General features: G+C 36.5%; 8 protein-coding genes across 14 annotated transcripts in view; 3 read left to right on the top strand and 5 right to left on the bottom strand.

Annotated features, from left to right (window-relative positions):
* Positions 1–4,410: 4,410 nt before the first annotated feature.
* On the bottom strand, positions 4,411–8,778 carry LOC131949278 (uncharacterized). Its single transcript, XM_059311098.1, has 6 exons — positions 8,675–8,778; positions 7,176–7,324; positions 5,979–6,109; positions 5,487–5,631; positions 5,143–5,258; positions 4,411–4,589 (listed from the first exon to the last, which is right to left on the bottom strand). Exons 1-6 carry the CDS (start codon positions 8,733–8,735, stop codon positions 4,529–4,531), a joined length of 663 nt encoding a protein of 220 aa, XP_059167081.1. The 5' UTR covers positions 8,736–8,778; the 3' UTR covers positions 4,411–4,528.
* A 4,378-nt stretch (positions 8,779–13,156) lies between these two features.
* Positions 13,157–20,253, bottom strand: LOC131949269 (uncharacterized). Its single transcript, XM_059311086.1, has 6 exons — positions 20,100–20,253; positions 19,315–19,463; positions 15,445–15,575; positions 14,739–14,883; positions 14,390–14,505; positions 13,157–13,850 (listed from the first exon to the last, which is right to left on the bottom strand). The coding sequence occupies exons 1-6, from the start codon at positions 20,158–20,160 to the stop codon at positions 13,790–13,792; spliced, it is 663 nt and encodes a 220-aa protein (XP_059167069.1). The 5' UTR covers positions 20,161–20,253; the 3' UTR covers positions 13,157–13,789.
* Positions 20,254–20,645: 392 nt separating this feature from the next.
* On the bottom strand, positions 20,646–27,271 carry LOC131949260 (cytochrome P450 3A16-like). The gene is made up of 4 exons (XM_059311076.1): positions 26,984–27,271; positions 23,217–23,429; positions 22,359–23,030; positions 20,646–22,013 (listed from the first exon to the last, which is right to left on the bottom strand). Exons 2-4 carry the CDS (start codon positions 23,424–23,426, stop codon positions 21,414–21,416), a joined length of 1,482 nt encoding a protein of 493 aa, XP_059167059.1. The 5' UTR covers positions 23,427–23,429; positions 26,984–27,271; the 3' UTR covers positions 20,646–21,413.
* A 1,131-nt stretch (positions 27,272–28,402) lies between these two features.
* Positions 28,403–42,697, top strand: LOC131949218 (cytochrome P450 3A16). Of its 7 annotated transcripts, none has more exons than XM_059311057.1 (4): positions 28,403–28,552; positions 31,754–31,970; positions 32,222–32,890; positions 33,074–34,318. In XM_059311057.1, exons 2-4 carry the CDS (start codon positions 31,770–31,772, stop codon positions 33,680–33,682), a joined length of 1,479 nt encoding a protein of 492 aa, XP_059167040.1. In that variant the 5' UTR covers positions 28,403–28,552; positions 31,754–31,769; the 3' UTR covers positions 33,683–34,318. The 7 variants fall into 7 exon arrangements, with proteins under 7 accessions (XP_059167040.1, XP_059167010.1, XP_059167025.1 ...); XM_059311027.1 differs by having other exon boundaries at positions 28,403–28,556; XM_059311042.1 differs by lacking the exons at positions 31,754–31,970; positions 32,222–32,890; positions 33,074–34,318 and adding exons at positions 39,874–40,090; positions 40,539–41,207; positions 41,434–42,697 and having other exon boundaries at positions 28,413–28,552.
* A 371-nt stretch (positions 42,698–43,068) lies between these two features.
* LOC131949126 (receptor-type tyrosine-protein phosphatase T-like) lies at positions 43,069–66,363 on the bottom strand. Its single transcript, XM_059310894.1, has 31 exons — positions 66,152–66,363; positions 65,595–65,663; positions 63,325–63,459; positions 62,169–62,333; positions 61,732–61,905; positions 61,288–61,512; positions 57,476–57,682; positions 55,222–55,362; positions 54,039–54,179; positions 53,770–53,910; positions 53,494–53,634; positions 53,071–53,211; positions 51,098–51,238; positions 50,359–50,479; positions 49,750–49,874; positions 49,010–49,182; positions 48,737–48,824; positions 48,564–48,640; positions 48,101–48,137; positions 47,273–47,370; positions 46,986–47,105; positions 46,748–46,893; positions 46,506–46,641; positions 46,046–46,192; positions 45,738–45,858; positions 45,458–45,531; positions 45,183–45,317; positions 44,444–44,596; positions 44,177–44,304; positions 43,912–44,047; positions 43,069–43,813 (listed from the first exon to the last, which is right to left on the bottom strand). The coding sequence occupies exons 1-31, from the start codon at positions 66,324–66,326 to the stop codon at positions 43,676–43,678; spliced, it is 4,149 nt and encodes a 1,382-aa protein (XP_059166877.1). The 5' UTR covers positions 66,327–66,363; the 3' UTR covers positions 43,069–43,675.
* A 3,262-nt stretch (positions 66,364–69,625) lies between these two features.
* Positions 69,626–79,546, top strand: LOC131949191 (uncharacterized). Its single transcript, XM_059310983.1, has 10 exons — positions 69,626–69,786; positions 69,955–70,086; positions 70,202–70,366; positions 70,506–70,700; positions 71,219–71,452; positions 71,618–71,815; positions 77,842–77,982; positions 78,367–78,504; positions 78,685–78,873; positions 79,348–79,546. Exons 1-10 carry the CDS (start codon positions 69,723–69,725, stop codon positions 79,506–79,508), a joined length of 1,617 nt encoding a protein of 538 aa, XP_059166966.1. The 5' UTR covers positions 69,626–69,722; the 3' UTR covers positions 79,509–79,546.
* A 9,845-nt stretch (positions 79,547–89,391) lies between these two features.
* On the top strand, positions 89,392–102,003 carry LOC131949141 (uncharacterized). Its single transcript, XM_059310919.1, has 11 exons — positions 89,392–89,707; positions 90,226–90,274; positions 90,992–91,133; positions 91,331–91,398; positions 91,757–92,989; positions 93,086–93,197; positions 93,363–93,465; positions 93,818–93,891; positions 94,620–94,716; positions 100,861–100,904; positions 101,008–102,003. Exons 1-11 carry the CDS (start codon positions 89,553–89,555, stop codon positions 101,073–101,075), a joined length of 2,145 nt encoding a protein of 714 aa, XP_059166902.1. The 5' UTR covers positions 89,392–89,552; the 3' UTR covers positions 101,076–102,003.
* Positions 102,004–106,387: 4,384 nt separating this feature from the next.
* LOC131949133 (receptor-type tyrosine-protein phosphatase epsilon) overlaps positions 106,388–114,070 on the bottom strand; it is a 50,584-nt gene continuing 42,901 nt past the window's right edge. The window contains exons 11-29 of the mRNA XM_059310905.1: positions 113,574–113,708; positions 113,006–113,282; positions 112,583–112,677; positions 112,108–112,238; positions 111,916–112,003; positions 111,572–111,648; positions 111,432–111,468; positions 111,197–111,294; positions 110,985–111,104; positions 110,469–110,614; positions 110,131–110,266; positions 109,884–110,030; positions 109,334–109,475; positions 108,935–109,008; positions 108,445–108,576; positions 108,104–108,247; positions 107,848–107,978; positions 107,433–107,568; positions 106,388–107,300 (exon numbers count right to left, since the gene is read on the bottom strand). Of these exons, the coding sequence (XP_059166888.1) occupies positions 107,133–107,300; positions 107,433–107,568; positions 107,848–107,978; positions 108,104–108,247; positions 108,445–108,576; positions 108,935–109,008; positions 109,334–109,475; positions 109,884–110,030; positions 110,131–110,266; positions 110,469–110,614; positions 110,985–111,104; positions 111,197–111,294; positions 111,432–111,468; positions 111,572–111,648; positions 111,916–112,003; positions 112,108–112,238; positions 112,583–112,677; positions 113,006–113,282; positions 113,574–113,708 (2,414 nt within the window). The 3' untranslated portion in view covers positions 106,388–107,132. The remainder of the gene's footprint in view (positions 107,301–107,432; positions 107,569–107,847; positions 107,979–108,103; positions 108,248–108,444; positions 108,577–108,934; positions 109,009–109,333; positions 109,476–109,883; positions 110,031–110,130; positions 110,267–110,468; positions 110,615–110,984; positions 111,105–111,196; positions 111,295–111,431; positions 111,469–111,571; positions 111,649–111,915; positions 112,004–112,107; positions 112,239–112,582; positions 112,678–113,005; positions 113,283–113,573; positions 113,709–114,070) is intronic.

Below are 114,070 nucleotides of genomic sequence, written 5' to 3'. Positions count from 1 at the left end.
CCAGCCCACCATGTGAGGACATGACCAGCCCACCATATGAGGACATGACCAGCCCACATGACCAGCCCACCATGTGAGGACATGACCAGCCCACCATGTGAGAACATGACCAGAGGACATGACCAGCCCACCATATTAGGACATGACCAGCCCACCATGTGAGGACATGACCAGCCCACCATGTGAGGACATGACCAGCCCACCATGTGAGGACATGACCAGCCCACCATGTGAGGACATGACCAGCCCACCATGTGAGGACATGACCAGCCCACCATGTGAGGACATGACCAGCCCACCATGTGAGAACATGACCAGAGGACATGACCAGCCCACCATGTGAGGACATGACCAGCCCACCATGTGAGGACATGACCAGCCCACCATATGAGGACATGACCAGCCCACCATGTGAGGACATGACCAGAGGACATGACCAGCCCACCATATTAGGACATGACCAGCCCACCATGTGAGGACATGACCAGCCCACCATGTGAGGACATGACCAGAGGACATGACCAGCCCACCATATGAGGACATGACCAGCCCACCATGTGAGGACATGACCAGCCCACCATGTGAGGACATGACCAGCCCACCATGTGAGGACATGACCAGAGGACATGACCAGCCCACCATATGAGGACATGACCAGCCCACCATGTGAGGACATGACCAGCCCACCATGTGAGGACATGACCAGCCCACCATGTGAGGACATGACCAGCCCACCATGTGAGGACATGACCAGAGGACATGACCAGCCCACCATGTGAGGACATGACCAGCCCACCATGTGAGGACATGACCAGCCCACCATGTGAGGACATGACCAGCCCACCATGTGAGGACATGACCAGAGGACATGACCAGCCCACCATATTAGGACATGACCAGCCCACCATGTGAGGACATGACCAGCCCACCATGTGAGGACATGACCAGCCCACCATGTGAGGACATGACTAGCCCACCATGTGAGGACATGACCAGCCCACCATGTGAGGACATGACCAGCCCACATGACCAGCCCACCATGTGAGGACATGACTAGCCCACCATGTGAGGACATGACCAGCCCACATGACCAGCCCACCATGTGAGGACATGACTAGCCCACCATGTGAGGACATGACCAGCCCACCATGTGAGGACATGACCAGCCCACATGACCAGCCCACCATGTGAGGACATGACCAGTCCACCATGTGAGGACATGACCAGCCCACCATGTGAGGACATGACCAGCCCACATGACCAGCCCAACATGTGAGGACATGACCAGCCCACCATGTGAGGACATGACCAGCCCACCATGTGAGGACATGACCAGCCCACCATGTGAGGACATGACCAGCCCACCATGTGAGGACATGACCAGCCCACATGACCAGCCCAACATGTGAGGACATGACCAGCCCACCATGTGAGGACATGACCAGCCCACCATGTGAGGACATGACCAGCCCACCATGTGAGGACATGACCAGCCCACCATGTTAGGACATGACAAGCCCACATGACCAGCCTACCATGTGAGGACATGACCAGCCCACCATGTGAGGACCCACAGTATAAAAAAATGTCTACCCTATGAGGATTTGATCCTCCTTTGAATGCGAAAAACCAAAGTGTATGAAATAGCTTAAATGTTGTTTTTTTTAAATTTAAACTCAAGAAAAATAAAGTTCACACTAAAAATAATCTACGTTTTAGAAATAAAAAAGAAATGTGTTGGAATAAAAGTGTGTTTAAAAAAAATGGGAGCAACTGACATTTTCAAATTCGCTCTCATGTCTTGTTTATTTAATTATTTTATTGCGTTGTTGTATTGCATAGCTGGTGTATCGTATTGTTGTATGAGAGAAAGGGGATGGGTAGGGATGTGGTGATGGTAGTAGCTGTAGTGTGGGGAGACGGGGAATGAGGGTAATACATGTTGGGTGGAGATGGTGGGGGGATGGTGGGGGGAGTGTGGGGAAGGATGAGGGGGGGGGATGGAGTGTGGGGAAGGGATGAGGGGGGGATGGAGAGGGGGAAGGGATGAGGGGGGATGGAGTGGGGGAAGGGATGAGGGGGGGATGGAGTGGGGGAAGGGATGAGGGGGGGGGGGGGGGATGGAGTGTGGGGAAGGGATGAGGGGGGATGGAGTGGGGGAAGGGATGAGGGGGGATGGAGTGGGGGAAGGGATGAGGGGGGGATGGAGTGGGGGAAGGGATGAGGGGGGGGGATGGAGTGTGGGGAAGGGATGAGGGGGGGGGATGGAGTGGGGGAAGGGATGAGGGGGGGGATGGAGTGGGGGAAGGGATGAGGGGGGGATGGGATGAGGGGGGGGATGGAGTGGGGGAAGGGATGAGGGGGGGATGGAGTGGGGGAAGGGATGAGGGGGGGATGGAGTGGGGGAAGGGATGAGGGGGGGATGGAGTGGGGGAAGGGATGAGGGGGGGATGGAGTGGGGGAAGGGATGAAGGGGGGATAGAGTGGGGGAAGGGATGAAGGGGGGATAGAGTGGGGGAAGGGATGAGGGGGGGGGGATGGAGTGGGGGAAGGGATGAGGGGGGGGATGGAGTGGGGGAAGGGATGAGGGGGGGATGGTGTGGGGGAAGGGATGAGGGGGGGGATGGAGTGGGGGAAGGGATGAGGGGGGGATGGAGTGGGGGAAGGGATGAGGGGGGGGGGGGGATGGAGTGGGGGAAGGGATGAGGGGGGGATGGAGTGGGGGAAGGGATGAGGGGGGGATGGAGTGGGGGAAGGGATGAGGGGGGGGATGGAGTGGGGGAAGGGATGAAGGGGGGATAGAGTGGGGGAAGGGATGAGGGGGGGATGGAGTGGGGGAAGGGATGAGGGGGGGGATGGAGTGGGGGAAGGGATGAGGGGGGGATGGTGTGGGGGAAGGGATGAGGGGGGGGATGGAGTGGGGGAAGGGATGAGGGGGGGGATGGAGTGGGGGAAGGGATGAGGGGGGGATGGAGTGGGGGAAGGGATGAGGGGGGGGGGATGGAGTGGGGGAATGGATAAGGGGGGGGATGGAGTGGGGGAATGGATGAGGGGGGATGGAGTGGGGGAAGGGATGAGGGGGGGATGGAGTGGGGGAAGGGATGAGGGGGGGGGATGGAGTGGGGGAAGGGATGAGGGGGGATGGAGTGGGGGAAGGGATGAGGGGGGGATGGAGTGGGGGAAGGGATGAGGGGGGGATGGAGTGGGGGAAGGGATGAGGGGGGGGAGATGGAGTGGGGGAAGGGATGAGGGGGGGAGATGGAGTGTGGGGAAGGGATGAGGGGGCGGGGATGGAGTGTGGGGAAGGGATGAGGGGGGGGGATGGAGTGTGGGGAAGGGATGAGGGGGGGGGGGATGGAGTGTGGGGAAGGGATGAGGGGGGGGGGGATGGAGTGTGGGGAAGGGATGAGGGGGGAATGGAGTGGGGGAAGGGATGAGGGGGGAATGGAGTGGGGGAAGGGATGAGGGGGGATGGAGTGGGGGAAGGGATGAGGGGGGGGGTGGAGTGGGGGAAGGGATGAGGGGGGATGGAGTGGGGGAAGGGATGAGGGGGGGGGATGGAGTGGGGGAAGGGATGAGGGGGGGGATGGAGTGGGGGAAGGGATGAGGAGGGGATGGTGTGGGGGAAGGGATGAGGGGGGATGGTGTGGGGGAAGGGATGAGGGGGGATGGTGTGGGGGAAGGGATGAGGGGGGATGGTGTGGGGGAAGGGATGAGGGGGGGATGGTGTGGGGGAAGGGATGAGGGGGGGATGGTGTGCGGGAAGGGATGAGGGGGGATGGTGTGGGGGAAGAGATGAGGCGGGATGGTGTGGGGGAAGGGATGAGGGGGGGATGGTGTGCGGGAAGGGATGAGGGGGGATGGTGTGGGGAAAGGGATGAGGGGGCGGTGGTGTGGGGGAAGGGATGAGGGGGCGGTGGTGTGGGGGAAGGGATGAGGGGGATGGATGGAGGAAGGCAAGAGGTGGGAAAGATATGGGGGAGAGGGATGAGGGGTAGTGGGAGGTTGGGGAAAAATGGACGCGGGTGAGAGGGAGGGGGGGGGGGAAAGGGATGGGGGATGGAGAGGGGAAGGGATGGGGGAAAAGGGATTGGGGATGGAGGGGTAGGGATGGGGGAGAGGGAGGGTGGGGTAAAAGGGATGGGGGAAGGGATGGGGTAGAAGGAAGGTGGGGGAAAAGGAATGGGTGAAGAGGGAGGGTGGGGGAAAAGGGATGGGGGAGAGGGGGAGGGTGTCAAGTCGTATTGCATTAGCAGCACTCAAAAATCTAATAGTCAGCCCTAATTTCATAACGTCGATTGGCTCGAAGGTGTAATCTGACCTTTGACACTCCGGATCATTTGACAGAAACCGAACACTATCACTTGTATGTAGTTTAAAACACGTCTGTCCTATTTAATCAATAATAAAATTGAATACAAAATTTTGTGCAAACGCCATGTTTTTAATTTCACACTAGATAACAATAACATGTAGCAAATATTCCGTGTCATGTAGCCTCAAATATTTGTGTTAACTTGTCTAGATCTCAACAGCTGCACAGCTTATTATAGTCGTCCTCTGAGGTGTTGTTGTTCATTGAAGGACAGCTAAAAGAGACCACTAAAACGTTATTTAGTGCATCTAAATAGTCCAACAATTGTTTCATCAAACGACAACTAAAATAGACAAAAACTGTTTACATCAAGTGACAGCTAAAATCAAAGCAAAAACAGACAAAAAACAGAATTGCCTAAAAGATCAACTTTACAACTATCTACGTGAATGAAAAGTAATAAAAAAACAACTGAATATTTCGTGATGATTATAGAGACGCTGAAAACTCAGTGAAAGTGTTAGATACATCAAGATAGCAGTACCCCTTTATTTTGTAAATATATATAATAATAATTGCACACGTTTCAAGTGCAATTGGTTATACGTTTCCTTTACTACATGATAAAACTTTTTTTTTTTTTTTCGTGCTGTTTTTTTATAAGGTAAACAAAAATTGTTCGTTTTCCAATGATTTTTAAGGAATATAAATATGATTATTTAAAGTGAAACAAAATGCCAATGCTCTAGTTTTCACTAACCAAGTGTCGATGTGTAGATGCACGGGTAGATTAAAATACCTCACAACTAAGACTATTTTATACGGACCTGTCAATTTTCCACACAATGTAGGGAGCGTTGTTAGATTTTTCTGGGAACAGGTCCAGATACGTCACGGATGATAAGGCGTTACAGCTAAGGTGGACTCCATAGGAAGCGATTGGCTGAAAATATGTTATCATAGTAAGTGGTAAACAAGGAACATTGTATCACTTATATTTCTTGTTCAATACAAATATGCCTACACATCAGCAAGGATGGCGGAAGAAAGAGTGGAATGATGGAATGCTATCAGTATGACACTTGTGGCACCCGTCAAGACTACAGGACAGGAGAAGAAATGCACGCAGACGCTGAAGGCATTAATGGTCACATGTCGCCTCCATATTTACCCCTCCGTAATAATTGGTGCAGTCTGGCATGAAGCCGAAGAATAAGTTGAACTCCACCGTCCTCCATGTAATGGTACAAGCCATGTTGGTATCTAACACAGTGTAGTCGAGGTCAGACACCGCATTGTAGTCGATCTCGCCATCCCTGGGGAGGGAGACACATGGAGACATTATTTTCTAAGGGGAACCAGTACGGTGATCTCATTATTATTTTCTAAGGGGAACCAGTACGGTGGCCTTCTCATTATTTTCTAAGGGAACTATGAGAGAACTGAAATTATGGTAAACACTGCATGATGCTAAAGTTGAATTATGGGAAAGAGACTAGTAGAAACGGTACTCTGTAAACAGTTTTTTGATGTTGAAAGTGAACAAGAAGAACAGCCATGAGGAAAATGTACGCTCTAGAATCTAGATAGTGGATGGTGTGAAACAAGATAAAATAAATTTGATCAAGCCAGTTGCAAACCTCACACCATGTTTTGTACTCACTGATCCAACACTGGCACTGTGATGTTGTATGGCTGACACACCACATAGCTGAATGTGTTGAGACTACAGACCCAGATGTGTTGCCTGATGATGACGCCATTACGTCTGAATGTGTGGTACAGTGAAGAGGCCTGTCATAGAGGATTTCTTTAAGTTGTTATTCATATGTAGAGAATAAGGTTTTCTAAAATCGTAAATCTTAACAAAAAACGCTGCAATGGTGAAATTATATTTAAGGTGTGGAAGCAGAGGCGTAGCGAGGGGGAGGGGGGGGCGGGGGGGGGGGGACATATGTCCCCGGGCGCCGACCTTAGGGGGGCGCCAAATTGAAAGTTTGAGGGGGGGGGTGCAAATGAAAAGTTCGAGGGGGGGGTGCAAATCAAAAGTTTGAGGGGGGGGGGGGGTGCAAATGAAAAGTTCGAGGGGGGGTGCAAATCGAAAATTTGCTCCCGAGGGGGGCGCCAAATTGAAAGTATGTCCCCGGGCGCCGGGAAGGGTCGCTACGCCTCTGTGTGGAAGTGTAGGAGAGACGGTCCACAACTTTTCAATTTTTAAAGCAATTTTACAACAGAAGGAAAGTTTTGGATAAAACAAACACTCGTTTTTTTAAATACATCAGAAAAAGTCGAAATTAGATTGTTATACATTGAGTGTCAATGTAAAGTAAATCGTATATTAGAAAATTAATTTTAACTTACATTTTATCTCTTACGTACTAATGAAAATATTTTAAACTCGCATGCAGGTTAAATAAGACGCAAATTATACTTTTTCTGTAAAACAAAAATACGTGTAGTCTTACAAGTCAAGTCGGACACAGTTGTCACTAATGCTGACACGTGTGCTCCTTGGCCTATATTTGTTGTCAATGTCAGTGACAATTAGCAGACACTCTACATTCAGCGAGTACAGCTTGACTTACAGTCTGTGTTTACACAAGTATTTGTTGTCTTCTTTTATTTAAAGTGTCACGTAAAACTAAATATTCCCATTTACTTATTCCAAAATTCAGACTAGCACAATACTGACAAAACTGGGACAAATTCTATTTTCATATTGGGTACAATGCTAGATGTTAATGGACCTAAATTCCATTGTCTTACTGGGTACAAGGCTAGAATGTTAACTAGCAAAAATTATATTGTCTTTCTGGGTACAATGCTAGAATGTTAACTAGCAAAAATTATATTGTCTTACTGGGTACAATGCTGGAATGTTAACTGGCACAAATTCTATCTGAATATGGTCATGTGATCTGTTTCTAACATCCTTCTTGATGTCCCCTAAATTACTGTAGTTGCCACAGAGAATGGAAACAAATTTGTCCAGGGTGTTGGGGCCACAGCCTGGAAAATCAAATCAAAATAATTTTTTATTTGCATGAGTTTAAAGCTTTACAAGCAGAATGCAACTGAAATATTAAAAAGATTATTGTTTTTGGTTTTTTAAAATTTGTATTATACCATCCAAGTAAATAATACTCAGATGACAATTATCTGTTTTTGGAAATATACCTCCATCTACCAACAGCTTACAACACAAGCCCGCTATTGATTTGTGTGTTGTCTGTTGAATACACCAGTTGATTGGTGCCAGGAAACAAGATTATTGCAACATTATGAGCCCAGGTGATATCGCAGGAATGGCGCTAAACTGGACGCCTTAAGGAAAAATAAAACAGAAGGCCAGTGGAGAGGTGTAGGCGCACGGCGGGGAAGCAGAAGAAACGTAGCTAGGAGAGGGTGGATAGGGCGGCCGCCCCGGGCGCCCACCTTAAGGTGGCGCCTAAAGGGATGGACAAAATAATCCTTTTGAGCTACACTTATATACTTAGTTAATGAAATAGACCTACTCGGCTTAGCAGGCTTATTTAACTGTTTTCTACATCAAGTGTGACACACCAACATAAAAACCATTGGGGACTGCAAGGTAAACTGACGAAGACCGACAAAAGAGGAGGGAACTTTTAGTGGCGGCCCCATGTATTGGGCTCAAAACAGGATGAACTTTGCTCATCGGTGTGTGTATTTTTTAGTTTTGCGCGCGACTTTCATATTATTGTCTTGTGTTAACAACATTTTCATATGTTTTTAAAGTTCGCGCTAACGCCGTGTGCCAGATATTTAAGGCCTACAAAAGTATACTGAAACACCTCGATTTCTTTGTACAAACAATAGCGTATGGTAAAATATCTCACACGTCATTATGTCACTTTATTTAGAAATATGAAAGTTTGCCACATTATTTGCATTATCTACATACATATATGAATATGCTACAATAAATGACAATATATAAATGACATTGTACAGATATATGTGTACACATATATAAGTTTTGCTACAACATCTAACTTTTTATGTAGAAATATGAAAGTTGAAAATATCTCACTATCTATATATATATATAAATGAAAGTATGTAAAGTTATCTATAGTATGTTACAATATATCTTTATCTTAGTACAAACATAAACGTTTGGTACAATATATCATTATTTATGTACAAATATAAAAATTACATCACAATATCTCACTATATATGTACAAATATAAAACTACATTACAATATCTCAATATCTATGTACAAATATAAAAATTACATCACAATATCTCACTATATATGTACAAATATAAAACTACATTACAATATCTCACTATCTATGTACAAATATAAAATTACATCACAATATCTCACTTGTAGCTGAAGCAGATACATAGCCCACGACTACAAGTAACAACAACCCCAGCTTGTACATGGTCGGTCACCACAGAGTTATCTAACCTGAGGAGCTCAGACTGACGCTCATTCTAAAGGGAGGTGTGAAGAAAGTGATTTAGTTTTCAGCTTAGTTTATGGGGACATGACATTTATGAAGCAGTGTACACATTGTTAACGAGCCATCAATGTTTACATCAGCAGTCAGATCAAACGGATGATTAGCAAGCACATGGGCAGGCAGTTTAAGTGAGCATTAATTTTTTTTTTAAATTGCAGCTCCCCTTCTATAAAGCAGTGGCTTAACAAATATGTACATACAGGCAAGTCTAGTGTTGTTTCTTTCAGATATTTTTTTGGGAGGGGCTGGGGCATTAAAAATTCTGAGGAGTGATGGGGGTGAGTAGGGAGTCGAGTGAGAGCTGAATGGAGGTTGAAGTCAAACCTAAGCTTGGCGTCACGCTAGTTCTACCACTAGTAATGTCATTGTGGAGGGCTACAGGGTGCTCTATGAGCAGAACATCTGTAGACAAGATAACACACTCCAAGTGGTTTTAACGAGAGTAAATAGAGATCAGCGTCTGCCGGAGCTGACTTGTTCTACAGTGACCAATGTTCGTTTAAGTTTTTCTGATCAAACTAGAGGCACCTCAATGTTCGTTTTTCTGGTCAAACTAGAGGCACCTGAATGTTCGTTTTTCTGGTCAAACTAGAGAGGTATTTAAATTTAGTAATCTCATGATTAATGCAAATATCTCCCCTGCAGTTTTAAAACTGATCCGAGCTACCGTTTGGGTCGGTTGTAGGGTAATTTTATTTCCAGACTGGTGGGTCTTCTACGTGCTTGGGACTTTTAAATATTGTTGCCTATATATATATATATATATATATATATATATATATATATATATATATATATATATATATATATATATATATATATATATATATATATATATAATTATATACACATATTCTTATTACTTTAAAAAGCTGTTGTTTTGACTTAGACGCTCTACAGAAAATGTAGATTACTATTAATACTATTATGTATTCAAAATAAAATTTTCAGAGATGTCTTTGATCGCAACAGAAACACCAAATGTAGGGTTGTATCTCAATTTTTAATAAAGTTATGAATTTTAAAAATCTTATGTTAGCTTTTCAACCATCAAGTGTCTATTTGAGATACAGGCTTATTTTTTAAAAGTAAGATGAAACGTTCAAATTCATTTAACATGCAGACAGCTACACAAGAAACAAGCCCAAGTTTTTCAAGACAGATGAATTTTTTAAATTTATTCATATAAAAGCCTAAAAGCCATTACCTATTTAATGAAAATTATTTTAGAAGGTCATATTAAAAAAAAAAACTAGAAATTTCATATAATTTTTTTAAAATCCTACAAAATTAATCAATATATTTCAATACAATTTACATCATTGTATAGAAGACCTTAATATTTTCAATGTAAAATGTACAAATGAAATAATAAACATTAAAATTTTGCAAAATAAAATTCGAGTTCATGTTTATTTTTGTTGTAAAATAAACCGGGAGTGATCTCCCCTAAACTTTCTCGAATATTCTTACATAAAACAACAGGGGATGGTAACTGGGGATATAGTTATGATTTTTAATCCATTTTAAATACTTAAACTTTTAAAAATAGAATAGAATCTCATAAAAAAAAACATTGCGCACCAAGCAAACGCCGAATAAAAACGCGTATAATAGTGCGCAATATTATTAGTACTTTAAAAATTTACATTAGTTTTTTGAGAAATCGGAAGTAGCGTAAATTACTACTTCCAGTCAACGGAAATTACTCAAAATTTAACAGAAGGTAGAGAATTAGATCTTTTACTTACATGTGAAATTTCATTTATCTATCTGAAATAGTACTCAAGTTATAGGCTTTTGAAAAATTCAAAGTAGGAAAAGTACCACTTCCGGTTATCGGAAATCGCTCAAAAGTTGATACGGATCTACGATTTTGATAAAATACTTATATATGAAATTTCATCAACCTAGCTGTAACGGTACTCAAGTTATCGTGTTTACACACGGACAGACAGACAGACAGACAGACACACACACACACAGACATACGGACAAGATTGCAAAATTATGTTTTTCCGTATCAGTGAGGTGTAAAACGTCGAGATTTGTAAAAATCTCGATTTTTTTTTTTTGCACGATTACAATACTTTCTCTATACTACGTATATACGAGAAAGTAAAAATACAAAATAACCCGTAAATATAAGATGCACTCATTTAGTAAATAAAATAAATTCACAACAAAATGATAAAATCTTAATCTCCAAATTGTAAATGTGTTCTAACTTAAACAGTTTTCCTGATGTCATATTTAATTTTTAATTATTTCCCTAACAATAGTTCTACTTCTGCTGTAGTAATCTGTATAAATTTGACAAAAATCCTGTGATGTTTGTTACCTTCTCTCTGAGGAAGGACTTTATAGATCTTCAGTTCGTGATATTTTTTTATCCTGGTTGAGTAAGAAATTTCGCCTAATGTCAAGTCTATCCTGCTGTTTCACTTCCTAAAACTTCCCAACTATCAATCTTTGAAGTTTTAGATAATTTTCTGGCCTTACTTAAGAAACGACTTTTTTTTACTACTTTCCCCATTCAGGTTTGACAGTCTTATTTCCTTTAATACAGACGCAGCTACATAGCAAACAAATGTCATCAGAACATTATCTTTTAAATCCAGCATGACACTTTGTAACTTCAAATTTGATGTGCTTAAAATTCCAGAAGTGAAAACAATTATTTGTTTATCTGCCCTGCATTCTACGAGGCCGTGCCACAAGGGCAAGTTTTGCCATGACCAACTTCTAATTTTTTAAACATGTTGTTTCAGTCTGTTGTGGCCTGCTTTGAGTCTGAAGATAATGTGTTATCTTTGCATGTTAATTTATAGAATCCGTTGTCTTTTGTGTAATTTTCTATCTGGAGGTGGCCAGGATCCACAGCAGCACAGTCATGCTGCAGGCATTGTTTAGTCTTTCAAAGGCTGTCCTGAGTGATTTTTTAGAGACTGCATGAACAATTTAGCATCTGTAAAAGAATATGTTTATTTGGGGGGATTCAGGATGATCTTACAGAAGATTTGCTGCATGTTTTAAAGCTGCTTTCTCTGCTCTGATATTATCCTATGGTTATTTACTTTACCAAGCAACATGACTTAAAAATCCCGTCTCGGTCTCTCCATAAGCTACGCCTCTGACTTACTCTAATCTGCAGATTTAATTGCCACACCACAAGAGTGTGAAAATCCTAATAAAAAACTAGTTTTACAAAATAAAATGTATACCAGTAGACTCACCAAGCTACGTTTTAAGTCTTCACATTTTTATCAAAAGACTTCCTAGTCGCATCCTAGTTCTTTTTAACAACAGTTGTTTATAAGTTTCATAAGATGTACTCTGATTACAATATATAATAATGTAAAAACAATTTATGACATTACACATTAGTGTTGTCTTAATACCATAACAACATAATGGCCTCTCAAGCTGTCATTATAGTGATCTTAATAGTGGTCACACAACACACATCATTATTATTGACTGTTACGTCATTGGCTCTTAGTTAAAAATGATGAAATCAATACATATTTAATCTAAGGTTGATTTTACACGAAAATCAAACCTAACATCAATCGTAAATTATTCCTTGATGATAAAAATAAATCTCGTGAACAAAAGATATTTCTGACTGTAAATATTAGCAACACAATGTCATCATGTTTAAAATACTGCATGTACAAATTATTACTTTCTCGTATATACGAAGTATAGAGAAAGGCTCGTAATCGTTTAAAAAAAAAATCGAGATTTTTGCAAATCTCGACGTTTTACAGCTCCCTGAGTCGGAAAAAATACAGTTTAACAAACTTGTCCGTATGTCTGTGTGTGTGTGTGTGTGTGTCTGTGTGTGTATCTGTGCGTGTGTCTGTAAACACCATAACTTGAGAACCGTTACAGCTAGATTGATGAAATTCGATATATAAGTATTATATTAAAGTCGTAGATCCGTAGCAAATTTTGAGCGATTTCCGATAACCGGAAGTGGAACTTTTTCTACTTTGAATTTTTCAAAAGCCTATAACTTGAGTACTATTTTAGATAGAAAAATTAAATTTCACATGTAAGTAAAAGATCTAATTCCCTGCCTCCTTATAAATTTTGAACGGAAGTAGTAATTTTCGCTATTTCCGATTTCTCAAAAAAAACGCATGTGAATTTATAAAGTACTAATAATATTCCGCATTATTATGCATATTTTATATGGCGTTCACTTGGTGTGCAATTATTTTTTCTACGAGATTTTATTCTATTTTAAAAAGTTTAGGTAATTAAAATGGATTAAAAATCATGTCTATATCCCAAGTTGCTATCCCCTGTTGTTTCATATAAGAATATTCGAGAAAGTTTAGGGGAGATCACTCCCGTTTTATTTTTATTAAATTTTTTTATAATAGGTTGTGTCATGTGCTGTTTCTGAAGTCGACGGCTTCCTGTTTAAATTGAGGGCATACACAAACAACATACACATTTATGACTAGAAGATCTAATTCGTTACGAAAACATCAGTACTTGTGGATGTTTATTATCTCTTTTCCCTCTTGTGGCATTGGTCACGAATATAGTTGTCACACATAAATATTCGAAAACACCACTAGATATGTTAACTGTTACCTACTAATTCTAATCAAAACTACTCCATATTGGTCAGAAATGTTAGCAGGCTAAACGGTTGTTAGCCTGGGGTGAATGCATGACGGCAGAAGTCGTTTACGAATCATCCAAATATTTTGTTGTTGTTGTAAAAGCAAATAAGTTAAAAACAAATATGTGCAACTTTTCAGTTAAGACTGGGGCTTTATAAAGAACATATTGGAAGATTTCAAATAAGCAGAGAACAGTTACAATTAATTAAGAAAGCATACATCTGACACTAAAGAAAAAAATGATCAAGACAACCAAAAGAGCAAAAAGACATGTGTTTGACGCTGCATTGGATAAAGATAAAATTAATGTCTGAGCTTGATGAAGAGATTTCAGCAACTGCACAGCTTGTTATAGTCATCTTCAGTTGTGTGGTTGTTCATTGAAGGGCAGCTAAAATAGAACACACAATGTTATTTAGGGCAGCTAAAATAGACCACGCAATATTATTTTGGGCAGCTAAAATAGAACACACAATGTTATTTAGGGCAGCTAAAATTGACCACGCGATATTATTTTGGGCAGCTAAAATAGAACACACAATGTTATTTAGGGCAGCTAAAGTATACCACGCAATATTATTTTGGGCAGCTAAAATAGAACACACAATGTTATTTAGGGCATCTAAAATAGACCACGCAATATTATTTTGGGCAGCTAAATTAGAACACACAATGTTATTTAGGTCAGCCAAAATAGACCACACAATGTTATTAGGCCAGGTAAAATAGAAAACAAAATATCTTAACGAGGGCAGCTTAAATAGTGAAACAATTATCTCATCGAGGACAACTAACATAAAGAAAACAATTGTCTAAAAATCTCAAAAAATAATACTTAATGGTATTGGATGAAGCATTTCCAATAATACATTTAAAGAATGACGACGAAGAATAAGTCAGAATATTTCGTGTCTACTAAGCACGCAGTACCTGTCAACTTTCCACACAATGTAGGGAGCGTTGTTAGATTTTTCTGGGAACAGGTCCAGATACGTCACGGATGATATGGCGTTACAGCTAAGGTGGACTCCATAGGAAGCGATTGGCTGAAAATATGTTATCATCGTAAGCGGTAAACAAGAAACGTTGTATCACTTCTATTTCTTGTTAGATACAAAAACACCTCAGCGAGGATGGCGGAATAAAGAGTGGAGTGGAGAACGATCAGAAGGAAAGTAGTGGCGATCGTACTAACAGTACATCTAGATCACGGGATAGGCAGGAAGAAGAAGTATAAGAAGAAATGCCCAGCAGACAGAGTTGTCGCCTCCATAGTTACCCCTCCGTAATAATTGGTGCAGTCTGGCCAGAAGCCGAAGAATAAGTTGAACTCCACCGTCCTCCATGTAATGGTACAAGCCATGTTGGTATCTAGCACAGTGTAGTCGAGGTCAGACACCGCATTGTAGTCGATCTCACCATCCCTGGGGAGGGAGACACATGGAGACATTATTTGCTAAGGGGAACCAGCACGGTGATCTCATTATTATTTTCTAAGGGGAACCAGTGCGGTGATCTTATTATTTTCTAAGGGAACTATGAGAGAACGGACATTATGGTAAACACTGCATGATGCTGAAGTTAAATTATGGGAAAGAGACTAGTAAAAACGGTACTCTGTAAACAGTTTTTTGATGTTGAAAGTGAACAAAAAGAACAGCAATGACGAAAAGGTATGCTCTAGATCAGGGGTCTCCAAACTACGGCCCGTGGGCCGGATGCGGCCCGCGAGGTCCTCTCATCCGGCCCGCGGAGATCTTTTTGTCCACGGAAAAAACATTTGTTGGTGATGGCTGAGGAACTTTGCTCAGAAAAATCACGACATACCTGGAAGAATCTGGCCCCCGAACTGAAATTTGATAGTTAATGCGGCCCTCGGACTGAAAAGTTTGGAGACCCCTGCTCTAGATAGTGGATGGTGTGGAACAAGATGAAATAAATTTGATCAAGCCAGTTGCAAACCTCACACCATGTTTTGTACTCACTGATTGAGCACGGGCACTGTGATGTTGTATGGCTGACACACCACATAGCTGAATGTGTTGAGACTACAGACCCAGATGTGTTGTCTGATGATGACGCTGTTACGTCTGAATGAGTGGTACAGTGTAGAGGCCTGTCATTTATTTCACTTGTTATTCACATCATTGGTATGTAATGTAGATAATAAGGTGTTATAATTACTTTGATAAAAAACGCTTCAACCTTAAAATGATATATATTTTTATGCAGATCATAGTTTCTTTCAGATATTTTGTTTCTCTCGATAAAGGGGGGTGGGGGGTAGAGGCGGACACTGGTTAGAGTATTATATTTTGTTTATAAATGATTTTGTTTTTATTTCGCCCGTTAGGTGGTTGGGACGGCAGCGGACATAGTCCCGGTATTTTGAGGCCTATGTTTGTTGTCAATGCCTGTGACAATTATCAGACACCCTACATTCTGCAAGTACAGTATGTGCTTTAAGTTTTCTTATACACTAGCCATCGGTGAATTTTAGCTCTCTTTTCTTTACAAATAGGCTACCCGGTTTTTCTTTTAGATATTTATCTCGGGGAGCGGCATTTAAAACTGTCCGGGGGAGGGTGTGGGGAATGTGTGTGAGTGTGTGTGTGGGGAGGGGGTTGGGGTAGTGGATACTTTTTCAATTTCGTTCGGAGGTGAAAGGAGAAGAAACGGTAGAGATGCCCGAAGAAAATGTATTTATCTACGGAAAGTGAGTAATGAAATGAATTGTAATTCGGCTTTTAAAAAAAGTCATTATCAGAAACTTAGGAAAAGAAACATTTAATTGATCAGGAGCATTGAAATAAAACATTGTTAAGATTATGTAAAAGTTTTGTTTTGTGTAATCTCTATGTTTATACTTGTTTAAAAAAATAGAGACTACCAATACCAATTAGAAAAGTTGAAACCAAATTATATGCAGTATTAGTCAACACAATACCATATTAAATGCAGACGCTGACTAAGAGACTTAAAATTAAGACATTTAAATGATTACGTTAAAAACACGGCTGTTGAATTGTAGTTATGTTGCTTTTGTCTTTAAAAAATACTATTTCGGCTTAACGAGGGTCTGACCACACTCTCCCTTCAAATGGTGAGGAGACAGACACAGTTGAACTCTAGTTCACCTGCCTCATGTCCTGCCAAGTCCCCATAGGCAACTTTATCATTCACATCTTTAAAAAAATTGAAAAAATAAATAAAATTTAAGATTGACTTGGTGTGTATCGAACCCGTACTTTTCGCATGGTATCAATTACACTATCATCTCAGCTATTTAGGCACTATAGATGTTATGCAGAATATGTGGGGTACGTCAAAACTCAACTTAAGCGAATAGACCCTATTATTTCAAATTAAATTTTATCCCAGATTCGCCAATTCCACAGCTAAACAAACACAGATTTATATAAAATTACGGCCAAAAATTGTTTAATATAGAAACTCATATTGGAATAGATTTTAGATCTAGATAGATTCTAGATCTAGAATCTAAGTCTAGTTTTTAGGTAGCTCTACATCTAGAATCCAAATAGATAAAGTAAATTTATTTCATAAGTTTAGGCCGAGAAAATTGTATTGTATACATTTCATAGCGGTGCGTCTAATTGGAAATTAGATCTAAATCAAATTTGAATGAAATAGTTCATTTCTTTATATTAAATAAACCAGGAGTGATCTCCCCTAAACTTTCTCGAATATTCTTACATAAAACAACAGGGGATGGTAACTTGGGAAATAGACAAGATGTTTTAATCCATTTTTAATTAATTAAACTTTTTAAAATAGAATAGAATCTCACAGAAACAAGAATTGCGCACCAAGTAAACGCCAAGCAAAATGTGTATAATAGTGCGGAATATTATTAGTACTTTATAAATTCACATGCGATTTTTTTTTTGAGAAATATGATATAGCGAAAATTACTTCTTCCTGTCAACGGAAATTACTCAACATTTAAAAGAAGGCAGATAATTAGATCTTTTTCTTATATTTGAAATTTCATTTATCTATCTGAAATAGTTTTCAAGTTATAGGCTTTTAAGGATCGGCGTGGTCGGGTCGGTAAAGCTCATGGTTGCCATTTAGTGGCCCACAGCCGGCCATAATAAATTTTTTTTAGTAAAAAAAATTAATTTTCTTGCATTTCCGACTTGATGGTTGTTTTGTAAAAAACAGATTACCGTAGCTGCGGTTGGATTATCTTTATTCTATAGACACCAACTCACGCTCTTGTATATTCTTTTTCCCTTTGTTTTTAAACCACTGTGAAAGCCGAGTCCTATTTCTCCTACAATCAAACTTAGCAAAGATAAGCAAACGTTCCGTGACTTATTTCCCTTTTTTTAATAGTCAAATAGGGGTGCCCATAAGCTCCTTTTAACAGATTTGTACTAAACAAATGAAAACAATTGCTTCTCTTAACTGTTATTTTTTTTTTATAAAGTACTTTCTAAAGAATAACATTGTATAAAAAGGAAATATATTTAAAATTAATAAGATAAATAGAAAAAAAAAACAACATAAAAATAAACATTACTTATACAAAGCTTCCATGTTTTATATTCTTTTTACCGACTAGAGGTTAAGAGGTCTTATAACAGATTTTCACTTATACACAGGACATGATGTTGTAATTTGTTTAAATAAAAAAAAAAACAACATTTTTTCAAAACCCGAAAAGGCCAGAAAGGAGTATCCTATGTTCGTATTATAAGTTTATATATATATATATATATATATATATATATATATATATATATATATATATATATATATATATATATATATATATATATATATATATACATTTTTTTTCGGGGTGGCCCTTTTTTTCTAGTTCCGCCACTACGCATAACCAGTTGACTCGTATCCTTAATTGTGTTGGAGGGGATCTCTTCTAATACTAAAATTAAGAACGAAGAAGAAGAAGATAGGCTTTTGAAAATTTCGAAGTAGAAAAAGTTCCACTTCCGGTTATCGGAAATCGCTCAAATGTTTATTGGATCTACGATTTTGATATAATACTTATTTATGAAATTTCATTAACCTAGCTGTAAGGGTACTCAAGTTATCGTGTTTACAGACACACACATACACACACACACAGACATACGGATAAGATTTTTCCAACTTAGGTAGGTGTAAAATGTCGAGATTTGAAAAAAATCTCGATTTTTTTTGTGTGCACGATTTGAAGACTTTCTCTATAGGGCCTACTTCGAATCTACGAGAAAGTAAAAATTGGAAGATGACGCCATTAGTTTTTTGTTCTTTCCTTAGTCTTAGTTAAACTTGTCTCATGTGACGTCATTGTTTATTGCGTTCTTGTCACGACAACAAATGTTTTAGTTAGAAGTCTGTTTCTACATTCGAATATGCCTTTATTTCTATTTTCCTTCTTTAAATAAAATTTAGTTTATACATTTATACCGTCCACAATATTATGTTCAACAAAAGTTCGTTAAGTTCTACATATATCGCTTAACATGCTGACGACTAGCCAAAAATATTGCGGACAGAGAGAAGCGCGCACATGGGCTTTTATATATTAGGATACTAGCCACATCAGCAGCTTACAGATTAGAAGTATTTCTAATCTTCATTTAGTTAAAGAAGATGTAAAACTAAATATTTACGCCTTTCTATGCCTAAATTGTCAGAGCACAAATACAATGCTGGAATGTAAATTTGTCCGAATTCCATTGTTTTTTACTGGGTACAATTAAATGGTACTAATTGAATTATCGCATTGGCTTGAATGCTAGATGTTAATTAACCCGAATTCTATTTTCTTACTGGGTACAATGCTAGAATGTAAACTAGCACAAATTATATTGTCTTACTGGGTACAATGCTGGAATGTTAACTGGCACAAATTCTATCTGAATATGGTCATGTGATCTGTTCCTAACATCCTCCTTGATGTCCCCTAAATTACTGTAGTTGCCACAGAGAATGGAAACAAATTTGTCCAGGGTGTTGGGGCCACAGTCTGAAAATCAAGTTAAGTTCTGGGAAATACGTCCTCTTTTGCATGGTAATATAGATCTATACACAACAGTATGCATCAGAAATACTAAAATGAATATTGTACTTGATCATCATTTTTTTTTAAATAATAATTTTTTAATATTAATATTATACATCATAGTATATCATCCGACAAGTAAGTTGTTGCTTGAGATTTATTTTGATCTACAAATAGACTACAACACAACTACTATTAATAAGTTATCTAGCCTACTTATATGAGAGTAATCTCAAATATCTCATTGTCTATGTAAATATATAAGAGTATACTTGACTATCTCACTATTTATGTACATGTATATGTGATTGTTTTCTAACTACGTACATGTATAAAAGTATATTATAATATCTATATATCGTGGTTCAAATATAAAGTGAAACTGCAATATCTCACTATCTTGGTACACAAATAAAAGTAGGCCTATGCTACAATATCTCACTATCTATGTGCACATGAAATTATGCTACAATATCTCACTATCTTGGTACACATATGAAATTATGTTACAATATCTCACTATATATGTACGAATATAAAATTACATGACAATATCTCCTTATCTATGTACAAATATAAAATTACATCACAATATCTCACTTGTAGCTGAAACAGAAACACCGCCCACGACTACAAGTAACAACAACCCCAGCTTGTACATGGTCGGTCACAACAGAGTTATCTAACCTGAGGAGCTCAGACTGATGCTCATTTTTAAAGTGAGGCGCTGAGAAAATCGTTTTGCTTACAGCTTGTGGGATTAGGACGACATTTATGTATCAATTTACACATTTCCCAGCATCCGTCAATGTGTACGTCACCAGCCAGATCAAAGGGACGAGTTGTTTATGGTTCACAAGCAGAACAGCAGGTCGGTGCTCATCAATAAAACTGTAGCGGCCATGATGCAAGGCTTTACTAAATATGTGTATAGACAAGTCTGACGTTGTTTTGTATAGGTATAAGCTGTGTGTGCATCTTCCAAGTTCGGACTGTTTTGTGCTTCTAGTGACATTTACAATGACGTTATTTTATGTCAGCAAGAGAAAACACATCACTCAAGTACTAACACACACAACAACACTCTGTTCACAAAAGTAGGCTTTTTAATTATATACTGCTATATATATATATATATATATATATATATATATATATATATATATATATATAATATTAATCCGTTCATTATTAATTCATGTTAACATTCTTTTTTAAAGCTATAAAAACATAATATAAAACGTTGTGGTTTGTCAATACATGTAAATTCAAACAGCCTTTGGTACAGTACATTAGACATTTAATGTGACGTTATGTAAACTCGCGAAGCGTTTGAAAAATCAATGACTTGTTTACAAGGAGTTTTTCAACACACATACACTAAATCAATAGAAACACATAAGAGTGCACTGTCAATCAAGGTAATTTAACAGGGTATGCAAAAATCCGAGGGATGATGAATTACTATCAAACACTGCATGAACAAAATATCAAAAATAATTATTTAGACTCCAGGTAAGATTTTCGTTATGAACATTTTGTTTTACTGACACCATTATTAGGTAAATGTTTATTTCCTTTTGTGGTTTATCATTTTCAAAATTGTAAAGAATTGTCTGAGCTTTCAGTAACTGTTTTTCCCCCATGTTATTAGAGTCAAATTAAATGTTAAATCTCTGTAAAGCTAGTAAAAAAAGTACCATTCAATCCTTACGATCTATGAAGCAGGTAAGTACAGTTCACCTTTTTCAGTTACCTCGGCATTAGAAGCTACAGTTTGGTCACCTCCATGTCCAGCCGCTCTAGATTTAGGCGCTATAAAGCGAGGCAGGAATCAACAAGAATAAAATTTTATAAAACAACGAACAAGCGACTATACTGATCTCTAAGTTTGTTTCTTATCAAATAACTGGTTTATTTCCTGGTGTTAAACTTGAGCCACAGGCCGTCATTTGCTCTTGGCTGAATTTTATTCAGCTGGATCGGGTAGACAGATTTACTGCATCGTGTTGGTGTAAACTTCTGAAAGATTGTAGCTAAGGCTATTTTTATCTCCAGGAGAGCCAGCCTCATGCCAATACAATTTCTTGGTCCTTGGCCGAAAGGAAGATGCGCATATGGATGGCGAGATTCTTTGTTTTCTGGCGTAAATCTCTCTGGGTCAAATTTGTCCGGTTCCGGCCAGATTTCCGGGTCGGTGTGGAAAGCGTAGATTGGCACGACAACGACCATGTCCTTGGGGAACTTCACGCCGTGGACTTCCGTCTCCTGCACACACACGCGGTTGATAAAGATTCCTGGAGGCACAATTCTCATCGATTCATTGATGCACATGTCGAGGTAAGTTAAAGACTGGACGTTATCGTAATTAGGTAAGGTTTGACCACATTTTTCGTCTATCTCTTCCTGCACACGTTTGCAGCAGTCTGGGTGCATGGCGATGAAGAACAAGGTGAAGGACAGAACTGTCGCCACAGTGTCGTACCCGGCAAAGATGAGTACAATAGCTTGAGCCTGAAAATAAAGAAAAAAAAATCAAAGTTTGTTCAATATTTTGTTTCGTTAAAGGAACCACGTAGGCCAGTGATGGTAAATTAACAATCAGAATGTTCTTTAACCACTGACATAATAAACATCACCATCAGCATCTACAGGACGTCAAGTCCATCTCAAACATCTTATCTATGTCTTACAGTGAGTGTAGTGATGACCACAACAGTGCTAGCTTTAAATACCAATGCTAAATTTGTAACTAGGCAATGGTTTAACTACATTTGATCTGAAATAGGCTATTAACTATAGTGTCCTTAATGTTTTATTAAATAAAAAATTATATGCACCTCTAAAATTAACACTTACATAAATTTCTGATCTTGTCAATTCTTTGTTGGGTTCTCCCGTTTCTTTCTCGGCGTTCATCAGCAGATCTAGAAAATCGTTGACTTTCCCTTCTAACCCTTCTCTCTTTCTTTGCTCTATTGCCGCCTCCACAACTTTGACGAAATATTCAAAGGATTTTTGTGGTAGTATGGAGAGGCCAAGTCGTGAAAATAATTTGGTTAGAGATGGAATCAGTAAAATCATAACAAACAAAGCTGGATTGGGATTCAGTACTTTTTTGGCCTCAGTTGCGAAAGGATTGTTTGGGTTTTTGAGTGTGTTAATCTCTAACCCAAAACCGGTGCTGGCTATGACGTCAAGAGTGAAGGCAGATAAAAAATCTCTAGCCTCAACTTCTGTGCCAGATTCTTGTAGAGCCTGAAGATTTTCTAACATTATCTTCGTATTTCTTTCAATATGATGCGCCATTTTCTTGAGTCTGCTTGAACTGAATGTTGGTGTCACGATGTTTCTGACATGTTTCCAGTGCTCACCCTTTAGGTTGAGGAGATTATCGCTAAAAGGTGGATCAATATCAAACAGAGTGTGGCGATCAACGAAACAATTAAAATTTTTCACAAATATATCTTTGACCATATCAAGATCTTTGACGATCATAGTTGGCCTTCTAGAGTCGTACCATCCGTATACCTGATGATAAATTAGAGCATATTTCCATGTTAAGATTAGGGTATTTTAAGGCAAACATGACTTAAGCCTATATAAAAGAGTTTTCGTTTACACAATAAGAACAAATATAATAATTATTTACTGGAATAGATTTTGTAAAAAGATTTTAAAAAACCCATCTGTAAAAATAGTAGTTTTAACACAAACCTTTTTATCGCGGTACTGTTGATAGAAAACCTTTTGGACTTCAAACACTCCGTACTTGAAAGCTTGACCAAAGTTCCCTATGATGGGGTTGGGCGGGGGGTTGTCTATTCCCATCTTTTTAAACGTGTTGTGTGTGGCTGACATGTAACGTACAAACAAATAAGCCAGGAGGGCCAATATGGCGGCAATTATTGCTAGAGTTGTCAGCATTTTCTGTAAAAAAGAAAGAACATTTTTAAAAAACCCTAATTATCAATTTAAAACAAACGTTATAAACACTCATATATATATACATATATATATATATATATATATATATATATATATATAAATATATACATATATTTATATATATATATATATATATATATATATATATATATATATATATATATATATATATATATATATATATATATACATATATATCTGTGTGCAATTACGTAATTATGTAATTATATATGTACAAACAGCGTAAATAAAATAAAATACTATTTTAATTATTTATAGTTGTTGAAAGAGAATGGGTATAAGGGGGAGGGGGAGCCGGGAAACACTCCAGATAAAGATAAACTCCCGTCCATCTGGTGGGTATCTGCAAATGTTTGTTTTAAGAAGTCGTTTGGCCAAGTCCAGGCAGCAGGAAGTAGGTCTTAGAACGTCACGTGACAGTGGTAAAAGTAACTTGAGCAGGTTGTTTGCTGTTCTAGATAAAGTCACCGGGTGCCCACCATCACCATGTAGTTGTTCTAGATAAAGTCACCGGGTGCCCACCATCTAGTTGTTCTAGATAAAGTCACCGGGTGCCCACCATCTAGTTGTTCTAGATAAAGTCACCGGGTGCCCACCATCTAGTTGTTCTAGATAAAGTCACCGGGTGCCCACCATCACCATGTAGTTGTTCTAGATAAAGTCACCGGGTGCCCACCATCTAGTTGTTCTAGATAAAGTCACCGGGTGCCCACCATCTAGTTGTTCTAGATAAAGTCACCGGGTGCCCACCATCAGCTGTAGTTGTTCTAGATAAAGTCACCGGGTGCCCACCATCTAGTTGTTCTAGATAAAGTCACCGGGTGCCCACCATCTAGTTGTTCTAGATAAAGTCACCGGGTGCCCACCATCTAGTTGTTCTAGATAAAGTCACCGGGTGCCCACCATCTAGTTGTTCTAGATAAAGTCACCGGGTGCCCACCATCAGCTGTAGTTGTTCTAGATAAAGTCACCGGGTGCCCACCATCTAGTTGTTCTAGATAAAGTCACCGGGTGCCCACCATCACCATGTAGTTGTTCTAGATAAAGTCACCGGGTGCCCACCATCACCATGTAGTTGTTCTAGATAAAGTCACCGGGTGCCCACCATCTAGTTGTTCTAGATAAAGTCACCGGGTGCCCACCATCAGCTGTAGTTGTTCTAGATAAAGTCACCGGGTGCCCACCATCTAGTTGTTCTAGATAAAGTCAGCGGGTGCCTACCATCTAGCTGTTCTAGATAAAGTCACCGGGTGCCCACCATCACCATGTAGTTGTTCTAGATAAAGTCACCGGGTGCCCACCATCTAGTTGTTCTAGATAAAGTCACCGGGTGCCCACCATCTAGTTGTTCTAGATAAAGTCACCGGGTGCCCACCATCAGCTGTAGCTGTTCTAGATAAAGTCACCGGGTGCCCACCATCTAGTTGTTCTAGATAAAGTCACCGGGTGCCCACCATCTAGTTGTTCTAGATAAAGTCACCGGGTGCCCACCATCTAGTTGTTCTAGATAAAGTCACCGGGTGCCCACCATCAGCTGTAGCTGTTCTAGATAAAGTCACCGGGTGCCCACCATGTAGCTGTTCTAGATAAAGTCACCGGGTGCCCACCATCTAGTTGTTCTAGATAAAGTCACCGGGTGCCCACAATCAGCTGTAGTTGTTCTAGATAAAGTCACCGGGTGCCCACCATCAGCTGTAGTTGTTCTAGATAAAGTCACCGGGTGCCCACCATCTAGTTGTTCTAGATAAAGTCACCGGGTGCCCACCATCACCATGTAGTTGTTCTAGATAAAGTCAGCGGGTGCCCACCATCTAGTTGTTCTAGATAAAGTCACCGGGTGCCCACCATCACCATGTAGTTGTTCTAGATAAAGTCACCGGGTGCCCACCATCTAGTTGTTCTAGATAAAGTCACCGGGTGCCCACCATCACCATGTAGTTGTTCTAGATAAAGTCACCGGGTGCCCACCATCAGCTGTAGTTGTTCTAGATAAAGTCACCGGGTGCCCACCATCAGCTGTAGTTATTCTAAAGTCACCGGGTGCCCACCATCAGCTGTAGTTATTCTAAAGTCACCGGGTGCCCACCATCTAGTTGTTCTAGATAAAGTCACCGGGTGCCCACCATCTAGTTGTTCTAGATAAAGTCACCGGGTGCCCACCATCAGCTGTAGTTATTCTAAAGTCACCGGGTGCCCACCATCAGCTGTAGTTATTCTAAAGTCACCGGGTGCCCACCATTAGCTGTAGTTATTCTAAAGTCACCGGGTGCCCACCATTAGCTGTAGTTATTCTAAAGTCACCGGGTGCCCACCATCAGCTGTAGTTATTCTAAAGTCACCGGGTGCCCACCATTAGCTGTAGTTATTCTAAAGTCACCGGGTGCCCACCATTAGCTGTAGTTATTCTAAAGTCACCGGGTGCCCACCATCAGTGCAACATGCACAACACACCACATAGTTTATGGAGGGTTAAAATAGGCTTTACATTGGAAGGTAAACATGCGCTTATTTACGTTAGCCTCCAATCACACTACATTTTGCTATGTTTTTTCATAAACCTAAGCCAATAAGTTAACGACTATTGGCGGGGTTAAGATCTACCTAGATGTTACATAGACATTTTTACCAATGTAAGATATAATGTCCGATGTTCATGTTCTGTGTTTAACTATTACATTTTTTAAAAATTATTTAGAATCCACAACTTAATGATGGAAATGTCATCGATACAAAAATGAAGATTATCTCAAATATTGGATTGATGTAATTAAATTTGTTGCGTTAATGGAAGCAGTAGGTTTGACGAGTTGGGTTCGATCATTATTGTTGATATTGATAAAAAGATGCGTTTTTTTTTAAAATTATGCCAAAAAAAGCATCCGTAAAAAAAACTAAACCCTGAAAATAATTTAGAAATTAAATTTTTTAGAATCAATGTTATAAAAGCAGCACATCCAGAGAACTTGATACATTTTTAGGTTTAATGCCACATTTCTATTTATTTTCATCATGTCTAAGTTATAAGTTGAAGTTTCACTTTCGTAAGTGATCGTTATTCTGAAAATCCCATTAAAAAAAAAAAAAACTCATAGTAAAGTGTACTCAAAATACAATTTTGAAATAAAGTTTTTTTTTTTTTTTAAACCACGAGACCTAGTTCAGCCTTGATAGTTGTCATTTTGTGTGATAAAATGTAAACAACAAAATTGTTTTGCCTTTTTCAAAATTGTGTTAATTGCCGAAAATACTAAAACTATCAAATGCATCAAATCTTAAGTAAAGTTCAACAAAATCGAACATTTAGGCTTTCATACACCATTTCCAGGCTATATATGGTCGCGTCAATTCAAGCAACATCAAATATTAAATGTCATGGATTACATAGTCTATATATCTGTATTCATTTTGTGTCCGACTTATTTTACTTTCTTTTGGGTAATATGCAACGACATTAACAAAAATATCGTCCAAGACATATTTAATGTTCCCCATCCTCCACACATTCTAATACATACCGAGTGTGAGTAGAATCAGGTTGAGCTGATGCTGACTGTGCTAATGGGACACGTTCACCTGACTAGAATCTGATCACACGCCTCAGTGAGCAGGACTGTAAACACGGTGTGCTGATGTTACAGTTGGCTGGTCTATAAACACGGTGTGCTGATGTTACAGTTGGCTGTAGATTGAAACACACGGGCCAGGCCTGTATTTATATGTGAACTGTTGCAGTATGTTGTGTCACCAGGCTGATGTAGGCCACGGATCACGACACACCTGCCTGCGAGTCACTTATCTGCACACAGAAGTGCATCGATCCAACTATGACCTGATTCCACGTGTTTGCCCTATATGGCAGACGGGAATTTTATTAGACCCGAGGTTTTTAAGAATAGTGTGTGCAATATGATTTTATAAAGCTGCCTTATAAGGATAAGACACATTCTATTTTATTTAGCTAAAAGCAATATGGGTAATCGATGAATCAACGCGGTGGGTTGTTAGAAGGTTCATATTACAAAACACTTTTTAAAATTAGTAATCCTAATCTAATAAAACATTTACTTAGAAGATTTGACTGTCATATCACACAGTTTAGATTTAAAAGAATATTCGTTTGTTTACTAAAATAATTGACAATTTTTTTAAATGGGGAAAAAAGACGACTGGTAAAATATGTCGACTGTATCGGCTGACTCATGCATTAAAATGTTAAAATAATTGCACACATACGATAGTGCCATAATAAAGAGCATACATAAAATATGCGCTTGGTCATAGTAATATACACCCAGGCCTAATGCATTTGTGAGAGACTTTATGCTTCAATTTTGTTTACTGTCCACTCAGTTTATTAGTCCGAACTTATTTTTAGCTTGAAGAATCCTGTATTGGCCGACAAATATGACCGTGTATATGACTTTACCGCCGATGTCAATAACTATATGACATCACCCGTGTTAATAGCCCATCATAGCCCTTATCAAACCATAAGTCTGTTAACAAGTTATTACTTTGTTCAATGTGATCCAACAGTTGTTCAAATGTCACATGTTTTGATAGATCATACATTGAGATCTAGAGTCTCTTAATATAGGATAAAGGCCCCTCTTAAATATAGGTACATAAAGGTCATTTATACGATACGCTAGTTAAAGTCATTTATTACCACTGGGATAGGTTATCGTTATCTGATTTATTTGTCCAAGCTTTCCAATTGTAGTTGTTCTTTGTTTTAAAATTTAAAATCGTAACTAGAAGATATCTTATTTATTTGAGGGTTTAATTCCTTTGAAATAAATTCGTATTCCGATATTCCACCCAACCATGTCCTAGTTTATATGCAGGACATCAAATGTAAACATTGGCCGACCGGAAGTCTACAATCGTAACTAGGACAGCTATGCGCCAAGTGTGTTGCGCGTGTCGTCCTGTCGTTGTGCACCGTGACCTCACCGTACCGCATGCTAGCAGAATATAAACGTGTGCGTTTGTATGGTTGGTATGTGCAGTGTTGGCTGATTTCAACTTTACAACTGTTTGCTCAGTCACTGAGATTCTTCGTTGTATTTAGATCTACTTCAGTAGGTAGTAGACTAGATCTTGCATGTTTAGACTGTTTAATTATTTTTTTTACAAATTAATGCACTCGGCTTAAAACTAACCCTTCTGTCTGTCTGTCCACCCGCCTGTCTGCCGGTGTATCTGTCTGTTTGTCCGTCCGCCCCACCCCCCCTCCTTTGTGTGTGTAATAAAAAAAAAATAACATGAAAAAATAAAAATAAAAAAATAAAAATCAAACGAGTTGTTTAATAACTTTAGATTCGTCTATATGTAGGATTTATTCCGTTTATGGAGTTACAACAATTTTGACCTTGCACACAAAATATTTTTTAATAATCCACCCCCTCCCCAACCCGCACCACTAAAGCTGAATGATTCTACCACCCCACCACGTGTTGTCATCATCAATATTTGATCTTAAATGTGAGCGGGTGAATGGATTTTTTTGTATTATTTTATTTGTTGCGAATCTGGGAGTGCATGGTGGTCCAATGGGGAACGGCACGGAGTCCCCTTCCGTCCGAAGCGGTCAGTATAAATTGACCGCTCGGAGTGATTTTCTCCCTTTTTTTGACCCGCGGCGAGATGTAGGTCGGGTCAGGTTTCTGCGTGGCGCACCGCACGCGTGGAGTGAGGTTGCTTGGGCAACTTGGCTGGGTGTTTGGTTATATATGAATTGTTTTGTTTGATGTAAAAAGTTTGTTTCGTTTGGTTCTGTTTTGTGTCAGTTTTTATCTATTCTTTTTTTATAACTTTTGGTTCCATGCAATAAATTTTATTAAATTGTTAAAAGTTTTTGTTTTATTTTAGTAGCTTATTATTTAGACTAAGGTTAGGGTTTAACCACTGTGGGTTCTACCACGGTTGCACTGACCGGACAGATTAGTTAGTCAAGCCTAGAAGGGTAGATTTTAGGTATCCCCCCCCCCCCTAGCAGGGCTTACAAATTGGTAGCACGAGTGGGGTCAGTGCTTTAGTCTAGTTAAATTTTTGTTTTTTACTAGGGCTAGTGTAGCTTAGTTAATTTTTTTGTTTTTGATAGGCCCTTTATGGAACCATATGTGTTTAGTTTTTGTTTAGTGTAGGAGTTGTTTGTTGTTTAAACACCCAGTCAGGTTGGCGGAGAGACGTGCCTCGACGAGCCTTCAGTGTGCGTGGCTGGACAAGGCACGGTGTGTGGCACTGGACCTGGCGTGTGATGAAGATGGCGGCCTCGTGTGGTCTAGACTGGACAACACACACGGGCGTGGCGCGGATCTGGTGTGTACGGCAGACCGGTGAACAACGAGAGGCCTATGACGTCAATTCCTTGACCCACAAAGAGGGCTACTGGACACCCGCCCCACGGGTGTGTTGAAGCGGAGGCACGATCATTGGGGGCGGGTAACAGTCGGAGAGCCAGTGGGGCAAGGCGGTTGCGTCAACACCTGGCCCAACCAAGCGGACGCTCCCCACCAACGAGAGGCCAGTGACGTCAATTCCTTGACCCACAAAGAGGGCTACTGGACACCCGCCCCACAGGTGTGTCGAAGCGGAGGCACGATCGTTGGGGGCGGGTAACAGTCGGAGAGCCAGTGGGTCAAGGCGGTTGCATCATCTCCGGACCAAACAAGCGGACGTTTTACCGGTGGTCTTACGCTGAGGCCAGAACCAGAACACGGTGTGTTGTGTAGTGGACCCAGGTGGACGGGATGGACAGGCAACGTGTGCCATCAGTAGCGGGCGGGTCTAGCCTGACCCTCCCCCCTTGCCCTTCCGGATGACAGGCCGACAGGACTAGTAGCGCGGATCAGCCCTCAGTAAAGGGAACACTATCTTGGTGCCTTGAGTTTTTTTAGGGAGCACAGAGACGCAAGATTAATGTTATTGTAAATTGTTTTTTTGCATTCAAGCTTATAGGCTTGGAGTAAGAGATGGGTGCATGTTTTATTTTAAGATTGTTATATGTATTTTTTTGTCTTACAGGGACTGTAAGATTTTTAAAAGGGGTGAATGTGAGCGGGTGAATGGATTTTTTTGTATTATTTTATTTGTTGCGAATCTGGGAGTGCATGGTGGTCCAATGGGGAACGGCACGGAGTCCCCTTCCGTCCGAAGCGGTCAGTATAAATTGACCGCTCGGAGTGATTTTCTCCCTTTTTTTGACCCGCGGCGAGATGTAGGTCGGGTCAGGTTTCTGCGTGGCGCACCGCACGCGTGGAGTGAGGTTGCTTGGGCAACTTGGCTGGGTGTTTGGTTATATATGAATTGTTTTGTTTGATGTAAAAAGTTTGTTTCGTTTGGTTCTGTTTTGTGTCAGTTTTTATCTATTCTTTTTTTATAACTTTTGGTTCCATGCAATAAATTTTATTAAATTGTTAAAAGTTTTTGTTTTATTTTAGTAGCTTATTATTTAGACTAAGGTTAGGGTTTAACCACTGTGGGTTCTACCACGGTTGCACTGACCGGACAGATTAGTTAGTCAAGCCTAGAAGGGTAGATTTTAGGTATCCCCCCCCCCCTAGCAGGGCTTACATAAATAAACAATCTGTAGGCTGCTGGTAATGCTCGCACTTGATGTATGAATATGTTGGTTGTGTAAAATAAATCAGCACGGAGAAAACAGTCACTAGCAAGTTTACGTTTATCAACGGGTTTCGTTCAAATGACGTGTTTGTTACGTGTTTTGGTTGGAGAAGATCAAACGTAAATCAGGACCGGTTCGTGAATTAAAGATCACCAAACGAGCGTTTCTGAATGATGTAATTGAAGGCATCTTATCAATTGTCCCGCAGCGCGTTGCAGCTTTTCTTTAAACTCATAGTTATGTTAACTATAAGAAATTTTCAAAAACTGTACAAGAATTAATATCAAGTTCATCAAACTGAAAGATATCGAGGTATTTCACCATCAGTATGCAACTTACAAAGCCATAGTACGACCTACTACTTGATATCCTTGTTGAAACCCAGATCAGTAACGACCATAAAGCTATAAATAACTGCATAGCCTTATCAGTGAGGTTGAGCGCCAGTTGACAATACTACAGCTAGTACTGTATTATGTGCCACTCATTTGATGTGGGTTTTCTTTTACAAATTTTGTTTACAAAACAAAGTTAGTTTTACATAATGAATATATGTGACATGTTCTGGTGTTTGGATACTAACACCAATGTTCTACTTGAGTAGCTAAAATTCATTACCAGAATCAGTTAATTTATATATTTTTTTCTATTACAGGAGTTACTAGACAGGAATGTTGTACATCACACTCGCCCTTGTGGCCATTGTAGTTTTCCTCTTGTTTCGATTCTTCTCCATCGACCTGAGCATCTTTGAGAAGATGGGGATAGAGACTCCCCCAACCAATCGGTTTTTGGGCAACTTCGGCCTGGCCATCAAACTTGGGATCTTTGACGTGCAGACCGTGTTCTACAGCAAGTTCAAACATAAAAAGGTGGGGATGGTTACGGAGTAACAATAGAGCTAGTAATATAGGAATTAAAAAATATATAGTATTATTTTTATTTCACTGGGAGTACAAACTATAGATTTTATGAAATAAAGTAATTTTAGAAATTGCTAGATAAGAATGATTAAGTTATATATCAATACCATTAGAATGTAGATACAAGTAATTTTATTAAAAAATTAAATCGTCTGTAATATTAGTTTCAAAATAATTATATCGGGTTAAATTCTTAACAGGTGTATGGATGGTACGACTTCAGAAGGCCGACAATGATCGTCAAAGATTTAGACGTGGTGAAAGAAATTCTGGTCAAGCATTTTTCCAATTTTGTAGACCGCCCATTTATTTTTAAGGCCAATCCCCCTTTCAGCGAAACTTTGGTATTCCTGCAAGGTGAGCGTTGGAAGCACGTGAGGAGCGTGGTCAGCCCGACCTTTAGCTCCAGTAGACTGAAGAAGATGTCCGGTCACGTGGTGAGGAATGCCAAGGTCATGCTGGAGAACGTGCGTCAGATGCAGGAGTCTGGCCAGGAGGTAGAGCTGAGAGAGTTCGCTTCCTGCTTTACTCTTGACGTCATCGCCAGCACGGGGTTCGGCCTGGAGATGGACACGCTCAAGAACCCAAAGAACAGGTTTGCCACGGAAGCCAAGAACGTCTTTAACCCTAACCCGTTTCTGTACGTCTTTCTCTTGCTGGTCCCAGAGCTGTCCAAGTGGTGCTCTAAGCTGGGACTTCCACTGCTGCCACAGAAGTCGATGGAGTATTTCGCTCAGGTCGTGGACGCTGCCATAGAGGGCAGGAAGAAGGAGGGCACGGAGGGGAAGGTCAACGACTTCCTTGACCTCATGATGAACGCTGAGGAAAGGACCGAGTCTCACAAAGAGTTGACAAGGACTGATGTTCACGTAAGTGTACACTAAACTACATTTAATTTTACTACATATGTACGTTAATACGAAAACGTGAATTGTCTTTTAGAGATACGTATATTTTTGTAATGAAATTGTTATTATCTTGCCCTTATGTTGTCTTTGGTCTATGTTATCCCACTGATCTAATGTATACAGTAAAACATCTCTTTCTTTCAGGCACAAGCTATTACTTTTATCTTTGCATCTTATGACACAACTGCCACCGTCATGTCCTTCACCTTGTTCATGCTAGCCATGCACCCAGAGCTGTGCCAGCGTGTACAAGCTGAGGTCGATGACCGCTGCGGCCAGAACACACCGGACTACGAGAACGTGCAGAGTCTGAGCTACCTGGACATGTTCATCAACGAGACGGTCAGGCTCTACCCCCCGGGAGGTCTATTACACAGGAAGTGTGTTAAGGAGATAGAAATACAAGGCATCCGGTTCCCGAAGGACATGATGGTTGTGGTGCCGATGTACGCGTTCCACACGGACCCGGACATCTGGCCGGAGCCGGACAAGTTTGACCCCGAGAGGTTCACCCAGGAGAACAAAGACGCCAGACACCCGTACGCCCACATGCCGTTTGGACAGGGTCCCAGGAACTGTGTCGGCCAGCGCCTGGCGCTGCTGGTGCTGAAGGTTGCCATAGCAACCGTGGTACAGAGGTACACGCCAACAGCGTGCAGCAAGTCTGTGTATCCGGTACATCTGAGTAAACTGCAAGCCAAGGCCACAGATGGATTATGGGTCAAGTTTGAAACCAGAAGAAAACCTACATAACATATTCTCATAAACGTGTATTGTATAATCATGTTGTAATCAGTTAACATATTTAAAATTAACTGTATCCTGCTGTAGTAGATATGCAAAGTGTTGTATACTTATACCACTCTCACTCTTGTTAACTGCCTACTTTTGTGTTTCTTTTGAATATACTAAAACGTTTTAAAGATAGTTGTAGATTTATATATCTATACTACTGTAATTATTTTAGTGTAAAAAAATGTAAAACCTTGCTTACCATTCCATTGGTGTTTTATAGAAAATAAACTTAAGTATCAATGAAACAACATTCACGTGAAATTAACAAGTTTTTAAAACAACTCATTTAAAAGAAACAATATTTTCCGAATACATATTAAAATGAAATCAATATAGAAGCTATAATGATTTTTTAATGCCATTACATTTAGAAGATGTTTTGGTATATAAAATTCGATATCATAATTGGTGCAATACAAAGTAATTAATGCCACCTAAGACTAGAGCTAGGCGCCAAATTTTATATGTAGGCTGTAGGCAGTAACCACAGATCATAAGGCAGATTTTCAGTTTTCATGTTAATGGGAGGTAATTGTGTTTTTTATTTTGATACATTGCTCAACAGAGTTATTGTTACTCAAGTTACTGAAATAAATTTAATCAAGTGAAAAGTATTATAATAATATTTTGGATTGTAAAAAATAGCTATAGCAACTTCAATTTTGCATATAAAAAATTGGGAAACGACAGAAGACGAACTTTTGAAGCGCTATATATATTTCAACAACACATTTCCAATTGGAAAAATCTGAAATCCACAATGTTTTGAACACAGTAGAGTGGTTAATCACACCAAATGTAAATAAACCAAAGAAAAAATCATGTCAACACTTGACGACACACACTCATGTCAACACTTGACCACACTCACGTCAACACTTGACCACACACACTCATGTCAACACTTGACCACACACACTCATGTCAACACTTGACCACACACACTCATGTCAACACTTGACCACACACACTCATGTCAACACTTGACCACACACTCATGTTAACACTTGACCACACACACTCAAGACAACACTTGACCCCACACACTCACGTCAACAATTGACCACACAATCATGTCAACACTTTACCACACACACTCATGTCAACACTTTACCACACACACTCATGTCAACACTTGACCACACACACTCATGTCAACACTTTACCACACACACTCATGTCAACACTTGACCACACACATTCATGTCAACACTTGACCACACACTCATGTCAACACTTGACCACACACACTCATGTCAACACTTGACCACACACACTCATGTCAACATTTGACTACACACACTTATGTCAACTATTGACCACACACACTCATGTCAACACTTGACCACACACACTCAAGTCAACACTTGACCACTACGTCAACACTTGACCACACACACTTATGTCAACCATTGACCACACACACTCATGTCAACACTTGACCACACACACTCACGTCAACAATTGACCACACAATCATGTCAACACTTTACCACACACACTCATGTCAACACTTTACCACACACACTCATGTCAACACTTGACCACACACACTCATGTCAACACTTGACCACACACACTCACGTCAACAATTGACCACACACACTCATGTCAACACTTGACCACACACACTCATTTCAACACTTGACCACACACACTCATGTCAACACTTGACCACACACACTCATGTCAACACTTGACCACACACACTCACGTCAACAATTGACCACACACACTCATGTCAACACTTGACCACACACACTCATGTCAACACTTGACCACACACACTCATGTCAACACTTTACCACACACACTCATGTCAACACTTGACCACACACACTCATGTCAACACTTGACCACACACATTCATGTCAACACTTGACCACACACTCATGTCAACACTTGACCACACACACTCATGTCAACACTTGACCACACACACTCATGTCAACACTTGACCACACACACTCATGTCAACACTTGACCACACACACTCATGTCAACACTTGACCACACACACTCATGTCAACACTTGACCACTCAACTCAACACTTGACCACTACGTCAACACTTGACCACACACACTCATGTCAACACTTGACCACTCAAGTCAACACTTGACCACTACGTCAACACTTGACCACACACACTCATGTCAACACTTGACCACACACACTCATGTCAACACTTGACCACACACACTCATGTCAACACTTGACCATAAACTCATGTCAACACTTGACCACACACGTCAACACTTGACCACACACGTCAACACTTGACAACACACACGTCACACAAGTCAAGACGTGAACTTAGTACACACACACAGCTTAGTGGGAGACGGTGATATTTTTATATAATGTAATTCAGTGGATTGACAAATTGCTTTTTAAATGCGCTACGTGCCTGTTCCATTCGGCTGTGGCATGTGTCTTTTATTAGTCAGGGTGACGTGTCTCTTGTATGGGCATATTCTATGTGCAAGTGCTATGTGAATACAGAATGTGCAAGTACTGTGCGTCAGCTCTATATGTGTATGCTGTATGTGCATGTGATATTTACTGTTTAATATTTATCGACGACTTAGCAATATTGAAATTAGAATCGACATTCAAAAGACATTCGTCAATTTATAGCTTAAACAATTTTATCACTATATTATAGTTACAGATTTGATAGGGCCTAGACTGCCCTAGACCAGGGGTCGGCAACCTGCGGCTCTTTTGACGTCTAGATGCGGCTCTCCAGCTCCTTGCACAAATATTAATAGTTATATAATTTCAATTTTAATGGACGGTGGGTTACGAGTTTACCCTGCGTTCAGTGGGATGGAAGGTAAGCCTGGTGAGAACCAAAGGATAGAAGCGAACGATGCAAGTTATTCAAACCGATATCCAAGCCAGCAGAGGCGTAGCTAGGGGAGGGCGGGGAGGGCGGCCGCCCCGGGCGCCGACCCTAGGAAGGCGCCAAAAGTGGTTCAAATTTTTTTTAAAAGCTCATTTTAAGCTGCAGTTTTGAATTATAAACAGTCAAAGTAAATAAATATAACGGCTGAAAGCCTTTGCATTATGATTTAACTATTTTCTACCTTGATTGTTTAACTGTAAAACGTATATTCTTAAGAAACAGTGACCGGAAAGACCGCTTTCCAGCTTTCCTGGATGGGGGGGGGGGGGGGGGGCGCTTTTTTGAAGACTAAATCGGAAAAATTCACACCAGATTAAGGAATAAATAACCGATATCACTCAGAAAAGAAACCCATTGTACTAAAGCTTATTTTACGATTGTGTAACATAAAAAAAGAGTTAGTGACGTTTAAAATTCGCTCTACCATTTTTGTCCAAGATGGTGGTAGGGGGGGGGGCTCACCAACAAAAAGCGTGGATCGGTGACTAGATTACTCTTTTAACACTTAGAAAAGAAACCAATTGTGAGTCTGGACCTCCACGAAAGCCCTGAGACTGACTTACGGAACCTCTTAGGTTCGATGGAACCCACTGTTCTAAACTCTTTTGATTTTCTTCTTTTTATTCGTTTCGGCTTCATAAGGGGCATAGGCGTAGGCAACACTTCGTCAACTCACTTGATTTTTATGAAGATCGAACCCTAATAATCCAGCCTCCCCTTCTCTATTTTAAACGATTTCCTTCAGGACTTATTTAGTATTTTTCTCTTCACCTTTCCCCGTGGACTTCACTCAAGCACCTGCATAGTGATGTTATTTTTTGTCTGTCTCATATTGTGTCCTAACCATAATCTTTTCATTCTCCACTGTCTTTGACCTAGCTCCGAGCCGTACAGTAAAAGATATTTCATATTTAGCTATAGAGCATGACTGAATTTTTTTTGACACATCGACTTAGAATGTTAATACTAATACACATTTTATCGCTGCTGATTCTAATCTGAACGTCACGGGCGTCAGCTACTATCATTAAACCGGTTACTACAGCTTCTTAAACCTGTACAATTAGTTCTGAATTTGTTGTTGGCTGTGTGCGAGAAGGCAGCGCACATCTGATAAATTTAAGACTTCGAGCTGTTGTGTCCGTTGGATTCCAGTATGTTTTCTCTAGCTTCTTTCATTATACAGTCAACCAGTCAACGAAATACCCAAATCGTATTCTAATGAGTACACAATTTGCTATTGTAAGTCAATAGTATGACCTTAATCTAATAAACTTATAATCCAACTATGTACTATATCATCTCATAACAGAGATTGCTCCAAAGATAAAACATAAAAAGACTGTCCTAAACGAATTAGCAACTTGTACAAATATTTTTTTTCTGACATTACAAATTTTTTTTCAAGGATATTGCATCTTAGTGGGAATTTAATTGGCGTCGAGTAAAGTTTTAGGGAACGACAATCATACAGCGTAATTATTAATCTTTTTTCCGGACTGTCCCACACACATACACACATTTATATACATACATACATACATATATATATATATATATATATATATATATATATATATATATATATATATATATATATATATATATATATATATATATATATATTTATATGGGGGGGGGGCGCCAAACGGAAAGTTCGCCCCGGGCGCCGGGAGGGGTCGCTACGCCTCTGCAAGCCAGTTAGTCGGCGTTTGCCGTGTTGAGGCCTGACTGGCTAATGGAAGACACCTCCTGAGCCGGTGATATCCGTAAAGAAAAAATAAAATAAAAATTAACAGCTTCTAAAGTGGATTGAGATAGTCCTAGTCCTTTGATTACTAATTTTACTATTCTGGCGAAACATGCCTATGTTATTATATGAATAAATATTATTTCATATTTAAAACTATTTATTTTAAATAACAAATCAACTTTATTTACCTAATCCTAATCAAATACCGAATATTGAACTAAAAATGTTGTGGCTCTTTAAAAACTGGGAAAGTTTGTAAATTGTAACTATTGGCTCTTGCATATCAAAAGGTTGCCGACCCTTGCCCTAGACTAATACATTCCAAAGTGTATAATTAAATTGTTTAGCCTAGTTATTCTGTTCATTGATGAGCTCATGTTTGTCATTGTCCCCTTTGTTCTAAAACTTAAACTACTATCATTGATTCCCGTACTGTGCTAATTAGGTCAAAGTTAAATGTAAACATTGGCCGACCGGATGTTTACAAGCGTCACCAGGACAGCTGTGTGCTAAGTGTGTTGCGCGTGTCGGCCTGTACTTTACACTCTGACCTCACCGTGCCGTCTGCTAGCAGAATGTAACACCTGTGTGTAGAGTCGGACTGTGCCGTGTTTGCTGCTTTAAACTTGTAACTGTTTGGTCGATTATTGGAATTCTTTCTGTATTTGTTTCAGCCCTGAGGTAGTAAGTTAGCTTTTGCATGGTAGTTGTAATTTTTTTTTTACTAAGCTGGTCCGGTTATTTACTTTGTAGATCTAGATGCGTTACAGTATTAATACGATAAGCTTTATTTTGCAAGTAGTTTCAATAATAACTAATAACAAAGTTATAAATACTTTGTGTCATCTATTCTTGACGTCATCGGAAAGTTGAATTATTCACCTTCTGTCGTCCAGAGTTTCTTTCAGGCATCTCTTCGGGATGGGGTAGTGGTGGGATGGGGAGAGAAGGGTAGACTCCCCCACCCCTCAAGGAAATAGAATTTATATTAAAAATAGAATCTATATACTTTTGCCAGTATTTCTCCCACACTTTTTTTTTCTCGGGGGGGAAGGGGGGGGGAGGGGGGGTGGCACTTGATTTTAGAGGCGGAAACTGGTAAAAGTAAATGTTTTCTATATACATTCCATTTCGTCCCCCCCCCCCCCCCCCCCCCCCCGTGTAATAAGTCTGAAAGAAACACTGGTCCACACACGTTCATTCCGGACAACTTATCTCCCCTCTAATATGGTTTTAACATTTCATTTGGCTCAGACTTACTACACCATACTCGATTTTACTGTAGAAAATAATATCATTAATATCATGAAAACCCAGTGATAATTTGGAAACTTAGACCCTAACCATGTTATATGTTACAGAGAATTGATGACATAAATAGTTTTATATAATAGTTTTATTTTGTGGTGATTTCATACTATCATTTATCTTCTCGGCTAACAAAACATCCAAACCATCTGATTTATGCTTCTATTTTCTAATACAGGAGTTCCTAGACAAGAATGTTGTACATCACACTCGCCCTTGTGGCCATTGTAGTTTTCCTCTTGTTTCGATTCTTCTCCATCGACCTGAGCATCTTTGAGAAGATGGGGATAGAGACTCCCCCAACCAATCGGTTTTTGGGCAACTTCGGCCTGGCCATCAAACTTGGGATCTTTGACGTGCAGACCGTGTTCTACAGCAAGTTTAAACATAAAAAGGTGGGGAAGTTTTTTTCTTCGTACATAGTAGTAATAGAGCTCATAGTACATAGAACAAGAATAAAGTGTTTTTTAAAATTTCATTATTAGTGCTTATCGATAAATTTATAGTATTTATTAAAATTATATGTTGTGCAAACAATATAAAAATTAGTCACACTATATTTTGAAAAGCTTGCCTAATTATATTGGCAAAAAGAAAATAGTGCTTCCTATCATTGTTGAAAACATTTACGTTTATCATTAATTTGTAGGCCTAATCTGATACTACTTTTGACAGCAAACTCCAGCGAAGTAAAAAATTAAGAACACACATTTTCGTTTAAATTATTTACAGCGTAATATCTTTTAAAAATAAATGTTTACATGTCTTAGTAGTTGCAATAATCCGGATATATTCTGTAGCTTTTTTGTTAAAGAAAACAATTACATTTTTTAATTTGAACAGGTGTATGGATGGTACGACTTCAGAAGGCCGACAATGATTGTCAAAGATTTAGACCTGGCGAAAGAAATTCTGGTCAAGCAATTCAACCATTTTATTGACCGACCATCCATTTTTGAGGTTAATCCTCCGTTTAGCGAAACTCTACTTTTCCTGCAAGGTGAGCGTTGGAAGCACGTGAGGAGTGTGGTCAGCCCGACCTTTAGCTCCAGTAGACTGAAGAAGTTGTCCGGTCACGTGGTGAGGAATGCCAAGGTCATGCTGGAGAATGTGCGTCAGATGCAGGAGTCTGGCCAGGAGGTAGAGCTGAGAGAGTTCGCTTCCTGCTTTACTCTTGACGTCATCGCCAGCACGGGGTTCGGCCTGGAGATGGACACGCTCAAGAACCCAAAGAACAGGTTTGCCACGGAAGCCAAGAACGTCTTTAACCCTAACCCGTTTCTGTACGTCTTTCTCTTGCTGGTCCCAGAGCTGTCCAAGTGGTGCTCTAAGCTGGGACTTCCACTGCTGCCACAGAAGTCGATGGAGTATTTCGCTCAGGTCGTGGACGCTGCCATAGAGGGCAGGAAGAAGGAGGGCACGGAGGGGAAGGTCAACGACTTCCTTGACCTCATGATGAACGCCGAGGAAAGGACCGAGTCACACAAGGAGTTGACTAGAACTGAGATTCACGTGAGTGTGTACTTAACTACATTTGGTAAACGTATACATGCTCTTGTAACGTTATTGAGCTAATGTTTTTGAATTTTTAGTTGAAAATGTGATGAGACGAGCCATATCATTTGTCAAGTATAAGTATTTTGAAAATAGGCTCATACCTTTCCACATATAGTTTTCATTGACGTCTGTTCTTGATGTTGTAATAGAAAACACCAACCATCTCTTGAAATTGTTTCAGGCCCAGGCCATTTCCTTTATATTCGCCTCGTACGACACACTGGCCACTGTCATGTCCTTCACCTTGTTCATGCTAGCCATGCACCCAGAGCTGTGCCAGCGTGTACAAGCTGAGGTCGATGACCGCTGCGGCCAGAACACACCGGACTACGAGAACGTGCAGGGTCTGAGCTACCTGGACATGTTCATCAACGAGACGGTCAGGCTCTACCCCCCGGGCAGCCTTATCCACCGGAAGTGTGTGCAGGAGATCGAGATAGAAGGCATCCGGTTCCCCAAAGACATCACAGTGCTGGTGCCGATGTACGCGTTCCACACGGACCCGGACATCTGGCCGGAGCCGGACAAATTTGACCCCGAGAGGTTCACCCAGGAGAACAAAGACGCCAGACACCCGTACGCGCACATGCCGTTTGGACAGGGTCCCAGGAACTGTGTCGGTCAGCGACTGGCGCTGCTGGTGCTGAAGGTTGCCATAGCAACCGTGGTACAGAGGTACACGCCAACAGCGTGCAGCAAGTCTGTGTATCCGGTACATCTGAGTAAACTGCAAGCCAAGGCCACAGATGGATTGTGGGTCAAGTTTGAAACCAGAAGAAAAGCTACATAAAATATTCTCGTTGTCTCAAAAAGATTGGTTGATATTATTTTTACTAACAATTTTTAATGTGTTTATTTAACTGTACTCTGGTGTTGTTACTATGCTTAATATTTTGTGCAGATAGGATTCCTTTGCCAACAATACCGCCTACTTTTGTGTATATTCGCATATACAATGCTAAATATACTGTGACGTATTACAGAAATTACATTTTAGTTTTATTGAAATAGTATAAAATGTAGAAAAGTTTTATTTATTTGTGTTATATGTGGCATAGACAAAATAAACGTTTGGTTGATTCCAAAGCTACTGTGACAATGTAGTCTAACATTAGTGAGCACAGATATCAAGAGCAAGTATTTTCCAAAAAAAATATTTTTTCTAAAAAGTATTTTCAACAAAATATTGCTAACATTCAGCCATATCGTGTAAAAGAAAGGGGGGATACACATCTTATGCAATAATTGTTTTTATTTATTCGATAAGAAAGCTTTAGTGTAGACCTACTTATTAGTCATGTAGATTTACTGTGATAGACTACTGCTTGTACACTATATTAATGTGTAAGTTTTTATTGGCATTGTGTAGCAGAGTTATTGTTACTGCCATTATTACTGCTCCAAATGGAAATTAATTGTAAAGTAAAAATAATAAATTGTTTAAAGTTTTTTTATGGATTGATGCTTTTATGAAAAGAAAATATGAATGAACACAAGTACTTGTAAACATGTAATATTTATGACTGAGCCAAATATGAATTTTCTAATTAACATTGCTCTATTCCGACCACGCCTCTCTTTATCTTGATACTAACTTAGGTATTGAGCTACTTAAATCATACGGGTACACACAGATATGCAAACACCAAAAAATGGATGAAAATTACCCCCTTCCATCCGTTAATCCACCTGAGATAAAAACCAAATCTCTTACGTAAATTTTCACTTGCCCTAACTCCAGACCTGTTTTTGTTTTAAAGTAAATAAGTGTTTGAACTATAAACAAGTCGGAAACTGTTGTTTTGTTATTCCTTTAATGTGTTTTTAATATATCCACAAAATAAATAGCAGCTCGACTAAAATATAAAATTTTAAATGTTTTCACCGTAAAAAGACATTAACAAATATCACAATTGTCATATATGGCATTCTTCTTTAGATGATATTTACATAATTTAAATTTTACATTCTATCACAAGATAAAAACAAGATAAATGTACAACAGCTGAGACAAGTCATCCAAACAAGCAAACAAAGCCAGATTTAAGAATAGAAAGTAAATACAAGTAAATACAATTTCCGTGTAGGAAGCCAAACAAATATAGATCAGATCAGGCTAAAACGTTGATCAATTTTTATTGTTTTATAGTTTGTATCTTTTTTGTCATTATTGACTTGAATGGAGTAGGGTGTTAGGTTTTAACCTTTTTATAGTTATATCTGTTCTAGTGTAAACTATGAGTCTGTTAATCGCTAGAAATGAATTATATCCGGACAGCATCCTTGTCACGACAATACTCATGTAAGTACAGCATCCATACCATAACAGCACTTTTGTGAAGGCAGTATTTATATTATTGCGACTATCATAACATCACTTTTGTCAATACAGTATTCACGCCAACACCCCAGCATGAATATATTTATATACTTGTGTTGTTCTCATAAATAGTGACGTCATCAGCACGGACACTCAACTGGCTGGCCACGCCAAAGTTGCTGTAGGTGGATGTGGTGTCGTTGTACCTCTCTAAAACCTCATACAATAGCTGATACTGGGTCTGTGGATAACATATGGTATTGATTGCTCACAAAATACATCAGAAGTGATCATTTAATAGTGTACTGTTTACAGGTGTAAGTTGTAATGGTGTATTACCAGCGATGAAATGACCTGTGGCCGAATGACCTTGACACTGCCTACAACCAGAGGGACGGTCAAACACCTGTCGTGGTCCATCCTGTCCAGCAAGAGCGTGAGTACACAGAGAAGACCGCTCAGGTGGGCGCCGTCGCTGGGGATGAGAGTTGTTACCAGGTATAGAGGGGGGGGTGTTAAGTAGCAGGACTAGAGAGATCGAACTACACCTGAGTAATCGATCTAATATGGTTGTGATGGGGATATAATTTAACGTACACCATACCTGCACATATACAGGACACGACCATCTGAGTTAGCTGAATGGGACTGAACTTTCTTGGTGATCTTGAGCAGTTTCTTAACATCGAAAGCTGCTAGTGTCGTCTTTAAGTGAGTGAAAGTGTGCGCCCTCTGTAGGAATAAAGCGTCATAAATACTACCAGAACCAAATATAAACGTCAACATGCAACTTTGGAAATGTTCCATTGAGATTGACAAATCAATAGTTTGTGTAATTACTAGAAGACCTAATTCAAGTGGAATAACTCACGTCAAGTTCACTGTTGGATTGTCTGTCCATTGCTTGCACTGTTACCGTTTGTTGTTGACAAACATTATCAGCAGTAGCGGGCCCTACCGTAACTTCAAATGGAGAGCAATGTAGGGGCTCTGTGGGGTTGTCTGGTAGATAGTGACCTACATCCTACACCAGATAGTTAGAGGGGGACAAATGTTAACTGTAATCATGTCAACATTGAATATTATTTATGAAAATTTTGACAAAACCGATTCTTGTACAACAGTTTTTTTTCCATTTTATTCGTGTTATTATTAAATGAGGCTGTTAAATGAAGCCAGAATATTTTAAAGGAGAAGAAACAACGATCAATAAAAAAAAAAAGGTAGAAACAATGTGGCAAAAACTCGATTTTTATTAGGTGTCTTCGGACTTTATAGCTTTTTTCCCCATTAAACCTTTGTTAAATAAATACTGGAGATCATGTGTTTTAAAGTTAAGAGTATATACATTTTCCATTTCGTTCGGGGGTTGGGGATAGACTTTTTTCCCGGGGGGGGGGCACGCAAAGAGATGCTTGAAAGAAACAATGGGTGTGGTATTAAGACTGTACCGTGTGTTGTGATAAGACTGTACCGTGTGTGTTAAGACCTATACCGTTTCTAGTGTTAAGACTGTATCGTGTGTTGAGTTAAGACTGTACCGTGTGTGGTGTTAAGACTGTACCGTGTCTAGTGTTAAGACTGTACCGTGTGTGGTGTTAAGACTGTACCGTGTGCGCTGAAGACTCTCCGTGTAGTGCCAACACGACAGCCACCTTGTACTGAACGACCAGACGATAAAAGTCAACAACTGTAGAGGGGAGGGGTAACTGGGTCAGTATTTGATGGTTTTTCTTGCGGAAACTCTGAGGATAGAGATTGGTCGTAACATATTCTTTTACTGCAAGTCTTGGGAATATGGTAACACATGAAGTCATAAGCATTTATATACGTAAATGTCTATGTCTAATGTATTTCAAAGGTTGAAGAGAGTGGTAGACCTTACCGGCACTAGTACTGCATTAATGTAGTCATCCATATCTGTAGACCCTCGGGATATGCGAGCTCTGTATGTGTTGTCTAAAACACAAGTTGTGTTACATTATATAGAGACTGTCAGTACAAGTATTTTACATTATATAGAGACTGTCAACATGTAGGTTGTTGAGGGATACGTTTTTTTTTTAAATAAAGGAACAGACATGGTACAAAAATACAGAGGTGAAACAAAACAATCTTGGTTAAATGTTGGTTCATAAGTTGCAACATGAATGCTACAAACTAACTTGGTAAGATGGAGGTGTTTCTATTTTTACTCTCCAAGATTTCTGCATTTTGATACACTCCATTTTTGTCTGTAGTTTCATCTTTTGTTGTGACCAAGTGTTCACAGAGTCTGCATACAGTCTGAACATTTAGATCAGTTGGTTATTTGTGGTAGAAATAGTACTCTATTTAATTAAATATACAAAGCCGAAAAACCAAAATATAAAATTGAGGAAAGTTGAGAGTACGTTAGGAAAGGGGGGGGGGTGTCACTGGGACTATTTGCTCCTGAACTATTGCACGAAGAAAAACAAAAAACATTGTTTACCTGAAATTCTTTCTCCATCAAGGTCCTACCAGAGAGAACGTTGGTTTTTAAAAACTTGATTCTCTCTGTAATGTCGCGAGACGTCACAGTTGTTCCGATACAGAGCATGGCTACGTTTGCTGCCCTGTGTAGGAATTCGTACTGTTCCTGGAAGATGAAACTAACCCGTTTACTGACGCAGAATTTCTTATTTCTTATCCTAAGAACGTCTAATCGATATTGATCTGATTATAATTTAACACAAAATTAACAGCAATCTGTATCAACAAGACTTGCCTGTTTAAGTTTGATTAAATTTTTACCAACACAACACACAACTTACAGCCGTCTGTATCATCAAGACTCTGGCCTGTCTGAGTTTGATTAAAGTTTTATCAACACAACACACAACTTACAGCTGTCTGTATCATCAAGACTCTGGCTGCCTGAGTTTGATTAAAGTTTTACCAACACAACTTACAGCAGTCTGTATCATCAAGACTCTGGCCTGTCTGAGTTTGATTAAAGTTTTAAAGAAATCCATTCGTCCAGTGTCCTCAGCTTCTCTCATCGCGTGACGTAGAGCTATGAAGGTTCCAGTACGTCCCACTCCAGCACTGGTGATCAGATGCAAATAGTAAAATTAGATTTGTGTGTTGCAAATTAACAAACCGCAGTGCTGACATGTGTTAAAGGTGCCACTGACCATCTCTAAGCTCATACCTGCAGTGGACAACGATGGGTTTGGTGGTTTTCTCAGCTGAGACGATCTGTTCAAAGTCCACAAGTGCCCATGGGGTCAAGGGCACGCCCTGGTCTGGCCAGGACGTGAAGTGGAACTGTGTGAGAGGGTGGGGCGGCTGACCTTTCTGGAATTACAAAAAGTTTATCTTTACAATGGCGTGACAGATACACGGCCATTTTGTCGCTTGCTATACTATAGAGTAAACTGTTGACGTACCTGCTGAAGTTTAAGTTTTCTGATAGTGTAGTCAGCAAACACCTCTGTTGTTGTTAGTGTTACTGTGATGTTGCCGAACTGTAAGTCGTCTTCTTCTGGCCAGTACCTCTCACATTTCATCTGGTGATACAGTGTTGTGTGGTGTTATAACATGGTATGTACACATACACAAACAGTGAGAATCTAAAATCATCGTATGTTGTATGTATTCGTTAGTTGATCAACACTTAGTAATACAAATGACCAATGAATTATTGTATTTTTAAAAGTTGGATGCACCGTCTAACCTTTCCATCCTCCATGAGATTTGTTAACATGACCAACTTATCCGTCTTCTGCTCCCACAACATGCGAATAAAATCATTGAGGATAACTTTGTTTGGTCCTAAAACATAGGGAAATATTTTATTTTTAAAAACTACCACAACATGAGAATAAAATACTTTTGAATAACTGTGTTTGGTCCTAAAACATAGGGAATATTTTATTTTTACAAACTACCACAACATGAAAATAAAATCATCGAGGATAATTTTGTTTGGTCCTAAAACATAGGGAATATTTTATTATTTTTTTAATACCACAATATGCGAATAAAATCATTGAGGATAATTTTGTTTGGTTCTAAAACATAGGGAATATTTAAAAAAAAAACTACCACAACATGAGAATACAATAATTGTAGGATAACTTTGGTCCTAAACCATAGGGAATATTTTATTTTTTAAAAATACCTCAATATGCAAATAAAATCACCGAGTATAAATTTGTTTGGCCCTAAAACATAGGGAATATTTTATTTCACAATACAAGACAAATCAAATGGTTAAATACATTCAAGGTGAATGACTTCTTTGGTTCTAAATGTAAGAACATATTTTATTTTATAGCACAACAAATGATTAAAATAAAACAACGCAGAATACTTTTGTCTTGTACAAATACATGAAAATATTTCATTTTACCACACTTACAATCCAAATCTAAAACTATTCAATATAATTTTATCTTCTGGTATTTTACGACAATCTTTTCTTTCACGCTGGAACAATAATTGTAAAAGAGAAGATTGTTTTAAAATTAGTATTGATTAATTCCTTAAACGTTTCACTCACCTTGAGATGCAATAAATTTTTCATCACTTTTGTAACCCTGTTTGGATTAAACGAAAATTTAATGGGAACAAAAACCTCTTTATAATGCTATTCTTGTTAATATTTTGAGAAAAAAAAAGACAAATTATGTTTCGAATTTATTTCTACTATCATGAGCATTGTAAATGAAGTTTTAAATTTTTAAAAGAGGAGTAGTTATATACAAACTAGACTGCTAACTCGACAGTCTCGAGTTCGGATCCTGGGCTCGAGTCTGTAGCCGACCCTGAGTCCACCCAACTCTGATTGTTACCTGACTCACGTTAGGGCAATAAAAGCTATCACTCAGTATGCCGTGGTTTTTTAACTAAACAGATGGACTACGTCATCTGTCCAATGTGTCTTGGGCATTACCGTAACAGATAAGATGAAATGCAGCATATGGAACATCACAAGTTTCTGTTTAGTTTGAAAATAAACTTACGTCAACATATGAAGCGTTGATGTAATCTCCCTCGTTCTCATCCAGGTTGATCTCAAGATGTACTCTAGAGTGGTCGTCTGTCCAGTGGGGTAGACATATCTTTAGTGTGTGCATGAACATTATGTTTTAGTATTTACTAAATACCAATTGTGATTGAAAATATATAAACTTACATGCACAGATATTCTTAAATCTGTTTTTGTTTTTATTTAATTCACTTTGTCCGACTGAGGTAGACACATTTTCAGGCACTGGAATATTCTGTGGGGCACACATTATGTAAATAGGTAAGAAAAATATATTGTTAATTTATAGTTATACCTGTTGTTATATATATAAATATTAACACACACACACAAATAAACATATATATATATATACATATTATATATATATAAGTCCTAAAACTACATTTCTCTGTTAAACATCAACATTGACTATTTTACCTTGAACTGTTCCTGAAAGAATGTGCTGCTGTGTGTTTGGAGGAAGGTGTGTAGATTCTCTAAGGGTATAGACGTGTCTGCTTCAAGCGGCACTGTGTTCTGATACTCGTTGTTGTTGTTTGATTTGTGTTGAGATTTTGTCTGATTCGTTTTGTCAACTGCTTGTTTAGGTGCTAAAGAAGTACATTAAACAAATGTTATAGTTTATTTACAGAGATGCTAGTAGAGTTCAAATTTACATTGAAACCATATCTCACATATTAAGAGTAGACAGTGGATGTTACAAAAATGACTAATGCCAATTGTTAAATTGGGGGGGGGGGGGGGTTAAAAAGACTCCCTTTAAGGGCTAGCGATGAAGTAGAGGTCATTTGTTTCTTGGCCCAAGTATATGTAAGGATGATGTGGTCAGCACTATGCCCACCAGTGACCTCCTACAGTCACAAGCCCGAGCCGAGATCCGAACCCGAGACCTTTGGACTAGCAGCCAAATCTTTCACCATTTGATCACGCCGCCTCTAAGGGTTTATTAAAGTAAATAAAATGTGGCCAAGGAGGTAGCAGCATTCGCACATTTTATTTAATAATTTCTTAAATTCTAAAAGATTTAAATTAAAAAAAAAATCATTTTACGGCCAGTTTGACGAGAAAAATGTCAAAAACAAGTTTTTCATCCGTTTCAACAATCGTAATCAAATTTTTCATGTCAAACATAGCTGATGCCACTATTCATCACTTACGTGGTACTGGATATTGTGGTACTTGGGAGTCTGAAAACTCTTCATGTGTAGCTGCTGTAGCCGGGTGTGTTACATCATTGACATAAGGATTTTCATCTGCAGGACGGTGTTTGGATTTTCTTCTTCTATAACACAAGTTTGATGATGGAAAAACGTTTACACTTAAAAAAGATTCTCACACATAAATGAGATTTATTATATCAAATTTTATTTCAAAACGAATCTAAACTCCAACGTCGTTAAAGGGGAGTCCGGGGCGTTCAGAGTCACCGGGCCGCCCGGTCGCTAGCGGACGCGTCACACGACCGCCCTAGATCCGGTTTGTTGAATCTAGTCGTATCCCCGACCCCATGCGTTCAACAAATCAACGGATCCCAAGTGCTAAGGTAGTCGCTAGAAAACTCAAGGCGCCAAGCTGAGCCCTACTGCTAGTTTTGAATTTTGTTTATTGTAGAAGCCTGTCCATGCTTACTCTCAACAACTCCCATAAAGTTTTATGGTGATCGAATGAATTATGTAGGCATGCATAATAGATACACACACACATACACACACATACAGACACTCACACTTTCATTTTTATATTATAGATTTTAATGAAGCACTTACCTCCATAAGATAACACCAAGTATAACTATAACGATGACTATAACACCAGCAACGATGGGTGCTATTATTGCAGCTAGATTTATATCCTGATTCGCGTCATCCTGCTGTTTTGCTACAATGGCTAATAGGAAAAGTAAATTGTGTGCTTGGATTTCCAATGGCAATCACCCAATGGTCTATTAGACAATGGAGCCATAAAAAAAAACTAATTTAAAAATTAGTGATCGTGTTGATAAAGGTCATGATTGCTAAACGGAAAAGTCCCGAGTTCGAACCCCAGGGCAAATGAGGCTCGATAAATCTCCGAAATTAAACAACTGCTGCCTTGTAGTTTGTTCTTGCATGTACTAAGGTTATAGAAGCAAATATGCAGGAAATGCTTTGGGAGTCTCTGGCTAATCTGGGAATCTTCTAGACTGCAGCAGATGTGACAACCAGGTCAATGGGTAATGAGCGAGGTTTTGCTGTTTTAGAGAGCGGTTTAAGTAATTAAATAAATATACAGAACTACTACTTAATTTGTTATGACATGCCTAGATATCCACTATAATTATCATAGCTTTCAGAGTTATTTAATTTTTATAATTTTATTGTTTACAGGTAAGTCAGTAGTACTAAGATGATTGATCTCTACATCCCAAAAAACAAAACAAAAAATATAAAAAAAAATTAGCCCTTACAACCAATTAAGCTTAGTGTACTAACACTCGTGCCCATGTAAACAACTCACACAACTGACCTTGTTGACATGTTGGCAGCAGGTAACCATCAACACAACCACCAGCACATGCGCCGCTTGTAGCATTGCAAACCTCGACATCTACACAATGTCTACTGCAGTAATACTGGCAATTTTTGCCCCATCTTCCTTGTGAACATGCTGAAAAAAAATTACTCGATTATTCTTAACGAGCCGGCCCGCTGCATAACATACGCCGCTATTTAGTTGTTGTTTTATTTAATTTTCAGTAATTCATAATTTGTGAATTCGACAGTACCACTGCTGTCACTGAAAATATTTGCTTTAAAACACTATCAGTAAGTCTTTAAGGACGATAACCCCCCCCCCCCTCCTTTCCCCCAACCCATAACCCCCCCCCCATAAAAGCAGCCTCCTCTTAGCTACCTCCCCTAAGTTTAAAATAGTTTCAAACTAAATTATCTGCACCTAATAGCCGTCATTAAACCCGGCTCTACGATTGTAAACATTTAGCGTGAACCACAGCTCACCAGACTTCCTAGAGAGGTAGAGAGGGGACTGCAAGGCGCGCTTACAGCTTGTTTTCTAACGTCTACAAGAAGAGAATTATCCTAATATATAAAAGGCTGTGTGCGCTCTTCTCTCTCTCTGTCTGTCCGCAAAATATTTTCGCCGGACATCACGTCAGAATCGGCAGCGATATATGGAGAACTTTATACGGACTTTTGTTGAAAATAATATGTTAGATGTTTTAAATGTATAACCACAATTTTATTTAAAGAAGAAAAATAAAAAATAATGGCGTATTCTAATGTAGAGAAACAGTATTATTTATGCAACCGGAAAAGCATAATTAGATGTGAAAAAGAACGCATAAAACTGTGACGTCACTATTGCTTATACATTAACTAATGACGTCATCTGCCATGTTTAGAATAAAAAGAAATGAGCTATTTCATTCAAATTTGATTTAGATCTACGTACACTATGAAATGTATACAATACAATTTTTCCGGCCTAAACTCATAAAATTTATTTTATTTATTTGGATTCTAGATCTAGATATTCTAGATTCATCTATTCAAATAATACATTTCTATACTAAAGTATTTCAGGCCTTAATTACTTTATTGAAATCTTTGTTTATCTATGCAATTTGCTAATCTCTATAATATATAAAGCAAAGTTGTCGGGTGCCCGATAGGGCACTTCCCGGCGCCGCAGGCGCTTCAAATTTGGCAGGATCTTGCCTTGGGGCGACAGAACACGGGGGCCGGTTGGCCGAAAAGTCTACGATGATGGGGTCAAAACTGACCTCGACTGACCGGCGCCTTATATGAGCTATAAATCGAAAAAAAAATGTCCACGGAGGAGCCTCTTCATAACTCCTGAGGTCGTAGACCGACCCTCGGGCGAATTAATTAAGCATTAAAATTCTCAATGTTTTCGAAAGCCTAAGCAAAGCTGGGCAGCATGCCTAGTATATATAGATTGTCCACTTTCATATTGCCATTACCCAACCAACAAGAGTGAACTCCCTTAGTTTTTCTTTACATTTTCAAACGAATTACGATGTTTAATTTTTCACACACTGTTGGGCTCTAAAACTAATATCTTGAACACGACAGAACAAAGAAAGGTGAAACTATACTGGAGACTTGTCAGCGACTAATACAGCACAGAGCGTTAACTAGGGCACGTGTTCTGTGTTACAACATGTAGCAGATGAATTATGTTGTACCAGAAGTTTCAGTTATTACGTCCCTTGTTTAATTGTATTTAGTATCAAATATTTTTTAACATTCTACATAACCTGCAATCCTTTGTTGATTATCGTATGAACATGGTTTAGTTATTAAAGTTTTGTTATACCCGACACAAAAAACTTGTCATTTCAATACACCTTATACTGTGTTGGGAATAAGTCCGGTTGTCAGACATAATAATAAATTCACATACACACCTGTTATACAATGTTTGATAGCTTTGATAACAAAAGAGGCGTATATTACCTTCATTACATGTCAGTCCCTCAAAACCATCACCACAACCTCTGTTGCATGTACCATTTACTGGGTCACAAGATTTATCTCCCCCACAATGTGAACTACACGACATGGAACAGTTGATTCCCCATGTTCCAAAACCACAGGCTGAATACAAATTATAAACTTCATATACATTGTTGATTCAAAGAAATTAAAACTAAGCGTTTATATAAAATACAGTAAAAATATTTTGCAATATAACGCGCAATTCATTTCAAATTGACATTGGTACCGTGAGTACGACACTATGTCATTTGATTCAAGTATGGAGATAATTCTATATCTGCTTCTTAGAAGATATTTGCCAACAGAAGTATATTAGCTAAGTTCATCTGTCTTTTATTGACATCGCACGTACAAGTACACATGTCCATGTAAACAACTCACCTTGTTCACATGTTGGCTGTACATAACCATCAACACATCCACCGTAACATGCACCGTTCTTAATATCACAAAGCGAAGAGTGTACACAGTGTCTACTGCAGTTGTTCTGGCAGTTTTTACCCCATAATCCACGAGCACATTCTAAAACAAATAAAATAGTTTACAATTACACATTAAGAGGCTTTATTTGCATATTTACTTGATAAGATTTCCAAATAAGTCTTTAAATTCATTTTAAAGCTACTAAATAGCTGAACAATAGAAGGCTTTTATTACCTAGATCACACTGTACTCCTGTATACCCCTCATCACAACCATTGATACATGTACCATTTACTGGGTCACAAGATTTATCTCCCCCACAATGTGGACTACACGACATGGAACAGTTGATACCCCATGTTCCAGGATCACAACCTGTAAAGGAAATACTGTATTATATAGACTGTTTATAAATTAAATTTACTGCTGCTTCATACTCTAGTAGGCATTTTCAAGCCCTAACAGGTGACATTTAAGTAGTGTCATGTATCTAAAATTTTTACCTCGGATACATGTAGGTGTTTTAAACCCAGCCACACATCCCCCAACGCAGGCCCCTGTTATAGAGTCACATGACGTCATATCTAGACAGTTAATGCTGCAGGTGTTAGCACAGTCTACGTCCCATGTTCCTGGACTACATGCTGTAAGGAACGACAAGGTATTATTAAATATTAAATCTTGAGGAAAATGGATATTTATTTGAAACTCTTACTACAAAGCATGATTATAATAAGCTGTAAACTTTATATAAAATATGTGCGTATGATCCATCAAGTGAACATGTGTAGACATGACGAAGCAGGCTGCGTAATATAATGTATTCAATGCTTGTGTTTTAAAGCAGTTCAATCGAAATACATTTTAATGGAGCAACAAACGTTTTATTTTTCCAGGGAGAGCTTACTGACATGAAACGATGAAGGCAGCAATTCAAATTATAATGTTTGTGTCCAGCTAAAAGACAACAGTGTATTTAAATAAAAAATATTTATATTTATTAGTGTTTGTAAATTTAACAAACAAAAAAAGTTGCTTATGCCTTGAACAATCATCTATTTTCTTTGTAAAAACAAAAGAATGATTCTTACTATTTCAGATAAGAGAAAATGTGGAGTTCTCTAAAACTCGGGCGTCCTATACTGCTACTCACTTAGGCCCTCCCTTAATCTGCCACTCATTAAGCTAAATCCACTTTCATATATTACACATTTAATAGCTTATCATGCCTTTTTTCCTTGCAGATATTTGTTAGAGCTGGGTTTGCATACCGTGAGAATATCAACTATTTCCTGCACTAATACCTAAAACAACAATGGACATTTAAAGTACCACGTGACCATCTTACTTATTATAAGTTGTGATAAAACAAGGTGCCCGTGCAGATGAACAGTTGCGTATTACGTTTTCTACTGCCCAGATTTACATTAAGCTATTATTTCTCGATCAGTGTTTCTTCCAGACTTTTTTCTCTGGGAGGGGGGGGGGGGGAGGGCACTTGATAGTTTCGGGGGAGGGGGGGGGCGGACACTGGTAAAAGTATATTTTACTATATACATTCCATCTCATTCGGGGTGGGGGGGGGCGGAGCCCCCTCAAAGTGATGCCTGGAAGAAACTGTGTTCTCTATGACACTTGAATGAAGTATAACTAACAAAAGCAGACACACAGATAAAGCCAACGTACGTGTGAGACATCCCATCCCTGTATAACCTGCAGCACATCCTGAAGAACAAGTTCCTGTGTCTGTGAAGCAGGGCACGTCATTTCTACATCGACAGTCTTTGTTACATTCTAGGCCAAATTTGCCGGGTGGGCAGATCCAATCTGTTGTTTAAGTATAATAAAATTAAATCATATTTATAGAGTGAATAAAATCGTAATAAAATAGTATTTAGACTAAAATAACTATTCACAAATGTGCATTATATTACATCAACATTTATTTTAGATTCTCGTTATAAAAGAAAAATTATCTCTCAAGATAATATTATGCCACTATTTATCGAACTTTAAATAAAGTGTTGAGCTCTATATTGTAATAAATTGCCGAGGTGGGACTACGGTGTTTGGGCAACACAATGTCGTTTCATCTAATGTCCTCACATGAATGGCGTTTTTTTTTAAATTTTATGTCCATCTAAACAGGTTTACAAACTATTTAAAAGTAATTCTGCGTCATAACCTCTTGAAGTTCCTCTAATATTCGGATTTTGAGGTAAGTGTCATGTTTGAAACAAATCAGACCGGTAAAAGTGTGTAAGATTGCACTTGAAAGTTTCGACCATGAATTTAAAAAAAAGCGTACAAATATGGAGTGATGGTTTGAGATCCCAACAGGATTTATAAGAAAGGGGATAGCGTAGTCTGGCGGCAGCACGCACCCTTGCTAACTCGAAAGTCACAAGTTCGGAAATGTATTAAGACCATATTATTACGTCCCCTGACCAAACTGGCAAAAACAGCCTGGTGAAAACCTACGAGTCTAGCGATTGGTAAAATGTGTGAGAGAAATGCTTGATACCCCTGTTCTGTCTGTCTGGACAATGACCAATGTACAGTGTTTCTTTCAGACTTTTTTCTCCGTGGGGGGGGGGGGGGACACTGGTAAAAGTTTATAATTTCTATATAAATTATATTTCATTCCTGAGGGTGGGTGGGGTGGAAAAGTCGACGTGCATCGAGGGTGTGGTAGGTTATTTAAGAAAGAAACTCTGCCTATATATAAACCGGCACTGACCGTATGCCTCAACAAAAGAATTGGAACATTGGTCAAAACCATGGTTGTTATGAGGCAGAGGTGTCTGCTTGCCCCTATCCTATTTGGCAGTGTTATTTAAAATATGTATCTTCACACACTAGTTCTTCCCTTATGGGCAGTCATAAGGTAAAGTAACAAAATCTTCCCTTAAAAATAACGAATAGACATATGCATTACACATTTTTATAGTTGTATCGGCATTCGCTATGAAGCAGCGTTTACACGAAAACTTGTTTATAACACAAACTTTTTTAAAAATTTGTTTTTGTATCCGTTTTAAAATTTGATACTCTTACAAAAAAATTATGTTTTAAAAATATAGAACAATAATTTATATATAATTTGTTTGAAATTTTGCAAAGAAAAAGTACCATTGTGATAACATTTGAAATTTTAAGAACTTTTTACGAAATGTAATTTTTTTACCACTTTAAATTTTTCTCACAATGCAATCGTTTTAGTTCTGGCTATACATTTTAGTATTAGCTAGCTTGAGTTTTTCATAATTAAAAAAAAATGTCCATATAAAACTAGTAGGCCCTATAACATTTTTTTTGGATCGAATTCTTTCAAAATGTTTTTTATCACACACAGGCTCACATTCATATACTGTCTTATGGTGTTACCATACTAAGTTTTAAAGTCTAATAGGTTTGTTTCCGCTAACGGTCCATTATTATTTTGATGCTACTGTCTTCCTTAAGACAATATAAGACCTAAAAACCGACTAATGGAACAAAATAATTTTTAAAAATGTTGAAATTACGTTAAAGCGCTATTTAAAAAGTTATATATTAGGATATGGTCTATTAAATGATATATGCAGTTAAATGTGGTAGGCGTTGCTAAGATTTCTTTATATGACATTGTATGTTTGAGCATTTAAAAACGCTTCGTAAGCAAGAAACGTAATTCAATAAAGTGTTTCGAAGCTTCGTTATATATCTATTATACCAATATAAATTGTTTAATGCTAATGTGTTATTGGTGAAAGATACAAAGATTAAAATGGAAAATCTAACACATCTCTCTACGTAGTCATTAGGTTTTAGTTTGGCAATCTTAGGACATTACAGAAGAATCACAGATTTTCGGGGGAAAAAAGACTGAATAAATGCACCAATGAAGAGAAAGGTTTGGACGCTACTTCTATAGATGATGTAACAAAACTATTCTTACCTCCATAAGCTTCAAATTCACAAAAGTTGAGAATGTTATTAGCCTGCGATACTGTAACACTGGACACCTTGAGTTTATCAGATGCTACAGTATAAGTTAACTGTTGTAAAGTTCCATTTTCTGTGTAAGTTAGAACTGTTTGACCACTGACATCCCTGCTTACCAAGTTGAAGTGTTGAAGACGATCCAAGCAGCAAGCATTATATGCTTTAATTGAAAACAATATGTGTGTGAAAATTCTGCTCAAACTCATAATACAAAAATTTAAATAGATATTATTACTTGCATAAAAAAAATAGGAATTATTTTGTTTATTAAATAAAAAAAGAACAACAAATATTGGCGATAAATATATCACTGGGGTATGACTATTAGTACATTTGACACTCGTCTTACTCACTTTGGTTAGGACTTAAAGTGACGAATTGTGACGACGGAGCCGTGTGTTATAGAATGCGAGTCGTCACACTTACGCATTTAACACGAAGGCTTTAAAACTTAATTTGAGCTGTTTTTTGGATATTAATGGCGGTTTTGTGAGTTTTTGAAATTATTTAAACATGAAGTTGTTCAGAATATACTTAATTCACATTAAAACTGCAGTTTCGCCACTGTATTTTGGAGCAGGTGAGGGGGGAGGGATGGAGTGGGGGCATATAAGAGAGGCCCAACCTCTATTACCCCCTCCCCCCCCTACCTTCTTCTGCTTCAAGAATTTTAATTGATATAGAAAAATAAACCGGGAGTGATCTCCCCTAAAATTTCTCGAATATTAGTACATAACACTAATGGCAACTCGGGATATATACATGACTTTTAATCAATTTTTAATTACTTACATTTTTCAAAATAAAAAAGAATCTCGTAGAAAAATGAATTGCTCACCAAGTGAACGCCAAACAATTTGTGTATAATAGTGCGGAATATTATTAGTACTTTATAAATTCACATGCGTTTTTTTAAAATATCGGAAATAGCGTAAATTGCTACTTCCGATCGACGGAAATTACTCAAGATTTGACATTTTGACAAATTTTGACAAATTTTGACAAATTAACTTATATGTGAAATTTCATTTATCTATTTGAAATAGTAGTCAAGTTATAGGCTTTTGAAAAATGAAAAAAGAGCATAAGTTCCACCGTTAATCGAAAATCGCTGAAAAGTTGATACAGAACTTCAAATTTGATATAATACTTGGGTATAAAATTTCATCAACATAACTGTAACGGTACTCAAGTTATCGTATTAACAGACACACACAGATACACAGACACACAGATATGCACACACACACACACACACACACAAACACACACACAGACAAAGTGCAGTTTTTCAGACTCTATAACGCTTAGAAAGATTACATTTTGATATATCTGCATTTATTATTTTTGCCCGATTAAAATAAGTTCTGTATACTTCGTATATGATGAAGTACTGAGAGTTAATTCGATGAAAATTGTCAAAATTTCATGTGATAATTGTGCACAAAAAGACAATGATTCCTCTATACTCTGTATAAAAGAAACTAAAAGTCGAGTGCTCGACACAAACACAAACACACAAACACACGGACACACAAACATACACGCACACAAACACAACCAGAAACACATACACACACACGTACACATTAGCACATACGCATGCACGCACGCACACACAGAAAATTATATATATATATATATATATATATATATGTGTGTGTGTGTGTGTATATATATATATATACATATAATATATATTGCGATGTCCTAATGTAAAAAAAGAAATGTTAACGCAGATATGCATATATTTTTTTTAAAATTATTAAAGATCACTACATCTTGCAACGCTAAATAAACCGGGAGTGATCTACACTTAACTTTCTTGAATATTCTTTAATTATATAACACTACGGTGGATGGCAAGTCGGGATATAGACAATAATTTAAATCCCTTTTTAATTACTTAATTTTTTTAAATAGAATAGAATCTCGTAGAAAAAAGAATTGCACACCAAGTGAACGCTAAATAAATTGTGTATAATAATGCGGAATATTACTAGTACTTTATAAATTCACATGCTTTTTTGAGAAATTAGAAATAGCCTAAATTGCTAACTCCGGTCAACGGAAATTACTCAAAATTTTACAGAAGGTAGAGAATTAGATCTTTTACCTATACGGAAAATTTCATTTATCTATCTGAAACAGTACTCAAGGTATAGGCTTTTGAAAAATTGAAAGTAAAATAAGTTCTACTTCTGGTTTTCGGAAATCCCTGGAAAGTTGAAAGGGATCTACAAATTCGATATAATACTTATATATGAAATTTCATTAACCTAGCTGTAACGGCATTCAAGCTATCGTGTTTACAGACTCACACACACACACATACACTTACACACACATACATACGTACAAGATTGCAAAACTATTTTTTTTCCAACTTAGGGAGGTGTATAACGTCGAGATTTGCAAAAATCAGGGTTTTTTTTTTTTGCACGATTACAAGACTTTCTCTATACTTTGTATATACAAGAAAGTGTAATGTTACATAACATCTCCTTAGGCCACAACACCTCTACATATGATTTAGGCTTTGCACCCAAACCACCCCCCACCCCCCGCGACCAAATTCAATACAACAAAAATGTTGAGGGAATCGCGTCGTTTTAAATACTAATGTTACAATTTTAAAACTGTATTTATTTTTGAATACAAATAAATGATTGCAGTAGTTTTTATTAAAATTCTAGATGGATTGAGTTTGGTGAGTAAATTATTCCAATATATTTGACCTTAGGTCTAAACTCTTTGTATTTCTATTCCTTTGAAGTTTATCATTAAAGCTATCACCCTTTAATTATGAGGTCGGTTTTAATATAACTTAACAAACTTCTATTTAAACGTAAATACCCATGTGTCTCGAAACATGTGCAACATACGCACTAATGAACTTCATTTTACTTACCTGCAAGTATTGTTTATAACAGCCAATCTAACCACCCCCACTTTGCTTTTATATATATATATATATATATATATATATATATATATATATATATATATATATATATATATATATATATATATATATATATATAATGTTTGTTTCTAGATCTATATCTAAAACTGTAATATAAGCCACCAGGTAGAGTGACATTTCTTCCATCATCGGTATAGAAGCTTTGTCTTCGTCACGCATTGAAGATTATTATTGATTTTTAAAAAATATTCAATATCAGATATGTTCGGGAAAACGTAGCATTATTAGGTGATATAGATCATTATTTAAATGGAATAAGTATAATATTAGAAGTTTTGAGATAGCGAATACATTCAGTGGACGTCCAGACAAGAGAATGTGGCGGGGACAGGAAGGTACAGCTTAGCGGATTTATACATTACGATATCTATAGTTTTAAAATTAGTAGCTTTGTGGTAAACGATGGGGGGTGCAATCGAAATCTTGAGGGGGGGGGGGGGGGGAGGGTGCAAATCGAAAAGTTTGTTCCCGGGCGCCGGGAAGGGTCGCTACGCCTCTGACAAAAATACATGTATATAGAGATCTTGAATTTTAATATTTAAAAATTGGTAAGCAATTTACTAAACATCCCGAAATTCTCGAGCTCAATTCGAAATGTACATTATGAGTCCACCCACATTTGGAGGGTAGGAGACTGAGTTTGGGGAAGGTATTGGTGGCTGGGAATAGTCCTGATCACCCACTACCCCTCCCACAAATGCTAACAAATGCAAGTTGTTAATACTTTAGTAATAAAATTACAACATAATTATAATAAAAAATACAATGTCACTACTTACGGCTGTTAGATAGTACGTTATATCTGCTGTACAAGACATATCTGTTGACTAAATATTCTTTGTCAAACCGTACCGTCCAGTAGTGGTACTCATATGTTCCAGCACTGTGGATGCATGAGCCACCATACCAGTCAGGATTTCTGTTACCATCTACAGCGTTGCTTGGTTGTGATCCACTAAAATAGCTATCTTGTGTAGCAGTTTGTTTTAGTGCTATATTTCGACCTGCAGATAAGTAATTATAATGAAATAGATTTGAAAAGTTTTATATTAAATTGATTCGATTAATAATTTTTTGCTAAAATGTGTATTAACACACACATGATTGTGTTTATTGATGATGCAGTTTCCTATAGGATAATGTACAAATATTAATTATTGTCTATCGTAAAAAGAATAATGTATAATAAAATAATATTTTGTTTCCATTATAAATAAACTCACCCCCGTTAACATACAGAGAACATAAATCTTGAAGATTTGTTATATTTATACTTCTTATCATAGAAATATTCGGACTGCGTATTTCAATTGTCGTGTTGCTTATTGTAAAAACTTGCAGTGGTTCCACGTTTCCATTATTAATTCGGATTGAAACCTCTTGAGTGGTTTTGTTTTCTGTATTTAAAAAATAAAAATAGCATAATTATTGTGAGACTGAAAAAGTTAAAAAGTGGATTTTGCCTTGATTTTTCTTAATATCTCGGAAAACAAATTAAGAACAAATTTATGGAGCAGAAGAATCAACATTAATGCACATTATATGTCTTTCTACAATTTAATATTATTTATTTATTATTTTAGAATTTTAAAATATACTTAAATTATTTATACAATGCAAAGAAAAAGTATTAATTACGAAATTTAAATAAAAAGATAACCTTTTGGGTAAAAACGTAACCAAAGAAATGTGAAGGGATTCGAAACGTTCCAAGTCACTTCAAAGTTTGTGTTGCCAGATTTTACGTTACATTGGCTGTCATCTGTCACACTTAATAAAGCATTATATGGTGACGTTTGTACTGTGTAAACTGTGGCCAGATTCTCTAAAAAATGTAAGCAAAAATTTACATTAAACATATGACACATTTTGTAGGCATGATTAACTACATTTTATCAGTACAAAGATAAAGCAAATATTCATGTGAACAATACATAAAATGGTATTTAGGGTGAGAGAACCAATGTAATGCATTTTTACTTCATCTCGAATACGAAGAATAGAGAAAATATTGTTATCGTGAAAAAAATCGAGATTTTTGCAAGTTGTAGACCTCCTGAGTCGGAAAAACATAATTTTGCAATCTCGTCCGTATGTCTGTGTGTGTATGTGTGTGTGTATATCTGTGAACACGATAATTTGAGTACCGATATAGCTACAAGTATTATATCAAATGTGTAGTTCTTTATCAACTTTTCAGCGATTTCCAGTAACCGTAAGTGGAACTTATTCTATTTTCAATTTCTCAAAAGCCTATAACTTGAGTACTATTTCAGATAGATAATGAAATTTCGCAAGTAAGTAAAAGATCTAATTCTCTGCCTTTGTCGAAGTTTGAGTAATTTCCGTCGAACGGAAGTATTAATTTACGCTATTTCCGATTTCTAAAAAAAAAAACGAATGTGAATTTATAAAGTACTAATAATATTCCGCACTATTATACACATATTGTTTGGCGTTCACTTGGTGAGCAATTCTTTTTTTTTGTACGAGATTTTATTCTATTTTAAAAAGTTTAAGTAATTAAAAATGGATTAAAAATCATATTTATATCCTGAGGTGCCATCCTACGTAATGTTATATAAGAATATTCGAGAAAGTTTAGGGGAGATCACTCCGGCTTTATTAAAAGATATGCTTGATTCATTAGTTTGAGCTTGAACTCTCGAGAAAATTATATTTAACAGAAAATTCAGGAAACGGTAATATAAGAAATGGGCTACTGTGTTTAAATAAGATATTACCCAAGATAATGATACGGCAGTCCAAACCATCCACCAAACACTTGACTGTATTAATAAACTTATTTTACTTACGATATTGACAAGACGGACCAAACCATTCACTTAAACAACTGGCACCATCAGCACAAGTTCCATCAGGTAAACAATTGTTGTCGGTACATCGACACAAAAACTGTTGGTTGCTGCCAAACCACAGGTCGGCTCCAGCTGTAAAGGATAAATCTTTTCATTAGAGAGATTCTAGTAATTCAGTTATTGGCTGCTTTTGTGTAATTTTTTTATATGTACTTATTGCAACACCAGATCTACAGCGAGTCAGAAGATTGCCAAAGGGGTTAGGGGACAAACGGTCTCAGACAAATTATCTCAAGAAATTAATTTACTGCAAAAGCCTATTTAGAATTGTTTAAAAACAAAACACCAAAGATGATAAATCGTTTTGGCATAAGACTAATCATTTTTTGACTGCTTTTTAAATTGCTATTTGTACAATTATACACACACGTTAAATAATGATGATACCGAGACTGAAACTGATGACCTAATCATTTTATTTTTCACTTCATTTTATCAGTAATTTAATGTAGTAAACTTTCATCTTTTTAATATTCAATGTTAAATTAGTTATTTGTTTACGTTTAAAAAAAATGAAATCCATTTTCAATATAACTGTTCTTGATTTTATTTATTTATTTAGTAATAAAAATCCGCTTACAATATCAATTTTCGAAACATTTACAAATCTTCAAATATTTGCTTACGAATAATTGAATTAGAAAATGTTATACATAAAACTGCACACATAATTACTTTTTATATACCGTTTGAATCGTGTGATTAATTTTAAAAAAATTACAATACAGAAACAAATACAACTGATGTGGCACCTCTATTTAAATTTACTTATGAGCAAACTGCGTAGTGGTATGGAAATTTTGACAAGATCAACAACGTCATCACGATGAAGAAGTAATATTCTTACAGTTTGGGCGATAGTGATTACGATTACAAATTATATGAAACAGTTACAACTCCCCTCCCCCATGGACCACTCTGTAAAAAAATATTGTCATAATACCACTGCTACTTATTTAAATCTATTTCTGTAATATATATTTGCGTAATATATATTTGTGAAATATATACGTATGTTTAGAACAGTCATCTAAAAACTGACGCTATGTTCACTCTGAGTTGGTTATCTCCCCCCCCCCCCCCACATCTCACCACTACAATTGTGTAGAGCGACATTAATGTCACACCTAGGTATACACTGGGTTGGATAATTGACCTAAAGTGAACGGACAGGGGTGAATAAAGTTGAAACCACCACCCCCCCCCAACCCACCCCGAACTGATCTGTTAAGTACATGAAGAAAAACGCGTAATGATGTACCAAAGTACCATGCCGCCAGAAAATTAGCTTTTTAAACGTAAAACTCTGTGTGAATATTGTTTTTGCAATAACCAGTAAAAAGGTGTGTGAGCAATACAGTAATCTAATCCATACCTATCACTATGTTAAAAAATGTTCTTTAAAGAACACAAAGAAGCAGTACTTAATTAGAAATATATGATATGAACTAAAAAAACGATATTAATTAAATGTAGGCTGTTATTCCGAATGTTTTTATGATATCTAAAAGCGTATTTTTATACCAACCCTGATTTTTAAAACTTTCATTATGCTGTAATACTTTAGCATTTATGATAACAATATATTAAAATTTGATTATGGACAAAAACATTTTGTAAACACGAATAGTGTTTAGCAATTTCATTGTAATCTAAAGTAATTATTTATTTGTTTTGACAGTTATAATTGAATGTGTAGATATATACATATTTATATTAAGAGAGTGATTATTTCCCCTATTTCACTTGTCTTAAATAATTTCCCATGAATTATTATGTAAGAAATTTTTTTTTACAAGAATTACAAAACAGATTGTGTTACGTTCATTGTTTTTGGTTGTAGAGTTTGTATGTACATATATATATATATATTTTGTTTAGATTGATGCAATTTTTGTTTTGTCGGCCTACATTGTGTGTTTTTTCTTATTTCTTTAGAGTGCTACTTTCAATTTATTTTACATCATAGCGAAGTAATGACATACAGCTAGTAATAATTATATATATATATATATATATATATATATATATATATATATATAATACACGTATATAGAACGTGTTAAAAATTCGGCGCCTTTTTTTGCTCTTTTCGTTCCCCGTACAACGAAAACCTTGATACGCCTCTGTTGCTACCCCTTTTATATGTGGTAGATATAGATAGTTAGAGAAGTAATTTCTTTAAACATATTTTTATAAATACATACCAGTTTCCGTAAATAACTGGAAAATTAACACCAACGATACCAACGTTCCATGAAATACAACAAACATGCCTGTAATAAAGAAAAAAACAACAACTTTGTTCTGGGAGGCTTATTCGCGTTTACAAGCAACCCCATTACTAGTGTATGTGTTTACTGTAACTCTTTGAGAAATATTAACTGGATCACTAACATAATAATACATATCCAGCAAATAAAATTAATCCATAGAATGTGCTATTTTTTATTATCATTTAAAAAAAAATCATCATGAAATTACAAGGTTACAAAAAATAACTTCTTGGAAATGACGATCTATATCGAAGTTTCCACAAATTTGCTTAGTAACTCTCATATGTGACAGCTGCTCACAACGTTTGATACCAATTAAATTAATGTTTTGTAATGAGAGTTATAAGTTCCAAACATCCGTTTTATAAAGCTGCAAACCCGATTTATAAAACCTACTAAGATCTATGCATAATAGTAAATATTATAATATAATAAGTATACTAAAATATCTAAGATTCTTGCTGGATCTAAATGACTAAACAATTTACCTGTTGATGTAGAAGACAAAATGGCAGATGTTTTGCCTCCACTGGATATTCTTATTTGCCTAATTAAACTTCCTAGCTGTGAAATGAATAACGCGTTGATCCATAGATCTACTTGTTTTATTGACAAAAATAAATAGAACGTATCGTGCTTCAAAATGAAAAGAACAGCACACATAAAACACTGAAGCACAGTTATACATTCGACTATTGAATTCGACTATTGAATTCGACTATTGAATTGCATTTGTTTAAATTAACTGTATGAATTAATTAATGTTTATATTTAACACAGACACATGTAAATATCACAAAAACTTTTACAACTAAACTATAATTAAAAATAGCTGACCTAAATTGAAACCGGTAATTTCTCCATAACACAGGACGCAACCTTGCCAGGCCACATTTGGTCCATTAAAATATTGTGCGCGACAATTTTAGACAGTGTATAATATCCGCCTCCCACCTTCCAAATACTTGCATTTGAAGTTATTCCCCTTCCTGGGAGGAAGCATAAAACTGGTTTGTATTGCGTGTAGGCCGTCGCTGCTACACAAGCGTGTAGGTCAATGAAGCCTAACCAAAACCTGTTCAATTGCAATATCGTACAGTATGATTAAACTCAGCTAAATTAAGTGGCGAAGCTATCGTAAAGCTAGAGTAAGCAAGGCATAGGGGCCCAAGGCACTTAGGGGCCCTCTTTTTCTTCTTAAAAAAAGTTAATAAATTTTAATATTTTTATTATACAAACAATTTCAAAAAGAAAATGGAAATCAAGTTGTTTATTTTCAACTGTAGAAATGATTAAAAATAAAAAAAAAAGGCCCCAAGTCCTATCATAGTGTACAGGCAGTGGCATTCAGGGTGTGTGTGTGTGTGTGTGTGGCAGGGTGTGTTGGCGTCGAATAGGTCCCACCCGTATTAATAACACCACAGGCGCTGAATGTGGGGGAGGGGGTGGCGTCGATAAGGAACCACCCCGTATTAATAAGACCACAGTAGCTGAATGTGGAGAGGGGGGGGGGGGTCGTCGATAAGGAACCACCCCGTATTAATAAGACCACAAGCGCTGCCGCCGTTTTGGAAGCAATTCAGAGAATCAGCCTATACAATTTAAATGTGAGATACGACATCCGGCACCCGTACATTTTCACGTATCGCTAAAAACCTCAACTGAGTGGGAAACTCCCTACCCCACCACCACCACGCAGAAACCTGCATCTCCCTCCTGTCTCCTTTATATATACGACTAGGTCGCAGCAATGGGGACGGGTATGCCAGTTCTGTATAAAACTTCTTTAACATTCGATGGTGATAATGGAGAGTTTGATGTCTATGATGGGATTTTTAAATTTGATTATTTGGATATTATGATGATGTTATGAAACAAATTGTAAATATGCCTTTTGGTTCAGTAACTTGGACAATTAGATCTCAAGAAGCCCATTAATAATTTTGCAAACTTAAAAGCATGAAAAAGAAATCAAATCTAAATAAATTATGATACAATTTTCCAAAATTGTGTTTGGTTAGTTGTTGCAAGGTCGGCTGTCCCCCTGAGCCTTTACTGAAGGCGTAACTCTCCCCCCACCACCTCCCCCCCAACAATTTTGCATTTTCGGTGGGCTGTCACCCATCTCTTCCTAATCTTTTAGTATTTTAACTGGATAAAACATAGTTTTGACAGTACATTTTACAATTTTTCGTCATGGTGTCACGACTAAATGGTGTTAATGGATGTGGACCGCACCTTTGCCTAGTGACCCCATATATCTTTCATTAGGGTGCAGTACATAATAATACAGTACAGTTTAAATACACAACCAGGACATAAATAAAATTATATTATTTAAAACTCCTCCCTCGTGAGTAGCAATCAGTGTTTCTTCCAGGCATCTCTTCAGGGGGGAGGGAGGCAGAACCCCCCTCCCGAAGAGAGTCTACCCCCCTACCCCCCGAACAAAATGGAATTGATATAGAAAGTATATACTTTTAATAGTGTCCCGTCTCCCCGGAAATTTTAGTCCGCCCGCACCCCCCCCCCAAATTTCAAGTGCTCCCCCCCCCCCGAGAAAACAAGTCTGGAAGAAACACTGGTAGCAATGTTTAACTCAGTCAGTTGTAGCCTAACGGGTGACGAAGGGGCCCATTGATAATTTTTGCATAGGGGCCCGAAAATCCTAGCTACGCCACTGGCTAAATTGTGTACTGTTAAACACTGGTACATTTATGTTTAGTAAAGTAATGTATATCTATAATCATTAAAGTTGAATACTGCTATATTACAAAGGTGTTCAATTAGCTATTTGCTAATATTTTTACTGCTGTAATGTAACCAATCTATCAGAATTTGGTAATGGCAGGAAACAGTTGTTAACAAGAAACGTTTTAAAACGTTAATACACTTTTTGTTGTAACACCAAAACTAACAATTGCTCGACCATTGACACGTTGACAATTTAGTCTAACCCCAACACCATCGATCGTCAATTAGCGTCACCGTTTATTAAAAATGATACCAAAGGGAAATCACTAGGTTGTTACACGAAACTTAATGTACTAACAGATATCGTTGTAAAACATTGTTTGACTAGTTTGTTCTTCTATTGACTGCACGTTTGTTTTCACAAAATAAGGCCATAGTATTCAATCCGTGACGATTTACCCCACATAAGGAAGTTATGGTGAAGATAAAGTTTGTTTACAAAAATATAACAAAAAATAAAAGACGGCAGTATGGGGTGGATCTGGTGAATCAGCATGGGCTAGTTGACACTATCTTTCACTGTTAACAAATATATTGGGGAGGTAGTGATGAGGGTGTAAAATTGTGATAATCATACAATTTAAAGTATGATGTATATAAACAGTCAGACCTCTACCTGATATGACGACACATGAGTTACAATCTGTGTGCACGTGAAATGGGGTGGTAGGAATCTTTCAATACTTGGTCAACCTTAAAGGCGAAACTTGCGTACATTTAAAAATGTCTGATTACGTTTTTTCCTCTTTAATTCTCTCCTCAGCGAGTTATTGGAATAATTCATCACCCAAATCGTTAAAAATGGTGTGAATAACAATTCTTAAAATTAGCATGATATGTGTCTAGATTAAGTAGATTAAGTCAAATATCTGTACAACCAGCTGATACTATACTTCGAGATAGTGTTGACATTGCTAGCTGTGTAACCACACGAGGTTGAATACTGATCCGAATGTTATTGGCTATTCTCTACACATAGGTTTGTGGGGCCGTCAAGCTTCCATACAAAGTTAAGCAAGCCAAGGGTGTAATGTAGATACGCCGGGATACACTTACACTGCTCGGCCTCTGTCATACGCGAATATTTGTTTGGGCGTCACGCTCCGGTACACAGGAACATCTCTCAATAGTGAAACATACGAGTTATATATACCTCTCTAGGTGATTAAATCAACAACTTGACAGTTCGGAGGGCGAGACTAGGAAGCTATTAGCCTGTTTTATAGGTGGCACGGAGTATATCATGGATCTATATGAGAATAATTTTAACTTCAGTTACTCTCATAAATATAATTATTTCTAAAAATGAATATCAAAGTAAAAATATGTATCGTTGTTCTGGCCAGCTTTGATTTTAGAATTATATCCGGTAAGTCTTAAGTATATATATATATATATATATATATATATATATATATATATATATATATATATATATATATATATATATATATATATGTCTGTGTGAATAAATAATATTTTAGTGTACATCCCTGATGGTAACTTGTCATGCTAAATTCTGTATTTTTAACACTAGATTCACTACCAACATGGTCGACCAACTCAAACACCTACAAGTGTAACTGTGTCACTGGACAATGTGGAGGTCACACACCATGTCCAGATGGTCAGTGTTCTACATGGTGGTTTGGTCCTGCCTGTCAGTACCGTGAGTTGTGTTTGAAATTTTTGTCAAATGCATGCAAACCAGTTTTAGTGTAAATTATAATTTACATTTAAAAATATTTACGCTGTAGTTTAAGCTCTTCTCATCTATGTTTCAGAAAATCTTCTGAATGATAATTACACAGTGAGTGTCGATGTGGCAGACAGATATAAGTTGTATGATGGTAGAGACGACACTTGTGTCAATGTGACAAACTCACTCTCAGTAGCATTTGACAAGTCTTATTTGTTTACATGGTTGAGATTTACAGTACAAGATGGAGGTAAGGCGAAACATTATTTTCTATGTTTTTTTTTAATTAAAGAATTTCTTTAGCTCGTCTGTTACATTTGACGACACATGGAATTTAAGTAATAATTACAACAGCTCTTACTGTTTGTTCTCACCTCCACACATGATAGGCAGTAACAAAGACAGCTTTAGCCTAACGTTCAAGAACAACACACCCGACTGGACAATCCCCTGCAACAAACTAAACACCAACGTAGTCAACAACAGGACAACGGACGTCTGGTGTGATATGAACCAAACAACAAATGCTCTCAAGTTGACATGGAACAAACCCATCACAATTTGTTCGCTCTATGTTAGTGGAGGTCTGTAACTGTAGACTGTCTGTAAAAGCTTAAATGAAATTGTTTTTATAGCCTACACATATAAATATACATATATTCGTATATTTAGTAGCTATGTTTTAAATTTTTGAAATGTGTGTCTAAAATATTTTTAATGAATGTGATTTATATTTCCTATATAACAATCAAAACTTTATAAATTTTAAATGAAATAAAAGAAACTCTTTTTACTCCTTATTTAAAAACGTGTGTACTTATCTTGAATTTCGAAACGATTTAAAAACAATTATAAATGTATATATATTATTATGTAAAGGTTGCTCACGTATAATTTAAAAATAAGCTATTCAATCAGCATGTTTTAATCAAACATCGTAAAACCTGCTGTGGAGATTGGTTTCATTTTTTTTTCTTTGGACGTTTTTAATAATCTTTAGTAAAGAAAACTATCTACCAGCAAAGAAAGAAAATTACTCTGATACAGTACAACATTATATAGTGAATCGTTGCTATTGTTTATTTAACCAATCATCAAACAGGTCGCAATCTAGCATTTCGTCAGCCTACATCCCAATCATCGACTTACATGAACGAATCTCTGTCTGGTGCACAGAACGCTGTAGACGGTAACATCGATGGTGTATTGGATCACTACTCTTGTTCTCATACATCAGAGGCTGAGATGAATGGGTCTCCGTATTGGAGGGTTATGTTTGCATGGGAAAATTTCGTGAATAGAATTGTATTATATAACAGATGGTCCGTGAATGCAGGTACACTTATACTATACCATTTGTAGTTGTTAACACGTACATACTGAAATTGATGTATACTTAGATGTATTATATATTTTATATATATATATATATATATATATATATATATATATATATATATATATATATATATATATATATATAATTATCATAAATATTTAGGTCGATTAAATCAGTTTAGACTGGAAATATACAACCAAGGGGAAAGAACTCTCAACTATCAGGATACATCAACAGGGATGGAGTCATTATACACAGTTACTATGACAACCGTGCTGGCTACGTCTGTACGAATCACAGCTACTTATAATTACGGAGGGGGAATATTTGTTACACTCTGTGAAGTTGAAATGTTTGGAGGTAAAAAAAAAGTTAATATATTTATTTTAATAATAAGCATTTATTTGTAGTTTTGAAAGAAATATCAGCAGAGAGGGAAGACTCAAACTTTCTTGATGCCTTAGAACAAACATACAGCACAGAGACTCATATAAATTATTAAAAAAATTCACATTTTAACAAGCTTTTATTTAACTCACTCCCTCTGTCGACAGTCTGTCGTCAGTCTGTCTAGACCGAAACGCCCCCCCCCCCTCGCTACGCTACTGGTTTTACTTGACCGATAGGATTCACAGTTGGCACGTGGGTCAAGACATAAAGTCAATGCAATCTGAAACTAAATTTGACTTAATTGGATGCCTAATAATTATTTTATGAATTAATTAAAATTTGGACCGAAGTAGTAGGCATGTCTATCCAACCACACCACACGCGTCATCTCGTTCAATGGCTGCGCCATCACGTTCAATGGCTGCGTCATCACGTTCAGTAGACGCGCAATGGTTTTTAGTCATTAACTCTATTGTAAAAAAAAACATGTAAAGTACTGAAAAAAATTCATAAAAAACGTTTTAATAACAAGCTTTTATGTAATAACTAGAATACCCGTCATCCGTTGGATAACTGTGGGTTTCGGGGGTCATCCATCAAAAAACATCACGTCTGTCACTCAGAGGCATAGCGACCCTTCCCGGCGCCCGGGGACAAACTTTTCGATTTTAACCCCCCCCCCAAGATTCGATTTTCAACCCCCCCCTAAAACTTTTGATGTGCACCTCCCCCCCCCCCCTACTCAAACTTTCGATTTGAACCCCCCTCAACCTTTCAATTTATTTTTCCAAACCATTTTGGCGCCCCAACATATGTCCCCCCCCGCCCCCCCCTTCCCCTCCCCCCGCCTCCACTCCCCCCCCCCCACCTCCCCTCCCGCCCCCCCCTCCTCGCTACGCTACTGCAGTGTCACTTATCGTCACAAAAAACAGACCCCACATTCAAAAATATGTTTCTTATCTTTTAAAAACACCGAAAACACCGATTTCGGACTATCCCTTCATATACTGACGTCACATATGACCTACTCAACTCTACTTCACCTGCCCAGTGTCCCGCCAAGTCTCAGACAACATGTTTTTATCGTTTAAAAAACGATTCCAGTCGAGCATGTCTCTGACCACACTATCCTTTCATATGCTTAGGACAAAGAAACAGATGAACTCTACTTCACCTGCCCTGTATCCTGCCAAGTTCAGATAGGCAACTTTATCATTCACATCTAAAAAAAAAAATTGAAAAAAAATATCATTGACATATTGGTCTAGAACCTGTGCCACCCGCATGAGAGCGGACTACGCTACCAACTTAGCTATTTACTCGTGACGTCACAAATGAATTTTTATACTATACTTTTAAGTCTCCGCGCATAGATCTAGATCTAAGTCTAGTAGTAGAATCTAGTAACTTTCAAATTAAATTTTATCTTAAATTAGCCAAACAAAGATTTATATAAAATAATTAAGGCCTGAAATAGATTCTAGATGTATTAAGGCCTGAAATAGATTCTAGATGTAGAATTTACATTAAGTCTAAATCTAGAATTTACATTGAGTCTAGTGACCTAGATCTAGGCTAGATCTAGGCTAGATTCATAACTTTCCTTCGACAGCTGATCTTTAGATCTAGAGAAATTTATTGTAAAACTAAATGAAAAAAGACAGTTGAAAATTGATATAAGTGTTGGAATGTAATAAATACAGCAAACGGACGTATTGTTAAAGTTATGACCGACAGAAAATTAGATTTAGAACGCGTTAAACTTTTGAATGGAAACACAATTTTCTTCGATAGACGCCGCAATTTTATTGTACTAAAGAGTAAACAAAAACTTGTGACGTCACTATTCCCACAAAGTTTAGTCAATGTTTTAACATTTTAAAAAAAAAATGGGTTACTCTACGTATGAATAAATCAATAAATTAATTAACGTCTTTAAATAAATGTGTGATTAACAGTCTGTCTGCATTAAAAAATTATTCTCTACCTACATACTATTTTACAGCTCTCCAGATAGAGTCGAACATATCACAATACTCGATCGGACAAACAAACAAACAAACAAAAAAAAAATATTCAAACATGCAAACAAACTTGACTTTTAGTAGTATTAAGATAGATGGACTAAAAAGTAGAAAATAAATTATAGACTACTATTTAAATAACTATAAAGAAAAGCGTGGGTGTCTTCTTAACAATAGGAAAATATATCCAATAGATACTAAAGTGACCCACGCTTTTCTTTATAGTTATTTAAATAGGAGTTTATTTTCTCTTTTTAGTCCATTATTACATAAAATCTTGTTATTAAAACGTTTTTATGAATTTTTTTTATCTACTATTACCGTTGTCTAATGTAGTCTGTCTAAATTTTAAATGATGTTAAGGAATTTAGCTAGATAAAAGGGTACACGATGGTATTGTATCAAATATTCTCACGTAGGATGTCATTTTAGTCCATCTTATCATTCTATGTTGTGTTCATGAAAGTTTTCTGCAAGAGAAGTTTCGAATGTATATTCGTATCGTACGGCAAACTTGAAAGTCTTTTAAGTTCTACTTCCAGTAGCGTACGCAAAGGGGGAGCAGGGGGAGCGGTCGCTCCCCATCTGGCCATTTTCGGCAAAGTGGCGCCTTTTGGGAAACTTTTTAAAAACAAAGTTTTAAACAATGATATTTGTTAAAAACATATTTTTGGTCGGCACATCTATGTAAATCACAAAATTTATTTTCATGCAGCAATTAAGCGTTATTGTACTAGTCTAGTAGTGTCTACGTTTACAACACGTATTAACAGCTGCATCAGTTTGCCATTCTAAAAATAACCATTACGATGCATTGCAATGTTTAAAAAACCTCTACGGGTAGTACCACTTGGCAAGAGGGGTGTTACGTTTAAGGCAACTGTATAATGTATTTGCTTACGAATAATTGAATTAGAAAATGTTATACATGTGAGCGGGTGAATGGATTATTTGTTTTGTATTTATTTTATTTGTTGCGAATCTGGGAGTGCATGGTGGTCCAATGGGGAACGGCACGGAGTCCCCTTCCGTCCGAAGCGGTCACTATAAATTGACCGCTCGGAGTGATTTTCTTCCTTTTTTTTTGACCCGCGGCGAGATGTAGGTCGGGTCAGGTTTCTGCGTGGCGCACCGCACGCGTGGAGTGAGGTTGCTTGGGCAACTTGGCTGGGTGTTTTGTTATATATGAATTGTTTTGTTTGGTGTAAAAAGTTTGTTGTGTACGTATTGTTTTCTACGTAATGTATTGTACGTAACGTATTGTACGTAGTGGTTTTACGTAGTGTTTTGTTTGGTGTGGACTTTTGGATGTCGAGAATGGATGAAGGGAGGTTTCTGTGTGTCAGGGCCTGGACCATCCTAGACATCATAAGTCGGTGCAACACCAGCAAATGGTCAAACGTAATGTTTTGTTTGATGTAAAAAGTTTGTTTCGTTTGGTTCTGTTTTGTGGTAGTTTTTATCTATTCTTCTTTTATAACTTTTGGTTCCATGCAATAAATTTTATTAAATTGTTAAAAGTTTTTGTTTTATTTTAGTAGCTTATTATTTAGACTAAGGTTAGGTTTAACCACTGTGGGTTCTACCACGGTTGCACTGACCGGACAGATTAGTTAGTTAAGCCTAGGGAAGGGTAAGATAGATTTTAAGGTATCCCCCCCCCCCTAGCAGGGCTTACATACATAAAACTTCACGCATAATTACTTTATATATACAGTTTGAATCATGTGATTAATTTTTAAATAATTACAATACAGAAACAAATACAACTGATGTGGCACCTCTATTTAAATTTACTTATGAGCAAACTGCGTAGTGGTGGGGACATTTTGACAAGGTCAAAAACGTCATCACGAAGAAGTAGTAGTATTCTTACAGCTTGGACGATAGTGATTACGATTACAAATTATATGAAACAGTTACAACTCCCCTCCCCCATGAACCCCTCTGTAAAAAAAATATTGTCATAATACCGCTGCTACTTATTTAAATCTATTTCTGTAATATATATTTGTGTAATATATATTTGTGTAATATATATGTATGTTTAGAACAGTCATCTAAAAACTGACGCTATGGTCACTCTGAGTTGGTTATCTCCCTCCCACACACACACACACCTCACCACCACAATTGTGTAGAGCGACACTAATGTCACAGCAAGGTATACACTGGGTTGGATTATTGAGCTAAAGTGACCGGACAGCGTTGAATTAAGTTGAACCCACCCACCCCCCACCCCCGAAAATGATCTGTTAAGTCTTAAATAATTTCCCAGGAATTATTATGTAAGAATTTTTTGTAACAAGAATTACAAAACTTTGTGTTACGTTCATTGTTTTTGGTTGTAGTGTGTGTATATATTTTTTTGTTTGTTTAGATTGATACAATTTTTGTTTTGTCGGCCTACATTGTGTGTTTTTTTTTCTTATTTCTTCAGAGAGCTACTTTTAATTTATTTTACATCATAGCGAAGTAATGACATACAGCTAGTTAATATATATATATATATATATATATATATATATATATATATATATATATATATATATATATATATATATATATATATATATATATTTTGTTGCTCTTTTCGCTCCCCCTACAACGAAAACCTAGATACGCCTCTGTGAAAAATAAAAGGAAACTACTCCCTTCACTACTTTAATATTGTGTTTTCACACTCTCGACGTTGTACTAAAATTGAATTTTTAAATAGTTAATTTTTCAGTACCAACTAATATTATTTTTTTAATGCTAGACTTACTGTAGATAAGATAATCTCAAATTACAGATATAATACGTAGATAATACTATGGCTTGTCTGACCTCTGGTGACGTTGGATGCACCCGTTGAAGTGCAACTCGAAGGTCGCGCACCTGGGCATTAGATGAAGCGTTCATGTATTGCCCATGCACCGTGTTTACTCTCTTGTCTGAAGTATTCTCTAAAGCAGGGGTCTCCAAACTTTTCAGTCCGAGGGCCGCATTAACTATCAAATTTCATTTCGGGGGGCCAGTTAATTCCAGGCATGTCTTTGATTTTTCTGGGCAAAGTTCCTCAGCCATCACCAACAAACGTTTTATTCAGTGGACAAAAAGATCGCCGCGGGCCGGATGAGAGGACCTCGCCGGCCGTATCCGGCCCCCGGGCCGTAGTTTGGAGACCCCTGCTCTAAAGGAAAGTCCAGCAATACTTTTGGTACCAACCTCTGTTCCAGAAGCTACCGGAACAAAAACCTGTCGCACAAGGGGCTACAATCTTGTCTGATTTTGGAGTTTTAATCCCTAAATGAGTTGTGTCCCTATCTAACAAGCTTCATGTGCCCAATATAATAATTGTCTTAGTAAGTCTAAGAAGAACAAAGAAATACGTGTTGAACACAGCAAAAAGTACCAATATAGGAAATGAAATTAAACTTTTTTCAGATTTTAACGATTGTGTCGTTCCCACTTTTTGTGACTGTTGTCAAATGGGCTTTGCTTTTAGTACTTAAATACTACATGAGTCAAATGCTTAATTGCATTTTTTGTGCAGAGCTTTAAAAATTTGTAAAACCACGACACAGCAAATTTCCAATGGTAGAGAGAAATGTTTAATTTTTACTGATTAAAAAGTGCGATTATGTGCAACAGCTTTAATATGTTTTTATCTACGTTACACAATTTTAAAAATGAAATAATCAAGTAAAAATATATTATTTGTTAGATAGGCGAAATTTAGTAAAAAGAAACACACTAACCTTGGTAAGAGTGGCTATGTAAAATGTATTTATTTAGGAGTTATATTTCTAATTACACAATATTTACAGATTAATTACTATTAGTTAGACAGAATAGTTTGAAACTAATTAATGCAACTAATACCTCTGACTTTTAATACAACAGGGTTGTTGTGAATATAGGACAACAGTATAGACGTAAAGATTAAAGTTGAAAGTAACAGACAACTTCTATAAAACAAACTTTCAGATTCAAACTGTGATTGGGGCAAGTTTGGCCTAGAATGTGAGAAGACTTGTAACTGTGCTACAGACGAAGCTTGTTTTGTTGCTACTGGAGGATGTCCTTCTGGCTGTAAGGCTGGGTACTATGGGGAGGCTTGTCAAAAGGGTAAATACACCACTATACTTTCAACGTTAAACATCATATAAGTTTTGGTTGTACAAGTTCTGGAATGACAAAATGAATCAAATGACCCTCGTAATGACTTGTAATCTTTCAAAAGATCACCCCACTTTTATTATACCACATGTGTAGCCAATCCTCTCCCACACAATGAAATTAATTCAAAATGATTTTTAAAAAAATCTTATAATCATTTTCTAACTCTCTTTTAAAATTTACTGAATACACCTTTATTGTGTTGAGAGGTCACATATATAATTATTCAGTTTGAAATGTTTACAATTACACTCTAATTAAGGACATACACATTTAGCAGGTGTCTTTGAGATGCTACATTAAAAACTATATTTTTGATCTCGCTGTGATCAGCCTGTGAGCCACACACCTGGGGCATCAGCTGTAACCAAAGCTGTAATGACCGTTGTATAGACAACACCTGTAACAGGTTTAATGGAGACTGTGATAAAGGATGTAAAGACGCTCATCAGCCTCCGGCTTGCACACAGGGTATTTTGGGTTCTATATTTATCCGCCTGTCTCGCAGCGTGTTTCTGTATTACGTTTAGGTGTTTAGTTATGTCTAAATGATATTGAGTAGCCTAAATAAACACTATCACGTTAAAATGTAAGCACATATGTTATGTTATAATACATATATACAATATATAAATGTATGTTGTCATATAGAACTCCATTGTTTTGACGGAAGAGCTGATGGCATAGGTATTGGTATTGGAGTTGGAGTTGTGTTTACAACTATTGTAATTGTGATAATTACAGCCATCTTACATCGTTTAAAGTTGTTGATCATAGGCAGAAATTTGGGACCCTATCAAATAAGGGAGGAAACTGTTCCAACAGGCAAGCAACAAACAGGTAAACAGTGCATCTGCGTTGTTTATTAAATCAATTAAAGTAGCGGTTGGTTGATATGTCATTTACATAACAGGTCTTGATCGATGATTTCGTCGAGCGAAGTAAACTAAAAAAAAACCCAAAAACATTACATAACTAGAAATTATATGAAACTTAAACATAACTTTACATGGTGTTTAGATATAATCTATTTGATCACACATATCTGTTAATACAATTCTATCTTATGTATTCAATTATGAAAACGTATCTTTGTTGGCATAATCGGCCACATTAATAATACAAGAGAATAAGTACATTAGCATATAGTACATTATGGCTTTGGGTCGAATACGTTTAATTCAAACTTAATGCCATTCTCTTTAAAAAAAAACAACCTCTATTTTCAAGATATTGCTGCGATCAATTAATTTTTAACTAAAGTATCTTCAGCTAAAAGCAATTTGCTTTGCCAACTGTTAATATATTTTTCAGAGCAGAACAGGAACTATGAAGAAGTAGCAGAGACAAGAAACATTGGGGGACCAGTACAATTAAATGTTGGTCATAATGAAAGTGCTAATGTTTATGACGCTGTTGATTTTGAAGATATTGGAAAACAGCGAACACAGTATCAGGAAATCCTCACAAAATAGCAGTTAAATTGTCTATATGTTGATAGTAGTAAAAATAAAATTACAAGTTGGACACCTACAACCAGCTTTTTAATTATGTAGCCTATTTAATCTGTTTTCTGGTATACGAGAATATACATAAATATGATTACAATATATAATAAATTGTTTTAGATACTTTCGGGAAGTTAATAATTTAACTTAAAGTTTTGTTGGTATATTTTATTACATTGTTTCTACGTAATAGCAGTTTGAATTATGTGTTTAAACTATAAGAATAAATTGTCTTTAAATGCGACATACTCCAAAAGTTCTGGATTGGAACCCCGTCAGACGAGGCTTGTTAGATGGGAACAGCAACCTATCTAAGAGAGAAAACTCAAGAATCAAACTACTGCGGCTTAGTATGTTGTTTTTGAAAGCAAATCCATAAAGTGAAGCAATCTGATGTTGGAGTCAATGGGCTATACGGCGCACACCATGTTGACATGTAATGTTTAGAAGTGTTGGATAAAATAGCCTCACATTTACAATTTGAATAAAACGAAGAAAAAGCCACAAGCTTTAATCAATCCATTACTGTTCACAGAAAATGGAGTAAAGTTTAACATTTATAATAACTATAAATAGATTTTAAATATACTTTTTACAAAAATTTGTATAAATTATGTTATATCAGAACACAAAACATAAGCATATATATATATATATATATATATATATATATATATATATATATATATATATATTTATATATATATATATATATATATATATATATATATATATATATATATATATATATATCGTCAACAGATTTTCTTTTGGGTAATTCTTTGAAGAACATCTACCTCCCACCCCCAAAACGAAATACAGGAAAAATAGTCTGAAAGAAACATTTCTCTTCAAGACTTGGGTGTAGATGTAATAGATGAATTAACTGGAAGCAGTTACGATTTATAATAAAATCATGTTGTACATGGATATATGTGGAGTCATATGTCGATGAGGAAACTATTTAAATATTGTCATTTTCTTCAACACTTCTCCCACTTGTTACGTTTCACTGACAGACTTGATGCCATTGTTGAGTGGGTTATGATTGGTGCAAACTGTGTTGTTAGGTTTTTCTTGGCTTTCATTTGTCGTGTTGGCGTACATGAACTCGGATGGACGTAATCATTTTCTGTATGCAAAGTATAAAATGTGAAAGTAAGGAAACGACATTGTTATTGTTTTTGTAAAGATGAAAATGTTAATAAAGAAAATATAGCTTTAAGTACATTAATTGAAAAACGTTTTCTGTCAAACATTACCAATGATATCCTAGTCTCCGATCAACCTTGGCTACAATGTGTTTTGTTGAGTTGTGAAACAGGTTTAGTAGCAAGTTTACTGTGACATAATTAGAGTTTGCTGGGTGTTGGTTAGGCCGAAATAAATTAGACAGTGTTGTAGTTTAATGCGAGATAGTGTAAGGCGATTGTGACTGGCTATACATGCGAGTAAGCCTACATGTATTATTTGGGTATTGCTGATGAAACGTGTATTTACTAGCTTCTATGTATATATCTGTATGTATAGCTACTATGTATAAATATCTTGAGTCCCCCAACTACTATGTATAAGTTTGTGTTCGCCGGCTACTATATATATATATATATATATATATATATATATATATATATATATATATATATATATATATATATATATATATATACATTTATATATAATTGTATTCATCAACTACTAAGTCTGTGTTTCACCAGGCACTATGTATTCACCCTCTACTATGGTATGTATGCCTGCATTTTCCAGCTACTATGTATATCTGTACTCACCAACTCTAATAGGCGTACTGTAGACGTGTTTAGACGAGCCCCTGACACATATCTGATCGTATGTTGACATGTCACCTTGGTCACCTGACACCTTTTGTTTCCTGTCAGATTCTACCAGGTTATATTCGTGATGTTCATGGGCGCCGGCATCAAAATGGTCGTAAACTTGTTGGCCTGGGTCTGATTTTCTCGACAGCTTTCTTTTTCTCTTGAGGTAGATGATAGCTATAATGACAATAACGATAATCACCACCGCTGATGAAATACCGACAGAAAGCCCGATAGTAGCAGCGTTGTTTTTGGAACTGCCTATAGAGTCCTGCAACTCTGTAGAGAGTATTTTAAAGATGACATGAAGAGTGATTTCCCCTCTTAAAACTCTCCTTCGCTACCTGCTATTAATACACTACACCAAGACAAGGAATGTTCTGGGATAAAAATTACATTAAAATAAACATTTATACTTGTTGAAAAATTTCAAAGCTTGTTTTTATTTGATTAAAATGTATACATATAGGCCTACAATGTTATTGAAAAAACGTTAACTATTCCTCAATACGAGTTAAATACATGATTAGTTTTTAAAGTATAGAAATAAAAACTCACGAAATTCATAAATATATCCGAAATATCGGTTCTTATATATATATATATATATATATATATATATATATATATATATATATATATATATATATAAGGAATTTTAAAAAGTGTGGTAAACTAAAGAAAAGACCTAAATGTACAATGAACCTGTAACACATGTGGGTCTATCACTCCCAAGTAAACACAACCCGTTGAATCTGTCACAAGTATTATTGATACACCGACTGTCACAAGTATTATTGATACACCCACTGTCACAAGTATTATTGATACATCGACTGTCACAAGTATCATTGATACACCGACTGTCACAAGTATTATTGATACATCGACTGTCACAAGTATCATTGATACACCGACTGTCACAAGTATTATTGATACATCGACTGTCACAAGTATCATTGATACACCGACTGTCACAAGTATTATTGATACACCCACTGTCACAAGTATTATTGATACACCGACTGTCACAAGTATTATTGATACACCGACTGTCACAAGTATCATTGATACACCAACTGTCACAACTTTCCTGACAACCAGGACCCCACGTCCCGTCTTGACAACCTGAGACAGTTTGACATATTTGGTGTTACATTATATGAAAGGTTAGACCTTATTGATAAAGTGGCAGCCTTTCATTTACAGAAAAAAAGTTGTATTTTTAGTTGTAATTATAAATATTTTGTAGTTTCAAATCTTGTAATAAAAAATATTTTCTAGGTTTTATAGTTTAGGATAAAGCAATATAAGCATACACTTATATTATAGGAGGACCATGTTTTTTAACAAACAACATATAAAGTACCTTGAGTACAGATGACCCCAGTGACCCCAGGGTCACAGCCCTCTAGACAAGCACCTGTTGTTGTGTGGCATTTTCCCCGGGCACAGCTACATGGTTGGTTGCATCCCATGCCGTACCAGCCGGCTTTACATATCGTATCTAAGTAGTTTACACAAAATAACAACATATTGATATCGTTTTGTAATCGATAGAAATAGCAACTTCCGGGGAAATAAATCTCAATTTACCTCCAAACACCTGCACCTCACACAGTGTGAGGTACGTGGCCTCATCAAATGGTTTAATTTTAACGTATCTATCCCGCTGGGTTAGTGTCGTGATGGTGTATATCTGCCTAGGCTGTGCCTCTGTGTCGGTGTATGTAAAGGCTGGGTTGGATTCGTCCTCGCCACTTTCAAGTGTGAAACCTTTGAGTCTCTCTAAAACATGGTGAAATAAGGCATTGGGTATATTGGCTAGAAAAATTTGATTTCAAATAGATTATTTAGTCTGTAGTATTTAATAAGGATTGAATTAACAACAAAAAATTCAACTTCAGCATTATTGTATCATCATTCATGCTTCACACACATTTATTAATTAACAGTAAATATTATTCTTAACTTGGACGAAAACTAAAAGGTTAATTGTATACTAGATTATTTACTTATTTAAAATAAATGCCACCTGCTAAAAGATTCCTGTTGTAGATGACGTATCTGTTGACCGCCAGGGTGTGTGTGAACACAACTTGTCAGAACTGACCAGTTCCGTTCTGTGTGTGGCTACAGCTGCTGGATTCCACGCTGTTGTTTGTCCACAGCGTTGGCAGCCTCCAGCGAGACAGGGAACGGGAAGTTATGTTGGTAGGTAGAGGATTGGCTGGCTGATTCATTCAGGGCCACGTTACGACCTGTTAGGTACATCCTTTAGGTATTATTTTTTTTCTAATTTTGTCAGGATACATTTAAAGTTGTGAAATTTAGCAATTGGACATATACATAGACACTAACTCAAGTAATATATATATATATATATATATATATATATATATATATATATATATATATATATATATATATATATATATATATATATATTATATAGGCCTACGTACCACCACTAATGTGCAATGAGCACACAGATCTGACTCCAGTCCACATAATAGAAAGGCTTTCGGACCTTGAGTTTGTGTTAAAATACAAGTCTATGTTGAATTCATACAGTTCTTTCCGACTTGGATAGGTTCGTGTTATATTCATACAGTTATGGCCATCGGTAACATAAAATTGTGCTTCTCCGCCTTCTGAAATTTAAAAATAGAAATGTCAACACAATTTTGACGTGTCTGTTATAAATTATAGAATGTCAATCACGCCTGAAACACAAGGGTTTTATTACATACACTTAGTTGTAGACATGTGTATTTAGGGTAAGTAAAACCTAGAATAAAGAGTAAAACATGATACACAAGCTGCCAAGAATTTGTTTTGAGATCTGGACAACAGACAATAGTTAGGCCCATTGAGAACACACCATCACGGGAATTATTACTGTATGGACAGTTGTGGGAATGACAAGATAGCCACATTCATGTACTAACGAAACAAGAACCCATTGGCTGTATGCGGTTATTTTAACCACAGGAAGATATCAAGGGTTTTTGAAAATTTGGTTTCAACTTGTGCTGAGTCCAAAAAACTAATATAATGTTCGCCTCTTTTTTTTTGCCTTACTAATAATCACATGGACATTGGTGTCATCAAAAATACATGCCAGGCATTCCAGCTTGAACCCTCTAGCGCACCCGTCTACCAAAATATCACACCGGAATACTAACTGGTCTCAGGTTACATTACCATCTGGTTCTAGAGTTAGCTGAATCCAAGTAAATTCGTACGGCACGTCCCACACCATTTTCAGTGACGTCATATTGGGTACACAGGTTGAATCGTTGACATCCGTCAATTGAAAATAATCTGACGTGTTTAACGTACTCATGATTGCCAAATCCTCTGCAACAATATAAGATATATATATATATATATATATATATATATATATATATATATATATATATATATATATATATATATATATATATTTCACTTTCTTGTTGAAAAAAATATGTCAACATTTTAATTAAGAATGTTTAGACCAGAACTAATGAAGAAGTCACCATATTGACATTTTGGCCCGAACCATCCCCTATCACAGCTAAAACCAGGCTGACAGTCCCCCTCATTAGAGCACATTTGGTTCGCACAGTGGCATAGAAATTGTTGACCATCTTCCGACCAAAATACTCTCGATGCTGCCTCGACATCTGAATGGAAAAAAATAAAATTAACACTGTATCCATTATTTAAAGAACACTTAACTCGTGTATTTGTGAGTGTAAAATAAAATTTGCCCCGACATTGTTTTGGTGGCGTCAATTTAGGAGCTCTTATATTTCTGTCAGTACAACATTCAACTTGTAATAATGTATTAGGTTTTGTAATTCAAACTCTAGCTGTGACAACAGTTGAGTTGTTATACTTTTACATGCGACTTAAATTTCTCACTTACCTGGGTAGACGAGTGTTATGATTCCCCACACAATAAATACATTACTGCTAGAAAGTTTCATGGCTGAAATTATTAATTTATAAATTATTGTACTACAAGTGGTGCAAGTTATATTTACGTCAAGGGGATGTGTCACAGAAATATTTGTTTTTAACAACGTTTTGTTAAGATAAAACTTATCATTTTAAAAAGTAGACCTATTTATCATATGCAGATAAATTGTGTTAATAAATAAATAAATATTAATTACCTTATCTTGAGGGCACAGGATCTAAACTTAAGCTAAACGTTATACTTCTCTGCTCCACGTATTAAAGTATACATGTTATCTGAAGAGAAAAATAGAATCACCGTCAACCTTTCGTTATCTGTGGGCTCAACGTGCTTGGGGTACGGATTGGATTTTAAAATGACATAAAAAGATACTAAACCAAGATAAAAAAGATTACAAAATGGTGCATGCCACAAAAACACTCTAACTTTATGCCCTCTATAGCCACTACAAGAAAGTGCCAATGCCAACTATTTGATTAGAGCCGTTGCTTATATTAACAAATCCCCTCTTTATTGTTGGTTTAATGTACAGTCTTAAATGATGTATGTGTAATACTGGAGAGAACACGTAGTCAATTCATTGTTTGTACAAACTTAAGTTGTTCCTTGGCACAATAGTAGCCATAGCACGTTTATGGCGTGGACAAGTATAGCACATATAGTACACTTTAAGACAAGTAGGCCTATAGCACATATAGTACACTTTAAGAAGAGTATAGCACATATAGTACACTTTAAGACATGTATAGCACATATAGTACACTTTAAGACAAGTATAGCACATATAGTACACTTTAAGACAAGTAGGCCTATAACACATATAGTACACTTTAAGAAGAGTATAGCACATATAGTACACTTTAAGACACGTATAGCACATATAGTACATTTTAAGACACGTATAGCACATATAGTACACTTTAAGACACGTATAGCACATATAGTACACTTTAAGACACGTATAGCACATATAGTACACTTCAAGACATGTATAGCACATATAGTACACTTTAAGACAAGTAAGCACATATAGTACACTTTAAGACAAGTAGGCCTATAACACATATAGTACACTTTAAGAAAAGTATAGCACATATAGTACACTTTAAGAAGAGTATAGCACATATAGTACACTTTAAGAAGAGTATAGCACATATAGTACACTTTAAGACAAGTAGGCCTCTAGCACATATAGTACACTTTAAGACACGTATAGCACATATAGTACACTTTAAGACATGTATAGCACATATAGTACACTTTAAGACAAGTATGGCACATATAGTACACTTTAAGACAAGTGTAGCACATATAGTACACTTTAAGAAGAGTATAGCACATATAGTACATTTTAAGACACGTATAGCACATATAGTACACTTTAAGAAGAGTATAGCACATATAGTACACTTTAAGACACGTATAGCACATATAGTACACTTTAAGACACGTATAGCACATATAGTACACTTTAAGACACGTATAGCACATATAGTACACTTTAAGACAAGTATAGCACATATAGTACACTTTAAGACACGTATAGCACATATAGTACACTGTAAGACAAGTATAGCACATATAGTACACTTTAAGACACGTATAGCACATATAGTACACTTTAAGACACGTATAGCACATATAGTACACTTTAAGACAAGTATAGCACATATAGTACACTTTGAGACAAGTATAGCACATATAGTACACTTTAAGAAGAGTATAGCACATATAGTACACTTTAAGAAGAGTATAGCACATATAGTACACTTTAAGAAGAGTATAGCACATATAGTACACTTTAAGAAGAGTATAGCACATATAGTACACTTTAAGACAAGTAGGCCTCTAGCACATATAGTACACTTTAAGACACGTATAGCACATATAGTACACTTTAAGAAGAGTATAGCACATATAGTACACTTTAAGAAGAGTATAGCACATAAAGTACACTTTAAGACAAGTAGGCCTCTAGCACATATAGTACACTTTAAGACAAGTATGGCACATATAGTACACTTTAAGACAAGTGTAGCACATATTGTACACTTTAAGAAGAGTATAGCACATATAGTACACTTTAAGACACGTATAGCACATATAGTACACTTTAAGACACGTATAGCACATATAGTACACTTTAAGACAAGTATGGCACATATAGTACACTTTAAGACAAGTAGGCCTATAGCACATATAGTACACTTTAAGACACGTATAGCACATATAGTACACTTTAAGACAAGTATGGCACATATAGTACACTTTAAGACATGTATAGCACATATAGTACACTTTAAGACAAGTATGGCACATATAGTACACTTTAAGACAGAAATGTCTTACAACAGAGACGATCGCTGTATTTGACAACAAAGTTGACAAGATACATGATGTTTTGGATTAGGATACACATTTTCTTAACATTCATTGTTCTCGGGTATTTCTGTCTTATATGTAGAAGTAACATAGAGCACAATAAATAGAAGTAGCACAGACTCCATTATATAGATGTAGCACAGACATCAATATATAGAAGTAGCACAGACAACAATATATAGATGTAGCACAGACACCAATATATATATATATATAAGTAGCACAGACACCAATATAAAGATGTAGCACAGACATATAGAAGTAGCACAGACACCAATATATAGATGTAGCACAGACACCAATATTTAGAAGTAGCACAGCCACCAATATTTAGAAGTAGCACATACATCAATATATTGAAGTAGCACAGACATCGATATATAGATATAGCACAGACATCAATATATAGAAGTAGCACAGACAGCAATATATAGATGTAGCACAGACACCAATATATAGATGTAGCACAGACACCAATATATAGAAGTAGCACAGACACCAATCTATAGATGTAACAGAGACACCAATATATAGATGTAGCAAAGCCACCAGTATATAGAAGTAGCACAGACACCAATATAGATGTAGCACAGACACCAATATATAGATGTAGCACAGACACCAATACATAAAAATAGCACAGACACCAATATAGATGTAGCACAGACACCAATATATAGATGTAGCACAGACACCAATATATAAAGAAGTAGCACAGACATATAGATGTAGCACAGACACTAATATATAGAAGTAGCACAGACACTAATATATAGAAGTAGCACAGACACCAATATTTAGATGTAGTGAAGGCACCTAACCACAAAAGCTGTTTAATTTCATTTTCATATATAGATGTAGCACAGACACCAATACATAAAAATAGCACAGACACCAATATAGATGTAGCACAGACACCAATATATAGATGTAGCACAGACACCAATATATAAAGAAGTAGCACAGACATATAGATGTAGCACAGACACTAATATATAGAAGTAGCACAGACACTAATATATAGAAGTAGCACAGACACCAATATTTAGATGTAGTGAAGGCACCTAACCACAAAAGCTGTTTAATTTCATTAGTTCAAACTCGTTGTATTATATCTGCTTAAAAACTTAAAATGACTTTGAAATGTTAGAGTTGTTTATTTTGAGGGGATGTTAAATCATTATGAAAAGTCTTCACTTGGAAAAATTATCATATTAAAAAAAAAAGACATTAGTAATGTTTCGAACATAGATAACGAGACAAGCTATGTGTAGAATTCCTGCAATAACAATGTTATTAAAATAGATAATGGGCCATTTGCCCTTCTAAACTTAATGGAAATACCCATTGAATTCAAAATCCGAATTTACATTTGCATTTAGTCAATGTATCGAGTGTTTTCTTTTTCTAAAAATAGTATATTAGTAGATCTAGGCCTATTTCTTGTTTTACAATATTTTTATTATCTACTCTTGTATGATTGTTAGGGCCTAAAACAGATAAGACAATCTTTCTGTATACGCTGGATGACGTCACAGTTTAACCGTTGCTTCTATAAATCGATTAGTTTTATTGTAACTTCCCTGTAATATAAAGACGGTGTTAGATTTATCGGGTTTTACCTGTTGCTATTTTTATCCCGTAACTTTTCAAGAAAACCCGCACAACACTATTTGTTGTTGAGAGTTTCAATAAAGTTAGTGTGTGATTCAGTGCGATCAGTTTTAGACTTTAAAACCTTCAAACTCTCATTGTGTTCCTGTGGCTAAGTGTCGCTAAGTGGTTAAGTTTAGTTGAGACGATTTAACCTCTGACCTGATGGCGTTACCCAGGTCTGAGTGGGAGAAACTGAGATCGTGGAGTCAACAGATGACTGACGGCTACGACCACGTCAAGATCAACAACTTCACGACGTCCTGGAGGAATGGGCTGGCCTTCTGTGCCCTCATACACAGGTTCAGGCCCGAGTTAATGTAGGTGCAACGTTTTTTTTTTCTAGGCCCAGAGGCCAGGATTATAGGATTCTATTGGCTAGTCTCTTTATATATTCATTAGATTAAACGCTGTTAACAAGTAAGTATTCGCGATATTATATAGGTTTCACTTTACAAGAGAATAAAATCCTCTGATGGGATCTGACCATCTGACAGCGTTAATTGCTGCTTGTCCAGCGTTAAAACGCTATGTGTCGTGGATAAAGCAATCTCACCTATCTTTACAAATGTTTATCTTGGGTGATAATAGAACGTTCTAGATATTCAACTAGTTAATGGTATGCTAAGTGTGGAAATCGCACTAGAATTAACGGTTAAACAAAACAACTTTATTTATGACGTAGCCCAGAATGTAGACCATAAGAGAAACCAAAATCAGGGTGCCAGTGTTTTACATCCTATATGTTCTAGTATTTCTTGTATCCCCCTCCCCCCCCCCCCCCTCCCAGCCCATCAAGAGATGGCCGAGTTTATTTTTTAGTTTTTGTTTTCCGCAGTGACTACCATTCGCTGACACCAGAAAACGTTTTCCAAAACTGTAAACTTGTAAGTATGTTCTTTGTTAGGTTTAAACTTGTAAGTATGTTCTTTGTTAGGTTTAAACTTGTAAGAATGTTATTTGTTAGGTTTAAACCTGTAAGTATATTCTTTGTTAGATTTAAACCTGTATGTTCTTTGTTAGATTTGAACTTGTAAGTATGTTCATTGTTAGAATCGGACTTGTGTGTTTTTTTTTTTAATTTCAACTTGTAAGTGTGTTTTTTGTGTGTTAAATTTGAACTTTTATGTTCTTTGTAAGATTTAAACTTGTAGGTCTATGGTTTGTTTGGTGTTCAATATCCACAGAATAGTTCAAGATCTGTAACCATCACGTCAAGTGTTTTAAGTGGTTAATGAGGCGTCATTAGGATGGTTTAGACAGTGTTACTATCTATGATAAATTTATGTTATATACACTAGTTGATCACTTTGTTTTTAAATCATTTACAAACTTTATATCATCTTTAATAATAATTAATTTTATGTGTTTTAAATTAAATCCTCACGTTATCGATTATTGGACATAAAATACTTTAAAACACCAGATGTTGAGTATTTATTGTGTGTGTTTTGTTATTTTGAAAAAGGACTTTGAAAGACAAGAAACGTCTAAAGAACCCAATTTATTGTGTGTGTTTTGTTACTTTGAAAAAGGCCTTTAAGACAGCAGAGAAACACCTAAATATCCCAATTTATTGTGTATTGTTTGTTACTTTGAAAAAGGCCTTTGAGACAGCAGAGAAACACCTAAAGATCCCAATTTTCCTGAACGTTGAGGACATGGCGAGGTTGAAGGTACCAGACAAGCTGAGCATAGTGACGTATGTGTCTGAGTACTACACCGTGCTGCATCCCTTACCTCAGAGTAAGTCTTACTTATTAATTTTCTCCAAGTAAACACTGTTGTATTTTATCATTCCAATAATTTAAATTTTTAAGGGTAGTAATAACGTATTTATTGTAACGAATACAGCTAAACCCATAGTTCTTTTTTGTTAAATCTGTTCATGTAATGAGCTAACCATCAGTATGTACAGCTAACCTTTTTGTTCATCTTTTAAGATGGCGGACCTGATGTTCGTGCTTTCAACCCGGCCATTGAAGTAAAGGGAAATAACTCTTCAGCAACGGTTAGTTCAACTGTATATATTTTCAGCTGTGTTAAATTTTAATAATACTTCACATGCAGTGTTTCTTTTAGACTTTTTTCTCCGGGAGAGGGGGGGGGGGGGGAGGCACTAATATTTTAGGCCTGTAGGAAAATTGACAAGATGTGTTAATTTTAAAAAAAATGATTTTTAAAAAGCAAGAGCAAAAACATGAACAAGCAAAACAACATTAAATCTAGATGAATGTATCCTGTATTTTGAGAGACACCGGTTTTCGAATTAATTTCATAAAAATGTAATATATTGCATATGTTTGAATAAGTTATTACAAAATATATTACATTGTAACATTAAGATTGAATATACACTACTTTACCAGGCTAGCACGAACAAATACACAGGCAAGTTTGGCGAGACGTGTGTCCTGTGTAAAAGTAAAGTCTACCTACTGGAGCGACACATTGTGGAGGGGAAGCTCTACCACAGAACGTGCTACAACTTCAGTGACATGTCTAAAGCCAGTCTCGTCTACAAGATATGTACGCCCAAACTCGCCCGGGCGCATAAAGTCAACATAGAGGCTGCTCAACAAGCTGCTATGGCAGGGGCAGATGTGACAGCAGGACAAGAAACAGGACAAAATGCTATGGCTGGGTCAAATGTTACAGCAGGACTAGGTACAGAAAACAATACAATATCTGAGTCAGAGGTTACTGTAGTACCAGGTACAGAACAAAATGTTATTGCAGGGTCTGACGTCTGTGTAGAACCAGATAGAGAAAACGGTGAAGGATTAATTCAAAGCGAACCTGAAAGTTTGACAGCTGACGTGGTATCTGTGCCAACTGACGGGGTATCTGTGCCAGCTAATGGTGCCGTGTTAGGTACAGATGTAGAAGATCCCAACCAGTCGCAAAGCTTGACTGATGCTAAGGCCTCAGGTGATGAGTGTGATAGTTCTATGGTAGGTACAGAGAACAGTAGAGCGGCACAACAGAGCGAGAGAGATGGTACAGCTGATGTAGACTGTAAACCCACGGATAAAACAGCAAGTGAAGGCAATCAATTACTTGTGTTAGAATCTACGTCACAACATAACGATGTGACAGAACACAATTACACAAATTGTGACACTGTGTTAGTTAACAAAGACAACACAAATAACTGCCAAAAGCCTGAGGAAGATGTTCAAAATGTGGAGATGCTGAAGCCACAATTATCTATACCTATGGATATTGAAGAAAGTATAGAAAAACATGGACTAACCACCTTTGATAATATCAACATCAACGAACAGTTACTAAAACTGGACATTTTGAGCGAGGAGAAGCCAACAAAAGAAAGATCAGATGAAGCCACAGCTACTAGGGAGACGTCTGATTCAGACAAGCAAGCTGATGATGATGTCTTCATAACTGATGGTAGCTCCATTAGTGAGCGTACTGACATGTGTGTTTTTCTAGAGACTAGCTCAGCCGCTAGTTTAGGCTACGAGCCCGTCAACACAGGGGAAGCCAAGCTAAGTATGGACAAACAGAAATCTTTACCCGAGCCAGCTAATTTGGAGAAAATTTACGAGGAGATAGGAGCACAAGCTTCAAAACAGACTGTGGTAATTTATAGCATTTCTCGGAAGTTAAATAAAATAAAATAAATTAACAATATGTAGGAATATACAGTGCAAAAAGTAAATATTTCACATTTCCAGATTCCAGATTCGGACCAATTGAAATCAAGAAATCTGGAGCAGGAATTGGTTGCAAATTCCGAAAAGTTTGCCGCACTAGAGAAAAGAGGGAGAGAACTCGAGGAGTCAATGGGTAACTTTTTTTTTTTGTTTGATTTTAAACACAAATAAATATTTACATTGTGTTCAAAGACTGACTTAGTATGTGTTTACATTAAACTAGTACATTGAAACCTACCGTTAATGTAATATCTAAAAGAACGTATTGCCTCAGCTAGTGCCTGCCATATTATTTCAGTAAACATGGGGGACAACTCGGACGATCAGCTCCTGGGGGAGTGGATCCAGCTGGTCAGTGAGAAAAACAAACTGGTCAGGGAGGAGGCTGAGATCATTGACCTGTGAGTAGGCTAGAGCTTTGTGTAGCCGCTTATAACCGGTAACTATAGTTGTAGAAAGGTTTATGTTTTATTTCATTTTTTATAGAATATATCGTCATATAGAAATATTGACATTAAAAAAAAACACTGTTGAAATATAAAAATATTGACATTAAAAAAAGAGCTTCAACATAATATAAAAATATAATCATTAAATAAAGATTGTCAATATATAGAAACATTGACATTAAATACAGAAATAAAGATTGTCGACACATAGAAACATAAACTTTAAAAACCGTTTAAATGAATTGATTGTTTGTTTTGAATGCCCTAATGCTGAAACTATTTTTGTCCATTTTTCCCCTACTAGATTAGCTTACAAGACATTAGAATATAATCAAGAAACAATCGATTCCAAAATTCAGACCTGCTTAAGTATTTCAGGTATTTTAAGATTATTTTTTAAAAATTCCACAATGTTGCACTAAGATAATGTTTTATCAGAAGTAGTTGCATACTTTTACATTAAATTGTCTTTCCCTGGATAATTTTTACAAATTCTACTTTTCCTTCATTTGGAATAAATGATGTATTGCCATACTTTAGTATTTTTAATAGTTTATTTATTTTATTGTGATCAACGCCGTATTATTAAAAAAAATAATTTCTTTCTCCTGGTCTATCTTTAAAAACAAACGACAGCACTCTTCTATATAAACATATATAACCCCTTGCCCCACAAAGTGACACATTCACAAACAGGCTATCCTTAACAAATAAGACAGTATACCTCAGCCTAGACCCTCTCTCCTTTAATTGAGCTTTTCTTTACTTTGAAATAACATTGGGTTTTATAAATATAAATGAAGACTGGTCAATAACATTCATATTGATCAACTTTAATTACAATTTTAAAAAATTAAATTGCGAATAAACTGGTAAAATTAGGGTTTGAACATTAATTATTATATTGCAAAGGTGGTCGACGCATATTTCTCAACCTCCCCCTACTCCCCCTTCGACCGCATCACACATGACCGTGCACATTTTAACAAATACAACTGCGTGCTTTAGTTAGATTTCTTTAAAAAATCTATGGGCCTATTCTCAGAATGACATATTCAAAACTGAAACAAAATCTCACTACCTCCTCCCTCCCCTTCTCCCCTCAGATAACTTTGACGATGTGGACAGTTTGATCAATGAAAAGATAAAAGTAGTGGAACAACGGAGTCAGATTGTGGAGAAGATCGACGAGGACAGACTCAGGTAGATCTTAGAGCAGTAGATACATTCTTTTTAATTGGCTGGGCTTGTTTTAACAGACTCAGGTAGATCTTAGGAGATACATTCTTTTTATTTGGCTGGGCTTGTTTTAACAGACTCAGGTAGATCTTAGGAGATACATTCTTTTTTATTGGTTGGCTTGTTTTAACAGACTCAGGTAGATCTTAGAGCAGGAGATACATTCTTTTTTATTGGTTGGCTTGTTTTAACAGACTCAGGTAGATCTTAGAGCTGGAGATACATTCTTTTTTATTGGTTGGCTTGTTTTAACAGACTCAGGTAGATCTTAGGAGATACATTCTTTTTATTTGGCTGGGCTTGTTTTAACAGACTCAGGTAGATCTCAGGAGATACATTCTTTTTATTTGGCTGGGCTTGTTTTAACAGACTCAGGTAGATCTTAGGAGATACATTCTTTTTTATTGGTTGGCTTGTTTTAACAGACTCAGGTAGATCTTAGAGCAGGAGATACATTCTTTTTAATTGGCTGGGCTTGTTTTACAGACTCAGGTAGATCTTAGAGCATGAGATACATTTTTTTTATTTGGCTGGGCTTGTTTTAACAGACAGGTAGATCTTAGAGCAGGAGATACATTCTTTTTATTTGGCTTGGCTTGTTTTAACAGACTCAGGTAGATCTTAGAGCAGGAGATACATTCTTTTTATTTCGCTAGGCTTGTTTTAACAGACTCAGGTAGATCTTAGGAGATACATTCTTTTTATTTGGCTGGGCTTGTTTTAACAGACTCATGTAGATCTTAGAGCAGGAGATACATTCTTTTTTATTGGTTGGCTTGTATTAACAGACTCAGGTAGATCTTGGGAGATACATTCTTTTTATTTGGCTGGGCTTGTTTTAACAGACTCAGGTAGATCTCAGGAGATACATTCTTTTTATTTGGCTGGGCTTGTTTTAACAGACTCAGGTAGATCTTAAGAGATACATTCTTTTTTATTGGTTGGCTTGTTTTAACAGACTCAGGTAGATCTTAGGAGATACATTCTTTTTATTTGGCTGGGCTTGTTTTAACAGACTTAGGTAGATCTTAGAGCATGAGGTACATTCTTTTTATTTGGCTGGGCTTGTTTTAACAGACTCAGGTAGATCTCAGGAGATACATTCTTTTTATTTGGCTGGGCTTGTTTTAACAGACTCAGGTAGATCTCAGGAGATATATTATTTTTATTTGGCTGGGCTTGTTTTAACAGACTCAGGTAGATCTTAGAGCAGGGGATACATTCTTTTTATTTGGCTTGGCTTGTTTTAACAGACTCAGGTAGATCTTAGAGCAGGAGATACATTCTTTTTATTTGGCTGGGCTTGTTTTAACAGACTCAGGTAGATCTTAGAGCTGGAGATACATTCTTTTTATTTGGCTTGGCTTGTTTTAACAGACTCAGGTAGATCTTAGGAGATACATTCTTTTTTATTGGTTGGCTTGTTTTAACAGACTCAGGTAGATCTTAGAGCTGGAGATACATTCTTTTTTATTGGTTGGCTTGTTTTTACAGACTCAGGTAGATCTTAGGAGATACATTCTTTTTATTTGGCTGGGCTTGTTTTAACAGACTCAGGTAGATCTTAGAGCAGGAGATACATTCTTTTTATTTGGCTGGGCTTGTTTTAACAGACTCAGGTAGATCTTAGGAGATACATTCTTTTTTATTGGTTGGCTTGTTTTAACAGACTCAGGTAGATCTTAGAGCAGGAGATACATTCTTTTTTATTGGTTGGCTTGTTTTAACAGACTCAGGTAGATCTTAGAGCTGGAGATACATTCTTTTTTATTGGTTGGCTTGTTTTTACAGACTCAGGTAGATCTTAGAGCAGGAGATACATTCTTTTTAATTGGCTGGGCTTGTTTTAACAGACTCAGGTAGATCTCAGGAGATACATTCTTTTTATTTGGCTGGGCTTGTTTTAACAGACTCAGGTAGATCTTAGGAGATACATTCTTTTTTATTGGTTGGCTTGTTTTAACAGACTCAGGTAGATCTTAGAGCAGGAGATACATTCTTTTTATTTGGCTGGGCTTGTTTTAACAGACTCAGGTAGATCTCAGGAGATATATTATTTTTATTTGGCTGGGCTTGTTTTAACAGACTCAGGTAGATCTTAGAGCAGGAGATACATTCTTTTTATTTGGCTGGGCTTGTTTTAACAGACTCAGGTAGATCTTAGGAGATACATTCTTTTTATTTGGCTGGGCTTGTTTTAACAGACTCAGGTAGATCTTAGAGCAGGAGATACATTCTTTTTTATTGGTTGGCTTGTTTTAACAGACTCAGGTAGATCTTAGGAGATACATTCTTTTTATTTGGCTGGGCTTGTTTTAACAGACTCAGGTAGATCTCAGAGCAGGAGATACATTCTTTTTTATTGGTTGGCTTGTTTTAACAGACTCAGGTAGATCTTAGAGCAGGAGATACATTCTTTTTTATTGGTTGGCTTGTTTTAACAGACTCAGGTAGATCTTAGGAGATACATTCTTTTTAATTGGCTGGGCTTGTTTTACAGACTCAGGTAGATCTTAGGAGATACATTCTTTTTTATTGGTTGGCTTGTTTTAACAGACTCAGGTAGATCTTAGAGCTGGAGATACATTCTTTTTTATTGGTTGGCTTGTTTTAACAGACTCAGGTAGATCTTAGAGCAGGAGATACATTCTTTTTAATTGGCTGGGCTTGTTTTAACAGACTCAGGTAGATCTCAGGAGATACATTCTTTTTATTTGGCTGGGCTTGTTTTAACAGACTCAGGTAGATCTTAGGAGATACATTCTTTTTTATTGGTTGGCTTGTTTTAACAGACTCAGGTAGATCTTAGAGCAGGAGATACATTCTTTTTATTTGGCTGGGCTTGTTTTAACAGACTCAGGTAGATCTTAGAGCAGGAGATACATTCTTTTTATTTGGCTGGGCTTGTTTTAACAGACTCAGGTAGATCTCAGGAGATATATTATTTTTATTTGGCTGGGCTTGTTTTAACAGACTCAGGTAGATCTTAGAGCAGGAGATACATTCTTTTTATTTGGCTGGGCTTGTTTTAACAGACTCAGGTAGATCTTAGGAGATACATTCTTTTTATTTGGCTGGGCTTGTTTTAACAGACTCAGGTAGATCTTAGAGCAGGAGATACATTCTTTTTTATTGGTTGGCTTGTTTTAACAGACTCAGGTAGATCTTAGGAGATACATTCTTTTTATTTGGCTGGGCTTGTTTTAACAGACTCAGGTAGATCTCAGAGCAGGAGATACATTCTTTTTTATTGGTTGGCTTGTTTTAACAGACTCAGGTAGATCTTAGGAGATACATTCTTTTTTATTGGTTGGCTTGTTTTAACAGACTCAGGTAGATCTTAGGAGATACATTCTTTTTAATTGGCTGGGCTTGTTTTACAGACTCAGGTAGATCTTAGGAGATACATTCTTTTTATTTGGCTGGGCTTGTTTTAACAGACTCAGGTAGATCTCAGGAGATATATTATTTTTATTTGGCTGGGCTTGTTTTAACAGACTCAGGTAGATCTTAGAGCAGGAGATACATTCTTTTTATTTGGCTGGGCTTGTTTTAACAGACTCAGGTAGATCTCAGGAGATACATTCTTTTTATTTGGCTGGGCTTGTTTTAACAGACTCAGGTAGATCTTAGGAGATACATTCTTTTTTATTGGTTGGCTTGTTTTAACAGACTCAGGTAGATCTTAGAGCAGGAGATACATTCTTTTTATTTGGCTGGGCTTGTTTTAACAGACTCAGGTAGATCTCAGGAGATATATTATTTTTATTTGGCTGGGCTTGTTTTAACAGACTCAGGTAGATCTTAGAGCAGGAGATACATTCTTTTTATTTGGCTGGGCTTGTTTTAACAGACTCAGGTAGATCTTAGGAGATACATTCTTTTTATTTGGCTGGGCTTGTTTTAACAGACTCAGGTAGATCTTAGAGCAGGAGATACATTCTTTTTTATTGGTTGGCTTGTTTTAACAGACTCAGGTAGATCTTAGGAGATACATTCTTTTTATTTGGCTGGGCTTGTTTTAACAGACTCAGGTAGATCTCAGAGCAGGAGATACATTCTTTTTTATTGGTTGGCTTGTTTTAACAGACTCAGGTAGATCTTAGGAGATACATTCTTTTTTATTGGTTGGCTTGTTTTAACAGACTCAGGTAGATCTTAGGAGATACATTCTTTTTAATTGGCTGGGCTTGTTTTACAGACTCAGGTAGATCTTAGGAGATACATTCTTTTTATTTGGCTGGGCTTGTTTTAACAGACTCAGGTAGATCTCAGGAGATATATTATTTTTATTTGGCTGGGCTTGTTTTAACAGACTCAGGTAGATCTTAGAGCAGGAGATACATTCTTTTTATTTGGCTGGGCTTGTTTTAACAGACTCAGGTAGATCTCAGGAGATACATTCTTTTTATTTGGCTGGGCTTGTTTTAACAGACTCAGGTAGATCTTAGGAGATACATTCTTTTTTATTGGTTGGCTTGTTTTAACAGACTCAGGTAGATCTTAGAGCAGGAGATACATTCTTTTTATTTGGCTGGGCTTGTTTTAACAGACTCAGGTAGATCTTAGAGCAGGAGATACATTCTTTTTATTTGGCTGGGCTTGTTTTAACAGACTCAGGTAGATCTCAGGAGATATATTATTTTTATTTGGCTGGGCTTGTTTTAACAGACTCAGGTAGATCTTAGAGCAGGAGATACATTCTTTTTATTTGGCTGGGCTTGTTTTAACAGACTCAGGTAGATCTTAGGAGATACATTCTTTTTATTTGGCTGGGCTTGTTTTAACAGACTCAGGTAGATCTTAGAGCAGGAGATACATTCTTTTTTATTGGTTGGCTTGTTTTAACAGACTCAGGTAGATCTTAGGAGATACATTCTTTTTATTTGGCTGGGCTTGTTTTAACAGACTCAGGTAGATCTCAGAGCAGGAGATACATTCTTTTTTATTGGTTGGCTTGTTTTAACAGACTCAGGTAGATCTTAGGAGATACATTCTTTTTTATTGGTTGGCTTGTTTTAACAGACTCAGGTAGATCTTAGGAGATACATTCTTTTTAATTGGCTGGGCTTGTTTTACAGACTCAGGTAGATCTTAGGAGATACATTCTTTTTATTTGGCTGGGCTTGTTTTAACAGACTCAGGTAGATCTCAGGAGATATATTATTTTTATTTGGCTGGGCTTGTTTTAACAGACTCAGGTAGATCTTAGAGCAGGAGATACATTCTTTTTATTTGGCTGGGCTTGTTTTAACAGACTCAGGTAGATCTCAGGAGATACATTCTTTTTATTTGGCTGGGCTTGTTTTAACAGACTCAGGTAGATCTTAGGAGATACATTCTTTTTTATTGGTTGGCTTGTTTTAACAGACTCAGGTAGATCTTAGAGCAGGAGATACATTCTTTTTTATTGGTTGGCTTGTTTTAACAGACTCAGGTAGATCTCAGGAGATATATTATTTTTTTTTGGCTGGGCTTGTTTTAACAGACTTAGGTAGATCTTAGAGCATGAGGTACATTCTTTTTATTTGGCTGGGCTTGTTTTAACAGACTCAGGTAGATCTCAGGAGATACATTCTTTTTATTTGGCTGGGCTTGTTTTAACAGACTCAGGTAGATCTTAAGAGATACATTCTTTTTTATTGGTTGGCTTGTTTTAACAGACTCAGGTAGATCTTAGGAGATACATTCTTTTTATTTGGCTGGGCTTGTTTTAACAGACTCAGGTAGATCTCAGAAGATACATTCTTTTTAATTGGCTGGGCTTGTTTTAGTTACCTGTACGGTACAGTGGGAATAGAGGATTAGCTGAGTTATGGCGTGTCTGATTGGATACATTAAGAAAACATTAAGTAGGCCTATGTCATACATAAAATGCAAAAAAATGGGGTTTAATCAACTGTAACTAATTCTGTAATCTAATTATTTAAAAAAATGAAACATATTCGAAATTTTAGGAAATCATGTATTTTTAAAAATGTGTTTGTGTATATATATATATATATATATATATATATATATATATATATATATATATATATATATATATATATATATGTATGTATGTATTTTTATTATGTATGTATTATATCAATTTTAAAATAACAGATACGAGATGGAGGATCAAATTTTAAAAGCAAAGTTGATGGAAGGTAAAACATTCAATTTGAAACTTTTAAAGTAAACCAACGTTACGTGTACATTCTATAATTCAAAAAAAAAAAAAAAAATTCTATCTGATATTTAATTCTACAGAAAACAAAGCAAAACTTCCAGTGAATAAGAAAATCAAGAAGAAAATTTTGAAAAAATTCAGGAAATAAAACTGGAAGTACCGTCCGGAAACATACTATCTCAGCTTGTTGTGTTGGTCGTGGGTCATACAGTCGTCACATAAAGCCATTGTTGTCCTACAGCTATTACGTCACTTAAAGCCATCATTGTCCTACAGCCATGGTGTCAACGTAAAGCCATCATTGTCATACAGTCATTGTGTCACTTAAAGCCATCATTGTCATACAGTCATTGTGTCACTTAAAGCCATCATTGTCATACAGTCATTGTGTCACTTAAAGCCATCATTGTCATACAGTCATTGTGTCACTTAAAGCCATTATGTCATACAGTCATTGTGTCACTTAAAGCCATCATTGTCATACAGTCATTGTGTCACTTAAAGCCATCATTGTCATACAGTCATTGTGTCACTTAAAGCCATCATTGTCATACAGTCATTGTGTCACTTAAAGCCATCATTGTCATACAGTCATTGTGTCACTTAAAGCCATCATTGTCATACAGTCATTGTGTCACTTAAAGCCATCATTGTCATACAGTCATTGTGTCACTTAAAGCCATCATTGTCATACAGTCATTGTGTCACTTAAAGCCATAATGGTCCTACTGATACGATGTAATGTAAACGTTTTGGGAGCACAATGTGTGGATTCACGAAAATGTTTGGATTGTGGAACATCAGTTTTCATAGTGTTGTGTTGAAAAAAAAAATGACTCATCCAAACATTAATATAGTACTTTGTTAACCGCTGATTCATTGTCAGTGATGAGTAATTTGTATTTCACTGTATAAAATAGTTTGTATTCCAATTATTTAAAATTACAATTTGAGTTTCAGATAAATGGTTACAAAAGTAGAGACAAATTTGTTTCAAGTGAAAACAATGAATCATGTAATTAATGAAGATTTAGTAAGCTTTAAATAAAAAAGATAAAAAAAAACCATAGCCTAGCTAGATAGTAAAAATGTAAATTAAATTAATTAACAATTAATCATGCTGCTTTTCCTGAAATAACATGTCTAATTAAAAGTATTCTTATATTCCTAATCTTATTATTTTTTTTATTTCCAAACAAAACATGTGTAAACGGACCAACGTGTAACTGTGTTTTGTATTTAATCTGTTTGTTTTTTGCTCGATCCTAGATCGTAAATTTTGTCTTGTACCCACTACATATTTACAGCACAGGACTTACTGAATATGGTAGAGAGATAATATTAACTCTAATAGTATTTAATCAATGAGAATCGCGGTTGATGTAAAAACAAGCAAGAATTTTGTTATGATGCATGTTCGACTAGGGAAATCGGTGCGCATGAATGCTGGTGCGAAGCTAGAATATTGAACGAGTGAAAGTGTGACGCGGTACGCAAGAAAGTGACGTTTGAGTGTGAGTTCGTTGTTGCCGGGGAAGAAGTTTGAGTTAGTCTTGTTCGTGTTATGTTAGGGTTAGGTTGTCCAGTCTTAGTATCGATTGTTCAAGCTGTCCGATGTCTATTTCTATAGTGTAATAAATTGAATTAGCAAACAATGTCATTCTGTCCAATCTATTGTAAGCGTTGATGTCGTCGTGTCTCAAGATGCACTACTGCATAGCTAAACATATCAAATGGTAGTGTTATTGAAATATAGTATTGGACCCTCTCACTGCATAGCTGTGGTACACATATAGAACCCAGTTATAACAAATTTATTTGTTGCTGTCATTGCGAATGTCGAAACTCGATCTAAAAATAGCTTAGTTTAACACTGCTTACTCTTAGCTCTTCAGCTCTTAAAAATGACACATTTAAAAGTAGCTTCTTTTTACAAGCTTTTATTTTCATTTTCTTCATTTTTAATATAATGTTAAACCTAATATCCTTCAACACAATTACGTTTTGCTTACATTTACTTCGTCAATCCAAGAATAATCTGCAAGTCAGCAGTTCTTGAATTTGTGAGTTTTCTCTCCCATATGGGCTGATGTCCCTAGAGCCTCATCTGCACGGGGATTCCAATTCGGGACTTTTCGGTTTAGCAGTCATGAGCCTTACCGAACGACCACTAAAAATCGAATATTTAAATTTTAAAAATATTTTATTAATAATTACTAAAACGAAGAAAATTAAAATAAAAAATAAAATATCTATATAATATTAAGCTTTGTAATGCGCTATCAAAAAAGAGAATAAAAAAACTACTTTAGTAAAAACATGTGTCAAAAAGAAATATCTTAGCGACCAATGCTTTTATTACAGTAAAAATGTTTGCCTATTTTCTTAGTTTCAGTGCATACAACCTTATTACTTATAAAGGTTTTTATATTTTTGTTTTAATTTTAAAATGATGTCATACCACACTGTCGACGTTGGACAACCAATATTAGGTGCCACGCCCCCAGACTTATGGACGGTTGACCTTGACATCGGCTAGACTGAGTTCATCAGTTTCAGTCCGTCAAGGATTCGGTATCACCTTGTTTTAGCGGTGCGCGATAGAATGTCCTTACTTGTGTAAGTTTTGGGGCCAGCTTCGGAGTCGAAATGAGGTCCTAGTATCTGGGGTCTTAAGTTTTGTCCCCAGCTTCGGAGTCGAAAAGACATTCTAGTGTCTGGGGACTTAAGTTTTGTGCCCAGCTTCGGAGTCGAAAAAGAGATCCTAGTGTCTGGGTACTTCAACTTATATGGATCTTCCACCGCCACGGATAACAGCTAAAGCGGCCCTCGACATGTGTCGACAGATCTCCAGCAGCTAGTGTGGATTAGGAAAATCCTTTCATGTAAGCGGTCAAGTCTGACCAGCTGTAGGCTGAGATGCCTGAGCTAGTCACGAGAGGACGACTTATCAGGATATTTGACTATCGAAGTCACAGATGTACGATAAACCCTTGGCACTGTTTTAGCAGTAAAAGACTGAAATGTTTCTCCTCGTTGGCCTAGACCGTATGTTCCTCTACAGCTAGTCTCTAAGGCAGGGTTTAAGCAGGGTCAAAATAGCTGAAGCAGTTATTGGTGGGCCATAAAGACGACGACTTTCAAAATGCCATGCTTGACATTTTGCAGCCTAAATGACTGCTAATGTCAAGAAAAACGATTTAAAAGGCGACATAATAAATCGACCACGTAAATTGACTAAAGGCTATTTCAACAAATAGCTATACCCTACAGAGGACAGCCTATTGAAAGCTTGAAGCAATCCGAGCCGTTAATATAAAGGGACGAGCCTAAACGAAGACATGTTCCTTTTAAATCAATGTTTACATTGATTCTACTTCCTGGTTTTGTTTTACCATAAAACACCGATGAATTTTTTTTTAAACAATAACATCCGGTCTGTGGATCTAAGTTCAAATATGGCTACCATAGCATATATAAAATACAAAGTATGGTGACTATTCGGTATGTCTAATGTAACCTTATTTTGTTTTCTTTAGCGATTTTGTTACACACAATAATAAAAAAATATCTTGTTCAGCTAAATCTGTCTTTTAGCATTCATTTCCGTTTACTTCCTGTGTATTTCACGTTCTAAGCATGCATAGTTAAATATTGAGGTTGACAATCTTTTAATATTAAACTTACACATAGTGTTTTATTTAAATCAGGGTCCATGGACCAACTTCAAGCTCGGCCTGACTCTAACGTTTTAATAGCAAGCTTTTATGTAATAATGCACTAAAGAGAAAATAAAGAGCAGACTACTATTTAAATAACTATAAAGAAAAGGATGGGTCACTTTAGGGTGCCCTTTCAAAACGGCACGGGACAAATCGACTCCCGACATATTGGCACCAGACAAATGAGTGGCATGACCATTTTCTCTACCTCCACTACCACTATAACCTCTTTTAAATGTCTGAATGAAATTGTTTTTCATAAACCAACATCAATTCACAAAGAAATCGAGCCCTTAACAGCTAAATTCCATCTATTCTAAAGTTTTGATATGTTTAATTTACAACAGTAAAGATCTGTTGCTTAAAAGCGAGCACAGAAGTGTAAATTATGATAAATATGATGTTTACAGGATAACGGCATTTTGTTTTGAAAACTCTACAAGCATACTGCAGGTAGGAATGTACAGCGTGGACCCCTCTCCCCACACACTGAGTTGGAACAGCCTTTAACCAACTCATTTATGGAAGTCATAGATACTAGTTCTTATAATAGATAAACTATTAGAAAAAAGGCCTGCCGAACAAGAGATGCATACGTTGTATTACTTAAGAGTGTTGGATAAGCTAACTCTAGTAAAGAATATTGATGAAGGGGTCCCATTGGCAGGTGTCATATTCAATGAAACCTTTTTTGCCGGGAGACTTAGTCTCTACAGAAACCGTCTTGTCAGTGGTCCTTTTGTCGGGAGTTAAATTGACAAGAGCCTATTTGTCGTTAGCCAAAATGACGGGAGCCTATTTGTCGGGAGTCGTAATAACGGGGGCCGCTTTGTGGAGAAACTAAATGGCGGGAGCCTATTTGCCGGGAGTCGTAATGACGGGGGCCATTTTATCGAGAAACTAAATGACGGGAGCCTATTTGTCGGTAGCCTAAATGAAGGGAGCCTATTTGTCAGGAGCCTATATGACGGGGCCCATATGTCGCTGGCCATTTTGACGGGGTCAATTTGACCGGGCTCTTATGTCGGTGTCGTTTTGACGGGGCCGTTTTGTCATTTGCCTTTTTGACGCCGCACGTCACTTTAGTATCTATTGGATACCTTTACTAACATTTAGGAAGAGACCCACGCTTTTCTTTATAGTTATTTAAATAGTAGTCTATAATTTATATTCTCCTTTTTACAAGCTTTTATTTAACTCACTTCCTCTGTCAGTCGTCAGTCGTCAGGCACTTCTACTTGACAGATACGGTTTGTAGTTGGTACATGGGTCAAGACATGAAGACAATGCAACACGACATTAAATTTGACTTAATTGGTTGCCTAATTAATTTTCTATGAATTCATTAAAATTTTGTCCAAATTGGTAGGCTGTCTCATCAAACTATTCTGCGCTATTATAAATTTCGCTTGGGCGTTTCGATCTAGACAGATAGACTGACGAAGAAGTGAGTTAAATAAAAGCTTGTAAAATGTAATATTTTAAATATGTTTACATTTTTTTGTTATCTTAATTAATATCTTAGTTAGGTCTTACTATATCGCTACCACCTTTTAACTACTGTGCTTTAGCTGCTAGCAATGACAAATCCGTCTAAATATGAAGCATACAGAAAAACCAACAATTTATAATTTCCCATAGTTTAAAGTGAGCGATAACTCTGATAATATAAGGCGTGGGCCTAATATATTACCCAAATAACTACAAATAATAACTAAATAAATGCAAACATCTTAAGTAGGACTATTGCATACTATTTTATTTATCTTACACAAACTATTAAATCTCTGTTCTAAATATTGCAATGAATCATAGATTTAAACTATTCTACCAGAGAGCTCGTGACAGTCAATCTAAAATATATTTCTTTAAAAACCAGTAACAAAAGGGTCTTGCAATTTTTAGCGATATACAATTGAAAATATGAAATATTAAATACTTTAAAAACGTGTGCATACAATAAATGTAAATATATGATGTTGGAAATAAATAACAGGAGCAAGTGCCAATAGAACTATAATTTACAGGAAAGCTGATCTATCAATGTGTTACAGTCTAGTCCCTAATATTAAAACCACTATTTGAAAAGCATAAAATCTATTTGGTTATCACAATGTAGTCACTAAGTACACTAAGTATTTTATTGATTGTAAAAAGTCTTATTAACACTTAATTTAGCTAAAAAATATAGTTGATGTCTAGTTGGTAAATTGTTAAGTTTTGTATCATTTGTGTTCTGTTACAGTCGAGATTTCTCACTATGTTTTATTATAGGAAATAATTTCAACTATAATGTATTCATTATAATGCATGACATTTTAAAATACAAAAGGTTTTTTAAAAATCTTTTAAATATAATATAACTATTTGATTCCCTTCTAAATTTGATATGTACAACTAAAACTTTTATACCACTGTTTTAATGTATTGTATATTTTAACTTTCATAAAAGATAGCTAAAACAATTTCAGATTTGTATTTTTTTACAAAACATCCAACACTAATTTATTATTTCCTTTATCAGGCAAGCTGTTGGCATAAACAGAATGATCAGGTTCATGTTCTGTTGTTTTATTCTTATTTAGGAGTTCAGCATCATAGAGATCTTTGCTATACAGTTCCAAAATCTGGTACACTGTTTTGTATTGGTCCTGGAAAAATAAAAAAAAAAATCTTTATGGTCACTCCTCCTATAAAATTAGTTTTTTTTTCAAAATAAGATTTTAATGAACTAGTATTTAATATTCAAATCAATTTCACATTCAGTGAAGACCGAAACCTACCAGTGTTGAGATGACTTGAGGTCTTATAGACTTGATGGCACCAACAACCAGTGGAACTGTAACCATGCCGTCATGATCCATACGATCCAATAGTAAAGTTAATATGCAGGCTAATCCACTAAACGTCGCTCCGTTTCTGATATATATATATATATATATATATATATATATATATATATATATATATATATATACATACATATATATAAAACCAAAGGGGCGTATTCAATTGTAAATATTAATTGTAAATATTAATTTCTGCATTTCCACACACTGCATTGGGTTTTTGTCTTTTAATTTTAATCTCAGTATATTATGATTTTTACTTTCCAGTTCAATGATGCAGTATGTTAGCTATTACATGGTCCATTATACTAAGTTATTGTTTATGATCATCAACACAATGAAAACTTACTTGCACATGTACAACAATGTACCATCATTGGGCTGGTTCAAATTTCTTACACGGTTAATAAACTGCAACATTATCTCTGGATGATAACTTTTATCGCTGAGTGTAAGATGTGTAGCATTTAAACTTTCTGCCTGTTAATTATATTTATGTATAAGAATAAAATAATAATGATGTTCTTTATATGTATAAAAAAACAAGACAATTTAATTTTTAAGAAAAGCAATTGTTTTTAACATAGAACAATCAAAGTCAATACCTTTTGAGATGACGAGGACAAAGTTTTCATTTGTAATTGTTTTTCATTCCAATCTTTTTCTTCTTTTACTGATATGACACCAACTTCAAATGGTGGGGAACTGAGAGTTTCTGTTGTTACTGTTGGTAGATATCTACCTACAGACTAAACAGAATATATATGTTTGCAATATTACATGAACTGTAGATATTAGAATATATTCTGCAATACTTATGAACTAAAGCTGCGTATCAAAAGGTTTCCACCTTTTTTTTTCTAAAATATAGCAAAATTGATTGTGAAATCAAACATAAAATCCTTATAGGTATATCTTTGTGGTCACACTAAGAGAAATGACTTGCCTTATCACTGTAATCCAACTCAAATGTGACAATAACTGAGACTTTGTATTGGGTAACCAGTCTCCAAAAGTCTACAACAGTTTCAGCCATGGGTAGTTGGGTGATAATTTGATTGGTATTTTGTTTAAAACTCTAGAAAATTTGATGACATGAGTGAGATTTTTAAATGGGGGAAAGCATATTCATAAGCCATAATGTTAACCATACACCTATTTTAAACCAAGTGGGGAGTTTAGCCTACTGAAAAAATGGTAGTTTGAATGTTTTTAGTGAAAATGTCTTAGATTGATTGCTAAGCTCACCAGATGACGCGGAGATTTATGACAATGATTTAAAAGGTAGCATATATTTACACTTTTAATTACATAAGAGACATTTTTTAACAATACAGTGAAGTCTTTGGGATATACTAGAAAAAGAAATTTAAAAAATCCATTGTCAATCTGACCGTTAACTGTTTTAGGGTTCAATTGTTTTATTTGTAAATTACCGGGACTAGAACAGCGTTGATGTAGTCACTCGAATCTTTGTTGTCACAGTTTAATTTAGCTCTGTGCTGTATTTCTAGAGGGAAATACAAAAACTGTTAATTGGACACATTTAATAATTTTTGTGATTTTTTTTCATGCAATTTACATTTTTCATAACACATCACTTGTAGTATTTTAACACACTAAAAAAAAAATTAAACATACATTGTATGAAATGTATGGACTCTTTCTAATAATAAAATATTTAAATTTTAAAATTGCTATAATAATATGTCAGGGAATTCTTATAAAACAAGTAGAAATTTGGAGTATCATGTAATTGTTATCTTAAACATGGAATAGTAACATCATCACCTTAACCTCAAAACAACTGAGAGAGAAATATTATTTGAACTAACTTGGCATGATTGATGGAAATCTGTTCTTTAGATCATGTGCTACATCTAGATTATTCTGATAAATGCTCTGAGCATAATTCTCTTCCAGTTCCTCTTCTGTAGTTTCATTCTTTTGTAAAACGTCCACAACAGTGCACAAATCCTGGGGAACATAACAAACAACTAATTGTTTTTTATAATGTATAGCCAACAAATATCAAATATAACTGATAATTATTGATTATGAAAATATTAATTAAAAGGAAGAAAGGCTTTGACTCTTTTTTCTATAACTGCTGTTGTATACATTATTGATTTTTAGAATGTTCTTGATTGTTAGATACTTAATTTAATGTCAAAGTAAAATTTAAAAAGGTTAATACATCTAAACTATGTCTAGGAAAGAAAAAGTGAAATTACTGAACAAAAAGGCAGTGATAAATTATTTTCTATAATTCATGTTAAAATTTTAAAGTTATTCGACATCTTTTCTATTGGTAGAAGATAATTAAACACTGTCTTTTGCCAAATTAATTTTACTTAGTAGATCTAAATGCTTTAAAATAATTACCTTAAACTCTTTTGATAATCTGCTTTGTCCTGTAATTGTATTCCAGTTCATCTTTTCAATGGTGCCTGCTGTGTTTTTGTTTGATATTGTTTTATCCAAACACATCAGTGCAGCAGCTAATGCTTTATGAAGAAATTCGTATTGTTCCTGGGGGAAAAATGAAATAATAAATTTATACAAAGTTTACTCGATACAATAATTATAAATATTTCTACAGATAAAATATTCTGAAATCGTGGTTTCTTACAGAGGTTTGAATCATTAAAATCCGATCTTCTCTGAGTTTTTTCAATGTTTTAAAGCAATCAATTTTTCCAGTGTCTACCGCTTGTTGTATTGAGTTTCGTAAGGCAATGAATGTACCTGTCCTACCAACACCTGCACTATATAAGTTAATTAAAATTAGTCTTTCGAGGAATGTAATAAACAACTGTAATAGTTATACTTACAAAACACATAAAGTCAATTTAAAATGTCTACTTTTAAAAGAAATTGATTTAAACTTTTTTTTTCATTTCTTGTAATGTTGATTCATTTACAAATTTCCCTTCTAGACCCATGTCATTTTGTTGTTAGTTAACTCACCTACAGTGAACAAGGATTGGTCTATTCGAATTTCGTGCAGAAACTTTTTGCTTAAAATCTACAAGACTCCATGGAGTTGTTGGCACACCTTTGTCTGGCCATGAGGTGAAATGGAAATGTGTCACATACTGGGCTGGTTTGGTTTTCTGTGCCGTTATAATTATACAAAGGTATGACAAAATATATTTTCATTATTTGGGCGTTGTTCTTTGTTCGAGAATGTAATGATATATTCAGCTAATTGTATGATACTAGTAACAAAATGTGAAGCCACTTCAAAAACGTATACGTTTTCGTTCACATTTTATTCTGACATAAGCTAGACTATTTTTTGATTTATTTTGTAAAACTTTTAAACATATTAATACTGCTACTGAATAACTGGTGTATATTTTTTATAAGGCTTAAACTATTGCATAGTATTTAACTCAATTAATACCTCTACCTACTACCACTAATTAAATAATAAATTATACATTTAACGTGATATAGAAAGTACAGAAAAAAGATGGCTACTTTTACAAACTTCAGCTTTCTAATGGTGTAGTCAGCAAAACCCTCAGTAGACAGAAGAATGACCGTTATATCTCCAAATGTACAGTCCCCTTCTTCAGGCCAGTAGCGCTCACACTTCAACTGTCAAAATAACCACAGGGCTTATACTTTTCTATTAGCACGATGTTTACTCATTTAAAAATAGCTACACCACAATTACAATTCTGTCTCACCTTTCCTTCTTCAACCAAGTTTGTCAACATGACAACTTTTTCAACCTTTTGTTCCCATATCATTCTTATAAAATCATTTAAAATCACGGAGCTTGGACCTTTAATACAAGCAGGTAATACACAAGTTAATTTTTTTCAATACGAATAATTTATTTGCTATCTTTAACAAAATTTCGGCTATATTTGATTTTATAAAATAAAACATGTAATCATATTCAACAAATGAAGGGTTTACCTTGTGATGCAATGAATTTCTCCTTATTCTGGTAACCCTGAAAAAAAGGTGCAAAGTTTAAAACAAAAAGGTTATATGGTATTGTAATTCAATGTATTTCAAACTGAAATGTCCTTATTTCATACAGAAATATTACTTACATCAATGTAAGAAGCGTTGATGTAATCTCCTTCCTTCTTGTCTGTGTTGATTTCAAGATGAACACGTGAATGGTCATCTGTAATGACGGTTTTATAATATAGTGTGCACTATATGAAATAATTTGTTTAACTTTATAGCTTACAAGTTATAACTAGTTATATACCACATTTTAAACCCAGTGTCTACCCTTATTACCGCTTCATCTAACACCAGCCCTGACAAGAACAAACTATGAAACAATTCGTTAGGTCTACAACAAAATGTGTCTAACTTATATAAAGATTATGAACATCACATAATGGCTTTATAAAACATTGTTTAAACATGTTAAAACAATACTAACACGCGCAAATATTTTTGTATCTGTTCTTTGGTTTGTTTTCACTTTTCATGGCAACATCAGTGGTGACGTTCTGTTGCACTGGTATGTTCTGGGGAGTAAACAAAGTTATAGTCTAGGTTTTAAATGTAGTATACCATGACACGTCGTGTCGAGTGTAGTATATCAACATTTTAAATGCAATGATCAACTCACCCCAAACTGTTCAACAAAGAAAACTTTATCGTGGCTGATGAGGAAAGTATTTAAATCTGTAACTGCTATAGAGGTGCTGCTGGTCTCAAGTTCGTGTACGTCGTTGTAGTAGACTCGGTCACCAGGCGAGTCTTTGGTCAAATAGTACAATATTAAATAGAATTTTTTCACGAATGTTAATAAGCTAATATGTAACAAAACCAAATACCATTAAACTACCCCTTAATAATACGGCGGTGAAATTTCTTATGCACAAGGGCCGATAAACTGGGTCTTTTCGTTTTAGTGTGGGGGCTGGCAAAATTAATTAATTACACCCGGCCTAATTATAACGATGCCCTCGAGTGTGTAATTTATTGCTTTGGACATTAAATGCTGGGTATTTTCTACACTGCATGCAATATTAGAATTATATAGTCTAGTTTGGACTAGAACGAATTTTAAGGTAAGAAATTTGTAGGCTATATAGCTTTACCTTGTTCTAATACTTTTGATGACGCAAAGGAGGTTCTATCTAGAATATCGTCACTGCTTGATGCATCTAGGCCTAAATCCTTTGGCGTTTTCTTTCTGTGTTAGGAAAAATAAATATAAATTTCAAACAGACTTTGGGTAAACCTACTAGCATATAGCTGTTTGATCTAATATGGTATTACAAATTGTGGAATAATTATACTTTGATTAATTTTATGAACATACCAAAAATTGTGAAAATTTACCTTACCAGCCAATGCTAATTTTAACAAAAAGAATAAAAGGGAAAAACCGATAACCAGTTTTATCCCAAGTATTGGAACGAACTATTTGAAGAATGCAGGTATCATTAGCCAAGTAGCAATAAACGGCACATTATCAATTATCACAGCTCATAAAAGTCTTATGAAAACATCCGGTTTACCTGCAATACCAAACAGCAATGATAACAACGAGGGTACCGATAACTACCCCACATACAACAGGTACAACTATAGCCACGACAGGAACATCGCCATCTGTTGGATCGTGTTGGGCTACAGCAACAGTTTTGTTGGTGCACACATCTCCATCCATCTGTCCCATACATCCATGTAGACATACACCAGTTTCAGCATCACATAGGGCTGTTATGTTGGAGGGTTGACAGTACTGGTTGCAGGGATGGCTGCAGTTAAAGCCCCAAGTGTTGTTCTCACAGGCTAGTAAATGTTGACAGATTATTATTTTACAATTACATTAATGTCATAAATATGGGTTTTCTGTCCATGACAATGGACGAAAACGTCTTTGCTCAGGAGAATTCCATTGTATATTCGATTACGCTTCTTAGCGCAGTGCATTGTATTAAATCTATGCATAATATGTTTTAGCATTCTGTTCATGCCAATTAGGAAAATACTATATTATTTAAGCAAAATATTTGGCAATATGTAAAATATCAATAATACAAAACTTATATGATGCATATTTAGCCACATAAACACACTTACGCCGATCACAAAAATCCCCCTCACTGCCAGCATCACAAGACAAACAATGACCATTGACAGGATGACATAGGCTGTTGGTACAGTTGGGACTACATTTTTGTGAGCAATTGGTGCCGTAATACGTCTCATGGCAAGCTGTTGAATATTATTTTTTAGTGTTACAATATAAACATAGATACATATTATATATATATATATATATATATATAAAGAGAGAGTAGAGAGAGAGAGACTCATTGCAAAGCTGTTGTGAAAATGGGGTTAGTGCAACCTAAAGGCAAGCTACGGGTCTTTTAATGTCACGATGCGGCTCTCCAGCTCCTTGCAAACATATTAATAGTTATATTATTTCATTTTCAAAACTATTAACAAATATTATACTGTAAAGAAACACAAATTTAAACATAATAAGAACACCCTTCAGAGAAGAGTTAGAATAGGTGGAGTAGCGAGTACACGGACAGCTGACAACCGCTTGGGCACAAGGCACAGCCTTA

This window comes from Physella acuta, unplaced genomic scaffold, assembly GCF_028476545.2.
Source record: "Physella acuta isolate Inbredline_101_S28 unplaced genomic scaffold, ASM2847654v3 ptg000061l, whole genome shotgun sequence".
Classification (NCBI taxonomy): domain Eukaryota; kingdom Metazoa; phylum Mollusca; class Gastropoda; family Physidae; genus Physella; species Physella acuta.
The sequence above is the reverse complement of the archived record's forward strand: the minus strand, read 5'-3'. Positions and strand labels throughout refer to the sequence as shown.

Excerpts from the sequence above, each read along its gene's own strand:
- LOC131949126 (XM_059310894.1), bottom strand. The coding sequence starts at position 66,326 with ATGTGTGCTGTTCTTTTCATTTTGAAGCACGATACGTTCTATTTATTT. Across the intron at positions 50,480-51,097 it reads GCTGCCAACATGTCAACAAG|CCATTGTAGCAAAACAGCAG; the intron begins GTCAGTTGTGTG and ends TTTTCCTATTAG. Across the intron at positions 49,183-49,749 it reads ACCACAATATCCAGTACCAC|CACCTAAACAAGCAGTTGAC; the intron begins GTAAGTGATGAA and ends GTACTTCTTTAG.
- LOC131949218 (XM_059311042.1), top strand. The coding sequence starts at position 39,890 with ATGTTGTACATCACACTCGCCCTTGTGGCCATTGTAGTTTTCCTCTTG. Across the intron at positions 40,091-40,538 it reads GCAAGTTTAAACATAAAAAG|GTGTATGGATGGTACGACTT; the intron begins GTGGGGAAGTTT and ends TAATTTGAACAG. Across the intron at positions 41,208-41,433 it reads TGACTAGAACTGAGATTCAC|GCCCAGGCCATTTCCTTTAT; the intron begins GTGAGTGTGTAC and ends AAATTGTTTCAG.
- LOC131949191 (XM_059310983.1), top strand. The coding sequence starts at position 69,723 with ATGAATATCAAAGTAAAAATATGTATCGTTGTTCTGGCCAGCTTTGAT. Across the intron at positions 69,787-69,954 it reads TGATTTTAGAATTATATCCG|ATTCACTACCAACATGGTCG; the intron begins GTAAGTCTTAAG and ends TTTTAACACTAG. Across the intron at positions 71,816-77,841 it reads TGAAGTTGAAATGTTTGGAG|ATTCAAACTGTGATTGGGGC; the intron begins GTAAAAAAAAAG and ends ACAAACTTTCAG.
- LOC131949260 (XM_059311076.1), bottom strand. The coding sequence starts at position 23,426 with ATGCTGACAACTCTAGCAATAATTGCCGCCATATTGGCCCTCCTGGCT. Across the intron at positions 23,031-23,216 it reads AACAGTACCGCGATAAAAAG|GTATACGGATGGTACGACTC; the intron begins GTTTGTGTTAAA and ends ATTTATCATCAG. Across the intron at positions 22,014-22,358 it reads TGACAAGATCAGAAATTTAT|GCTCAAGCTATTGTACTCAT; the intron begins GTAAGTGTTAAT and ends CTTTATTTTCAG.
- LOC131949141 (XM_059310919.1), top strand. The coding sequence starts at position 89,553 with ATGGCGTTACCCAGGTCTGAGTGGGAGAAACTGAGATCGTGGAGTCAA. Across the intron at positions 90,275-90,991 it reads TTTTCCAAAACTGTAAACTT|GCCTTTGAGACAGCAGAGAA; the intron begins GTAAGTATGTTC and ends ACTTTGAAAAAG. Across the intron at positions 91,134-91,330 it reads GCTGCATCCCTTACCTCAGA|ATGGCGGACCTGATGTTCGT; the intron begins GTAAGTCTTACT and ends TCATCTTTTAAG.
- LOC131949269 (XM_059311086.1), bottom strand. The coding sequence starts at position 20,160 with ATGTACAAGCTGGGGTTGTTGTTACTTGTAGTCGTGGGCGGTGTTTCT. Across the intron at positions 15,576-19,314 it reads ACATTCCAGCATTGTACCCA|GCCTCTACACTGTACCACTC; the intron begins GTAAGACAATAT and ends AATAAATGACAG. Across the intron at positions 14,884-15,444 it reads ACAGTGCCCGTGCTCAATCA|GGATGGTGAGATCGACTACA; the intron begins GTGAGTACAAAA and ends CTCCCTCCCCAG.
- LOC131949278 (XM_059311098.1), bottom strand. The coding sequence starts at position 8,735 with ATGTACAAGCTGGGGTTGTTGTTACTTGTAGTCGTGGGCTATGTATCT. Across the intron at positions 6,110-7,175 it reads ACATTCCAGCATTGTACCCA|GCCTCTTCACTGTACCACAC; the intron begins GTAAGACAATAT and ends CCTCTATGACAG. Across the intron at positions 5,632-5,978 it reads ACAGTGCCAGTGTTGGATCA|GGATGGCGAGATCGACTACA; the intron begins GTGAGTACAAAA and ends CTCCCTCCCCAG.